The following is a 144,179-nucleotide window of genomic DNA, read 5'->3' as shown; positions in this document are numbered from 1 at the left end:
TGGCTGTTGTTCTGCACCAAGGCTGAATTTCAGGAAAGAGACTTCAGATACAGTATTAGGGGACCACTTAGGTCTATATAAAAGCATCCAAAGAGCACCATGTCATGGGACCTTTAAAACTACAAAAACATAAAATCACAAATCCATCGCTCGGCTTTCATTACTCAGTCTCTGTCTTTTTCAATATAACATAAACATGATCATTTCTAAACTGGGAGCCGATTCTGGAATCAACCCAGGGACAAAGTGAAATTACTCGCTGCCCCTTGCAATTACTGCTGCAATGATAACTCACGTTTACATAGAAAAACTATTTGCATTTAAATTGATGGAGGAGGATTGTTCTCTCTAGACAGAGCTGCAGTTCGTTCTCGTCATGCAGGACTAAAAATTCATCCAGGTCAAAAGCTGTTGCAACTTAACCGTTGGACAAGCGCAAGGAACTATTTCACTTACACTGAGTCACAGGATCGACGGCTACATCCACACGACGACGTTTTCATTTTAAAATAAAAAAAAATCATCTCCGTCTTTACGAGCCTTTTGGCACGGTTTTAGAACTACTCCCAACAATACCAAATCAACTTCCGCAGAAAACATCTTGACAGGGAGCTACAAAGCGGAGGCCAAGACAAAGCAACAGTGTAAACAAGTGTTGACGGAGAGCCTACCCATCCTCCCAGGTCTTTGGTGACGAGCGCCATCAGCAGGCAGGCTGAGGCGAGCAGCGAGCCTCTCTCGGACACCAGCTCCATCTCCATGAGACTCATCTCGCAGTAGTACCGGGCCAGGGTCAGCGTGTCCATGCCGGCGTTCACACACTGCAGAGACAGCACAACAAACGCTCAGGCGAGGGATGACGGACACGGGCAGACGCCAAGAGATCGTGAAGAGCAAGAAGGGCTCGCTGTGGCTTTAAAAGAGGCGCGGTTAGGTTTTAGCAAGAACCAAAAGGGCAATCAAGTAAACTGTCCACACACACACACACACACACACACACACACACACACACACACACACACACACACACACACACACACACACACACACACACACACACACACACACACACACACACACACACACACCTTGGCATAGCGTCTGAGGAACCGATAGGGGATGGGGATGTTGATGTCGAAGGACAGCGCCTGCAGGATGCTGGCCTCCATGGAGATGATCTCCTCCCTCTTGTACGCATCGTCGCAAATATAAAGAAAGTCGTCGACACAAGGTGGACTGCGCTCCTGCAGGGCCGACAAAAATAAGACATGAAACAGGTGTGTGTGTGTGTGTGTGTGGGGGTAAAATCTGCGTAAAAGCGCGTTTGTCAGTAGTTAATGTGCTCTAACTTATCGTATCTGAATTGCATGCTGTGCATTTTTACCTCAAACTTGGAGGCAATGAGCATGGCGGTGGAGCCGACGAGCTGCAGCAGCTCCCTGTGGACCGGAGTCTTGGAGAGGTAGTGGTCTGCCATCTTTACGGCAAGGTACAGGGTCTCGTGGTACAGCTCAAAGTTCTCCTAAACGAGCACATAAACAGAATCCAGTCAACGTGCTGTAAAACTGGAGAAGCATTACGGCATTAACTGTAGCGGGCACGTCAGCAACACAGAGACACAACTTTGTATTGCTGAAATTTAGTTTCAGTTTAGCAGATTATTGTTTATACGTTCCTCAAAATGTAGGTTTGTTTGAACCCCTTAGTTTAAATTGGCAATGATTTTACAAATGGGATTACCCCACTCATTTTACACCCTTGAAATATCTCTAACAGGCTAGCGGGAAAACTCGCCTGCACTTCCACCAGCCAGTCGATCAAGATTGCCCTCATCTCTGGGTTGAGGCTGGGCTGCTGGGGCATGTAGTTACAGAGGACAAACTTCTCCTGCACAAGAAAAAACCGGAAGAGAGACGAGATTAAAAAAAGAAAGATGACCTTTAAGATGACTAAAACAGGCTTTTGTGTCCAAAATCCTTCTGGAATTTGGTAATAGTGTTTTGGTTTGGCTCACCTCTCTCTGTTTGAGGTAGTCAAAGATTTCCTTTGCGTACTCCGGACACATGTAACAGTCCTCCGAGTTCTCAGAGTCGATGTCAAACTCCTCTGGGATCTGCAAGCGTGAGGAGAATATGAGTAAAGAGGAGGAAACAACAAACCTTTCTACAACATTTGTACAGGTCAGAAGCTCCTCTTGAATTCCCCTTACTGGTTGTTTCTGAAGGTGTGCTGGCACTTCCCGGGCAGCAGGGGGCGCAGCAGCAACCAGCTCTTCTACTGGAGCCGCTACAGCCTTCTGCACCTCTTCATTCCCCTCCTCTGAATCAGTCTTTTCTTTCTCATTGGGCGAGCCGTCTGAGCTCACCGACAAAGACCTGCAGAGGGAGAGCGGCTGCAAATTAAGGAGAGGACTACCGGAGAAAGAGCAGGAATTGAAAATCGAGGCAAAGTAAACAGACGACAACAATGGCTGCATTACTTTGTCAGGTTGGCATGATTCTTCGCAGACACTGAAGGGGCGCTTGTTTTCTTCACCTGCTTCTTGCCCGCTTCCTTCTTCCTCCCTGGAAGGCTGATCTGAACCTTATGAGCCTGTGAACACAGTCAAAGTGGGATTAGGATTTTTGAACCAGCCCCTTGTTCATTCATTTTGTATTGCCCATTAAAAACCCTTGGTAGTTTACAGTGAGTGGTGATAAGCTGGCGATGTTTTAACAACAAAAAAAATCTTAAATTTACTAATTATCATTTATATAAGTGATGATATTTAAGATCAGTGCCAGAAGTCTTTTGGGAAAACCGCCATAAAGTACAAAACTGACTCGTGTCTAAGAGCTGCAAAATCCCAATTTGAGTAAACGCATGGCCAACTCTCACCGCCCTGTTCACCTCAGTTGCCAAAACTGCTGCTGTGAAGCCAACTAGGTGGCAAACAAACACAGTGCCCGTTTCACACCCAGGTGAGGTAGCAGTGTGCATCAATTCACACAACAGTGGAGAACCCAGCTACACCTTCACACCACAACCCAGGGACGCAGTGTGTCACTCACACAAACACTACAGTGTGTGTCATTAATGTCAGTCAATGATTAAAATACAGTTTAATTAAATTTCTCACTTCCTCAGTGCTATTTTCGTGTATACATTAGGGCTGCACAACATTTTTTTAAATCGTCAATACAATATCAACTGCCGCAATAAACACATCTTGAAGAGGCTTCATCATACTATCAGAGATTTTTTTAGTTAGTTAAAAGAAAATATCAGTAAAAAACTGCACTTTAAAATTTAAAAATCTTTTTTTTTTATAAAAAGGTGGTGCCTTTCATATTCAATTCAATGTTCAATTTGTTCAATGAAAAGAAACGTGGACATGACTTCCTTTCATTTGTTTTAAATTCAACAAGCAATTTGTTGCTTTTAGCAGAATATGGAAAGCAGCCCAACGTTAGAACCGAGTACACATTATCTGAAATAAATGTATGGAAAGTAACATTGTTATTGGGATATTCAACAAGTTAATCTGCCGACACATGTCCTGTACGCACTGCCTGAAAACGCACTTTTTTGAAACCTGGTCCCAGGGCGGAAAAAATTCGCAAACTGCTCCCATTTGGCTTCGTTTGCATACGTTTGTATCAATGATGTCATCGCCACACCCCTTGACCTTTTTTACACCCTCTCTTACCCGCAGCTACCGACACATACGACTGCGGTGAAGCTAAGCGAGCATATCCCATCTCCATGGTCAAACCAGCTCACTTCATCTAAATACTTTCTCTGCTCCCTGACACGTCCCTCTGCTCTGCCGGTCCTGGATTCTAAACAAGATGTATTGCTAACGTTACGTAGCTAACGTTAAACATCGCTAAAGTAGTTGACTACTCCAGCAGCGACGTAACGTTAACGTTAGCTGCTATGGTTATCTGTTTATAAAGTGGAAGTAGACAACTTATCAACTAGCTAGCTAATCTGCTTATCAACTCCTTGAAAGGATTATAGTTTATATAGAACTTTTACCACGGCTTATTGTAGAAAGGCTACTGCAAAAAAAACGTGTAGGTTATCAGAAAGACATTGGTTCATTGAGGTTTGTTTGACTGCCAATGTTAGCTAGCCATCGGACTGCAATCATGTCCGATGGCAGACAGAATTGCTAAATAAAAAGCAATCCAACAGCACATTAGACAATGTAAACAAAGACTTTTCTTGCAGAGGCCTTCATAAAATGAGCAGTGGTGAAAGTTATTATAGTCCACGGATGTATTAAGAGAATGTTATGTTATGATGGGAAGTGGAAGTGACTATGCTCTTCTTCTCTGTTTTTGGGTGAATTTCTGTAGCAAAAACAGCACCGCCTATAGGCCTGGCATATGAAGTAGCGTGTTGAGTCATTTACAAATGAATTTGTTTGGACGCAACTATTCTTGAAAACGAATCCAGGGAAGACGGTTGAAAAAAAGATTGTTTTGGTGGACGTGGCCTTAGTGGTCCCCTAATACTGTATCTGAAGTCTCTTTCCCAAAATTCAGCCTTGGTGCAAAATTACAGCCACTAGAGCCAGTCCCACAATGAGCTTTCCACTGCAAATTTCCACATACAGTATTTGAAATTCCATGCAGCACACTGCATACATTAGACACACTGGTATTCCTGATGTGTTAAATGTAGACCCTGGTTTGACACCGTGCTTCTCGCCCTGCCCCACATAGTGAGCACCACCAAAGTGTTGGAGACGTACTGTCCTGAAGCTGCCATCGCTGTTGGGCCGACACTCAGACAGACACTGACCGACAGCCTGTCGTCAACAGGGGCGAGCAGTTAAAACACAAACACACACGGCGGGAGATCATCCATAACTCATTCAGCTTTCAGACAGCAGCAGGTGAAATATGGCCTGTCATTCTCACTCCCAGATCTTGATAAATCAAACCTGGGGAGGTTTATGCGGAGGGCACATTTGTCAGAATTAGATTCTACAGAACTCTGCACCATGCTGGTGGATCTGAAAGATACATTTTTATTTCAAGTACTTACCAGGTCCTCTGTCTAACAGTCAAAACCTGTAGTGACACAGGACTGCAACATATTTTCCTTCCAGCTACTTACTTTTTGAGCCAAAGACCATGTCTGAAATATGACAAATATTTGCTGGTAAAATTGCTTTTAAAGCTATAGTGCGTAGTTTCTGTCGCCCCCATGAGGAATTCTAAGTAATGACAACACTGTTGCATCCACATTACACAAGCCTTCCGTAATTGCGCACGTGCCCCCACACTAGTTAGTAGTGCTAGTAGCCAAGGAGGAAATGGAAGATTAAAAAATAAAAAAATAAAAAAAATAACATGGGACTCTTCAGAAGAGGTCATTATCTTCACTCAAGTTTCTGCACGCGAAAGTCACCAGATGACACCATTTTCTAAACATAGCCATACTGCGGAATACAGAGAGTAGTGTGGAGCTGATAGTCTTAAATTAGCTTTGGATCAACTAATTTGGCAACAGCTTGAATGTAACAGCAGTTAATTAATATTAAAAAAGTTACGCACTAAAGCTTTAAAACACCATGTGTATCATTATCAAAGCACATGCAGTATTTTAGCATTTAAAAAAAAAAAAAAAAAAAAAAAAAACACTTGGGTGAAACTAAGTTCATAATCACAACACCTAACAAATGTTGTTAACCAAAGCACCCTTTCTACCCATGCACCATAAATGTACACATCTTCCAGCAATTTTACTTGACAGTGTCACGATCACGAGTCAAATTTTCTGTGCATCGCCGTGGCTTTGGTACAAACAAATGCAACAGTGTCTCCCCACTGATGCACGGTGGTGTTACACAACGATGCAATCAGAGGAGACACAAAGTTAAGGTGATGGTCTTTAGAGCCAGCTGTTGAATAGCTCTACTCAAACTAACCCAAAACCACAATCAATATGAAAACATTGAAGTCATCAAAAGTCCTAAAAATAAAAGAGTAGCCAGGAAGCAAATTTTATGATCTTTTTTGTCCTTCCTAAGCCACACTTTGTGTAACTAGGCTCAGTGATAATTCAGACCAAAACAAACACGTTTTATATAAAACATTACCACTTAGAAAACATTATCATAAAGTCAGAGAACATGGCGCTATAATAATCATGCAGGGAGGGATATTATTACTATCAGCTCATACTGACAATATGATCATAGATGTAACCATTTCACTTCTACTCACCAGGTTGGTTTAAGGTAATAAGAAATATTTTTTTCCCCACTGTAGACAAAGTGTCTCCAACCTAGTGCTAGGCAATACGTCAATATAACGATATGAGATATTATAGGAGAGATACAGTCTTAAGATTTTGGATTTCGTAATATCATAACAAGACATAAGTGTTTTCCTGGTTTTATAGGCTGCATTACAGTAAAGTGATGTCATTTTCTTAACTTTCCAGACTGTTCTTGCAGTTCTATTATTTCCCCTTTACCCACTTGGTCATTATATCCACATTACTGATGATTATTTTTCAAAAATCTCATTGTGTAAATATTTTGTGAAAGCACCAATTGTCAACCCTACATATCGTTAGAGGTATTTGGTCAAAAATATCGTGAAATTTGATTCCCTCCCATTTCGCCCAGCCCTACAACAACCTTGCTGCCAACTGCTTCACCCAATACGTTTTTAAGCGTTGACCCTGAATATGGATGCTGTTCACTCTACCAAAACCACAAACCTCTAGGACAAGACTCACATTAGTGATGTCGATAAAAGCAGTCCTCTTCTTTGGGGCACCATGAGGAGGGGAGGAGGACCTCTTCACCTGTGGACCTTCCTCCTGCAACATAACAGGAGAACACACTTATCACATGTATGCACAGATTGCAAAAATAAAATACGTTGTTTGCATTTCACCACAAGTCTCGTTAACTTAAGGTTTACGTCAATCCTCTTACACGTTGACCTCTGGGCGCCAGGCAACTTAAAGGAGCAGCGGCTGCTCGGTCTGCTTTGTTTACAGCCTCTCCTCTGCAACCAAGCTGGTTATTCAAACGACCATGGAGTGCATCGTTTACCTGGTTCTCACTCGTTGTTGCATTAAGCTTGGGTATCTTGCTCCCAGCGGCGAGTGCTGGCTTCTTTCCCCTAGTGAAGGGCATGGCTGGCTCCTTTATCCTCCGCAAACAAGCTTTGCAGCGGCTGCACTTTGATCTGCTAATGTTAAACACAAAGAAATGGCGGGTCGGTTTTAAAAAACGTCCTGTGGCTTCAAGGCTTACGTTAACAGCGTTAGCTAGATACAGATAAAATAAAAATAGAGAAACGTTAAGTTAGCTAAAGAGCGTTTGCATCATTGTGTCAGCGAGGTGGGGTTTCCACACGTGAACCGGTTCTGCATTCAAACTATAAAGCTAGAATGTATTATTTTGTCTTACCGTGTTTTACAATTCCTACGCGTTTGATTCGGTCGCTTAGTTTAGGAACGAGAAACGCCTGCAGTGCATTTAATTGTTGTAAATAGTCCAGGTTTGTTGTGTTGGTTCTTAGACTAGAGCTCAGCTCAAACAAAAGTGCTTCAGCTGCGGATCCAAATCTACTGCGCTTCATTCTCATTGGCTGAGATTTGAGCCGGGTGGACCAATCAGGAACTCGCTACGAATGCCGTTGCCAGCAGGCGTTGGTTTCATAATAACGGCTCCGCCCGCTCCGCCCGGTGCAAATATTAATTATGAAAACAGTAGCGTTAAAAATAACTGATTACATAAGATAACGTTATTATGTTATAGTGTTGTTTTGTTATTTAATTAAGAAAGTCAAGAAAAATCTAAACTAATTTAAGGTGTTTTAACACCCGCCCACCTCGATCCAACGAACCCTGGAGGAGGAGCATGTAGAATTTTCAAACAGCCTAACAACCAATAGCAGTTTAAACGGTAGGGATTTTTTAATGATGTTTTCCTCACTACCGGCACCGACCGAGATGTACATAATGCACATGATTAAACACAAACACGTTCTTTTCATTCATACTCTATATTTATATGCGTGCTTACATGTTTTTCTAACTTTATTAGACCATTTATGCATATTTCAATTCACTATACATCACAAACTGTATACAGTCCCACTGCAATATAAATTTTTCTATGCTTGAAGTAATGTCTATCTTATTTTAAATTATGTACAAAAAAACTATAAGATCTGCAGATTGTGCACATACAGGCTGCATTTCTGTCAAAATATTAATGTGATCAATATAGACCCACACCATATTTTAGTTAGTAGTAGCCTAAAGAAGTATAATATAAGTAAAAGAGTGTGTGTGTGTGTGTGTGTGTGTGTGTGTGTGTCAAATTGACCTTGAGTTATTTGTCAAAGCAATTTTTTACAAGATGACTTGATTTTACTTGACTGCATTGCTGTTACTATGATTTTTATGTAACTTGTTTATGACATTTGTTAATTTGCTATTATGTTTTTTTCCTGCGTTCACAACTCTCACAATGCAGAATTTCAATACATTCATACCCAATTTGTAATTTCAAGTAAAAAGTCCACAAGGCGTCGTCCCATTTTTACGGGGTCATCCCTATGTTCCCAGGGTCCTATGTTCCCCCGCTCGGATAACATAGGACCCTTCTTTAGAAAAAAGGTCCTATATTCCCCGTTTTTCTAAAAAGGGTCCTATGTTCCCCGCAATTTATCAATCTGGGTCCTAGGGTTACAGTGGTTATTATACATAGGCCTATTTGCCATGGAATGGTCAGGGGGGGGTTAGGGGTAGGGTTACATAGGCCTACATAGGCCTATTTGCCATGGAATTTGGCAGTAATGGTGGAAAAAGTAATAGACCGGGGAACATAGGACCCTTTTTTAGAAAAAGGGTCCTATGTTCCCCAGTCTCATACAAAGAGGGGAACATAGGACCTGGGGAACATAGGACCCGGGGAACATAAACATGCTCCCATTTTAACATGTCATTTAGCTTTAAACCAGCACTGATGGTTTGACAATAACGGTTTTCCTTAAAATAATATGAATGTGGTATAAAGCGCTCGCAAAAATGCAGAATACAGCAAGTCAGAGGGTGCGTTTCTCTCTTAAATTGTGTAGTTGTTTTTTATTTGCTTGTGTAATGCAGGTCTGGCATGTAATGATTTCCCTTTAGGCAGCCACACAAGACTGAACTGACCCTTAGAATCTATTTAAAGGTCCAATATGTAATATTTGTACTGTAATAAATCCAAAAATGACACCAATACCTCATCAGATATTAAGGAAACATGTTAAACTGAAATACTATCTTTTCTGACAACAATGCTAATGTCAGTATTTTTTCTTTTCGAAATTTACATTCCGTGACGGAATTTATGTTTATGTTTTGATCTGTGTGTTTGACTGGCCCAGTTTGACAGCCAGGCCGGGGGCCTGTTTCACAAAAGCACAATATCTAAATCCAGGATAACTGATAAAGCGAGGCTTGACCTAGTCTAATCTGTGAATCCTGGCTTGGTGCGTTTCACGAAGGCCAAGCCAGGCTGAGGAGGAGAGACTAGGTTGAACCAGGCTGAACTAATTCAGATAGATGCGCGTCCACGGATTTCCTCAAAAGACTGCGAGGTCGAGCACAGATTTACTGATGCCAAAATGGAGAATACGCATTGTACATAGGCTACTTTATACAGAGTGAGCAGCAGCTTCTTGTGGAAGTATGATGACGTGAAACACATTATTTGAATAAAAAGAAAATAACACGGCCGCTGTACTGAAACAGCGAGAGAAAGCTTAGCAGACGATTGCAGACCGACTGAATGCGTAAGCAGACTAAACATATACATTAACTGACCACTGCTCTGAATGGAAACCGTCATACTCCTACCATTCAATGATTAGGCTAATAATCATTTGCACAAATTAACAATTGTACGCTTTGCCTTAAAAGTAAGCAGAAGATAATGTTACTCAGGAAATTTACCATGAAGATCCATTTTCTATAACGCTAGAATATGAAGCGTAAATATCTCTTTCACTCTGTTCCTCCCTCTCTCTCACTGGCTAAAATATTAATTTCCTAAGTCATATTAACTTCCACTACTCGCTTTTAATGCAAAGTGTACAGGTGTTCGTTTTTGCAATTGACAAGTGACACATTGAATGGTTTCATTTAAGAGCAGTAGTTCATAAATGTATATTTTTATATATATGCCTTGCTCCCTGGTATATATGAACATAGAAAATAAAGACACTGAAGAAATTGAACTGTAAAATCTAGAAACTATAAAGATAATAAAGTGATAAATTCCATGCACACTATAAACATGAATGGAACAGAGTATATTCATCAGTTATTTCCCCCCAGGCAAAATATAAGGTCAAAAACCATTAAGGTGTCCTCTCCCTGTTGTTACATGAACGTACAGTAGCCTACATCACTAGATAGTTACTGATCCAGTGAACTAAGTCTATAATTTGGGAGGATTGTACAGTTAGGATATGTTCTTAAAATTGTACAATCCTCCCAAATTATAGTCCCAGTTTACTGGACAACATAAATTGTGTGCTAAGAATGCCAAATACAATGCACATGGAAGCAGAACAAACATGATCCTTATTGTTAAAGAATAAAAAAAGAAATGATACACTAAAATAATTTAAGGTGCATTGGGAAACTATAGAAATGTACAGCATTGTATGTATTGCCCTTAGTAACAGACTTCATTTAAAACTCATTTGAAATTTTATCAGCCTTTTCTAATTATCTCAACAACTGCCATAATATATTCATCAAACTTCTTACAACAATATGAACAGCAGTCTTCATACAGCAATATAACAGTAACAATGACAAATTTATAATTATAAAAAAAAATAATGGTCACAACTTTAAATAATAACAGTACTTAAATGAACAGCAATATGCACCTGTTGTATTTTAATCCAGGCTAATAACAAAAGGGTAAAACCACTGCTGAGTGAACAGAAAAGGTTACAGGATTAAATAAATCCTGGCTGTTAGCCTGGTCAGGACCAGGCTAGCTGCACAGAATAAATCTCCATGGTGATTTATGCGCCTCCGCTTTTGTGAAACCGAATCAAGGCTTAATTCATCCAGGATAACCGGAAAATCCCGGCTTAATCCCTTATCTTGGTTTTGTGAAACAGGCCCCGGGTTGCCAGATATACCTGTAAAAACGTAAACCCAGCGCGCTACAGCTGTAACGTTAGTACAGCCATGAAAGCAGCAAACAAACGAACAGGATCAACGGAGATAGATTCTACATGACATAAAAAAAAGAAAACAGCATGTTTCTAACAGTTGCGTGACCAGATCCGTAACAACCCCCTGGTAAATATTGGAGATGTATTTGAAAGATGGAGACAGCTTAGATCCCAAAAGGACGCAGAGTTGGCTTATTTTCTCCTGAACAGGTAAGCATTAGCTTCAGGCTAATTTATCACAGCTACTAGGGATGGGCATTTTTTGTCATTTCAACATTTGTGTACTCACATTGAATTATATAGCTAGAGTAAACGAGTTGGTTACTCGCAAAAACAATTGAGACATAGCCAGTAAAGTGATGCCGACTGGTCCTGGCTAACGCCGCCATGCTAACCCTGCTAACTGTTAACGTTACCGGGAGGACCAGGCAAGCAGCCCATGGCTGTTTACAGCGTGTAGCCTCTTTAGCGGCTGGAGCCGACAATGGTGAGTTATTTTAAACCATGAGAGGGGGGCTGTAAATCGGAAAGAGAGGACTGTGAGTTTGCAGTGTGTTTAGCGATTGTTGCCGTAATTCTAAGCCAATGAAGTGTGTTCCGTCGGCAAGGTAGTGGTATTTTTAGCGTTTCGTATTGTAATTCTAAGCCGAGGAAGTGTGCCTGACTGGCGTGTGGAGAGGACGGTGAGGTTGTTGTGTTTTTAGCAGTTCTTACTGTAATTTTAAGTCGAAAAAAGCTCCGCGTGAGCACTGGCTTTTATGACTGTCAATATAGCCAGCATCTACCGTTAGCTCCTCCGCTGTGCTGTGGAGTAATGTCTGGCTATGTGAGACTAGCATCTACCGTTAGCTACTCCGCTGTGCTGTGGAGTAACGTCTGGCTATGTGAGAAAAGCGTCTAGCAACATTGTTGTGAATGCTGCGGTCTCAGCCTGGCAACCTCCGTGAACTTCGAGTCTGGGCAGGAGGGCGGGGGAGACGACTCTCCAGTATTTTGGATTGGTAGTGCAATAACTATTTTAACTGCTAGCTGTTGAGCAATGAGCTCACTGACACACAGATTGTATTTCCTGAATTGGAGCAGAAACAGCACACAGAGGGCCTAGGGGGCCGAACAACCCAGAGTTACTGCAGCAACAGTTGGATAATAAGAGGTTCATAGCACATTTGTGCACCCAGAGGGCATGTTCGGTATCCAGCTGCCAGAAGTTTGGAAGATTGATCTCTGTCTGAATAATGGGGATAGAGGCCTAACGTGTCTTGTTAAGAGAACGAAATACATCGTAGATTGATTAATTTTAATCCTCTACCAACCAGAAGAGCACTATTAATGCCAAATGTCAATTCTGAATACGCCCTTCAAATGTACTATCAAGTCTCATTAAACTCCAAAATGGACAAACACCCCTTGGTTATTGTTTCACTTCCAGCACAAAACGAACAGGCTCAACAAAAAGTCCTATGGCCCAGAAACATTCACTCTTAATAACTCATCTTCAAGGCCTGCAGTTCACGAGTTGCAATGTGGCGTCTAATGAAGTCTACAGAGAGAAATCATCTCATAGCACTGCTTTATTTCATCTCCCCTCCCTGATGTCCTCATCCAACACAAAAATGCTTTCACATGAGTGCAGTTCATGTCCAGATTGCTTACGTCTCCATCAGAGCTGCAAGGGAAAAGTTGTATTATTATTTAGTTGAAGCTGCTAAGAAATCTGCATTGGCCGGGGTTTGGACACTAAATGAAGGGTGTCATGGACATAATGCGTCACAGAAAATTACACACACATGATCAGTTTCTGGTATTGTCTGGCTGTTGTGCAACAAACTGCAGTAAAATCACAAAAGTAACAAAATGTTTTACCTTATCCGCATCATCTCCTCCTCGGCCATTTATCTCTATCCTCTTCTTCTTCCTCTCGTGAACCATCTTTTTATCATTTTGACCTCAAGAACAAAAAAATTATAATTTAAGGCATTGTTATAAACCCAATGCAGGATTACTTAATGTGTATGCATTTGTCATTTGTTTGTGTTGTCAATGAGGTAGACTGCTGCAAATAATATCACACACAAACACTACTTCTCTCTCAACAAACAAACACACACACACACACACACACACACACAGGAAGTGGGTGAAACTTGTTAACTCATCCGTCAAATCATTTCCTTGTAAACTCATTTGCACCAGAGACATCAAACTGCGAACCATCGCCCCCGTTACCAACTGGTAAGTTGGTTTACAAACAGTCTATAAGCCGCCTGATGTTTCCTGTATCTTGTTTTCTCATTTTGTAGTTCATTTACGTAACTTTTGGCTTCATCCATCCTCTTAAAATGCCTTCTGCCTCTCGCCAGGTATCACAGTAAATCCACAGTTGCCTTTTTCAGCTGCCATACTTCATAAATCTCAAAGTTTTATAAGGTGAAGCAAGTCTATTTCCCTCTTTTTGGTCATCGAGAATTAAAATTTGTATCTATTTTGTAGAGCTTATTTTGTAGTGCTTAATCTCTGGTCTTATCTGTCTAGTTTTTCTTGAGCTAACAAAGGTTCAATTGAAATATTTAAAACAAAAGATGATACACTGTGAAGATATTTTCAGGAATTAATCAGCAAAAATGAATTCTAAAACCCCCAAAGACTTCCCTTGAAGAAGGCTATCTCTATTTCATTATTATTAAATCCTGTTTTAAAACAAGGTCAACTGAGGCATTGCATTTACAACAATATTTTGCAAGGCACCGAATGGCCTTTGGACTGGTAATTGTGAGCATGTAGAAACTTTGGATAGAAGAGAGTTTAGGTGTATAAGTACCATCATAACCAACATACTTTGTTTACACAGGGTTGTGTAACACAAATTAAAGTAGCATCCTCATCTCATAAACAATAGTTTGTCTCCCAGAGTCCAAGTCAGACTGCCAAGAGAAAACATTCTTTGTTTTAGCTGTAATTTGTTTCACATCTGTTCTTCATTCTCAATCTTGTCCTTCTCTCTGAGCTCTGTCCATATTCATCACAGGCTGTGATCCACTAAGTGAGTAATAGCAGGATAATACTGTGACACATCATTTGAAGTTCTTAACACGCACACCAAGAGATTACAATGGTTTGGTAAAGTTACCACTGGTGTCGCTCAGAGCGTTATTCGCATTAGCTGCATAAAGAAGGAGCTTATAGAGGAAAGAGAAAGTATGTGTGCTTTTGGAAAAGACAGTTACCATATACAGTATGTTCAGAAAACTGCTTGAACTGGATTTGAGTAACATTTTTGGAAAATTTACATCAAACAAATCAATTGATTCATGAGCAGATTCATCAAAGTCTTTCTAAAGTAGGACTAGTAGTAATACAGTAGTTGTAGTAGAACCAAAGAAGAAAATGAAGAAGTTGTTAAGGGTATTAAGTTCAGTTTCACATCTGTCTCATCAGAAAACTTAAAATGCAACCTAAACAGCAACGGTGCTATAAGGTTGCGTTAGCTAGGTAAGGTTAAAAAGAGGGAAAATACATATTTTCAGTAGTTTTAAACATATTTGATGACATTAACACGTTTGTCCACTAGCTAGACAAAGTTTCACAACTTGAGCAACCTTTAGGACAAAAGGGTCAACAATAGAAATGTTGTTAGCAAGTGCTAACGTCTATTACAATAGCCATTTTCTGCTAATGCTACAGCTAGCTAGCTAAATGTTAAAGTGAAAAAATGTACAATGCAATAAATAAAACTATGTTACTTTACTACAACCTAATTATCTCCAACATGTAAATAAATATTTTTGGAAAACACGCCTACTTTCTTGTATCTGAATCTGAAAAGATTTCTGAAATGAAAACCAAGGACATTTCCAGTCCGGTGGTCAATATAGCAATAAAATATCCATTGTTCCATATGCATTTTGTTTCCTATTAAATAAAAAAAGAGGGATAATTCCAGTTTCAGTGTGTAGAACGCAGAGCAGCAGCTACGCGTGGCTCAAAGATGATGTAGTATTAAGAGCGACAATGGTAGTAAGTAGTATGAAAGCCCGATATTCTGCATAGGGTGGCTAAACCCAACTGTTGCTTTCTACTTTTCCTAAACTCAACTGTCCCGTTCTTCTTTACCTAAACCCAACTGTCCCGTTCTTCTTTTCCTAAACCCAACTGTCTCGTTCTACTTTCCCTAAACCCAACTGTCTCGTTCTACTTTTCCTAAACCCAACTGTCCCGTTCTTCTTTACCTAAACCCAACTGTCCCGTTCTTCAATACCTCATGTCTGTACAGCCAAGAAATAGTCTGCCACATAATCCCCCTAAAACCACATCTGGTCGTTTTTACTCTTTAGTTTTTGTGCGACTTAAATAAACACAATATAACGTGTTAAAAAGAGAGTTTTAGAGGTGCTAGTTTTTTAGGGCTAGCTGTTTCCCCTGGTTTCCATTCTTTGTGCTAAGCTAACTGGTGCACTCTGAGCTATTGAGCATTCGGATATAAGAGCGGTATCGATCTTCTGATAGATAGATCTTCACTTAGCATTAAAGCGAATAAGTGTGTTTCCTAAAATGTTAACTATTAACCTTTAAACTAACTAATTTGGAAAACTTTCAAAAATCACAGCGCAAAATAGTCAGTCAAGGCTTTATTCAGAAGAATAAAAAACAGTAGTAAAAGAAAGAAAAACATATAACAGCTTGATGAATCAATGCCCTCAAGAGCAATGATAGTTTAAGTTTCATATTAATAACTGTTTGCACTAACACACTTGTAGGGTCAGTGTTTCACTGGATGGGAGTACCAACACTCCTGTTGGCTAAATCAACTTTAGTGAAACAAAACCTTTCCCAACAGTTGTGCGTCTGTCCAAAGCATTTTTTTTCTGCATTGCGTTGAAATGGATACAGATGTTTTCAGAGATGAACAACAGAACACATTTCCTGTAACATTTGCTTTGCTCCATTTCTGTTTTCTCAACTGGAAGATACAATTATCCAACACAACTCTATCTCCATTAACTAAAGATGCCGATACAAACGGAGTTTAGAAAAAATGTCAGGTTCCTGCTTTGGACGGCAGCCCTTCCTGCTTGTCACATCCTGGCTGGCTGACAGCTCATATGTTGACAGGCTGTGGTGGAGGCCTCAATCTTACTTTCCATCTGAGGCTTGAGAAGGGGACTTTTTGTTCTGTCTGGGCCTGTGTTTTCTTCCTCTATTTCTACACCAGTCTGGATTACTTTCTCTTTTGCTGTTTCTTATATTCGTAGTTTATCACTCTTTCAATTTGCAGCTTATCAATTTCTTCTCTCGCTGAGACAGGTGAGGAATGTAGGAATATTTGTAGAACAGAGACTAAAAGAAAAATGCTGCACCATTTAGGGCAAAGATATGTCCTCCCTGGCTTTAACTGAACACGTTGGCAAGCAATATTCTTTTTTTTATATTGTGTTTATTGGCTTTCAGAACACATAAGTTTTACAGATCAGTACAATGCAAATAACCATTCCCCCACCTTGTTTAAGGTGGAAAAACAAGAAAGACAAAAAAATTATAATAATGAAAAAAAAAATATCACAAAATAGATGGATATACACATACATACATGTGCATACATTAATAAATAAATTATAATCAATGAATAAAATAAAATGAAAAATAATAAAAATAATAGTTGCTTACCAGTTCAATATGACAGGATTAATTGATGCAGTGTAAAATAAATAAATTAATAAATAAATATCTGAATAAACTTATAATGACAATGAATAGGGACTAATAGAGGAGATTTAAAACTTAGATTTAGCATAGACTATGAAGGGACGCCATATTTTCTCAAATTTAAAGGCAGAGCCTCGCAGTATTAATCTTAATTTTTCCAGTTTCAAGTGCTGCATTACATCTCTTAACCAGACAATATAACAGGGAGGCTGTTGATTTTTCCAGTTAAGGAGAACCAATCTTTGTGCTAATAACATTATAAAGGCTGCCACTGTACCGTTAGCTCCCCTGAGAGGACTTCCATCTCCAAAGACACCAAATATACCAATTAAAGGATCTGGATCTATCGTCTTTCCGACAACATCAGATAAAGTCTGGAAAATAGACCTCCAATAATTGTGTATTTTAGGACAAAGCCAGAACATATTGGCAAGCAATATTCTAATAGAAAAACAAAATAGAACTATTACCATCTTTGGACTCTGTTCTGGGCTTGTGCCTTGTACTGGCCTTCACCATAATCTTGTAAAGAGGATCCAGGAAAGGCAATATTTCCTTCACTTTTACTAAGATTATTGCTTTTGTCCTCACAGGATCTGATGCAAGCAGCGAGTGCAGATCCAAGGGTGTCAGAGCCCACTCCAGAAGGCCTCAAGAGAAGCCACCTAAACATTGGGGTTCTTGAGGAGTTTGCCCAAAATATGGCCGAGAACATAATCCAGTCATTTATAAGCCAAATGGAAATGGTGGCGCCTGAGGTGGACTGCCGGGCGTCCAGATTTTATCAGAACCAGGAGACGTTAGCTGAAGAGTTAGCCTCAGCAGTGGTTGACGTTGCTCTGAGGGAAGTGTGTGGAGGTCACAACGTCGAGGATCACGACGGTTCCCAGAGTACAAAATCAGCTTTTATAAATGAATCTGACAGCGAAAGATCCACAGATATGGATCCAGGCAAAGAAATCCAGACATCCAAAGACACCCAGCCCTGTTACCCACCGCTGTCCCAGTCAGGGCTCCCCGTCATGGGATCCCTTGACTACCCCGACGCCCCTCCAACCACGCCTCTCCTCCCTGAGCTTGAGAGGAGCAGACACAGTTTCGCAAGGAAGCTAAAAGGAGGCTTGGCGAAGGTTTTCCTGCCTTCACCTCCTCCGCCAACCCCAAAGGACAAAGAGGACGACATGGACGGAGCTGTCAACGACTCCCAGGTGGAGTTAATGGAGCATCTGATGCACTCGCTGTCCACAGATGATATGGCAAGAGACTCTTTTGAAGTAGGACCTCACCATGGAGCCAAGCTGGAGGCTTTTGCGGAGGCTCTTTCATGTGACATTATTGGCTGGGTCTTGAGTGATAAAAACAGAGAGCCGATAGCTGATAGCGATCTTCACCTACTCGCCCACCAACTGGCTGAAACCATCATCTCCTCCTCCCTTGATGAAGCTAAAATGCTTGTCTAGTATTGGTATCTTAATGTGGTTAATGGGATCATATTTGTGATTGCTGGCATGTAGACAGACACACACACACACACACACACACACACACACACACACACACGCACGCACACACGCACACAGATATCCACCCACATGTTACCTCCAGGCTGACTGCCACTGCATTTTTGTTATGGTTTACTGCAATAATATTGTTCCATAATGGTCTGAAGTAGATTTTCTTGACAGTGTATTGCTCAATAAAGTTCAGTTCAAGCTCATCCAGATGAAGTGTTAATGTTTATTGCAACTGACCATTAATCCAACAAAAAGATGTTTGACTCAAAGTGAAAAACAAAATCTGGCACTTGAAATGATGTCGATCTTGGAAGCTGTGTATTTTAGATTCTGGATGATGAACCTAAGGTAATAGTCTTAGGCCAAGATGGAGGAAAAGTGCATTGGCAGGAAAACTAATGGTTCTAAAAGAAATTGTGACTGAGATTCAACTGCAATAAACATAAATGTCCTGTAGATGGCATCACAGGAGCAATGCTCCTGAGTAGCTTCAGCATGTGCATGAGGTCAGTGAGGTGGAATTAAATCCATTAGTCCATAGTTTTCCATTTGGGAAACCACAAGTTATTTTTCTATAAAAAAGGCATGTCAAATTGTTGAGGCTTTATTTGGCTTTGTACATTGTTAATAACTTGATTTGTTTGTCTTGAAGTTTTTGGTTTTTTTAAGATGTTTTTTTAGGGGGGCATTTCTGCCTGGATAGGACAGCTCAGACATGAAAGGGGATAGAGAGGGGGAAGACTATACCTCTACATATGTGTGCCTGCTACCAACTGAGCTAACTGGCCACTCAATTTAGTTTTTAAATGATGAATGAGAATAAATACTTTTTTTTTGAATATTACAAATGTAATTGCACTCGTCTTTTCACTCATGGACTGAAACCTAATGCCCTTTACTTATTTTTTAACTTTTTTGAACGCAAATCTGGCAAAGGATGAAATTGCATCGTCAATGTCTGATGAGTTTGTATCCCACCACAAGTAAATAGTGCCCTACTTTACTTGTGTCCTACTTTACTTGTTTATAATCAAGTAAAATCCTGGAAGTTATTTGGTTATTGACTATAAAACTTTATATGATTATATGATTCAGTGAATCATTCATCCCCTGGACTGAACTGAATAATGGCATTTGAGAAGTCTGGCTCAAATTAAACAAATTTTCATACTCACTTACTCACTTAAGTCCGATCCGAGAGAAAAGGGAGCCACAGTGCTTAAATTAAACAGTGATGTGATCCTGCAGAAGAATAAAAGAAAACCCTTGTTTTTCTTTCCAAAGGTTTCTTCTTTTATTAAACTAGTACAGTGCCCGTTGAAAATGTGCCTGTTTGGAAAGGGCCGATTGCTTGGCCTGTGGTATTGCTGCTTGTAAAATTCTTCAAAACCAAATTGTACTCCAAAATTATTTACAGAAGGACCCCAAACCACTTAATATGCAACTCCACTGCAGCCTACTACTGACTTACAGTGTAGGCTACGTCTACATCAGAGGAAGACATTGTACTTCTATATTAACCTGACAGAGAATGTTGCAGATTCAGAATGTAATCACAAAATATCACAATGAAAATGTGGATGCAGTGTGCTACCCACCTGGCCCGTTATGAGAGCTAATCAGCGTCTGTCTGCGTTAATCAATCACCAGAACCGGACAGTTTGTGTGTGTGTGTGTGTGTAGGCAGAGAGAGAGAGAGAGAGAGAGAGAGAGAGAGAGAGAGAGAGAGAGAGAGAGAGAGAGAGAGAGAGAGAGAGAGAGATGTCTCGTGTCATATGTAGGCATGGCAAACTCAATTCCTTTTAAGGATTCAGGTTATTCTGAGTCACTCACTAAACTGAACCGGGTTGTGCGAGTCCCTTGAGTTAGTATTACTAAATCGCCAAGGAAACTCAGTCCTAGTCATGGGAAAGAAAGCATTTTGAGCCGGACTGTATTGTCTTAACTTAGTGTAGCCTAAGCAGTATATAGGCTTTTAATGTAGACATGGAAACAGGAATGGAGAAATGCCCGCAGTGAATAAATTAGAATTATTTTTTTAAATCGATCGACCTAATTTTGATATGCTACATCTACTGCATACACCAAACCTATAACCTATAAGCATGTTATTTCCCAAGTGAAAGAATGGCTTTTGTTGTGGATTTGCTCGAGGAGAGACTTCACTCGCTCCACAGATCCACTCATGACAACGTAGCCGGCTGATTGGCGCGACTGACTGACTGGAGGACTCAAGAGCTCATGACTCATGAGTCCCATGCTCTGGGAGCTTGCAATGTTTCCGGGCTCTGCGGGAAGTTCCTAATCTGGAACTGTGTCTGCTCACTCAGTCACTTGAGTTGACTTGTGGAGTTGTGGTTGCCTACAAAATTGTAAGTTATAAAGCTTTTGGCAGCTAAGATGGCTAGGACTAGTAGTAGCTAATGCTGCAAGAGGTTTGTGTGTGGCGTTGTGATCATTTTAGATTGAATTGTAGTAGTAGGACTCAACTGATCTGAGTTAATGATACTAGAGACTCGTGACTCATGGGTTGATTTAAAGACACGGGTGAAAGATCTGAATGAGTCATGACTCAAACAGGTTTAGTCGTATGATCATTTACGAATTTAACACTTAAGCAGAGGTGTGGTTTTCCATACAGGTTTAGTGGCTTGTTATAAATAATAATGTTATTAGTGTTGTAAGTTAGAAGTAGACTTAATTACCTTAATGAGTTTGATGAAAACTGCTGTCTGCCCGGTTCAGCTCTGAGATTTTCTTGCATTGCACAGCGCTGTGAAGGAATAATCTCAGAGACTACGTTATGTTCTGCCTCTGTTTAGAAGTGAATGTAGGTTTGAGCTCACAGCAACTTAATACTACATAGTGTCTGGTTTTTCTCCAGCAATCATGTAGCTAACGTTGGAAGCAGTGCAATAATCATGCTGTCTAATCAGCATCTTGATATGCCACACCTGTGAGGTGGATGGATTTTCTCGGCAAAGGAGAAGTGCTCACTAACACAAATTTAGACAGATTTGTGAACAATATTTGAGAGAAATAGTTATTTTGTGTACATAGAAAAACTCTTAGATCTTTGAGTTCAGCTCATGAAAAATCGTGGGCAAAACCAAAAGTGTTGCGTTTATAACTTTGTTGAGTGTATTAGAGAAGAGTTGATAGCCATGCTAGCAGGTCTGTGAGGTTTTGCGCCAAATGCTAACATCAGCATGCTAAATGCTCACAATGACAATACTGACATGCTGATATTAGGCAGGTTATATTACTACACTGCTCAAAAAGAATAAAGGGAACACTAAAATAACACATCCTAGATCTGAATGAATGAAATAATCTTATTAAATACTTTTTTCTTTACATAGTTGAATGGGCTGACAACAAAATCACACAAAAATTATCAATGGAAATCAAATTTATCAACCCATGGAGGTCTGGATTTGGAGTCACACTCAAAATTAAAGTGGAAAACCACACTACAGGCTGATCCAACTTTGATGTGATGTCCTTAAAATAAGTCAAAATGAGGCGCAGTAGTGTGTGTGGCCTCCATGTGCCTATAGGACCTCCCTACAACGCCTGGGCATGCTCCTGATGAGGTGGCGGATGGTCTCCTGAGGGATTTCCTCCCAGACCTGGACTAAAGCATCCGCCAACTCCTGGACAGTCTGTGGTGCAACGTGGCGTGGTGGATGGAGCGAGACATGATGTCCCAGATGTGCTCAATTGGAATCAGGTCTGGGAAACGGGCGGGCCAGTCCATAGCATCAATGCCTTCCACTTGCAGGAACTGCTGACACACTCCAGCCACATGAGGTCTAGCATTGTCTTGCATTAGAGGAGGAACCCAGGGCCAACTGCACCAGCATATGGTCTCACAAGACGTCTGAGGATCTCATCTCGGTACCTAATGGCAGTCAGGCTACCTCTGGCGAGCACATGGAGGGCTGTGCGGCCCCCCAAAGAAATGCCACCCCACACCATTATTGACCCACCGCCAAACCGGTCATGCTGGAGGATGTTGCAGGCAGCAGAACGTTCTCCACGGCGTCTCCAGACTCTGTCACGTCTGTCACATATGCTCAGTGTGAACCTGCTTTCATCTGTGAAGAGCACAGGGCGCCAGTGGCAAATTTGCCAATCTTGGTGTTCTCTGGCAAATGCCAAACGTCCTGCACGGTGTTGGGCTGTAAGCACAAGCCCCACCTGTGGACGTCGGGCCCTCATACCACCCTCATGGAGTCTGTTTCTGACCGTTTAAGCAGACAGACGCACATTTGTGGCCTGCTGGAGGTCATTTTGCAGGGCTCTGGCAGTGCTCCTCCTGCTCCTCCTTGCACAAAGGCGGAGGTAGTGGTCCTGCTGCTGGGTTGTTGCCCTCGTACGGCCTCCTCCACGTCTCCTGATGTACTGGCCTGTCTCCTGGTAGCGCCTCCATGCTCTGGACACTACGCTGACAGACACAGCAAACCTTCTTGCCACAGCTTGCATTGATGTGCCATCCTGGATGAGCTGCACTACCTGAGCCACTTGTGTGGGTTCTAGACTCCGTCTCATGCTACCACTAGAGTGAAAGCACTGCCAGCATTTAAAAGTGACCAAAACATCAGCCAGGAAGCAACTGAGAAGTGGTCTGTGGTCACCACCTGCAGAACCACTCCTTTATTGGGGGTGTCTTGCTAATTGCCTATAATTTCCACCTGTTGTCTATTCCACTTGTACAATAGCATGTGAAATGTATTGTCAATCAGTGTTGCTTCCTAAGTGGACAGTTTGATTTCACAGAAGTGTGATTGACTTGGAGTTACATTGTGTTGTTTAAGTGTTCCCTTTATCTTTTTGAGCAGTGTATGTTCATCATCTTAGGCCCAGTTCAGACTGATTTAAGCTCCGCAGTCGGGGTGCCGGCACCAAAAATGTGGAATCCAAGCAAAGGACCAGTCCTGGTGGATTACTTTGTAACGTGACTGCCATATTGCTACTGTTTAGCTTGTGATTGTCAAAACAAAAGATCAAATATTTGCCAACGTGATAGGTTTCCAGAGTTGTAAAATCCTGTCACTGATTATAAATCCCTGTGCAGTACAATATTTGAGAGAAATTGTTCTTTTGTGTACATAGAAAAAGTCTTAGATCTTTGAGTTCAGCTCATAAAAAATGGGGGCAAAAACAAAAGTGTTGTGTTTATAACTTTGTTGTGTGTATTTAGGCTTAAATAAAAAAATATATTTTACAGATAAAAACATATAGAAAAATCATAAAATTTCAGTCAGCTGTTTTAAAAGATTTTTGGAGCTAAATTCCACAAAACCTAGCTGTTAATTTGGACCACATATGCACACAAAGAGAGAACAATACACACACGCTGGCCTTGCTGTAGTGTGTGATAGTCCCTTGGCTCTGATACCTAATATGTCATGGAATGCTGAACTTTTAACTTCCACTGCTGATCACCATTATGTTTTCTCACCATGGGACACAGACTGACAGACACACTCATACACATGCACACAGTCACACGTGCACAGAGATAAGCTGCAGGGATGGGTGGACAGCTGTGGTGTCAGAGGGGACACTCTCCCTCTCTCACACACACACACACAGACACACACACATCTGGAGAAATGCTTGTTGTGTTGTCAGGTGGTTGGCTGCCAGAAAGCGAGGGAGACTGAGGGAGGAGGCGTGACGACACACAGAGGATGTATAGCAGGAGGGTTTCTATATACTATAATGGAAAATAAATGGCAAAGGTACTTTATCTCTTTTGGAGGGTAAACCCACCTAAATTGAATGTTTTAACCCTTTAGGCAAGTGAAACCGTGTTTATGCACCAGCTGTAAAGAGTATTATCTAAATTAACACCATATATTGCCATAATAAGTATTTTTCATGGAAATGGGGAGGACTTTATTGGAGTTATTACACCAATTACACATCCTCTATAAATAAACTTCAACTAAAGTCAAAAGTATTTTTAAAGGGATTTTCACTCAACTATGGTGCAAAAATACAATCTTGAGGCACCTTTGCTTTGATGTTTTGCAGTTTTCACTTTATTTATCTGACATAAGAAGTTACCAGGTACCAGAAAGATTTGAAGATTATTGAAAAAGGTTTTGTGTCAAATAACAGGATAAGACACTAAGATATGAATGGAAAAAAGTTTATGTATGCTAATATATATTTGGCCATTTCTGACCATTGGTGGCAGCAAACAAACTGTAAACACAACATCGACATAGACTAAGTTTTTATCTTGGAGTTGTTAGAAAACAGTTGGCTAGTTACATATATCTATATAGCCATAGCAACATCAACATTTACTGAAAGTGCTGTTTCTGGCCACCTGATGAATATAAGTCTAATTTTCACTCTCCTTGTAGCTCTGTTTTGGTCTCCACCAACTCCTGAGGGAAATATCTAGCTCTTTAGCTGCTCAATGCTCCACTATGTTCACCAACTAGTCGCTAAAGGCCGTTTTATGCTTCTGCATCAAATCGATGGCGTACCCCCGCAGACCCCTCTGCGTCTACGCCTGACCCTACGCCGTAGCCTGACGTGCACCTCTCGGAAAATGTAACTACACGTCGCAGCGATGCACATCGCTCGGCCGTGGCTTGGTAGCGTTGCATTTCCTCCGACTCATTTCCTGGTTCTCCTTCTCCACAAACAACATGAAATCAAGGAGAGGGTTAACTTTTCCTGCTTAAGATTTCCCACCTTGGTCAGATAACACAGGGGAGACACTTTGTTTCTCTCACTATGACTCTAGAGTCGCTACTCGCTCCAAAGCTAATCGCCGTCACTCTCTCACTTCTCCCTTGCTCTAACACACTTTCCACACACACACACACACACACACACACACACACACACACACACACACACACACACATGCTGGCTCAACGCACACACCAGCACACAAGTATAAACACCAGGCCACTTACGTAGGCTACGGCGAAAGCTCTGCGTGGAGCCTCTGCAGAACCATAAAACGGCCTTATCAGCTCTCTGCTGTTTTGGTACTGGTCAAACAAAATAATGAGCTGAAATGCTAAAACGCTCCATAGTGCCAAAGGGAACTCTAAGATTGCAACCCTTTACATTACCCAACATGTTTTGATCCATTGTTCCTATTAACATTTTGATTAGATAGTAAATAAAACACATTTTAATGGCATGGGATTCACTGTTACAGTATTGCATTAGAGGATTGGAGTATTTCTTGCATGACTTGCATGTTTCCCCTCTTCGCTCGTGACGGCACAGCTGCTTGTGGCCATTTTTTAGCAACACTCCAATAAATCTTATTTGACTGCATCTCAGTGTTGTGCCAGGATCACACAGACACATGGATGAGTACCTTTTATGCAAAAAATGTGGGGTTAAAAACATTGGAAATAATTTGTAGCATTCTTTTTCAGATAAGCCAGAGAAACTGACAATTAAAAATCTGGAAATACACATCTGTCCTCAGCTTCAGTGTAGGTAGGTAGACAGGGGCATAGCACAAATTTCTGGGCCCTGTAGAAAGGCATTTTCTATGGGGCCCTCCCTGCATCCACAGCTATTCATTCTAACATCTTTTTGGGCCTTCCTACCCTGTAGGTAGAAGACAGCATTTCAAGTCTGCTGAGTGCATTCATCTAATTTATGACGGTACCATTGGCTACTGGCTCTAAATTCATAAATCTGAGTGAGGTGTGATTAGCGAACCCAAAACCCTTATATGTAACGGTAAAAGACAAACTTGGGCTAACTTGTTTCAAGCAGATCTTGACATGATGCATGCAGTCTGTCCAGCATCATAATCACCTTTCTGCTGTTCATCAAAATTTTCACCAGGAGAGGAGACAACTTGTCATTATTGGAATTCATTGTTCACATTAGCTGTGAATCCAAACAGACTACAGGCTTTGTTTCTCACTCAGAAGATGCAAAGGAAAGTGAAATTCAACATCAAGTCAGCCACAAATAGGATTATTTACATATTTGCAATTCTCACTGGGATACTTGTACCGGTATATGCAAGCATTTGGCCAGAGGAAGCAGTGCAGATGCCTCTTGCAAACTCAAAGAGTCCGGGATTTGGCTGTTTATGACCTTGAGGTGTTAAAATATCATCCAGACAAAGACTTGCACAGTTGTGGCAGAATCTACCCTTAAGGAGTCAACCCTAAACTGCAAACAATGTCAAGTGGAAAGTATTTGACTCTTCTTTTACTTCCTGTGGATTTGATCTGTTTTCACCGTTTTGTTCGTCTGTTTGTTAGCAGGATTACGGGAAGGCTACTGGCCCGGTTTTCACGAAAGGGGCATGTTATCAGAATACAGCATAGAAAATATGCTTAAAAATATAGGAAATATTGGATAGGATAGAACAACACAATGTAATTCTGCTATCACATTCATTATTAATTTCACTTTTATTGTAAACAAGTTGTATATCCGAATAGAATACACATTTCCTATAGGCTCAGTCTGCCACTTTTTCTAAAAAAACTATTACAGTGCTGGTTCCATGGTATCAGAATTTTGGATAATCCTCATGGAAACATGAATTGGTCATGTGATGAGGGCTGGGGAAATTGGCAGACCAGGCAGCCAAGGGACAGTACTCTGATCCAATGGAAAATCACAGTTGTCATATTGACAGCACACTAGCCCCCTTTTGGGCCCAGCCCTGCTGTGGCCCTCTGATGGTCCATAGCTGTCTGACTGGCAGCGACCCAAGACCATCTGCCTCCCATCCCTGGTAAACAGCTTGACTGCTGGGCACACACAGACCACTCTCCAGCTGTCTGTGGTGATGTAAAAGAAAAGTCTGCTGTTTAGACCATTGGTTCCCAAAGTGGGTGCCTTGAGGACGAGCCGAGGGTGCCACAAGATTTATCATATCATTGTCTATTTAACGTGAACCGACCAACAAAACTAAAATCCGACTGAACACAACTCGGCTAACGGCTTAGCAGACAGGATTTGGCTGCTTGTAAAAGACTGTGGTATTGCTCGTTAACTGACATCATACATGTGGCTCTAGGTGAACGTGGAGCCAGAACTCACATGTCCCATTAAAATGCCTGCAACTTTTTTTTGTTTGCTTGTTTGTCCTTGTACACCTTAAATAAGCTAACTGTAATTTTGAGGAAAATGAAAGAAATGCATGAAAGACTTCTTCTCATCTGTAAATCTGCAGATCACCTGTTGGCTTTTTTCTGAGTAACTGAGAACGGGCATATATTATTTTACCAAAGTGATATAATATATATCATATCAATATATCATATATAGCGTGTGGTACTATAATAAAATAATTTCTTTGAAGTGGTGCCATGGTCTAAAAACATTGCACTGGTTTAGAGCCGAACTGTAAACACAGTCTGCCTGGGGAAATATGGTTCTGTGTCCAAAGACTGTTTTATGGTGATTTAAGACAGGATTGAGGCTTTATGTCATACAGCAATATACTGTCTGCAGTAATAAAATCTAGATGTAGTCATCTCTCCATGAGGTCTTATCTTATCCAATGAAGTCAGATTGAAGTCAGTGGCCTGTGTGCAGCTTTGTGATGTTTTTGGAAAACTACATTAATGTTAAATATTTAATCGTGGCTACACTTGTTTCAAAGTGATAAACTGGAGGGTGTCAGGAAAATATTTGCTCTCCAGCAGTGCAAAGCTGGAAAACAGACCACAGGCATGCAAACAAACACTGGACGGAGCAGCTCGGAGAACAGAAAGAAGAGAGAAAGGGTGAAGAAAGAGATTATTTTGCCATTTTATGCCATATTGCCATATCTATTATTAAAAAAATCCAAACAATAAAAAGAGCAGTTTTTGTGATTAATCTGACTATTATTGTACCTATTAAGTTTGTATAAAATGTCAGAAACTGAAAATTGCTTGTTTTGCTCAACCAACAATCCATCCACCCAAGGGTTTTCACTTTATTAATATCGAGTAGTAGAAAAACTAGCAAATGTTCATATTTAAGAAGCTAAAAGAAGAGAATTTGTGTCCTTTTTGCTTAAAAATGACTTGAAAGTGCTCATATTATTGTTGACTTTTCCCCTTTCCTTCATTGTGTTATATATCTTTTTGTACACGTTATAGGTTTACAAAGTGAAAAAGCCCAAAGTCCATGCCAAACGGACTTACCATCTCCAACAGAAAACACTGTTCACAAACAGCTCCAAACTGCTCTATTGTAGTCCAGCCTTTACTTCAGGACAAACATGCGTCACTTTGTAACACATGTTATAATGCTCGCCTAGCTACTAGCGTGGCACGCCCTCATACTCTGCAATTGACAAGCTAGCAGTACTTACTGCGCATGTGCGACTCCCAACAAAGATGGAACAGAAGTGAGATGCCTCACTCTGTAGCTAAAACAGAGAGCTCAACACACAGGGTGAAAGGAGGAGCTGCAGCAATGTGCAGTACAACAAAAATATGGTGTTTTCTGAAAATTAAACCACATAAACCTATTCTGGTACAACCTCTAAATACAATTATGAACCTGAAAATGAGCATAATACAAGCACTTTAACAATTCAACAATTTCCAGAATTGTTGCAGATTAATTAAATGTGGCTTTTCAGCTTTTTTCAATCCACTCTTTAACTTGCTACAAAGACCTAAAGTGACACGAGTGAAACAAAGAGAGAGCGCCCTCTGCCAGCTCATCCTGAAACTGAGGCAAGACACAATCAATCTATAGCCAAACCAAATGCCTCAAAAAGACAAATACATCACGACGGATATGGGTAAGAAATTATGACGATTTAACCTTTGACAGAGACTATATAATGGCAGGCCATTCTGTCATCAATGACAGGTCTAAACTTTCTACTCTGCAGTGACACATAGGGCATTCTGAAATAAGGAAAGATCCAATATATTGTCAGTTTTCAAATCTCTAGTTCTCAAAAATAATGTACATTGTGAGATATCAGCTGCAACATACTGTATACCAATTTTAGTCACCTTTGAATGCGGTTTGTAAATGATGTACTTTGTAAATGTTTATCTGCTATTGCCTTGAAAACACCATTGAAACTGTGTGTGTGTGTGTGTGTGTGTGTGTGTGTGTGTGAGCGATTGAGTGAGTGAGATTTATTTTTATTTGTACAAAAACACTTAATTAACAAATTTACAAGTTGTACAGTTTAACATTAAAAAGTGCTGATGCATTAAAATCTCAGTTTGTTTAAAAATAATTGATCTAGTAAAAACGTCATCTTTATCGATAACAGAACAGACATCATTAAAACACCAAAGCTATTTAAAAGCATCCAAATCTCCAATGTGTTTATAAAATTTGAACTCCAGCCAGTCGATATTGGGAGAGAGAGTGTGAGAGAGTGTGTGTGAGAGAGAGAGAGAGAGAGAGAGAGCGAGAGCGAGAGCGAGAGGGAGAGAGAGAGAGAGAGAGAGAGAGAGAGAGAGAGAGAGAGAGAGAGAGAGCGCATTCCTCAACAGCTTCAGGGTGAAAAGGTTAAGCCAACCCCCTCTTTTCTGCTCTCTTTCATTTGCAGCGCATCAGTCCACCGCTGCTGCCTCCTCCAGCAGCAGTAGCAGCAGCTCCGGTCCCACTTTACGCAGCAGCCGCGCGCTGAACAGACCTGGACAGATCCAAACTTTAACTTCCAGCTCGTGTCTCTGCCGCCTGCTCGACCTGCAGCCTTTTCTCCTCCCCGCCCCGCTCCGCTCCCACCCCGCTGAGCTCCGCATGAACAGCTCCATTGGCGGCGGACGCATGGAGATCTAATTTTGCGCCCAAGTCTGCGGAGGCTGTTGTTGTTGCTGGGCTGTTGCTGTCGTTTTGCGGTTCCCTCGGTTTTATGGTCTGCTCATGCGTCGGGAATGCCATGGCCACTCCGAGCGCACAGCAGCAGCACCAGGATTATTTCAGATCGGTTAGCAGCGAGTCCACCACCTACATGATGGTCCCGGCCGGCGGGCCGAACGGGACGAGGCGCCGGGAAGCGCCGTCCAAGATGTGGGTGGCGATGGTGGTCATAGTCGTGGTGGTGCTCCAGATAGCCTCCACCACGGGGCTCTTCCTCTACCTGAACATGTCCATATCGCAGGTAAGAGCTGCTTTCCACTCACTTTGAACAGTTAACATGCAACAACGCTGTTGCGCACTGAACTGGCAAGAAATACACCCGTTTATATCTACAGCCGAATGTCCCTTTTACTGTTAAAGTGATGCTGGAAAAACACCGGGCGCTGAAAGAAACGACTGAAATATTGTAGAAATAGTATTGCACGAAGTGAAACTTTCTTTTGTGGAAGAGATTTGGCGAGTTTCGCTCCCGCTTTCTGACTTGGAAAACAGCTCTGCCGTACTGGACTTGTTAAACAATGCAATCCGGAATTTACAAGCAATGAACCTAAATGGGCAGGGAATAAGCAGCCTGTCTGTCCGCCAGCGTTTATCGAGCTAAACGGGTTAAGTTGCTGCTCACATGGACATATTGTATCCATTTGGGACGGCAGAAAGTAGTCCGAGGCTGTAGATTGCTTTTAAGTAGGTTACAGATGTTGTGTGCAGAGGTGAGATATGCAGGTCAGTGGTGGAGGTGGGCTAACCTCCTGGGGATTTATTTAAGCCGTTTTTAGCCCCTGAAATAATCTTACACATGTACTATTACATAAATAATACTACTGTTCAATGTGCCTGTGGATCTTCACTGTAAAGATCTTTAGAGCGAGAGTTTTTTTTTTTTGGGGGGGCATTGAGATGTTGTTCAGTGAGTCCCAGCAGGGGAAAGCACATCATTAACTCAGCTACATTCACAGCCTGTCTTCATCTGCTTTTTTAGAGTTCAGTGCATTGAGGCAGAACGTATTGCAGAAGTACACTCTTACATTTCTGTCCTCCTCCCTTCTCTGTTAAGGATTTGGTATCAAGAAAAAATCTGACTGATACATTTACTCCTCCAGACCTCAGAGGCTCCATTCATTCTCTCCACATGAGTAAAAACCTGAGCGTCTCTTTGACACACTTACTTGGAGAAGAAAAAGGAATGCTTTTTGCAGCTAGTTTTCATTAAAAAACAGCAGGAGTCAATTCACATTTGAAGCTTTTTAGCCGCTGTTTTTATGCAAAGTGATGATACAGTTAGTGAAACATTAAGAGTTCAGTGTGGCCGACACAACATTTTCACATTAAAAGGATCAAATCTGTGACTTTTTGGCGAGCCAGCATGGGTGAAATTAAACAAGCAACAATCAATCAATCAATCAATCAATCAACCAATCAATCAATCAATCAATCAAAATCTATTTATATAGCACTTTACAAAAACCAGCAGGTATCCAAAGTGCTTAACATCAGAAACACATGTCATACAATAGAAAGAATGAACATAGAAAACAGTAAAATCAGAAAAGGTTACACCGAAACAAAAGAATGAAATTGTCACACCACTGCGACGTATTAAAGGCCAGACAAAACAGACACGTTTTGAGTTTGGACCTAAAAAGAGCTACATCTGTGATAGTGCGAATATCAGGGGGTAACTTGTTCCAGAGTCTCGGGGCAGCAACTGCAACAGCAACTGCAAAAACAAGTGCTAATGTCAGTCCAGGTATCTTTTGCTATTTGCCATATTGTGTTACTAATCATGTGTACCAGTGGTTATCATGGGGTTAATCAAATGTTCATTGAGCTCTAGAATAGATGCTTTTGTGTTATGCCCAGGAGGGGAAATACCGGTTGGACTGTATAATACTATGACACACTGCCTTAAAAAGCTGAATATAGTTAAAATACATGTTTTTTTTTTTCTTAACTGATGAAAAGATTTGTCTGTCCATTCATACTATTTTTGCACTGCTTTGAAGTAGAGCAATAGCAAAGTTAACGTCTGTCTTGGATCATCAGGGAGACACAGTCCCTATACTTTATCATTTTGTACAAGTTTGAATGAGAACAGAAGTTTACTCAAAAGTCGTAGTCAAAAGTTGCAAACAAAACTCCTGTACATTGTCTACCTTGCAAAGATACATTTATTTAGCGATGGTTCGGTGCTAGACCTTCATCAGGCAAATGGTTTGTGACAAAGAGAAGCCATCTTAAATAAGGAGAAGCGGTAAACATTCCCCACATGCAATAAGGCTTAAATCAATTTAACTATATGACAAACTCCGATATCATACATGAAGCTAAGTAAAACATAGTGCTGGGTGATAGGGAGAAAATCAGATATCACGATAATTCTTGACCAAATACCTCGATATTGATATTGCGGCGATATTCTAGGGTTGGCAATTGGTGCTTTGACAAAATATCTTCACACTTAAATTTTAGATAAGCAATCATCAGTGATGTGGACAATATGTCTAAGTGGGGGAAAGGCAAATAATAGAACAGCTAGAACAGTCTGGTAAGTTCAGAAAAGTACATCACTTTACTGTAATGCAGCCTTTAAAACCAGGAAAAGACAACACTTATGTCATATCATGATATTACAATATCCAAAATCTAAGACGATATCTAGTCTCATATCACGATATCGATATAATATCGATATATTGCCCAGCCCTACTAAAACACCCTGTATAGTAACAATCAGAAAAGTGCCCCAAAATACTTTCATTAGATGGATATAAATTAGATTCATTCACAGGCTAAACTGCATTCTTGAATAGATACACATTTGAATACCATTTGATCTTTATGGTTTACGGCCTTCCTGCCATGAAGGGGACATGATATAAAGGCAAACATATGAGAGTTTTCCTGTACCTGCTTCCAATTCACTAACTGGCATGAAATCAACAATCCTGTATCAGCAGTCAGCTGTGGAAATGTCTTTTATATCTGTTATTGATGAGATAATAAGTGAATATATACATTTATTAGCAAGTTAAAAGGCTAAGTTACAACTTGATCTCTTGGTTGATTTCAGTTGTGTTTATGATACGTCGGAGGTAGCAGGAAATCACGTTGAATAGTTTGGAGATGACACTGGACAGAGACCATAATGAAAAACATGGAGCTATGTATCTGCATGTGGGGAATCCCCTGGTTCTCATGTGAAGGCCAGCTATTTTTATTCTGGAAACAGGCCCTTCATTCAGTCGCAGTAGAGTTACACCCCGTGCCAGCCCGGTTAAGACAAAAGATACCAATGAACACAGCACAATGAGGAACGCTCCGGTGTTGCCTCAGTGCTGCTGCAGCATTCACAAACAAACACACACACACACACACACATACACATCATCTCATGCAACTATGTCCGCTGCGGATTTTGTGTCCTCTTTAGCTGGATGAGGCACTTTGTGCAAACCGGTTATTCACTTTATACATAAATATACTCTGAATGTGTGTTTTGTGTTCATCCGATTGGAATTTGTACAAGCATTTCTCAGAGGCAGAAATAAATCCATTGGTTGAGTCACATCTTAATGGGCTACTAAATAATGAACTCAAAACTAATGTCTAGTTTTAAGGAACTTCGTACTAGAACTGTCACAATCAGTCGATCAACAGGAAGAAAAAAAAAATCAGCAACTATTATAATAATCGTTTCACTATTTGAGTCAAAATTCTCCTGGTTCAGTTCCTCCATTGTGAGGATTTGCTGATTTTCTCCGTTTATGTGATAATAAACTGATAACTCTGTTATCTAACTTCTTTACATTTAAGATATTTTTCATCTGTGTGATGAAAACTGAAGGGATGAAAAAATATTAGCCATGTTTCGGTTGCAGTATGTTGCATCTTTTATCTGCATTAAAACGATTAAGTCCCATGTTTTATGTCTTCCTTGATCTGGGTCACATGCGCCTCCAGATCTGTAACAGTTAGAGTGTTTTATTTTGTATAAAACTATAATCTGCGTAAAGCCTTTAATGTTTGCCGAGTTAAGTGACAAGTGTTGAGTTGGTCTACAGGCTCAGGTTCTCATGGCATTTGTGTTAACGCGTGTAAAATTTGGGGGATTTTTGTTTTATTTGTGTGTGTGTGTGTGTGTGTGTGTGTGTGGGGCATTCCATTCCTTACATTTCACTGGTCCACTTTATTATTGTTTGGGTTCACAGATCTGTGATCTCTGACTCACCCTTACATCCAACAATACACCCGATGTGTGTTTGTGCAAGTGTGTGTGTGTGTGTGTGTGTGTGTGTGTGTGTGTGTGTGTGGTCTGATTCACACAGAAGAAGTTTGAGCTTAATGTGGATGTTTGTTAGGCTGTGTGTAGATGTGTGTGTGGTCCGTTTTGCCCTAAAATTGCCCAATTTCTGTCTTTTCTAGCTGTGTTTATGTGATTTAAGTGTGTGTTTGATGATGATCTATGATCTAATCCTGATATTTTTGTGATGATCAGATGACCTTTAAGCATACAAAGCATAGAAAGCTGAGGAAAATCCTGAGAAATTAGTTTGGTCAACAAAGAAACCTTCAGGTGATTTTAGTTTAACAGATTAGAATCAGATTCAGGCTGCAGTAGGTTAAAATGTTAAAGTTACAACAATTTGAAGTAGGTAATGTAACGCGGGTGATGTAGCACCCTTCTACCAGCCATATTAAAATGACCTCAGTATTTTTTATAAAATTAAATATCGAAACCTTATAGGCTACAGGACTAAAGTCATGTTGATCATTTCTGTGAAGGTTTTTTAGTGTTTATGTCTGCTTGTTTGCCAAAGGTCAGTTCAGCATAAGAAACATTTGTCACTGCCAAGAATGGATGGCTAAGTTGCTGTAGGTATAGGTAGAGCTGCAACAATTAGTCAATCTATTAACCGATCAACAGAAAAGGAACCGCAAATATCTATTATCTTTGGATTTTGGACTGTTGGGCACACAAAATAAGACATTTAAAGATATCACCCTGGGATGTGGGATGTTGTAATGGCCATTTTCACAATTGTTGGACATTTTATAGACAAAATGATTAATCCACTACATCAACAATCAGCAAATGAATTGATATATATTCAGATAACGGTTGTTTGCAGCCACAGACCCAGCAGACACTTGTTCTCCTTCCAAACTTCCACTTGCCTTTTCCAGACTCCATTTCTTTGGATTCATTAGTTTTTTTTAAACTTTAAAAAACAAATTTCAGGTGGCATCAGCTTGTCGTGTGGCCTAAGATCACAACGTCCCCGGTATGATTCCGGCTGGGCATCCGTGTTGCATGTCTCCCCCCACATATTTCCCTTCTATTTTGGCCCAAAATGCCTTGGTTCCACAGTTAAAAGTAGAAAAACTATCAAATTTTTAAAAATGAGTATTGCTTGATTCTTTTGTGGGATGTACTTTCACTCGAGAGTGACTGAAGAAGAGCTGCAAACATGAGGAGAGAGATGGGGGTGGGGGGTATGATATGCAACTATGATATGCAGCAAAGGTCCCTCAACCAGATTCAAACCAGGGGGGTTTAACCACTAGGCCACATTAGGCTTGAATTGTAGAGTTGGCGTTACGTAACCTCAGCTGTTTTAGTCACTGCCTACATGTTTCTGTAGGAGGCTTTAAGCGGCGCTTTAAGTGAGTGGAAGAGAGCCACGAGATCTTGCTGCCAGCTGCTAAACTAAACTACTGACTGATTGCACCCAAGCTAAAATACCTGGTTGAAAATAGTGTTAGTTGTTTCCATCCATCATCACACACACAGCCATTTCTCATTCCAGCCTCCCTGTGTGGCCTCCGCTGCTCTTGCCAAGACACTTCTGACACTACCTCCTATAGCGCAGTATAGAACAGTATAGTCCACGCTGTATATTCATCCTAGAGTTTCACACTGGATCAGGTTTTATTGCTGAAGGTGAAGGTCAACATTACCGTTTACTAGGGCTGGGTACCGAACTTTTAGGCACCGACCGAATTGCCTCCATAGTATTGAGTACTGAAAAATGCCCCGTCATTCAATACCAAATTTTAATACCTAGGACTAAATCTCATCAGCGTCACCAATAGCTCAATAGCCATTCAGCATGCTTGTAGCAAGATCCAATAATGCTTGTGATTGACTGTCTAACGTTACACGTCGTAGAGACACGGAGGAAAAACACTAAGTTACAGGTTGGCACACAAAGACACATGTTCATCATCAGAAACCAATTTTGAGTCAAATCAAATCCTTCACTGCAAATATTTTGATTTAATTCAAAGCCCCTACTAATATACTAATATAAACCTCCCACACCAGACTCCATTGCCAAAATACACAATTCCCCCCGTCCCTTTCTCTCTATCACACCTTCTCTCTCTCTCTTTCTCTCTCTCTCTCTCTCTGTCTTTTCACCTCCTGCTCCCCTGCAGGCTCTGTGTGTTATGGTTCAAGTCCACATCGGAGAATCGAGTTACAGTCAGTGTTAGGGCTTGAGGGGGACGGGACAAATATTTCAGTGAGTGACACAAGCAGTTATTTTTTCTTTTATGGAGGTAGGACTTGAGAAGTTAAGTGATTCTTTGGCAATGTGTGTGTGTGTGTGTTCTCTGGTTATCTAAGCAGGGCTTGGGCATGTCTCCAAAGTTACGTGGGGTGTTTATATGGGTGTAGCACAAAAATAAGAGGCTTACATTATTGTAAACACACATATTGTTGATGGAAGGTCTAGGACATAAATTTGGCCTTGTGTCTTCATGACTCAATGAAGATGACGGGGCCAAAATGACGTCAACTAAGTATTTGCTGAATAACATGATATTGGCAACCTGGCCCTTTTTTGGTCAAGAACTGGCTCTTTCTTGTTCTTATACCATTGAGACAGAGCGCATCGCGTCATACTCTGAAAGCTCCGGGCAGGAAAGCAACTCTCCGATCCCCATTGACTTGTATTGTGTGGAGGCGCCTCCTTGTCAATTCCGTCTGCTAGCAAACAACAGAAACATGCCTTAAACTTCCTGTGTGGTAATATTCATTACCAACAGGGTAAATAATCCATGACAAAAGTGGATACAGACATGAGGAATCAGCAGTAAAAATTATTAACAGAGACAAAGTTAAAAAATTAACGTTATGACCGACGTTACGTTTGTAGCAAGCATTTTGTTACCAAGTCAAATATCCAAATGTCAGTTTTAGGCTAACCATATGTCTGTAAGTTAAGCTATTACCACACAGCAGCATTTAGGCATTTTTCTGTTGTTTGCTAGCAGACGGAATTGACGAGGAGGCAGCTTCAAGCAATACAAGTCAATGGAGAGCGTAGAGTTGTTTTCCCACTCTGTTGGGGGCGGGACTTAAATGCGCTCTGTCTCTATGATCATACATGATACCTGTCATCTTCTAACCAATAAAAATAAACATCCTAATGGGATTTCCTGCAAAACAAAGGTCTCTTTCACTTGATATATGCTTTGATGGTCACAGGAATAATACACACACACCCACCCACCCACCCACACATTGGGAGACACAGTATCTTTGCACAGGCCTGCATGCACACTCAGTGGTTTCATGGCCATGTTATTTGGATGAGGATGAATCGGATTGGGCAATAGAAGAGGGCCCTAAGTCATGGCAGGAAAGCAAAAAAAGTGTATCTCCCAAAATGTTGAACTATTCCTTTAATATGACTTTGAGAAGACTAAGTAATGTCAAACACAGCTGCATGCAACACCCAAGTAGAAGCAGTGATTTACTTCATATTTATCATCACAGACAACTCAGTTATTCAGAGGCTCATCAACTTATCTCCCATTCTTTCCTTTTGCTCTTCTTTAAACCTTCACTTCAGTGCAACTGCGCACGTTTTAAATGTAAAAGGACCACTGAGACAAGAAGCCTTGCACAACAAATGAAGTACCAAAAAACGTAGTTCATTTGGTATCAAACATGTCATGTTTCCTCACCACAAAATGTCTCACATAGGAGATGACAAAATCGTTAAGAGTGAAGCTGAATGAGATAAAAGATGGAGAGCGGCAACAGAGGGTGAGATCATTCATATGTTCAAAGAGAACAGGAGAGGAGTCGGCAGCTATTTGCTATGTCATCTGATGGAGTACAGATATACAGACCCACCACACACACACACACACACACACACACACACACACACACACACACACACACACACACACACACACACACACACACACACACACACACAACCTTAGTTTAACAGCTTGACACGTGAAAACAGGATATTTGCCTTCCCATGTTGGATTCCATGGTTGGAATGCTCATTAGGATGTGGCTACAGCTGTGGTGTGTGTGTGTCTGTGTGTGTCTGTGTGTGTGTGTGTGTGTGTGTGTGTGTGCCAACAGCTGGTGCTGTGTGTTATCACTGTTTGCTCAGTCAACATGGCTATAAAGGGCTGATAAATGCTGTTATACGATTTTAGGGCACTAATAAACCTCTGCTACATCTGGTAAGTGCTGCTAAACCTTCTATATATCTAGTAGCAATATCATGTTTTCAGTTATCATATCTTTATGGCCTGTTAACTGCAGAGTCAGCTGCTTTTCTGTGTTCTACATTTTCACAACAGTTTTTGTTAGAATCCCTCTCTCTGGCTGATAGCACACAGTAGTGATTTAACATACTGTATATCCACTTTGTGAAAGCTTTGATATTTTCTACATGCATGTTGTTTTTTTGTAGATTAGATTAGTTTCAACTTTATCATCGTTGCACAGACTATAGGTACTGTACTAAGACATTGAAATGCAGTTCAGAAGTGTAAAAAAAGCAGCATTGATTGCTTGGTCAATAAAATGTCAGGAAATAGTGAAAAAGTTTTCAAGAACCCATGGTGACGTTGTCAAATGTCTTGTTTTGTCCTAACAGTCCAAATCTGAAAGATAATTACTTTACTATCAGAGAAAACTTCAAAAGAACGAGGAAAACATTCACATTTGGGAGGCTGAAACCAGGACCATTTTTTTATTTAAATTTACTTAACTTACTGTTGACAAATCATTTCAGTTCTAGAAAGTAAGTTCAGGTTCAAAATATCAAGAAATGATATAACAGTGAGCCATGAAAGGGAGGAAAAAAATGCCATTAAGCTGCACATAAAACCACAGAGATGTTTTAAGTTCAATAATAGTTTTTTTTCTACTATTGTATGAGACTTAGTATCAGTCCAACTTCGCCAGAATCATGATGAAAATATTTCTAATTACTAATAGCGGATATATTCCTCCATGTTTTTAAGTACCTGAAGTTTGTTGGCACTGGATAGAAGTCCAATTTGTTTTTAGTATGCGTTTGTTAAATGATACAGACCTTGGAGCCAATGCGTAAGTCTAAATGATACAGACTTTGGAGCCAATGCATGAGCTTTTACTCCCATATGAGGTCTGATAATCAAAAAATTATGCCCGTGCAGAATCGTTCCGTTTAGAAAAATAATAGGGTCCAGGTTTGATAGTTATGGTGTTACTAGGAAACAGATGGTTGACGACATAATGTATATAAATTGGAGAGTGGAAGTCCACCTCCTACAACGAAATGTCCTTCCTCACATCTATCCATCTTCCTTCATTTCCGATCTCCACTGTAAGAGCCCCATATGGCTCCCATCATATGGAAACCAAATCTTTTTCATACTCTCTGGACATGTATATCAAAGGAGAGGCAGGAAAAGAAGCTGCTTTTCCCCGTTGGAACATGTCCGATCGAACAACCGATAGACCGTGAGTTTGGTGGGGGGTGACATAAGAAGAAAGCGTGGAAATCAAGAGATTTGAAAAGGGTTTTCAGGTTTTTCCAAAAGTTGACCGTTTGGTCCTAACATGTTTTGCCAGGGTTTTTTGAAGAACAAAAACCAAGACATTACAAGTACACATCCTGTTAAACCTGGAATCATTGAATGCAGCACTCCAGAGAAAAAATGTCCAAATAATGAGTTGCCTTGAAAAACCTTTCAAAAAGTTATTTCATATATCATCCTCGCTAAATTAATGTTTCTCCACCACTAAAGCTGAAATGATTAGGGGATTATTGATTAGTCAATCAACAGAGAAAGCAACTATTTTGATATTAAGAGAAGTTCCAGCCTCTCACTTAAGGACTGTTTTCTGACCAACTATATTTCACTTTGTATAGATAGACCAAACAATGAACCAATTAATGGAGAACAAACATTCTGCATGCTAATCGATAATCAATAAGGAAATTACAGGAATTGTTAGTTGCAGCCTATAGTCACTCCAACAAGTGGCAGTTGAATTTCGGACTCTGTTGTAGGACAGGGTAAAGTTGAAAACCTATGACCTCAGTTATGTTTTGTGATGCTCTTAAATGTGCTGAATGTGTGTATTTTTGCAGGTATAATGTAGGCCTATGTCTGTCCATTCTAAAGGTGTGTGGAAAAGTTCTCAGTTGTTCTAACATGATCTGACCCTGGGAATGGGCAGACATCTCTGTCCTGGCACAAGAAGGAGGGCTAGTTAGTGTCAGCTGAAAGTCTACTCCAATGATTTCCTCCCTTAAAAACACACGCATGCACGCACTCGCGTAGCGCACCCCCCCCCCCCCCACACACACACACACACACTCTCTGATATCAGCATTTTGACTCTGAACTCTCAGTAACAAGACTCTCCTGTCGCCCTGTCAGCTCTCATTTCTGTGCCAATTAAACGACCAGTGAACTCTTTTCTTCTGTCATCAAATCTCTCCCCAATTATCTTTTCCATCTCTCCTCCCACTCATGTCCAACTTCCACAACCTCCTCCATAAACCTTAGTGTTGGCCGTCCCTTTGTCTCTCTCTCGTGTCTCATTGACTGTGAAGAACAAGACGTTTTAATGAAAGCACATCTGAACCTATTATTACTGTGGTACATTAAAAAAAGAAAAGAAAAAACATGCTTACTGATGTTCCACTTCCTCAGTTCTCCCACTAAGCTCCAGACTGCAGCTCGTTTTTGGCCTCGTGTCTCACAACATAACGCACATGCCTCGTTAAAAGCTTGTAAGGTTCTTGGACATGTGTGATCGCAGGTCATCCATGAATCCATGAATCAGCCACGGAGCATGGATTTGGCTTTGTCTGCAGCTGCTGAATGGAAAAGCTTAATAAGGAAAGCTCTGGGAAAAGAGGTGAAATCATGAACCTAGGCAGGCAGTCAAGGCTTCCCTTCAGGCAGAGACTTTTAAATAATGTATGTTTTCGGTAGACGTTTTGTCTGTTAAAAGTTGGAGGAGAGCAGATGTTTGCTCGATTGTTAGATTAGGGCACTGGAACTTTCGTCATTTTAGCTCTCTTGGAAATTAAACTTTGGACAAACAAATCGATGAATTGATGATGTTTAGATATGCATCAGGATGAGTCATCAATTTAAAGAAAGCCAATCCTTGGCTCTTGTAGTATTGCAGTTCAGTGTCTTAAATCAGGACCCAGTTGTCGCTGGCATGGATCTAAATCAAACAGACCTTCCAGAGGCAGCAAAGAAATGCTAACATACTGTACTCGTTTGGAAGAAATGCTAACATACTGTACTCGTTTGGAAGAAAAGACAGAAGTCCTGTTTCCAGAAATAGGCTGTCTTGGCCTCTTGTAGAAGAGATAAAATCCTGCATGGATGTTATGAAAACACACGTCCTATCTAGGATTGGTTTCTCTGCTGATCTCAGGCCGGGCTGCTTTCAAAATATTATGAATAGGATGGGACAGTTGAGAAACATCTATATTGTGACAGACGTTTTAAGGGTTTGAAAAGGCTATTTTTAGAGTGAAGTTACAAAGGCTTATTTTAGTGTTTCCATGCATGTTTCTGCAGGGATATTAGGTCACACCCACCATAAATAACAACCTTGACCTTCTAATATGGAGGAAGGAGTTCGGTTGAGAGTAAGAACTGGAATATAACAGCCTGCTTTAGATTCTCGGAAAGGTGAATGTATGTTGGAAACAACATTAATAGTGGCAAAAAAATCCCATCCGTTTGTATCCAAACAGGTTCTCTGGCATTTAAGAGTTTTGGCAGATGTCTGAGTTGGCAGCAAAGGCAGCAGTTAAAGCTTCTCGTTAGATAGTTCAGATGTTTCTCAATGCGCACGATGATAGCTTCAATGGAAATGCAAAATTAGAGCACACCAACAAATAGCAGCTGTAGAAAAGGTTTTTCAGTGTGTGGCTTTGAATTGCAATTCATGCAATTAGTTTGGTTTTACCAAATAGGGCTTGACTGATTCAAGTCACGACTGAAATGAGCAACACATTGCAAATACAATTCTAAATTTGGAAGAAAACGTGTGGGAGAATTTCCTGCTAAACCACTTAATCACCAATTCCCTGACTTTGCTGTTTTAATTCTTCATAATGCAAGGTAACAGTTTAAAACAAATCAGAAACATTAAAAGTGTGTACATGTGCTGAGCTCATTTCTCAGTAAGCAATCTGACATTTAAACTGCTTCCATTTCAAGGATCACGATCAGTCACGGCGGTAGCGACAGCCCATGATAACCTTCCACCTCGTTGTCAGGGCTTGCCCCAGAGTGGCAATTTGGTGTACAATTCTCAGTATATAAAGAGTTTTGTGTAGTTTTTTTAGCTAATATGTGTCTTTGTTTTGGTGTGGTGGCTGTAAATTATCTAAAGCTAAAGAGTTGTGCTTTTCGGTGAAAAAGTGTATAAAAAGAATTCATAGAAGTCAACAGTGAGTTTATTGAGGTAGCTGGTGACACCATCATCTATTCATCTGCAGGAACAGTAGCTACACAGGCAGCCACTCATGCATGCATTACCACACAGTCTCTCACACACACACACACACACACACACACACACACACACACACACACACACACACACACACACACACACACACACACACACACTTAAGTTCAGTTAAATTTTAGTTATATAGCACTTTTAAAAACAACCATAGTTGACCAAAGTGCTTAACAAGCTAAAAAAAAAACATAATCGGTGTTTGTATGTTCTGTTGTTATTGTTTATGAAAATGAAAAATGTAATAAATAATTGATCTAAAAAAAAAAAAGAAAAAACATAATGGATGATAAACACAAACAATACCAAGTAAACAAACAGTAAAAAAACAGGTCAAGTTGTCAAAGCTCATCTTGAATTGAAAGCCAACGAACAGAATCTTAAGCAAGGCCTGAGCAGTTCTTATATAAATAGGTAACCTATTCCAGAGATTTGGAGCTGCCACTGAACAGGCTCGGTCACCTTTATTTTTATCCTGGATCTGGGAACATCGAGGACCATCTGATTAGAAGACCTCAGTGCTCTGACAGGTGTGTGGACATGTAAAAGCTCTGATAAATAAGAAGGCGACAACCCATTTAAAATCTTAGAAACAAGCAATCAAATCTTAAAAAACAATCCTGAAATGGACAGGAAGCCAGCGGAAAGAGGGTTATGTGGTCACACTTTGTAGTCCCAGTTAAAAGCCGAGCTGCTGCGTTCTGGACTAACTGTAACCGACGATAGAAGGACGGCATCGCACCTCCAAATAAGTAGTTATTAATTAAAAAGGTCCAATAGCTAGTTCTTTTTTTCTCTTAACCCTGGGCTGCTGGTTTTGTGTTGAGCATTGCATGAAAAGAAAATCGCATTGGTTAGCATTTGGTGTTTTCACTCCCTTCTTGTTCAGCCTTTTTCACATTTCTAACAATAACCCTAAAAATATATCTAACCTTTGTCTTAAAAAAATAACCTTTTCAGCCATTCAAAGTGCCCACTTTCCTTGTTTTTCCATTCTTGTGGGGATGTCTGGACCCCACCAGAGAAAACACAGATCAGCTACAATCTGTGCCAGTACAATAACACTTGCGAAGGCCTCACTTGAGTCATACTTGCTCACCACCTCTGCACACAAAAACACATTTAGAGACACTTTTGCCCACCCATGCTGGACCTGCCCACCCACATGCACCCAGAGGACCCCACATGCCACACTTCATGGTGTGTTCTTTTGCATTGGCCTTAGTTTTTTTTATTTTTTTCCCTTCAACTTTCCCAAATGCAATTCAATATGCATCATCCAGTAGTGGGAAATATCTTGAATTTAGACTTTATTGCGTGAAGCAGATGGCTCTTTGGATAAAGCTAAAATTGTTTATCAGAACTACAGATAAATGAAGAGGATACTTCATGGACTACTGAAGGACTACAAATGATGTCCAGCTGTTTGCTTAATTTAGATTGGTTATAGAGCAATCATTATCGGCAATTTGTGGCTGGCATAGAAGTCCATGCCTTGACCGATAAGATCAACGATAATGCATCAATGCTGGGTCCAAACGAAAATGAATGAACAAAGAAATTCAGCTTTATTTGATCTGAATTTGGTCTCCACCACTATGGCTATGTTCACACCGCAAGTCTTAATGCCTAATTCTGATTTTTTTGCTCAGATCCGATTTTTTGTTTTGGCTGTTCACATTACCTTTTAAAATGTGGCCTATATCAGATTCCAGTGTGAACGGTTTGCGGTTTTGAAATGACCCGCATGCGCAAAAGAACAATAACAATGACATCAGACGCAGCATGCTGTTGCACTAAAGTTAGGGGTGGTTATGGAGGAAGTAAACATTTTCGCTTTTATTTCAAAATATTTGTGTATGGCAGCCATAACATTAATGAGCAGGTGCTGTGGAGGAGAAGAATGAAGAGAAAGAGAGACAAATTGGCCATTTTGGCCTTTTGCGGGGTTATGGCTGCAAATTCACTACAGAGGTCTGTGTGACCGGACCACCCATTTGCAGGGGGGGTTGCCGACATCACCTTTTTACGTGAGCCGATCCCCGCCCTGGCAACACGACGCGGTTGGGGCACACTGAGGACAGTCCGCCCAGGTTAACAGCCGCACCGGGAGCAGGGGGCCCCGCCCCTCCGAGCGGAGAGAGAGGGCGCAGCGAGGGTTATTGAGGTAAAAGTCGCATCAAATCCGCCTTGGTTGTTCACACTGCGGCCACATTGAAGAAAAAAAAATTATCAGATCTGGGTCTGATTCAGGACCACATATGGAAGTGGCCTGAATCTGATTTGAAAAAATCTGATCTGGGCTAGATTTGAGTGTTCCCACTACTTCTGAAGAAGACTGACCTGGTCACTTGACCCCCAAAAAACAAAAACAAAAAAACCCTGGATCTGGACCACTTTTGCCTGCAGTCTGAACGTAGCCTAATGTATCTTTTCTGGTGATCGATATCCCATAATCCACCATGTGCCAGTCAACTGTCAGGAGGGTTGACAAGGGTTCATGCCATCCACATCACTTTGTAGAGTCGGGAAATATAATGTGACCAGTTAATATTTACCAGATATTTCTGCTCCAGTCATCAGTCATTGGTAAATATTTCACATGGAACGATCTAAAAATTGAATCCAGGTGCAAACAACACTGTTTGCGCTTGATATTAGCCTAGTTGTGTTATTTACAAGGTGTTAGAGATAAATAGACGTTGTAGTGATATATTTACTATTAACTTGGTGCCAGTTGTCCATTATGTGTTTAAGTTACACATCACATTGAAGAAGTTGCCCCAGTTTACCAGCTGGTATTGGAATGTTGGGAGCCATTTGATAAACTTGGAAATGATTGACTCGCTAATCTGAATGCACCATAACTTTAGTTTATGAGACTTGACCATGTTTTGGCACTATCATAGTATGCACAATCCAGAAGATCCAGCCTCTGAACACAGCTCATTTATCTTCCTTTTAAATCTTTCTCTGTCTCTATCACATCAACTTGGATGCCTCAAGCGGTTCCGTCGGTATGTGTGCACAGGTGACTGAGACAAAGTGGAAAGTCCTGACCTCTTTTTGCTCTCGTCTTTTTCTTTTTCTCTTCCCCGTTCTAAGCCAGTTGACAAGAACCAGAAACTTAACCTTTGGAACGGGAGCGAAAGCTTATGGCCACTCTTAATTTCTCAATGCCACTAACGTGGATAACACAGCTCACACTCCCATAAACAGTTATAATAATCTCTGAGATAAATTTAACAGCCCTTTATTTTACCTAAACAGTAACACTCGCAATTGTTTTAAGGGACAAGGAAGTTAAAGAGAAAGAAAGAAATGACCGGAATATCAGCAGGTGGGTCCACCCTGCTTTTGTAGGTCTTTAAACTTTATTTAAACTGGATGATATCCAAAACAGCAAAATTGACAAAGAGAGGTCATAGTTAGAGGCCACACGCAAAGGCAGGGAGTGGTATTCTGCGGTCTTGCTGTGAGGTTGTACACTATATCACTGACACTTGTGCATGATACACGCAATCATGCAAACACAAGCAAGTTGTATGCATAGATTTGCGGGGCAGCTCGCAGGTAAAACACAATAACCCATACACTTGTTAGATCACTTACAGCATTCCTCACCACAAAGGAAAGCTAACACACACACACACACACACACACACACACACACACACACACACACACACACACACACACACACACACACACACACACACACACACAGGAAGTAAGTTTTTGCCAGTAATGCCATTAATGCACCTAAGCAGAAGCAGACTATCTTCTGGACTAATTTAACAATCGAGTGGGTGAAATGCGAAAGCATGTGTGGACCATATGTAAAGTTGTCAATTTTTGGTGAAGAAGAATCACTAACTGATCTTTATCAAATACTTTCTAGGGTGTACAGGATTAGATCTATTGCCGTGATTTAAGGCTCCGAAAGGGAACATGAAGTCGGAATTTTGAAGACGAAGAAGACGGAGAAGAAAACATAGCATGTCTTGTTAGTGCGCTCTGCGTGCCCTGCTAGTTTTGGTATGCGTTTCTGTTTTTTTTTTGTTTTTTTCCTGCTTCAGTTTTTCTGTATCTGTGCTTGGAAAAGATTTGATCACCATGTCTGTCTCCGTCCCTTGAATTAATCTCAAGATCTCAAAGATATTTCTCTAGACCTAATTTTTAATGTAGGCTGGTAAGATGTGGGTAAGGTTCTCTGAACAGGCATGTTGTCTTTGTTTTGATTGTGTGATAGAAATCAGTTTCTAAGTGGTTATTTTTTAAGGCAATAGGGAAAGTCTCTTTTTGTCTTTCCCAGTACGAACAAGTTAATTACGGGGCAAAGTCCCGGTGATAAGCTGCCAGTACCTTTTCTGTTACTTTACAGATTTATTTCCTAGAGTGTGCAACCAAATGTGCAGCAATAAAACACTGATTGTTTAAATGCAGAGAGAAATATGGACTGTCTGCTGCATGCTTTTGAAGTTCCAGAGTTGTGTTGAGACAAATAGATTTGATTGTTTCTGGTGATTAAAAAGACTTCCCTCCTCATTTTAAAAAGACCTTTAAAGCTGCAATCAGAGCAGCTTTTTGAAGGTTGTGTGTAAGCCACCATCATCATTAGTGTCGAAAGAGCAGAAGTCAAAGTTCAAAGAGACAGGATTTAGAGTGAGGTCTTTGTGAGAGAAAGGCAGTCCTGAATCGGTGAGTTTCTGGCAACGGTGTGATTGAAATTTCAATGGCAATCGTGAAATGTTAATCATACCCTCACAGAAATCAGCTAAAGAACTGTGGCTCTGTGGCTTGGTCACAGAGAAATTTAAGAAAGAAATTTGATCAACAAAACAGAAACGAATGACCCGCACATCCTCTAAAACTGCACTTAGTATTCATTGTTCATAGTAAAGGCTCTTTCACTTGTGCGCTCTGGGAACGAGGGGCAACTAAACAACTCCCCCATCATCGCGCATGAATCAGCATCTCGTCATTTAAACAGTTTCACTTTTTATACAGATCATCAGAAAAAAGTATGTCTTGGCCTTGACAAAGCCAACTCATCTCTACATTTTAAAAAGGCACCTGCTGCTGTTATCTAGGGACATTTACAAAGACCAAACATAAATTCCCAGATGACTGGCATTTTCAGCAAAGACAAAGTGAGCCATTGAGACGGGGGGGAAGTTGAGGATCAGTTTGGGTGGTTTCTAATCACCTTTAGGCCAGGGTCGAGATGTTCTCAGGTTTCAGGGTGAACAGCGATTTGAGGATCCAGAGCAACAGACTACATTCCGATTGAAGTCCCATGTCAGAAGCAATTAATATTGAGGGGTGTAAAGACATATATAAAGCATATAGTGTTATTTGTAAGCTTGATAGACATTTTTCATTTGATAATGTTCCTTTCTTTGTCTACAGTGTGGGTCCTTGAAGCAAACTGATGCTGACATGTGCAGCCAGGCCAGGACGCATGTGGTTTCACGATCCCATGTTAAAAACAGTGGTTTCTGCTCCCCAATCCCCTAATGATTGTGCCTTTGGCTCAGAAATCTGTTCTGTATGTGTGCTGGGGCTCTGGCAAGTCTGTGGGGGAGTGTCTGTCTTTTCACTGCAGACAAAAACTTGGCCTGCACTGCGAAGTGAGGTAGAAACTCACGGTTTATCCACTGTTCATAATCAAAGTGGTCTTGTTTTTTTTCTTTCTCGTAAATACCTTTGTGTATGGTTGGCAATCAAAAAGTTCCCGGCATGATCGCACTCTAACATGATGGATTGTTGAGAAAGCTGTTGGTCATTTCAAGTATGGCAGGGATGAATCGGACAGCTTTAACAAATAAATCAACGTCGGCACCACGCTGGCTGTCAGCCAGATACACCGGAGCCCTGAAGGGATGATAAACTGAAAAAGACACACATGCTATTACATGAAATACCTTCACAAATCATGGATACAGTATAAACCCCCGCACGCACATTTAAAAGCAAGTACATAAACACACACATGCGTTAGCAAATAAAAACTGGACTCATTCTCACCCTTGCACACTTACACAATTACAAGAAGCTTGTATGTTCATGCAAACATATGGGTCCACTGGTAGAGGTGAACTTAAACTACACGCAGTGCAGTTTTTAATGATTGCTTTGGGTCCGTTTTCACAAAAGAGAGTCAGAGTGTAAATGTCTGAGGCCAAACAAACTCGCCAAAGTCTCATCTTAACAGTCAAATTGTTGTAGCTTAAGTGCAAAGGTCATAAATCACCAGCTCACCAACCTCATAGTAAATATGGGCGGGTGTTTATGGACAAAATAAGACTTTCACTAAATCTGTTGGGATCACACCAGCAGTGATGCGAAATCGGGCCAGGGAAGTACTTTGCCCCCTACTTCGGGCGCCCTTGCTCCGATCACACCCATCACTACTTCAACATCTTAGGAAACCTACAGTTTTTTTTTAAAAAGGTGACATTTAGTGTTTTGGGCCTACTAATGAGACAGACCTGTCTTTTGTTTTTGCGACTCCAAGGCTTGAAGCACTTACATTTTTTTTTTTTGCAACGATCGAGGAAATTTGCCAATGCAAGAGTTGTTATTTCTGTGGGTCGAATCACAACAATCGGTACAGCTTCGTCTCTCTGATCCTACTCTGGCGGACACCAAATGCTTGTGGCTGGCTATGTATTTAAATCCCCCTTTTTTTTATTTTATCTAACGTACAAAACTCTTAACGATTGATTGTTTCTCCACCCGGGGTAAACACCAGAACAATCTGAATCACTTAGCAAATCAGAGGTGTACATAGCGACAGTCTTTTAACAACTGGTGTTAAAACATCACCGCAGAGGGGCTACGTTTCGGACGGCGAGAAAGACAGAGCCACACACTACACACGAGTGGTGTCAACGTTGAATCTGTGCATCCCTAGTGTCCGCTGTCTTGACATATCACCTCGGTGATCATTAATAACGATGTGGTATTTTAAATATACCTTGTATAGTATACCTCTGCCAGTTCTTGCAAGAATCCTTTTCTCCTCCAGACACTTACAGTAAGGCATGTGCTGTGAGTTACGCTGCAGGGTGTAACTCAACATGATGAGGCTGGTTCCACCATGCTGTATGCTCAGTATGTTTTATTTCAGTCCTGCACTTGTGTCTCTCCCTGCCTCTGTGTTTGGGTAAAGTGATTGATGTGCAGTGCCACTGCCAGCGAGGTCTCTGCTGTTATTTCACCCCACCGCTCTCTTGTCTTGTCTGTTTCATCACAAAGCAGAGAAAGTAAACTCTCTCCCTCTCTTTCCCTCTGTGTTCGCTGTTTTCCCCCCAACACACACACACACACACACACACACACACACACACACACACACACACACACACACACACACACACACACACACACACACACACACACACACACACACACACACACACACACACACACACACACACACACACACACACACACACACACACACACACACACACACACACACACACACACACACACATACACTCTTGAGCCAGACCTCTGGCCTGCTGGATTTGAGTTACGTGGCCAACTTCTCCTTTTCCTAATCCCCTCAAATAAGAGTTTTGGACTGCCAAGGAACTCCCAGACCAACACACACACACAAAATTGTAGCCGGGTTTCCAAGTAAAGTAACCCTCTGAGATATTCTTTTCATGGTTTAGTGTCCAGCGAGGGCCAGCTAAACACACACACACACACACACACACACACACACACACACACACACACACACACACACACACACACGGGAGGGAACAGTGAAGCATTGTTCACTGCTTCCTGAGAGAGTCGGCATCAGGATCACAGGAGCTCCGTCAGCGTGGACCCTTCCCATCTCTCTGGAGCCCAGTCATCCAATTTAGTGTGGACAGCCATGAAACCGCAAGTCTTCCGGCTAAGAGGGGATAAAAAGTGCGTGTGTGCGTGTGTGTGTGTGTGTGTGCGCGCGCGATGATTTCCAAAAGCAGACCAACAGGGACGATCCCAGTTTAGCTCTTGTACTTAAAGAACAGTAATTATAAGCTATGAGTAATTACAGTTCAGGTTCAAAGCCCAAACATAATATTTTGACAGTTTTCTCATTTTTGTTTGGCTTCAGCAGCTCTGCGATTTCCTCACAAAACAAGAAAAACCGATTTGTTAGTAGTAAACATGGTGTCAATACGACGCCGTACAATGTGTGAACCCAAAACTTGGTTTGTTTTCCCCGATATCATACTGCTTGAGGAATAGGAAAATATTTTTGTATATACCCCTTCATATCATTTAATAAAATTACCACAAATTAATCGAGACGTTAAATGATGTCACAATACAAGAACATTGTCTAAATAAAAACACTGGTTTTGGCAAGTTTTGGTACTTGACATTTCTGTTTATTTTTTTGGTGTTGCCAGCTAGCAGAATTGCCTGTTAGCTCAATCTAATTCCAATTCGGCGCACCATATAACTATTTTCCAAACTACTCTAACTGTCATATGATACTCGAGAAAATGCTGTACTCACGCTGTTTTTTTATTTGGTTTTCATGACTACGCAAGTGATTGACATCCTGTCACTGTGCCAGTTGCTCTTCCTCAAAGTGGAGAGAGAGCAGACGACCGACATCTTCGTTTGAGTTCAGCAGAGCGGACGGCTCTGCAGAGTTGTGTCACTGCGACTTCATGACAATTCATAAAATTCTGGAGCAGCGTCAGTAATCATTTTGCAGTGGCGGGCCGTCGTGCATGTGGGGAACCTACCTAGTAGCAGGCCCGGCGGTTGTTGTGCGTACTATGAAATTGAATCCTGCCGGAGCCAGTGTCGAAGACCACCAACATGTGTAGGCTATTAAATCAACTGAAAGCTCCTCTATTCTGTCAGTCAGTGAAACTAAACAAATTCAGAGGTAATGTCCACTGAAAATTATATTTACAGATACATTCCTTTTCTTCTTACATCTGAGCCAGAATCGTACGCAGGCATGCAACCTAGTTTTACAACACACCTGGGAGTTTCATCAGATCTTTTGTGTGTTGCTGAATGTTTTTAGCATGTGTTAGCCTGCGATTTGGCTGCTGAAACCAGCCCGACGGACTCATTGCTTCAGAGCCCAGGAAAGGACAAGCCATCGATGTCAACACACTGAGAAAATACACTGCTCGGGGGACAAGTTACAGACACGAGAATTTAAGAGTTACAGTATTTGCCAAAAAAGGATATATGCCCTTTGTGAAGAGAGAAGTATTTCGTTTTAATATAAAAACAGCACAACTGCAAAGCAGATTATGGGCTACTAGTAGGATTGTGATTCCTCTAAAGACCTTTGTTTGGGAATTAAAAGTAATTCATCAAGTGAAGTTATTTTTTATTAAAACACATGAGATCTTTTACAATTCTAACAGCCGAGGCTGACCTGCTGTCAGTTTATTGATTTGTTAACGTTGAATCATTGGGGTGTAACTTGTTCCTGAAATGATAGCTAATAGGACCAGTTTTGCAATTTCGCGAGTGGAGTCAAGACTTGGCAAAGAGAAACTTCTGTTGAAGGCGCACTCATGAGCGGGGGGGTCTTCTAACTGTTCATGTTTAAAACCTGTGGATCAGTTCCAGTTGTATGCTCTCAGGGCATGGTAAGGATGTAAGGATGAGTCCCCCATCTCCGGAGGCTTGCATGTCTCTACTGGCCCACAGAATCCCTCACATTTTCCTCTCTGCCTTTCAACAGTTTAACTAAACCCAAAAAATAAATAACTGATACGATCCCCTGAATGAAGATCAACTCGGCCTTCATTTTGATGTCAACTACACATGTATGTTGCACGATTGTCAGATCAGGGGGATAAATTGGGTGGGGGGAGGGGGGGGGTCAATTAACTACCTACGGCCTCCTTGCTTGGACCACACCCGTTCTCGAAATCGGCTTTCACTACACACTTGTAAAAAAAAAAAATTGTGACTGCATCTTGCACTGTTGGTGATGCTATTGCCATGACACAATCTGGCCACAGAATTATAAACACCTGGCAAAGTACTTAAAACCACCTCAAAATCAGGACAACATTTTGCCATGATGACACACACACACACACACACACACACACACAACCAGACCAAACTTGGAAGAAGGAAGAACCAGCTTGGCTCTGTGGTGGTGCTGACTTCCAGTTAGAGCCAGACACCAGACAGTTTGCTGTGTATTCCTATTAAATACAGTAACAACCACGGTGGGAAGGAAACTAAACATACATGTTGAGCCCTAACTCTCTCAGTAATATGTTTAGTGTGATAAAACTCAAACAGGCTGTGTGGCTCTAGGGATGGCAGGCAGTCGGTCTAGACTGAAATATCTCAACAGCTTTCGGATGAATGGCATCACATTTGGTACACATGTCCACGGTGCCAAAAAATTAATTCTAATGACTTTGGTCATTCAACTCCTTTTCATCTCGCGCCCCCATGAAGTTAATATTTGTGGTTTGGAGCGAAATGTCTCAACAACTGTTGGATGGATTGCCATTCAAATTTAGTACCAACATTCATGTTGCGCTCGAGATGAATTCTAATAATCTCGGTGATGCTCTGACATTTCAAATACCAAATACCTGCAAAACAGTTACATCAGCCTCAGCTGCAGTTTGTGTTTAATGTTAATTACCAAATGCTAACATGCTAAACTAAGATGGTAAACATGGTAAACTTCGTACCTGCTTAAAATCAGCATGTTAGCACGCTGACGTTGGCATTCAGCTCAGAGCCGATTGGCGTGACTGGAGACTCTTAGCCATGTTTACAAGTATCTGCTAATTTAAATCAAAATTAAATAACTAAAATATCAGGTATTCAGAGTTCATGTAATAAGTGATGGATTTGCCAATCATGTTTGCTTCTTTAGCAGTATAAAGTTCTCATGCCCTAACTGAAAATAAATTGTCTTGTCTGTTGTTTATACTCATTGGCAGAAAGAAAAAAGATTTTTAAAATACAAAACTGTCTCCTAACCAGCAACAAGTGTAAACATTTCTCACTGACTATAGTTTCTTTGTGCAGCTTAAACCCTGAGAAAAAACAGTGTTTCATTGTGATGATAATGTCTCTCTGCATACCTTGGTTTAGCCTCTGGCCTCGTCTCCATATACCAATGGAGCAGAAAGTCTCCTAATCTTGTTTTTAGCTCAGGGCAGTGATGTGTACGAGCATTTATCTCCTCACTAACAGGGACGAGGCACTCCCTACCGGCCCTGTCAAAACGTAATGGACACACATGCACAAACGCACACATGAATGCCCTATAAAGTCAAAGCTTTTATTCTCACATACGAAAGACACTCCTCGATAACAATTAATCCTTCAACCAGAACCACCAAAGCAGGGAGTGTGTTTTGGCAGAGGCGCCGGGAAGAAGCTAAGCCTACTTTCGCTCCATGTGTTGCTGCGAACGGACTCCGATCCACTCATCCATGTGTGAACCTCCCCGACACTTCTGCCAGTAGTAGCTGTCGTCACAATAGACAGACTGTCTCTGTCGTGCTCCACTGTCAGCAGTTTTTGTTGGGAAGTGTCCCGATTGTATGCAGATGATTATGAGCTACTGTTCTGCCTTTAATCACGTCGCATTACTTCCAAGACAATAAAGGGTATACGGATGTGTGACTTTTTAAAATAAGCCTTTATGCAAATACTTTGAGGTACTTCACTTGAATACTTGTACGCCACTTTATGATTCTAGTACACTACATTTCAGAGGGAAATATTGTACTTTTCATTTCAGATTAAAACATGCACCCAAAATATGATTATCTTAAAAAATGTGATGCATTATTATAGAGAAAACGTACAGTATATAAAAAGGGGCTAATATGCCTAATGAGTACGATTGATACAACTTAAACCTTTGAATGCAGGACTTTTACTTTCACTAAAGAACCGACACAAAAGCTAAGCAATGTATTGCTGTGGACGGGGACAGCAGCTAAACGCATTTAGCCACCTAAAAAAGGCGCACCAAAAAAATAAAAAATCTGTTTGGGTGCCCGGATAGTATAGGTGTTGAATTTAATCAAATAATCGATGCATCGAATCGTGGACATGGACGATGCTGCATCGATAATCGGCAGGCTCATAATTGATTATTTCTGTTTACAATTTAATGTAGGCCTAACAACATTTCTTGTTATGTTTTGCACGTTCAGGAAGTGCCATGTGCTCAGTGCTGTAGTTTTATGTATCCAATTTATTTAGTATTAGAGCACTGCAGAATGTTTTGTGAATTTTTATGAATTAAATATCCTACATGGCTTTAATAGAAAAATGTATTTGACGCATCGTGATGCATCAAGATATCGAATCGAAGACATGATAATCGTAATCGAATCGGGAGATCAGTGAAGATTCACGGGCGCCCATATATGGAGGCTTACTCCTCACCGCAGCAGGCCTGGGTTCGACTCCGCCCTCCGGCCCTTTGCTGCATGTCATCGTCCCCTTTCATGTCTTCAGCTGTCCTGTCAAAAATAAAGGCTGAAAATGCCCCCCCAAAAAATCTGTTCATGTGTAAGATTTACTGAGAATATTTTTACCTCTTTACCCTGCTACCGAACAGCCCTCGGGGGCGTGCCGACCACAATCTACTGTAGGTAATACACCGACTATGAATAAGCGCCTCATACAAAAGCTTCAGGTTTGTAATCTTTGCCCAAATGCATGATCCCAGGTGCACAAATCTCTGCCAACAGGAAGAAATAAATCAAAACTCCAGACTTTAACACTTTTGTCTCTCTCATCTCTTTTGTTACAGTATCAAATGCCGTGTTAGTTTACTGAAATCGTACTTTATTTCTGGATTTTTGGACAACTAAAGTTCAGACAGTTGGGGAAGCCTGCTGCTCAGCTTTATGCACTTTGTATATTTCCCCTTATTTGACATAACAAGGCTCCCAGATTTGACCTGGATAGAAGTTTGCAACCGGAATGTGCACCGACTGGAACAATTACATGTGTGTCCGATTAGACTCATTATGATGTTTCATCCCTCAATAAACACGTGAAGCCATTAAAGACATGAGTCATCCAGGACTGGGGCACAGACGGTTGAGATGTGGCCCCATCCTTTTTTCAAAGAAACCCAGTTCTTTTTCCCGTAAGTGCCCCGTCCTTCCCGCTTGGTTGGGGCTAATTTACACAAACACTTAGACAAACACACCGCTATCTTCACTAGGAACAGGGAGATCCACTCATGCATCAACATGAACAGTATCGCTGAGACAAAGAGAAAGAAGTAAAGAGAAAGAAAAGGCAAATGAAAGGCAGAAACTACAGGGAAAGAAGACAAAAGGAACAGGTTTCATTAGAAAGCGGGGGTCAAGCGGAAAGAAATTTATAAAAATAAAGAGCAGGGGTGAAGGAGTCAAGCTCTGTATATAGCTTGTTATAGAGTCATTAGCAGGACTTTCAGACCGTGACGCTTACAACCTCCCTGAAGGGTACACACACACACACACACACACACACACACACACACACACACACACACACACACACACACACACACACACACACACACACACACACAACTGAGCTACATACAGTAAAGCCTCTCTCTACATTTCAGTTCCCAAAGATGTCTTATTCGACCCGTGCTGCCCCAAAATTACATGAAAACATTTATTTTTTCAGATTCAAGTGGCTGTCAAACAGGAGGCGTAGCAAAAGGGAAAAGAAACAACTTCTCCTTCGCCCCAGAGAAACTGTTGATTGTCTCTAATTAGATGTCTCATTAGGGATGCACTATATGTGAGGGGAAAGTCTTCAGTACGACCGTGCATGCCCTCAGTGTGACATAAGGATTTGCGTTACAGCTGCCTGAGCCGGCAGTCCGTGTGCCAAATCGTTTTGGTTACATTTGGTCTCAGGTTCTTTCACTGCGCCGATTTCCACGGTTTGTGCTTTTTTTCCCTTTCAGTTTCTTTGTACAAGTCACCATAAAAACGAATATGCAGTGTCCCCCGAAGGACAGTTGCACTTCAGGAGTGAAAGTACATTTTGGGAAATGTGCACCAAATCCAGAAATAAATAGCACAGGATGTACAGAAAAAGTTTAACAGATGGGACAAAAGGAACAAGCTGCAAGAAAACAAACAGGGAAATAATAAAGCCATGCAAGAGGAAGACTGCTGATACGCTGAAAGTGCAGCATACTGTATCAGAGATGTGCAGAGAGAGTGACGGCACGGAGGACAACTAGTTTGACTTAGCAGCAGGATTATATGACGTGCACGGACATCCCATGAACTAAAAGGAGATGGCGTATAGCATCAAAGAGCAAGATCCATAATTACTGTTACTTTAATTAATAATAACATTTGCAGAATTCGCCTTTGAACTGTATTCCCTTTTATTGTTCTGTGCTCAGTCGAGGGTTGTGTGACTAACCCCGCCTCTTTTGGCTGCTGGGCAGCCTGTTTGTCTTTGTGTTCCAAGTTGCAGATGCCAGTAGGTGTGGTCGGGTCATTATTTATTGGAAACACCTGTTCTCGGTGTTTCCAGTATCGCAACGCACCCCACGTGTTCCACTTAGGGGGCGAGAGAGAGGAGAAACGCTGTTCCCTATGCTCTACGCTTCCCGTTGTTATTCTGTTTTCCATTTTTAACACACAACACTCCAGCCGCTATTTTCTCATTCATGCATACACGCGGACACCACTGACCTACCACACTTCGCAGCATTATTTGGACAAATAGTTGTCTTTGTTGTTGTAATGTTTGTTGTATGTATTATTTGCTGCAGCCACTGTTTTTTTGCCATGGTTTTGAGCCGGACATGACAAATTTGGGGCTCGTCTGATTTGGATTCCTAGGTGTTTTGTTCGTTGTGCATTTAATCGTGAATATGGATTTAAGTTTTAATTAATTTATTCTTTACCTAATGACGTTGGTGGCAATGTGCGTCTTATCTTAAGGTGTTCCATTCAGCAAATGTTTGAATTTGTGATTGGATCATTTTCCCAGTATCTAAGTGTACAGACATTTTTCACTTTCATTCATGTTTTGTGCTGTAAATTGTCCTTAATTGATTACAAAATTTAAATTTGGCTCTTTTTTAATCTCTGTGAATGCTGTGTAAACAGCTGTTTTAGAGATGCAATTTATTTGGAGACTGTTCAGTTCCACTTGTAGGGCAAAACAGCCTGCGTTGAAATCAATGAGGAATCGTATGGACTATATATTCTGTATATTTGATGTTTTGCTTTAGAGCCTGTGGTCCAAAACAGAGAATACATAGTATGTCTGAAACCCAGAAAGTTCAGCGCTCGTCAACATAATTAAGCCATGGTTATCGACCAACAACGCTGTAAATATCTTGTAGAGGTATGTTTACCGTTTGCTACAAGGCAGTGAGGATCTAACTTTTTTTCAATCTGTGTTTGGTGTTTGTTGTGTAGGTGCGTAGCCAGGGGGTCACAGAGGAGCTGAAGTGCCTGAGTTTACTGAATGCTCTGGATAAGGACCAGGACATCCCCGATCAGCTGGCCCAACTCTTTGGGGAGCCCTGCATCAAACTGGCCGAAGGCATCAAAGCATATATCTCCAAGGTAAGAAAAGAAATTTAAAACTGCATTACTGACATTCAGAATAAGTGCAGTACATGCAGAGTTTCATTTTAGATTTCTGTATTTGCTTCAGAGAAATAAATCCTACTCAATCACTATTTGATTTATGATAAAATCCACAAAAACATTATTGTTTTGTATAATAAATACCTTCTAATGATAATGAACCTCTATGGTATTAGAACATTGGTATTGCTATTGGTGTGAGTCCAGTCTCCAGGAAAGTACGTTGAATAGTTTTACAATGGTGGACATTATTTTGGGAGGGAAAGCTTCAGAGCCTTTTTTTTTAAACTGTAGTCTGGATTAAATAAATTTAGTTGATGGCAAGATGGGTTTTGTTGTAGGTGTTTTGTAAATGAAAAGCAGCCATAAGAATAAGCCCATAGTAACATATATCATAAGAAAGACAGTGGGAAAACTAAAAGATTTAAAAAAACAATTAAAATGTGTACGTTAATGGGAAAAAGGTGAATTAAATGCATCGTTGCCAAGTAGGCCTGTAACAATTATTACGTAATTGTCTAATTGCAGATGTTTTACATAATCTCCATTTCTTTGTTTAATCGCAATTAATTGCTAACATTGGTCATAATAGTCAATTTTATATTCATTTAAGAAAAAAATACAATGTTTTATTATAGTAAACAGGCGTGGTTTACTTCATAGGCATGGTGTACTTGAGTTATTACATCTGGGTCTCATTAGAGTGATATAACCAAAATATGTATCCTGGGATTCATTCAAAACTTGTTTTTGTTTGAAAATGTAACACATAAAATAAATATTTTCAAATTTGTCTGACAGAGACAATTATAAGTAACATTTGGAATTGTTACAGCTCTATTGCCAAGCTAATACCACACCTACACTCTGAAATATGTACTTTGTATCTCGCCAATGCTAACTGATAAAATCCAGACTATAATTTGTATTCCCTAAATGACATATTTTGGAAATCTGTATTAGCTCTGCTGACCCTGGGTTTGAGAACAGATGGAGGCTGGTTTCAGCGTGAAGTAATCTGCTCAGTTACAGTGATCTGAGAAACATGTGCGGGGACTGATGCAGAACTGACCCTCTGGGCGGGACTGACTGGGCATATTTGTCAACCTAATGGAGAAACCTTCAGCTGTGAGGGAGTAACACCCATATAAAGATATATACAGGGCATATGTGTTGAATTACACAAACTGAGATGGACAATTAAAAAGATAGCTTTATTAAAAGCAGCAGATGTACCGATTTGATTGGCACTGTATATATTCAATAATGTTTCTCACTCAATATTTAACTGTATGGCCTGTTTCATCCGCTAAATCATCTCACTTCTAGCCATGAATCCTTTAAAAAACAAAACAAACAAAACAATGAAACACTAAGACTTTGTAAAATATGATGGAATGAGTGGAAGAGAAACATTATTAATATTAGAAAAGTGAGAGCTACATTTATCATCATCATCATTTATCTCTGTTTGTATTTGACAGGGTTGGCCTCGGGCCAGCTGCTCAACCTGTTTTCTACAGATACACCTTTACAGTTACAGTCACAGTAAAAGCGACTCACTTAAAAACCAAAAAAACATTAGCTATGGAAGTTTGCAAATTTGTGAAATATTTGGCTCATTTTATTTCTGTATAGTGTCTGTGGAGAGGCTGGTGGTGGTTGTAGTGATGGTGCAGAGATGAATTAAAGCGTTTGTGAGGATGTGTGCAAGTATAAACACGACTGTCTGTTTCACCTCATCAACAATGAATGTAACACGAAACCAATCAATGAGAACGTCAAGAACCAGTGACCTGAGACCTCAGATCATAACAACCACTGTTAACATTTATGTGCTCTAACTTGTCGTGCTTCACGAGTCTGTGCTTGAAACCGTTTTGTGCTTTTGTGCTGTTTTTAAGCACATTTTAGCATATACACTTCCAGCTGTTTGTGTTTGGAAGCTGTTGTACACATGCCAAGTATTTGGGTTGAACCTGCTTGGCTTTTACAAGCTATATCTGAAAAACAAATGCTTGATAAACCTGTGACAGACCTCAGTCAAAAACAGCTCAAATTAAGGTGGACGCCCCACTTACAGATGACCTGAGTCACCTCAGGATTACTAAAGTGTAGTCTTGAATGATATGCTATGTGTATGAGTAGCCAGACCTTCCTTCAGAAAGCTTTGGATGAGGGTCTGGCTACTCCACATAGCATTCGGGGATGGGAGGAAAATGTTTCTTTAAACCAATCAGAATCATCATGGGCGGTGCTAAACTCCGTACAGAGCTGCTGCAATAGTCGTGCGAGAGAAAACTCCGATTGGACAGATAGTCTAGCTAGCTGTCTGGATTTACCCTGCAGAGATCTGAGGAGCAGTTAACCGTAGTCCTCAGAAATCCCCCAAAGTTAAAATTCCAACACAAAGAAAGCGGAAGGGAACGGAAAATACATGCATCCGGAGCAATCCCAGAAGTTGAAGGTGAAGGATATAGACTAACTGAAGTGTTACCATAAACCTGTTTGTATCAAACACACTTGAAACTTGCAATACCCCCTCACAATTGTCGTGTCTGTGTTCAGATTTGGCTGAGTTATGTCTCAAAGACGGAGAATGAATTTGGCCGCAAATTTGAGGCACCAAGGGTTTTCAAGTACCTTAATTGCGTCCATGAGCTGTGTGTCACAGCCACTGCTGCAGCTCCAACTGCTCCAAAATCAGCGAGCAAAACTACAATGACTGACTTCCTGTCTTTTCAACACCAGCATGCACCTGTCCCTTTCACCTCATGCAGTATCCTTGCCTCATGTCTCTCCCTTCGCTACAACCCTACAACTAACAAACCGCTGGTCTAAAATGATAGTTTTGTTCGCAAACGTTAGGCTAATTAATTGTGTTGCGAAAGCTGTAGCTCAGGTGGTTGAGTCATCAGTCATGTTAAATGGCGCATTTTCCACTGCATGGCCCGGCTTTACTCAACTGGATTCGCTCTCTTTTGGTTTTCAATTAGATAAATGTGTTACCTGGTGCTGGTACCCAATACTTTAAACCCACCTGCCCGCTGGCAAGTTAGAGGAAGGATTAGACCAAAGCTTTTTTGAGCCATGTCTGAACTGATGTAGTTTAGGTTGTGTTATAGTCATATGCTAAATAAGCACATTTTCAGAAACTATACATCTAGCCTTACATTTATTCTGTTATAAGCTTTGCCTCATCAGTAGCTCTTGTATATATGGTTTCCTCTGGGCTCTAAGTTCTAAACTTGGGTGTCACATAGATAAAGAAATGCTCACACACACGCACACACATACACACACACACACAAAACATAAACACAAGTCAGTCACATTACTATTACCCATACACTCATGCAGTAACAGATTGAGCCATATTAAGGTAACAAATATAAGTCATCTTCTTGCAGCCAAGAGGACGTTTCCCGCTTAGTCTGAATGTCTGGACGCTTACAGCACAATATCTTCAGCCCCCTCATTTCCTACACCAACAACCCCCCACCACACACACACACAAACCACTGTCTGTCAGTGTTTAAGCCTCTCTTGCCCTTTCTCTTTAAGTCTCTCTCTCTTTCTGGCTTAATTTCTCTCCCAATCTTTTTTCCTCTTTACCTCTCACCTCTTCACCCTCCTCTCTTTCTTTGCTCTACTTGTATGATACGATCAGAGAGTGCTGCTGCATGCCCTTGTGGTCCGCAGTGGACGGGAACAGGAATGTCTAGTTTTTTTCCAGTGTAAATCGCTGGTGACACACATCCAAACAAATTTACATCCAATTACTTTTTATCCAAACATTCGCATATGCGGTATTGTCAAGGTATTCCAAATCCCATTCATTTCCATGTCAGCACTTTGGATGTTTTCTTTTTCTTTTTCCAACTGATGCTGCTTGAAAAAGAGAAGGGAAAAGGGCAAACTACCCTTGAGCAAGGCATTCAAACCCCTTTCGGATCCAGTTGAGCATCAACAACATTGTTTTTGCGCTGTCAGCTGTCAAAGAGCCACTTTTATTGAGTCCTTTAAGCTGATTTTGTACAACACTATGCTGTGTTCTTCATCATCTTGAGATTTTCAGGAGGTTTTTAAAAAAAGGAATAGTGGAGTCAAAAAGCCAAAATGGTGGTTAGATCGAGCTGGCAGACCAACTAGGCGCCATCTCTTTCCTTATAAAATGCTTCAGTGAAAATACTGGAGATCCAGATTTTAAACTGTGGCACCAATATATATCTATATAGTTCATTTTATTTTTTACATTTTACGCATGATAGCAATTATACAGTTTGAATTACACACAGCTAGCCTGACTTTGTCCAAAGGAACAAAAGATCTACCAGCACCTCTAAAACTCACTCACATGTAATATCTCATTTGGTTAGTCCAGTGATTGGTGTCCATGGCACCCTGCCAGGGGGTCCATGAAAAGTCTTCAGATGCATTCATTTAAATTATCATATAAAAAAAATTTGTCTTTTTTAGTTCAACAACTGTTTCTCTCTGCTTTCAGTATTTTATCCTAAGCTAAGCTAACGATCTCCTAGCCCCCAGCTCTCATGTACTAGCTCACACCATCCGTGTCTCTCACAGATAATCAATCAGTGATGTTTGAAAATCCCAGAACGTAGGTCAGAGGGTCACTAGGATGACAGAAGCAACATTCCTGAGGACAAATATAGGCCAAGTCTATAGACCAAAGCCACATGTAAGGGCGTGTTGCTGCAGCGTGTTGGTGTCTGTATGGCATCCCAGCTGTTGCAGCTAACAGGTGCTGAACACGGTTCCTTCTTTCAAATCAGCTACGTAAAGCCATTTGATTCCGTTTTGTTCTCCCAACAAGTGGAGAAATATTTTTGCCTTATAGTACTTGGATGGAAATGCTACGCTCTTAGTGCTGGACACAGTGAAGCGTATCCGTTCATGTTGAAAGAAGAAAAAAAGCAAATGACATGAGGAATGGATTTATCACTGGTCCAAAGTGAAAAATAAAGTTTAAATACCCACATAGATGCAATAAACCTATCTAACCCTTCAGGAATAAGTTTGAGAATTCAATCACAGAAACTCTCAGTGCCTTTAAGCTCTGGTCCATCCGTACATCAAGTCCAAAACAGATGCTTGCATTTGGTTCGCTGATTAATGTAAACTATGTGGTTTGGATGCATGACAGTTATATATTAAAAAAGAGAATGACAATCGCGAGAGTGAAGGGAAGTGAAAAGAATGGAAAACTAAAGGTAGAAGAAGAAAAAGAGGGGCATTAGTTCAGTTTGGGCTGTAGTCTTTCTCCTGGAAATGATTAGAAATATGTTGGCTCTGCATGTAGATTCCTCTGTGGATAGATGCACACAAACTGTACTTAATGGGATCAGTGAGTGAGTGATGAAGATAATGATGTGACAAATGTGTGTGAGAGGGGGGATGGAGAAAAAGGATGAAGATAGTGGTGTTGGCATGAGATGATGAGGATGGTGATGAAGATGTAGACTTGAGAGATTGACGGGAGTGTACTGAAAGACGTCACAGAACTAAGCCAAACAGAAGGGAGGAATAATGGAAACAGTGTACAAAAGAAAAAAGGAGGGAAGAAGAGAGAAGGAAAGAAGCCCAGCTGGACAGGAACAAATAAAAAAAAAGAAGAGATGAGAGATGTGGAGGAAAAGACGGGAAGTGGAAAATGAAATGTGGTGCAGGAGAAGAAAGAAGAGATGAAAAAATATCACAATGAGGTTTTAATTATACAACACTGGAGAAGAAGAAGGGAAAGAAAAACATTGTGGTGGCTGAGTTAAAACTCGACAGGTCCAAATGATTTAGAATGTTTTAGCTTATTATTCATAAATCACAACTACACAGCAGATATACTTTAACTTGCATTTGTGTGTTTTCCAAACCATATAAGCACTTATAATGATTTTGTTCCCCTTCAGGAAGCCATTAGTATCAGACCATTTGATGAATGTATAAAAATCTACTTACAGACACTGAAGTATAGTCGATTAACTTAACTCCAAAAATAGCAATTTGACAAAATGTCCTTTGCAAGGCCTTTGCATGAAAACAATGTAAATATGTTTGATTTCCAGTCTTTGCAATTACATCATGCTGCACTCATGACTTCCTATAAGGTGGAAATGCATTATATGCTTTGTAAAATAGTCAGCAATAATTGAAAGTATAGTTAAGTGAATGCGGTAGACATCACGTGAGACAAAGCAAAGCTACAAGGAAGGCTGGAAAACCAGGGGAGAGGAAGGGAAATGGGATAGCAGCAGAGGATTTAGGATGGCATGCGTGAGCCTAAGCTCAGGTATTCAAGTCTTAAGCGTTCAGCTCCTGTGAAGACCGGAGTAACTTTCCTTCTTCTACCCTGCTACCCTCAGTTTTAGAGACGGCACCGCAACGTCTGTGCCTGCTGAGACAAGTCGCCAATACATCAGCTCTCAGCTTCCAGCTTCCAGCTGCAGTGACAGATAACGCTCTGAGACAGGGTCAGGGTTGACACGTCCACCGCAGGAATTCATATTATGGACCGATCGAATCTTCTCTCCTGGGTCTCAGCAGCGGTGTGTCTCTTACTTACAGATCAGCGTGGTAAATAATGGCTGCATGCATATTTGTCTGACTGAAAGGACTTTTTTTTTTGTTTTGTTTTTTTGGCAGAGATATCTGTCGGTCTGGTGGCAAATATTGTGCATTTGCCACCAGCTCTGCGTCCAGGTTATCCTCATGGACACTTACAAGCTGCTGTGGAGAAAACTTGCTAGCCTTCTCCAGAGCTTTCAACTGTATCGACCAGTCTTTATCAGCAGACATAGGTCCCACGGTTGTCATGAAGTTGGATGTGTAGACATGTAAGCTGAGTAGACCTTGAAAATAGTAGTTTGATAAACAATCCCAACTCAAGCTCCACTTACTAGCGTTTTCCAGAGCTTTCAACCGTATCACACTTTCTTTATCAGCATCAAATACTCTTTTCAAAGTCAAGAATGAACTTTGATGCTTAATGTTTAGGAATTGAAGCCCTAAAAGTGCTATGGATGAAAACACAACAGCTCACATGTCCAACAGATGCGATAGGGTTGAAAGCTCCTAAAAAGTAAAATTCTACGTATCTGAGAACACATTCCTTTTTTTTCTTGCATGATTTTAAAACCTATAATAATCATAAAAATAAAAGATGAAGAAGAAGAAGAAGAAGCTGTTTTATTCAACCTTTTGACTGTTGACCCATCATGCTCGGTTATTTCAAATAAAAAGGTCACTTGGCCTCTCTTTGTTTCACACAGATGTTGTGTGGGTGCCATATCTCTAAATCTGCTCAGTGTAGAAACAGTGATGTTACAGCAAATATTTGGCTTTTGACTGCTGATGCAAAACAGCTGTTTTGACATCACTGGTCAGGGTGTGGACAGGGCACGCAGCAGGCTTTAAAGAAGAATTATGCACTCTGAGCTCTGTAATGAAGGGAGGCATTTTGATATCCAATGGTCTGTTCAATCAATTTTCTGTTCCTTTCATCACTCCCTCTCCTTGTCTCTTTTTTGTCATTTAGAAGACCTTTATGTTTTACACATCACTGCTAAAATGGTTCTTTTAGCGAGGAACCACTCAAAGAATTATCTACACATAAAAAGTAAATGGTAGTACTGAAATTATCCTTTAAATAAGATTCCCAACAATGGAATCGACGAGCCCATGAGTTAAGAGTTAGCTTCAGTAAGTCGTCTTTTAAAATCAATCAACAATTGCCAATGCATATTACTACAGTAGCCTTTATTGATGAATGGGTGGCAGATGATCCGATGTTTTCTCAAAATACTTACACTAGTTTGAGTTGTGTGTAACACATAGAGATAATGGTGTCTCCCTTCAGCAACACACACAGGCTGCATGTGACGTATGTCCAAACACCAGCACCCACTGTCCACAAAACAGTGATGTCTTGACCATAGACTGTAAAAAAAAGATAAGTCAACACGTCTCCACTTCCTCCTACTGTACAAAAGGGAAGCCAAAATATCTTGGATACAGCCACCGCCATGCTAATTTTGGAGCCAAAATCTGTGTAGTAGTGATCGGGCGGTGGAACCAAGTTATCAAAGTCCCACCTATACATCCACTCGACCAATTCTAAGTCAATCACAGCTGTCAATCATGACATTTCACCCTGTTTTTATAGCATCAAATCACATAATAGGCTGCCGTTCTTCTATATTTTTGTTTTTGTCAACAAATCAAATGAAAAGATCAAAAATAAAAATAAAAAATGTGATATGTCCATCTCTTGTGCATTTGTTGGGGACTATTTTAAGACTTGGATTATTACATATTTGGTGCACTAAAGAGTATCTGCAAGATATATGTGGGACTGACTATATGTTCATCATAATCTAAGAACATGTCATCTATTGCCTTTAATAGTTTTTGAACAGGGGCGAACACACCGAGGAAAAGGAGAAATGAGGCTTAGTAGGATAAGTTCATGTTAGCTTTGGTGTTTGCATTGGATTTGTTGATGATAAGAAAAATATAGAATATCACCAGACTTATCACTTAGGAAAGTGGTGTGTATTGTTTTGGTTAAGGCTAGCACACAGTCAAGTTTATGGTTTTAGTAGGATGTAAAAGAGAGAAAATAATGTATGCATGGGTCTCCTGTGAGGACAGAGTCACAAAACGTTCAGGTCATGATGAAGAGATGCAAGGCCCAAGGACGTAACCATAGCTACATGGTTTTCTAGAGTTAACAACAAATGCCAAAGAAACAAGTCGGCCTTTGAGCAGCAATTCCTTATCTTGTTCTGCTCTACAGTTGGCTATTGAAAGGCAAATGTCAGTCATTGCCATGCTGTGTATAAACACACATACACACACACATACAGGGAGGGGTGGAGGGCTGTAGTGTTGTTAGTGATTTCCAGCTGATACACAAACACAAAAGACCGCTGTGTCTGGCGTCGACCACCCTCCCTCTCCTCATTCATCCCTCAGGCAGAGTTCCTGTCCAGCGACCCCCCCCCCCCCACCCTACAAAAAAAAACCTCCCTCCATCTTCAACTCCTTCACCATGATACTTTCTGTAGCTTCTTTAGCATCAGCTGTTTGTTAATACAAAAGACAAGACGCTTCAGTGCTCTCACGATACATGTATTAAATGCCAGACTCATATAATCTTTGGGGAATTTCCACGAAGCAGAAAGCTCCCATCAGATGATCAACTTACTCGCCTGTTTCAAGTCTTATCTATAGACTCGGCACATTCCCAGGGCATTTCGAAACTCATATAATAAAGCTCACAGCCAGCATTCCTACAGCACCTGTGCAGCTTTAACTCCTACAGTAAAAAGCACAGTGTTACTTCTCCACATCAACACTTTTGCAAGTACTGGTGAGATGGAAATGTACCAGCAGAAGCCAGACGCTGGCAGTTAGCTTGTAGTGATATTGCTGATGTTCTCTCGAGTTGTCGTGTTGGCTTTCACACTTACCGTCCCCTACTTACTCTCGTACTGCAAAACATTTGAAAGCTTGTCGTCATTATTACACATTGATAACCCTTCGGGGCAACCTGTAGTTCACCTGCCTGCTTGAGTGTCCCCTCTCTTCCCCCCTTTCCAGTCATTCTCAAGCTATCATAAAGGCAAAATAAAGCCCTAAAAAAAAAGTAGATAACACTTTGCCTTGAATGAACTGTTGATTTTAAGGCTTCTGAGAAAGGGGTTTTCACCTTCTCAGAACTCGGTTTGTAGGCTGACCATATCATCTCAAATTTCAATTAACTTTCAAACTGATATTCATAAAGAAGTTACACATTTCAAAACTATTTAGGAAGTTGGGAGTTGGACCCAGCCAAAGAAAATCAGATTTTTCATTACTGTGTTATATAAAAAGACCATCCACTAGTCACATGTGTCTCTTGGGCTATTATCCTTGTTTCATGAAATTTCGTGAAATCTGCCATTATGTACTATTCCTTCGCTTTATCTTCTGCATCACTGCATTTTTCGCCTCCTTTTGATTCTCACATGTTCCCCTCAAATCCTTGAGAAGTTGTTGTGTCCTGGATATTTATGATATTTTCACTAAAATAGAAAAACATCCAAGATGAAGAATAGTTGGAAAACAAATGCTGAAAAGACAGCTGAGGGAGCCAAAAAGTAAGAGCTTAAAGTGCTCATTTTCAAGTTCAGAATTGTATTTAGAGGTTGTACCAGAATGGGTTTATGTGGTTTAATTTTCATGGTTTTAGCTACAGAGTGAGGCATCTCACTTCTGTTCCATCTTTGTTGGGAGTTGCACATGCGCAGTAAGTACTGCTAGCTTGTCAGTTGCAGAGTATGAGGGCGTGCCACGCTAGTAGCTAGGCGAGCATTATAACTTGTGTTACAAAGTGACGCACGTTCGTCACAGAAGTAAAGGCTGGACTACAATAGAGCAGTTTGGATTGGTTTGTAAACAGTGTTTTCTGTTGGCCTTTGGGGTGGGCTTTGGGCTTTTTCACTTTGTAAACCTGTAACATGCACAAAAAGATATGGAACACAATAAAGGAAAGGGGAAAAGTCAAAAAGCATAATATGAGCACTTTAAGAGGAGAGTGCATGGTTAGGGGGAGAGAGAGAGAGTGAGGGTGGGTGGGGGGGGGTGAAACAACAACAACCAGAGTGAGGGAAAAGAAGACAAGAATGTTATTATTCCTGATGAAACGTGACCATACACGTGTGCAATACCAATAACATCAGCAGATTGTGACACCCTCTGCTAACAGCTTTTTAGCAGCACCATTGACTTTTAGTTAAACTCCTCTGGCAGACCTGAACTTAGTTTTGATGACTTAGAAATGCTTTAAAAAATCCACTGCTGCTGTCTAATATTTCATCAATGGTTATATGACCCTATTTTGTAGCGTTTTTTCCACTGCATCTTTACTTTTGTGTATTTTCTCAGTTAAAACAGGGAGTTTTTACATGGGGCATTTACAGGCCAAATATTGTTATACTGCTACATTTGGCATTTTGGCTTGTAGCTTCAGTTAAAAAAACAACAACTCAACAGTAGGTCTATTGGGGTAAACAGGCTCCACATTGTCTTTGTTATAACAAGCCTTTTTTACAACCTTGAAAATGTGACATTTTTAATGCGTCTGGTGAAGTCATGGTTCCATTACCACAATCAAGGATGTTTTTGTTGATTAGGATTTTACTGAGTTCTCTTCTGGGGGAAATAAAGTCCCTACAGACTGTAAACCCCCGGCCGCATGATGTGCTTGTGTGAATCCTTAAATTGTTGTGTTCATGTCTAGTATAATCTCTTGACCACACTGTCTCAGCCTTTTATCTCTTTTTATTTATAGCCCTTTCCTGACTTCCTGGACTACACACTGCCTCTGCTGTCAGTATTAACATAAACACTGACTGAAATAAAGGAATAAATACACAACTGCTACAGTATGAAGTCATCACACTGTAAGCACAAATGCTGAAACCAAGCTGTGCACTTTGACAAATGGGCTTGTTTTGACAGTCCAAACAATAAGCATTTGAGGCTCACCACCTTGCAGGCTTTAGAGAGACTTGTTTATATTTAAAATATGTATATATATATATATATATTTATTGTTTTTACAGTATATTCAAAGGAAGCTGTGGGCTTTAGAGATGACTTAGTGTAAACCACAGACAGGCAACTCTGGGCCGAACTGAATCGTAGCGTTTGTTTCGCCCTGTCAGATGAAGCAGATGGGTGGAGTCATAAGATAATACAAAAAGTTATGACATGTTTATGAGATATACTGCAAATGAATCAGTGTTTTTTTTATTGAGTTGGACCATTTTCATCTTGTACATTTGCCAGAGTTAAGCTGCAAAAAAAAAAAAAAAAAATCAAAACTAGACTGCAAAAACACTCTTCATCATCATGCAAAATAACCTAATATGTATTAAAATAATGCCTTAAAAATACAATTTCTACATAAAAATACTTATCCGACGACAAACAAAATAAAAGCAAAGATGTGAAAAAACTAAACTTCAAATTCCATGCCACACCTGGAGGTAGGGTAGCTTAAATGGAGATTTAAAAAAAAAAAAAATCTTTTAAAAAGAACAACTGATATGTAATTGATCCCTTTCTGTTTCCACCCTGACTAAAGCCATATTCCCACAGGACTAGTATTACCAGGGGAACGCATGGGATTTAGAAATTACCCCCCCACGTCTGTGTTTTGTGCAGCGCATTCACGTGGGATAACCAAAGTCTGTATTTTAATCAAATTTACTGACATTATCCCCCAGCTCTGTCAAAACTTTAATTGCCAACGCAGCCCAAAATTAGAGAGATGCTGATTCACACGGGACAAATATCAAAGACCTCTGTGTTTGGCAAAATATGGTGGTCGTTTGCGGTGGAATTTTTACTCGACAAACATGGTAGATTCACACAGGATTAGGATCACAGATGACCTCTGCAATTATTACAATTTAATAGGAGGCCTACAGGTAATACTTGTTCCGGCGAATAGGGCTTAATACAGTCTGGACACAAACTATCATGTTGATTTTTCTTTAGCAGCAAAGTTGTTATGCTCTTCTAAAACACCATATCACTATCAGCTTTGCTAACTAGTTCATATTTTTTAGGAGAGCCTATAGCCTTATGTCACACGTTACATGACACATCTGAGCTTGCACCTTGTTCATACATACAAAAACAAGCTCTTACAGTAGGCTGATGTTTACCATTACTTTGCACAAAGCCAGTTCTCCTCTGAAGCTGTGATGATGCCACTCGTGTCGACAGGTTTACCAGGTAATCTGTGATGCAAATGCAAAGCTTGTAAACTTTTTCAGGTGCAGTAGGTATTACATTATTCCTGACTTTTAGGCCTATAACAAATTATTCCTGTAACGGCTCTCCGCCTTGTGGTGTCAGCACAAACCGACACGGTCAAAGTCCTTCCCGAAACAATAAAAGAGATTGAGATTGGAGACTTGAGGAAATGTGTTTACATGCACGCATGAGTACTGCTGAGGCAACCATCGAGTATGCTCTTGTCTTTATGCCATATCACATTAAAATCATAAATGTTTTTTATGTAACCATGTCTGGGAACAGAATTGGACAGATGCAAAAACCAGCACTGACTTCTGACTGACACTGACTTCAGTTGTTTACATGATGAGATTGGGACATGAAATGTTTTTTTGAAAGAGATCATGCATTATTATTCCTAGGTAATATCTAAATTACACCAGCCACTTATTTGCAGCATTATCAACCTAATGAAGCACAATTTATTCTTGCAATTTAGCCCAAATCTTGTAGTGCTAATTTGATGTAAGGTGTATATTCACAGAATTTGCTCTACATATCCATATACAAAATATCCTTTTTTTTCTCCATTTAATATATTGGATTATTATTACTTCAGGGACAAAGAAATTGGAACAGAAAAACTTAAATGCAGTAATAAAACAGTAATATTCCCCCCCAAAAAACTGAAATATGTTATCCTCAGAGTTTGCATTATACTATACCGGTGAAGATATCTGACATAAAGGCATGACATGTCTCTAGACACCTTTGTCTTTATTATGTCGTACCCTTACAGGTATTTGTATTGTTATTAGTATTTGCTTGTGTGAAACGAAACTTTAAACACAGAGAGTCCAAGGAACAGAAGACTGAGGCTGTAAAACAACCCCGCCCTGGCCTAGTTTCATGCTCTTGGTGTCCTTTGGAGTAAAAATGGTGTTGTGAAAGAGATTAAGGGCGACAGACATGAATAGAGACACAGCGAGGGAGGAGAAAGAGATAGAACTAATGCAACTGTCAGCTATGTAGAAACTGCCTCCTTGTCTCGACTGCAGTTTGTGTCTTCCTGCAGAGGAACCGAAGAGAACAATACAGAATGAAACACAAACAAATACATATTAGGTAGCTAAATGTGAGAACCGACTCAATACTGCACTGTTTGTTGTGTTTTATCCTGTATGGTGAAATCAATAAAACAGCGAGAGGAAGATGCTAATGACCCAAAGCCAAACTCAACTCGAAAAAAAGCATAACAGGGTGATATCAATCTGTTCTTCCGCATGTGTGTGAAGCCAACTGCTTCCTTAGCAGTACACAACATTTGCCTGGCAGGAAACTCCCACAGCAAACAGGTCCATTATCAGTGACTGGCATCGAGTCGGCCACTGGTGCGTTACCTGTTGTAAAACCTTTACTCGCTGTTTCTCAACAATAAACCGATAATGAGCGACTCCTGTTTGGTTGCAGTAGGTCGAGTAAATCACAGTCAGATGACCGTGCTAATCACACACAGTGACTGGTAGTATTGCTAATACAGTTGCTTAAAATGAGTGAAACAAAAGAAAAGGTCTGCCACGCTGACACACTGGTGCCTCAAATATTCTTTGACATTATGGAATATGATAGAAAATGTCAACGTTTTCCACAGTCCAAGCCTTTATGGAGCATTAATGGTGAGGAGTTAAACTCATTTTCTTTTTTTTGTTCTTAACTGAAAATTCTCGCCAGATTTCAGCCACATCTCGTGGCCTTCGTGGCCTTTTTTTATTTCAATTGTCCATTGTGAGTTTGACACGGTTATAAAAGTGCCATGTTAAATTGACAGTAGTCCTCTAAAACTGAACAGTTAAAGCTATAGTGCATAGTTTCTGTCTCCCCCGTGAGGAATTCTAAGTAATGACAACAAAACTGTCGGCGCGTGCACGATCACGGAAGGCTTGTATCATGTGGACGCGCCGACACCCCTCCTCCTCCACGCAGTTGCTAGTAGCCAAGGAGGACACGGAGAATTAAAAAAACATTATGGACTCTTCAGAATGGGTCATTATCTTCACTTGAGTTTCTGAGTGCAAAAGTCACCAGACGACACCAGTTTCTGAACATAGCCATACTGAGAAATACAGAGAGAGTTGTGTGGAGCTGATAGTCTTAATTAGCTTTGTAGCAACTCATTTGGCAACGGCTTGAATGTAATGGACGTTCATTAATATCAACAAGTTACGCACTAAAGCTTTAAGGGTTAAGGGTTATCTTAATTGTCTCACTAGGGTAAATTTGTTTTGCACACAGGGTTCACATGAAAACAGAACACAAAAAGACAACATCACTGACACGTCGACACAATATATCACAGAGCTAGAGCAGGGAAATGGAAATTCATAACAAGTACACATGTACAAGAATGTAAATGTGCAAGGGAAGTGCCAGTATTGCCACCACAGTGCTATTTCCTATTAAGCATATCTTAAGAATCTCTCCCAATGGGTGCCCTGAAACAACATCCTGGGGGCCAAAGCCTAAACTCCTTCAGGAGTGGATGGTCCTGGCAGTCCAATAGAGCAGTGGTTCTCAAACTTTTTTCAATAATGTACCCCTTCTGAATTGTTTCTTTAAGCCAAGTACCCCCTGACCAGTGCTAATCATTTTCGGTAGAAAAAAAAGTGCATATAAAGAGGAACAGTACAAAAGATTGGAAAAAGATGGTAGAAAGAAGGAAGGAATGCAAGAATAGGTCAAAATAGTATCAAAAACTTCAAAAACAGTGACATAAGAAGAAATAAGTGAGAAACTTGTAAAAAGTAAGACAGTAGAAGGAAGGAAGGCAAGAATAGGTCCAAAGAAGGCAACACAAATGTCACATTTTTGGTAGGAAAAAAAAAAATTCTACATAAAGAGGAACAATGTTCTGGACAACAGCCTTGTAACTATTAAACATTTTGTTAAATATCTCACGTACCCCCTGCAGTCCTCCTAAGTACCCCTAGGGGTACACATACTCCCATTTGAGAAACACTGCAATAGAGCACTAGCCCTTCTGAGGACCTGCTTGTTATAAATGTCCAAGAGCGTCGCCTGACTCCGACCTGAAATCTTACTGGCCATTTTTTAAAGACTTCCAAGTCTATTTATATTGGACAGATTTAGATTTCCAAACCATGCAATAATACAAAAGGTTAAAACGGATTCAATGAAACATCTGTAAAAGAGTGATCATCATATCGCTGCTGCTGGTCGCCGCAAGAGCTGCGTCTTGTTTCAAACAGTGATCAACAACAATGTCTTTACTTGGTTGATTGTTTAAGCAAAAAAAACAAAAAAAAAACATTTTCTGCACCCGTCTTCTCAAATGGAAAGATTTGTTGCTTTTCTCACTCTTCTGTCATTTTGAATGGAATATCTTTGGGCTTTGGACTGTCGGTCAGACAAAGACTCAACTATTACCTAATTCATTGGCAAATTAATCAAGAGAATAAACCATAGTGAAAATCATCATTTGTTGCAGCCCTACTTTGGAGCCTTGTACTGTAGGACACATCAGTGCAGATGTGTGTGGGGAGAATTACCTTGTGGTAAAATGTTCCATGGGGCTTTCTCTGTCAAGCATCAATAACTAGTCTAGCTTGGGGAGAGATTTTAGAAAAGGAAAGAGACAGGTTGTTGAAGTAGAGGTGTTTGAAATTAAGCCAAATATGCAAGGTGCACTTTGAATCACCCACCACTCTTAAACAGAGCTGTTTCCTTGACTCCGCCTTAAAGAGAAGAACAGCAGAGCTAATACAATTCCTACATTCCTTATTCTCCAAATCTACACACCAATCTACCAAGACACTACCAAGTGTGAGTTACTTATCGGCCCAGCTTTAAAAAGGAGCAACATTAGCCATTAGACAGGCTAAGGCTAGGTATTTCTTCTCCAACTTTGTACACACATACTCAACCGGCTACTGTTTTTCTGCACTACACTTCCCAAAAGTCACATTTCAATGCACACCAAAACTAGACAACACACACAGGAATGAGTAGCCTCTTAGACCAGATTAGCATTGATCAGGGTTTGTCGCCGTAGCTCAAAAATGACACACACACACACACACACACACACACACACACACACACACACACACACACACACACACACACACACACACACACACACACAGTCCAGGTCGAGCAGCATATTAAAGTATTGGGTTGCAGCTACTGCTAATCTGCAGAAGAAACGCTCCTTCATGTGCATACTTGTCCCTCTTTTCCTCGCTCAATCCTCTCTTTCAGTCCTCCTCCTGTTCTCTTTTTTCCCTTACTTGTCCACTCTGACTCTCCTCTGTTTCCCCAACTTTTTTTATCCTCATTCCTCTTCGTCTCGTTTCCCCATAATTGTCCATCATCTTGTGCTCTCCGGTTTTCTCTTTCTTCCCACCAACTTCTGATTTTTGGCACTGCAGTCTGACATACTCATACATTTGCAACTTGTGCAGTCACAACAGTCCTGTAAGAACTTTATAAAAGTTTGAACTGGGACATAAAAGGCAAAATAATAAGAATAGTTTCTCGATCCATCAATTACGTTTGATGTATGATTCTTTAATTTCAATTGTCCAAGGGTTAAATCATTTACAGTACCAAGCAGTTGAATAGTCAAAGAAATGACATCCATCACTTTTTCTAACCCCTTTTCCTTGACCTCATTTAAAAAAATGTCATGAGGTCAAGGAAAGACGTGAAGGACGGTTGTCACATTGAGAACGGTTGCTCACAATCACCGTCCTGTATTTATCCGCATGAATTCCAATTAATATCATTGTATGAAAATAATAAGCAAGATCGGGATACCGTTTGCTTTCGTGAAAGACCAGCTCTCATCTAGCAGCATGGCTGCCACTAAGATAATTTGGGGTCATTTCACTCAGTCCTTCCTAAGTAAAGAAGACAATTTGACCGCAGCCATGGTCTTTACTAGAGGAAAGACACTTGAGTTGCATTGTGGGAGGTTATCCCAGCCTCTACTGCTTTGAACTTTTATAAATTAGTCTCTTTTGAGTCTCCCATTTTTATCAAAGTAATAATACATTTCTGGAGTGCAATCAGTATTTTGGAGTGGAGGCATGTAGCAAGTGGAGAAGAACTGCCAAAAAGGATTTACTCACACCAGCTTGGCATTCTCTTTATCTCTCTCCGTTTGTACATTTTCCCCTCTGTTTCTATAAGTTATGCCTTTTTTTTTTTTTTTTTTTTGCTTTTGGCCAGACAAAGTATGACGTGATGAAATCAGACTATTTCTGTCTGTTGGTTGTTCTTAACAGGGTGAAAGGAGAGTTCAGGGTTTATTTGCTGTTGGTGTTATTGCAGCTGGAAAGGTTTGAAAGACTTGTTGTGTTACAGACTGACCATAAGCCACCGACCTGTGTGCCCTGCTGTCGATGCCTACATGCAGCCACATAAGGCAACGCTGGCAGTGAATTTAAACTCTGAAGCTTGTCACATCGAGGCTACAAGCTGCTATACTGAAAAGCAGCCTTCTTAAAGAGGGCGGGAGTGTAGTCTCTTACTGTAAAACCGCCACGTCACAATCACTAAACCCCTTGTAAAGGGCAAAAAAAAAACATAAATATGACTTTCATCCAGGTGGCAGAAAGCAGGATCAGAAGCCTTTTCTCCATGTGGGAGCACATTGGGATTAACCCTGTGGCAAGCTCAGAGGTTTATTGCTTTGAAGAAGGTCATCACAAAGCATTTCAATGTATGGCAAATAGTGACGGACTGGGATCAAGAAACAGCCCTTCGTAAAGTTTGCATGAAATAACTTGGCACAATTAACCAAAGACAAATTATTGTTATTATCAGTAGCAGCCCATAGAGGGCAGCCCTTCTGGCATTTGCCCAAATTCCAAAAAAACGATAAAGCGTCTTCGAAGCACCTTTAACCAAGTCAGTTGCCCTTGATTTCAACCCTTTCTTGAACCTCCCAAGTAATGTTGTCAGAGGTCACGACGGTGCCCCACAGGCATGCGTGCCATGCGGTCCTGCTAGTGACCTTTTGCAGGTTTTCTTTCTGCTCTCACTCCTACAGTTTTAGAGTGCAATTCACTTATTCGCGTTATTTATTTATTTGACAGGGACAATGCACAGCTCCTTAGCAGTACCAGAGTTAGCTATGAGCTAATTTTCATCTGTAGTCCCTGGGCAGGAAACTGGGAATAACATCTCAGTCCGTATTTAGCAGCAGTTAGCAGTTAGCAGTTAGCTGTTAGCGTTACTTCAGCAACAAGTAAAGCTTTCTGTCGATCAGAAAACTCCGTAAATCAACGAGAGCGGAGGCAGAGCATGCCGGAGGACAACAGAGGGAAAACAAGAAAACACTTTCTCCATAAAATATGATCCAGTTTCACCAGTCACTGGCCGTGCCGTAAAGCATTGAGAACACACACACACACACACACACACACACACACACACACACACACACACACACAATGGTTGGTTACAGACCATAGTGTCTCCCTATTAGATAAACATAAGTCAGAGTAGCATCAAAAATGATTTTGAAACCGTTTTATAAAGGTAAAATTGTTAAAAATGTTGCTTTAAATGAGAAGTGCTGAAATGAAAGAAATCCTTAAAAAAGAGGTGAATGTAATAAAAAGGGCGTGGCTTTAACTAGAAGTTGACTATTTGTATGCATTTCCGGACAGTACTGGTTGATATATAACTTTTGGAGTGAGATATCTGACTTACTTGACAGAATATTTCTCCACAAAGGCCACAGCAGACTTTAAAGAAGATTTACTAAAACTTCTACTCCTTGGTTGCAACCAAATTCTGCATAGTGCTCACTGCAGCCAAGAGAGAAAGAATAATCACAAAATCTCTCAAATCGAACAAACATGGCAGCCAGTATTTATTGGAATCCACTTGATTGAGGGACAGAAAAATTATCAAAAGGTCAATGGCCAAATTAGCATAAGATGTTGAAAAAAAAAAAAAGGAATGGAGCTCTGTAGATTATAGCAGGGATTATTGAGTAATTGTTGGCAGTAGTTATTGTTTGGGTTATTATTTTTCAAAAAAAAGAATAACAAACAGCAGAGTCACCAACTCATACAGCTCCCAAACTTCACAATAAAAACAACTGCACATTAAACCACAATGTAAACTGTTCTAAGAAAGATGAAACACGAAAGGGAAAGAAGAGAAAGTCCAGCTCTTTTGCAGGGAGCTATTTAAGTGGTGTACAAATCAAATAACTCCAACACGCGGTAACAGGTTGTTGCTGTCTAACCAGCCAGTAGTGATATGATATTGGCCATTAAAATTACAAACCGCCCCGCAAGAGAGATGCTGCCTGGCTGGCAGACAGGCATTGAATGTAAGAAAATGGGAAATGTACTAATAGCGTCACATTTCGCAAAAAACAACAACCACAACAACTCAAACGGACTACAAACCAGCATCCAAACAAGGCGAGGAGTCAAAAAGTACCAGTCGGTTCCGAATGTATCACACTTAAACCAGCTGTAGAGTCCCAAGAGTATACCGTTTCTACATACACTGGAAATACTTCATGTGCTGTGGTGCTGCTGAGAATATGTTAGAATATTAATAATAAAGCTTATTACAGGCATGCTTTTAGGTCATAAATTGTGTCTATTTTTTTGGGATATCAAGACCCCTTTTCCTTTCTTCAGCAGAGGCAGTTTGCAGCCATTTGTTCTTGATTAACAGCCTATTTATCACAGGCAAAATTAAGACTTGTTGTAGTACAGCGAGAGTTTCTGTTTTATCTCAATTTTATTTTTTCAGCTTGAGATTTTTTCACATCTTCATGGAAGTCTCCTCCAGGAAATAATTTCTCAAATTAATTTTCTCTACTTTAGTGTCTTTGCAATTCATCTCAAGCTGATTTCTAATCCTTTCTAAATATAATAATATCCATCTACGTACAACGTGTTCTAAATACAGACCATATGCAAACAGGGAGTAAGAAAACACTGTAAATGGACTATAACTCTGCATGACGGCAGCATTCACCTTTAAACATACAGCTGCTCAGAAGTCTCTCAGGATGCCATAGAAAGCTTCCACTGCTGTGTGGAACATAAATTATGCATGAAGCCTCGACAGCTGATTTCACTCTTTAGCCATCCAATAGTTTCCCATGTGAGCTTTTAAGCATTAAAGACAGCAGACATGTTGAACTTGTATATTGAAAACATGCTGTTCTGGAGTCGCCCTGACAGAGGCCTGAAAGCTCACCATGGGTCTAAGCGTCTGAAAAAAATCCCCCTACATCTTTTTGGTTTTTTTACTTTTCTTGTTCAACTACAGCCACATGGAGGGCTGAAAATCTGTTGGCAATTTTCTCTCTCCCTTTAAGTGCATGTGGGTGTGTGTGTGTGTGGGTAATTTTCTGCTTTCAGTACTCGGGGAACGTGAGGCAGAGACAGGCATGACACGCCTAGCTAGACAAGCTAGAATGGCCGGGTCCACGCTCTGTACTACACTGTATTGGGTTCCCCTTAGAGTATATAGGGTAAACATGAGGGGTGGGGGGGGGGGGGGGGTGGCATGCTTGCATTCACACAGACACACACACACACGTCAAACCCCAGTGCGATCATGTCCAATTTGCAGGTTGGGTTGAGTGTTCGATGCAGGAGGCCGCTGCCAAGAATAACACCACAGTAAGAGCTGGATGACCATTAAAAACACTGGTGAAATTAATCATATTCAGGATTTTTGGGGCATTTCAGCAAATTAATCAGGGAGATTTATAATACAGGGCGTTCCAGTGCCTTGCTTAAAGGACTTTAGACTAGTAACAGGTGATTAAACCTGACCTTTTGCCTAAAAAAGTGAATGGACGCAAAGAATGAAGGGGGATGAAGTGACAAATGGTAAACCATAGAGTTAAAAATGAAAGAATGAGAAAAGAGAGGCAGGATGTTAGAAAAGAAGAAAAGACATAAGTGAAAATATATTAAAAAGGGGCGACTTAAGCTTGATTTACAAAGTGAGAAAGACAAAAACAAGGCGCAACAGTCGGCACAGAAAGCACTAACTATGAGAGAATTACTGAGTGTGTGAGAGTGAGAAAATTCATCTGTGTACGTCTATATTTCTATGGCCTGGATGGCTGTGTCTACATCTGGGCAAGATGAAACCGAGCAAGGAGGAAATAAAACAGAGACAGGACAGAGAGGAGATGTGTGTCGTCGGGCAGAAAAGTGGGAAAGTTTATAGTTATTAATTACTGGAGTGATGGAAAGAGGAAGATAAAGTGTCCTGTCTAACTTCAAACCAAACTGAACCGTAACCATGTTTAGAGTACAATATGATACATTGTAAAATACCACCTTCTACACTAAAGTAACCGAGTGGTGTTTACAGACACTGTTATCCCACGTTGCAATGCATAACAAAAAAGGAGGAGCTCCTCAAAGCTGCTGCAAGAAAAAAAAAAAAAGTGGGGTTGTATGAGGTACTTATTCAAAGTCAGTGTATTATGAATCTGAACTAACACTTAATAAATTACACAAACTAACCAATCGAGGCCAGCAATTCCCATCTTCTGCGAGGTAAAATTACCGTTAACATTATGTCTCCTCTAAAAACATAGAAATTATAGATTTCAATATGATTTCACCCCCAGCTACGACGTTGCCAAGTAAACATTGGAGGAAATACTGTACAAATTACACATGCATAAGCATATTATTTTTACTTACTATTAATATTTACTTTTTTTTTTACCTAATATGGTGAGTTGTTTCTTATCCAAATCAAAAGGTCTAAAGTTGTCTGAGGGGGATGTTTTATTACAGAACTTTTAACACAAACAGTACAACCATGTAAACAACCATTTCAGTCTGCTCACACACACACACACACACACACACACACACACACACACACACACACACACACACACACACACACACACAAGCAGTATTGGCTATTTAACCATCAACAATTCAAAGTTAATAATTCACTTCACTTACACAAAAGTTAAATAAAGCCCCATACAAGTGGACAAACAAAAATGTAGTCAACATTTCTCAACCCCATTTGATTTTCACTGAAAAATCCAATGTTACTGTTGATATGTTTTTTTTGGTAACCAGCATGTTTTCACACTTTCTTTTAGGTGACAGAGAACATCATCTCTAAACAAACCTTCATAGGTGAGTAGCACTCTCTCTCTCTCTCTCTTTCTCTCTCTCTCTGTCTCACACACACACACACACACACCAATATCTGACATTCTTCCATTTCTTCTCTCCCTCAGAGGCGAGAACCATGCCTCGCTCGTTCAACAACTCAGGGTCAAAGTTCATGACCTCGGTGGCCCAGAGGCCATCTGCTCACTTGACCCTCAGAGACACCAGCTCTCAAGGTGAGGTTCGGCTGGGATTACTTTGGGTCAAATGGTTAAGGAAGAGTTAAAAGGAAAGGAAACTGAAATTACGTTTGAGCAGGGGTGAGACTTAAAAGGTACACTGATAAACCAAAAAAATGGCCGAAATGTGAAAATGTGTTTTAAAAATTACAAGGAAAGAGAAAATCAGACTCAAAACAATGATGCATGAAAGCATACTTTTGAGTGTGGATAGGAGGAGCAGCTGTTGCTAATTCAAACACAAAATGTTCTTAAAATTGTCTTATCTTTCGGTCTATGCACGTTCCCTTTAACATAAACTCAGGATTTTTTAGGTCACTGCACGGTATCCCTTTATCTTCCCCTAGGGAACAGGTTGATAAAATATACCTTATAATTAATAATGAATTGGGTAAATACCTTAAATTGTTAATATAAGGGCAGACTGAGGATCATAAGAACATAGGACTTGAAGTCATTTTGTCAAAATTGCTTATTCTTTGACATTCGACATTCCACCTTAATCTCAAATATGAAGTGTTTATTTATGGCTGTAACTGAACACTGTGTTCGTCGGTAGTACAACAGTATGAAACGGTTTCAATTTATTTTGCAGTATGATAGGCCAGAATTAGCCAGTTTCCATTTTTTGAAAGCAGAAGTAATGACCGGTTGTTGTGACTGTTCCAGCGCTTTGAATTGTGGGAAAACGTAGGTGAGGTCAGATGCATACCGGAGATTGTTTCCGAATTAGTACAATCCAGGTATTTTTGGCATACTGTAGATTTTGCTTTTGTTTGCATACGGCATGCTACACTTTGGCCAAATTAGTATGTATTGCTAGAATAGTATGCAGTTTGGAATACAGCCTCAGTTTACTTGTGTTCGACCAGCTCTTCTAATAAATGTCACTCCCTGCATGCCTAGAATAGCTTTCATGAACTGGCTGAATCAGTGAGGTATATCAATGCATTCAGCAGTAAAACAGATATTTATTTATAAGTACAGCGTCACAGATAGGAATAATGGAGCGCATGCGTGTTGTAAAATGTGGAATTTGAAAAGTTGGAATGTGTTTTTCATGCGTGTGTGTGTTATCCAGACCTCTGTATCGTTTCATCTGAAACTGGCGTGCGAACTGAAGGGTGTTAACAATCTGGCAAAGGCCGTCTGATGTTATTTCCATTGAGTTGACAAAGGGCAAGGATGGTGTTGTGTGTGTGTGTGTGTGTGTGTGTGTGTGTGTGTGTGTGTGTGTGTGTGTGTGTGTGTGTGTGTAAGAAGGAAGAGAGGGTGAGGTTCACACATTCTGCCTGGATTTCTCATAAGGAAGTTCAACAGCACGAGACTAAAGGGGTTGACGTTTGATGTTTTTTCTAAGGAAACATTATCTTACAAATGTGAAGGAAACTGTGTTAGCCACACCAGAGCATAAACACACACACACACACACACACACACACACACACACACACACACACACAGACTAAATAAGAGTTCCCGCAATGAACACTTCTCTGCAGGATTTACGTTCTGTAGGTGTTTCGGTGTTGAATGTGCAATTCAATGTAAACATGCACATGAATGATGAAGGCATAAAGTAGGGAGACAGAAAATGATACACGCAAGCACAGGAAAAGATGCTCGTTGAATACAGAAGGAAAGCCCAAGACCTGCTGGCTCAGAATCAGCCGGCATATCTTTCCCTCTTCTCTTTTACTAATTTGTTTCTCCCCACTCTCTCCACCTCCCCACCAACAGGGTTCTCTCCCTACCCGATCCCCACGCCAGGTCTCCACCAGTCCTGTCGCCATGTGGTCCGCACGTGGGCCAATCAGAGCTTTGGAGCTCACCTGCACAACATGACCCTGTCCAATGGGAAACTCCGAGTGCCTCAGGATGGGCGGTACTACCTGTACTCACAGGTGAGCATACTGTACTTTCTGTCCCTGCAGTATTTGGTTTTGTTTGTTTGATTTGGTGCAAACTTCTTTCGCTTTTCACACAGGAATTTTGACAATAAAACAAACCACAAATCATATTGTTTTTTGGAGATTACTATTTTAGTTGCCTACAAATTGAGTTTAATTTTTTGACATGACTGCTGAAGTGATGGTAGTTTTTGTGATGCATTTGTACCTTGACATGACTGCATCTAAGGGAAAGGTGGACCTACGGCAGAACTGGAAGAGAAATACTGCTCAAATGCATTTTAAATGTATTTGTTTTATCCCACCAAAGACACGTGCATTAGTGGATGCTGTACTCTCAATTAATTAGCCTTTAGTCTATACATGGTTGGAAAATCAGGACAAATTCCAAAGAAAGTTCTCAGAGCTCAAGGTGTCAATTTATAAAAGTTATAAACGCAAAGGTATTCAGTTTATAATAGTTCTCTCAGATAGAGAAAAGCTATGCATCCGCATATTGGTAATCTTCACACCACAGCAAAAGTTGGCAGTTTTGAAAAAAAAAAAGTCAATGTTTTGAATTTTCTAGCAACTAAATTAATCAGATAATGGTTTAAGGATTGATCCAAAGTGCCTCTCGCTGTCTAAGATTCCTACCTTAATGGTATAAATGGAACAATCCTAATATTAAGCTTCATCTTCATCATCTTTCCCACTCTGCCCTCTCCTGCCCCCAGGTGTATTTTCGTTATCCGTCCCCAGCAGCCAGTGACGGAGACCAGCGCAGCGTTAGCCACCAGCTGGTGCAGTGCGTCTACAAGAAAACGTCCTACCCCAGCCCCATACAGGTATATTATCCCTTTCCACTTGAAATAATTAGGTCATGTTGATGGATTCACACTGGTAAATATCTGTCCTACCTTCATTTTCACCTCAGCTCCTGAAAGGGGTGGGGACAAAGTGCTGGGCTCCAGACGCCGAGTACGCCCTGCACTCCGTCTACCAGGGAGGACTGTTTGAGCTGAGGGCCGGCGACGAGCTCTTCGTCTCCGTCTCGTCCCCGACCATGGTCAACGCGGACGACTCCTCCAGCTACTTTGGCGCCTTCCGCCTGGACCTCTGAGAGGAAAGGATGGAAGAATAAAGAAAGGAACAGATGAATAAATGGGTGGGCTGGAGACAATGAGTTGGGGGCCATCTGAATATCCGTTGATTGAAAGAAAACAAATTGTCATTTAGGCAGAGCTGTAGGATGTTGGCCTGGATCTTGGATCCTCAAAGTTTGCTTGGATGGATACACTGAAGGATGGAAGGATTGGGGTTTCAAGGCTTCGCTTGAGTGAAAGGGAAAAGAAAGTCTTCCTTACTCTCCGTTAAGCACAAACTTAACCGCCGAGAGCAAGATGTACAAAGACACATGTGCAATCAAGCGAAAAATAAATGTGAGGATATCAATTTTCTGTTGATTCTTGGGAATAGCAAATTGCCTTTTGGATGTCAAAAAAAAGAAGTTAACCACAGAAAAACATTTAAAACCTTCCTGTCAGATGAGACTTGCCCATAGAATTAGGCCACCCTGCACCCACAAATACCACATGAATCTCAGTATATTTCGTACAACAGCAGCCTTTTTGTGGGAAGCAATGGGACCCCTTGGATTTGGATTCAAGACCAAAGAATGTAGACGATAAAAACTCAAATCCTCTGCATCCGAGATGTGAGGAAGGACTGTGGAATGGTAGCAGAAGAAAGTCAAACGATCAAACCAAAGCAAAAGAAATTTGTGGAATAAACTTTTCTTTTCTTTTTAAGCGTGCCATGAGAGTACTGTACATATGAATGGCTGAGAATGAGATTTAGACATTGAACCGTGGTGATTTAAAAAAATTATTCATATGTATTTTACCTTGACTGGACTTAAAACCACTTGGATTTTGCTGAGGACTATCTACAACACTAGATCTGTGGATTTTATGCAAAGACATTTTTAGGATGATAAGGATTGTTTCTTTGTACTGGATACAGTAATAAGACTGAGACTGTGAGCAACATATAGTGCCTTTTTGAAGAAAGGACGTTGCGAGGAGGAATGAAAACAGAGAGGAAGAGGCAGAAATCTTGTAAAAGGCCAATAAGAATGAGCTCATGCAGAAGAAGATAAAAGGAAAGAGAGAGAAAGGAAGAGGCTGGTATGCAGCCCGACCAGTCTGTGTTGTTGATGACTCCCCCGCAATCTCTTTTTCCTTTCTTGTAAAGAATTTTAAATATCTTGTCTACCCTGTGAAGCTGCATTCAGTTTTATTTTAAGCATTAGTGAAGCCACCAACCACAGACACACATGCCCACAGGCTAGTTGCACAAACACAAAACACAGAGGCATGGTTTAGGTGCTTTTCAGATAAAGAGAAAAGAGGTATAGCAATTTTAACAAGAGACTCACTGATATGTTATTTAAACACCTAGATCTGTCTGAAACTATTTTTACTTTTGCACCAAATTTAGCCCAGTCTTAACCAAGACACCTTTAGTCCTGCAAATCACAAACAACTGTTGCTTTGGTCACAGACCAAATAAGGTCACTCATGATATAAAAAGGTCCACAGGAGAACGGACTGTACAAAAAATAACATCTGGATATTAAGAGAGAATGGCCTGAAATTGGAGCAGACTTACGTCACTTTAGCACAGATTAACATTAGAGAAATAGTTTGACATTTTGAAGCTTTTATCTGTCGTGCTAAGAGTTAGATGAGTTTCATACCACTCTCATAACTGCTACAAGCAGGAGACAGTTAATCTCCGGTATTTTATATTAGTCTATTTCAAGACGTTCCACTTCCGGGATTGCTCGGTTGCCGACGGAAATTCCGCCGGATTTCACTCATTTAGGCCGGATGTCCGTTATCTTCCACTTTCTTTGTGCTGGAATTTTATACCGGTGGATTTATCAGGACTATGGTTAACTGCTCCTCAGATCTCTGCAGGGTAAATCGAGACAGCTAGCTAGACTATCTGTCCAATCTGAGTTTTCTGTTGCACGACTAAAACTACTTTTGAATGTACACTATTTTGCAGAAACACCATTGCTCCGTACGGCGCTTAGCACCGCCCAAGACGATTGTGATTGGTTTAAAGAAATGCCAAAAAACCAGAGCACGTTTTTCTCCCATCCCAGAATGCTGTGTGGACTAGCCAGACCCTCCTCCGCAGCGCTGTAGAGGAAGGTCTGGCAATGCGAGACTGATCTATATAAACAGATACCTGCATATTAATGCAGAATCTGGAGGCAACGGGACAAGATTTTGTTATCGGAAGGGTTCTGGTTTACCTTTGTAGTCCGAGTAGTTTTGACCGTCTGTGTGGAGAGCAAAAGAGACAGAAAGCATTGGCCAAAATGCAATCTTGGAACCCATTAGCTATCATCTTATCTTAGCTTAGCACAAAGACTGGAAGCAGAGGCAAAGGAGGATTTTTTCACTAGCCACGCTAGCTGTTTCTCCTTGTTTTAACACGCTGTGCTAAGCTAAGCTAACTGCCTCCTGGCTGCAGCTTCATATTTACCAGACGGTTATGAGAGTGGTATCAAACTCATCTAATTCTTAGCAAGACATCAAATAAGCGTGATGTCAAACTATTGCTTTAATTTACGACCAGTCACTTATTATGTGCCAATCAGATGTGTTTTAACATTATAGTAATAGTTAGTTAACCGGATAAAAGTTAGTTGCTAACAAGAAAACAAAAGTAATTTGGTGTATTAGTGCTGAAACTTTTCTTAGTTAAAATCATGGTCAAGTTGTACTTTCAGACACACCAGCAGATGAATTGGCTGCCAGTCACCTGGACACACTGAGCATGTGCAAACATATGCAAACATTTTGTGCAGTTCTGATTTAGAAATACACCAAAGAATTCCCTCTGGAAAACAGTTCAGCAGATAAAGACAGAAAAGGTGAATTTTAGGAAAATACAAAGCAGATTCAGTAACAACACATTGACTCGCATAAAGACAGATTTGGAAGGAGCGAGAGAAAATATTCACAGACAAACCATGCACCGACTCGCACAGACTCCACCCCTGCACACTTTTATCTCTGGCACACACATAGATACAAACATCACCTCACACCATATCCAGGCTGTGCTCCACAGACACACACATCATCCAGCGTCACATTGTAAAGACACAAACCCAGTCATTTATCCACACCATCTTGCCTCCTTGTGCCATCTGGTAGTTGTCAGTGATCAGTTGGCGGCATGCATGGAGTGTGTGTGGGTGTGTGTGTGTGTGTGTATGTAGTTATGTTTCTTCAAAGGGTTCAGTTCACATGGATAATTCATAAAACGAGGTCAAACTAACGTAAACACATTTCTTTGTTTGTGTATCTACTATTTTTTTTCCTTGAGAGAAAAGGTTTTATACACTCACACACACTCTAACGCACACTTTTAATAAGGAGACATCCTTCCAGCACTGTGGTTCACACATACCCGTGTATATACTCTATGCAAGGTTACGTTATACTGTAGGTTTGATAGTGAAGCTATGAAAACACAACAACACTTCGGGTTGATTTTTCTGTGCAAAGCAGATAATTGAAGGCAAATTTAATTTAGTTTGATTGCTGTTTCAACGGGGTTTCTTTTTTTTTGGCACCTGGTCACATTTCTGTTGGGCTTTCTCTCAGCCCGCCGACGCTCCATCACATCACACATACCAAGCTTGCCCTCCCTCTGTAAACTCGGACCAAAGTCAGTTTATTTTCCAGTACAAACTTCCAACAATCATACGGCCTTTTCTTTCTTGCACTCCGACCAACACAAACAGATCACTCAAACAGGTCCAGCGCCGGTGATAATGCAACTTACACAAATCTCTGGGCCAGCGGGGAAAACATTTGCATTGAATGTGTCTGAGGCGTGTTTGTACTCAACAGTTTTGTAGCTGTGAACATGTGTAGCCCATGGTTGCTATGAAAATAAACAAATATTTGAACTTTCCCTGTGTATCTGATGATGTGATTTACATTGTGGCATTTTGGTGATGTAGTGAGCAAAGAGAACATTCTTCAACCATGAACGGGCCTACCGGGCTCAGGCCCAGGGGCCCAAAGTGTCAATAGATCAGTGACAGTGACCACCAGTGTTTGGTGTAACATAACTACTTGTGTAACGCGCTACTACTGAAAATGTTAACGAAACGTAGTTCCTTTTCAAAATGTCAAACTATTTCAATTCGGCACAATGTTACTTTTCCTAGGGACAGATTTGACAGCGACACTGCCTTCTCACAAGCTCCACACGGTATGTGACAGGCTGGTAGCAGAGCAATCATGGCAAGCGAGAAGCAGCCAAAGCTTTGAGAGCGTTTCAAGCTTTGTGGCTTTTTGCTGGACGGCGCTCTGAGCCAGGCAGACACAAAGCTGACAACCTCACAGATGGATGCGGTGGCGATGGCCTCCTACATACACACAGCGGACCGCTGTGGACTTGTGTCGGTTGCACGGACACAAAAAGGATTTCCAGAAAAGAGGCTGCATGTGTCTACGACAACGCATGGACCATCATGGCTGCGCGACCGGTACAAGTCGATACAGACATTACATACACTAACACCGTGTAAAGGCCGATGACTCACCGGTGTGCATTCAACCCGCGCTGGACTTGTTCATAATGAATCAGCCGTCACTCTGTGAGTAGGCTAGAGAATCCAGTCTGCAGTGTAGTTCAGACACTTCACTGATAAACCATAGATTGTCTTTATGGTCAAAAATATTTTTTGTATAATTAACTTCAGTCTCTGCCAGAGACGCCTGCTTTTAAAAGGTATAACAGTTTTTAACGTAAGAGTAACGAGTAACGTAAAAAGTTACTTTCCATAGAGGGTAACTAAGTAAAGTAACAGATTACTTTTTTAAAAAGTAACAAGTAACAAGCAAACACTACTTTTTCAAAGTAACTTCACTAACAATGGTGACCACACCACACACACACACACACACACACACACACACATGCTACTGGTCAAAAGTTTTAGAACACCCCAATTTCTTTTGTTTTTTATTGAAATTTTAGCAGTTCAAGTCCAATGAATAGCTTGAAATGGTACAAAGGTAAGTGGTGAACTGCCTGAGGTTTGAAAAAAAAAGTAAGGTTAACCAAAACTGAAAAATAATGTACATTTCAGAATTTTACAAAAAGGCCTAAGAGAGACAGACCATCATAACACTTAAGAATGTTGGTCTTTCCTAAAGAGAAATTGCGAAGAAAGTCAAGGTGTCAGTGAGTACAGTATTCTTAACCATCAAAAGGCACTTAGAAACTGGGGGAAACTCTGACAGGAAGAGGTCTGGCAGACCCAAAGCCACAACACAATCAGAAGACAAGTTTCTGAGAGTCAACAGCTTGCATGATAAGCGTCTCACAGGACAACAGCTTCAAGCACAGCTTAATAGTGGTCGTAATAAGCAAGTCTCAGTTTCAACTGTAAAGAGAAGACTTCGAGCTGCAGGTTTGATAGGTCGAGTTGCAGCAATAAATCCATTGCTAAGATGTCAGAATAAGAAAAAGAGGCTTGCCTGGGCCAAGAAACATCATCAATGGACTACTGAAGACTGGAAGAAGGTGTTATGGACTGATGAATCAAAACTTGAAATCTTCGGTTCATCACGCAGGATTTTTGTACGCCGTTGAGTAGGCGAAAGGATGGTTCCTCAGTGTGTGACATCAACTGTCAAACATGGAAGCGTGATGTCTGGGGCTGTTTTGCTGGATCCAGGGTCAGTGATTTGTACAGAGTGAAAGACACCCTGAACCAAAACGGCTACCACAGCATTTTGCCGCGCCATGCAGTACCCTCAGGCATGCGCCTAGTTGGTCAGGGGTTCATCCTACAGCAAGATAATGACCCAAAACATAAGTCCAAGCTATGCCAGAACTACCTTAGCAAAAAGGAACAAGATGGTAAGCTTAAAAACATGGAGTGGCCAGCACAGTCACCAGACTTAAACCCCATTGAGCTGGTTTGGGATGAACTGGACAGAAAAGTGAAAGCAAAGCAACCTACAAGTGCCACACATTTATGGGAGCTTTTTACATAAATTGTTCATTTGTTCTATTCTTTCATTTCAGAGTACAATAAGACATTGAACTGCATGAATTTCAATAAAAACCTGGAAAGATTGGGGTGTTCTAAATCTTTTGACCGGTAGTGTATATATAAACTTAAAACAAAAAGTAAGGACATTTGTGTTTGGTAGATTATTTCTCTGTGGTAACATTGGCAATAAATCTTATACCGTTGGAAAGCCTGTTTAGTTTCCTTTCAAATGGTGCCCCATTTGTAAGGAACATGCATTTGTGGGATGAGAAACAGAGCTGAGTATGTGGGTTGCGGCCATGAAAAATTTGCCAAATCTTCTCTGCCAATGCCAAACAGCTTATTCTGCCATTGACTAGTTTGGTGTTTGGTGGATTGGATGATTGAAGTTTGAAGAAACAAGACATATTGGCAATTTAACAATGTATTCATTTAACAATACACAACAGCCTGGCACCTCCTCCTCATGCTGGTCTGGCCTGGCCACACACTGCTGTGGGATGGCATCCCATTCTTTAACCAGCATTTGTTGCAAGTCAGCCAACGCGGTTGTGTTGGTCACTCTGGCACGAACAGCACGCCCAAGCTAATCCCACAAGTGTTCAATGGGGTTGAGGTCAGGACTGCTGGCAGGCCAGTCCATCCTCTCCCACATTCTGGAGGTAGTCTCTGATAAACCCCGCTCTGTGGGGACGAGCGTTGTCATCTTGGAGGATAGAGTTTGGACCCAGACTGTGGAGATATGGGATGGCCACTGGTTGCAGAATCCGGCACCTGATTGTCAGCACCTGGGGGTACCAGAAGCCCAAAACAAGAGTCAATAGCAACAGCAAAGAAAAGCTGTTTGGCATTGTCAGAGATGATTTGGCAAATTTTTCGTGGGTGCAACCCACATACTGAGCTCTGCTGCTCATCCCACAAATGCATGTTCCTTACAAATGGAGCACCATTTTTTTGATAACTCTGCAAACCCTTGGTGTTCTCTCAATGAGCTTTATGAGGTAGTCACCTGAAATGGTTTTCACTTCACAGGTGTGCTTTGTCAGGGTTAATTAGTGGAAGTTTATCCCTTATTAATAAAAAAAGCAAAGGGTGGCTACTTTGAAGAATCTAAAATATAAGACATGTTTTCAGTTATTTCACACTTTTTTGTTAAGTACATAATTCCATATGTGTTCATTCATAGTTTTGATGCCTTCAGTGAGAATCTACAATGTAAATAGTCATAAAAATAAAAAGGAAACGCATTGAATGAGAAGGTGTGTCCAAACTTTTGGCCTGTACTGTGTGTGTGTGTGTGTGTGTGTGTGTATATATATATATATATATATGTGTGTGTGTGTGTGTGTGTGTGTGTGTGTGTATATATATATATATATATATATATATATATATATATATACACACACACACACACAAACACACACAGGGCTGGACTGGGGTAAAAAATCTGCCCTGGACTTTTGAGACCCAGACCAGCAACAATCAGCCGGACACCAACAGTCCTTGCACTCCCCTTCAACACATGTTCATAAAAGCAGGGTTCAAAATTAGCACCATTTACCAGCCAAATGCTGCTAAAATAGTGGCTGGTAGATTTGCTTGACTCACCAGCCAAAAATAAGTACAATTTTAACATTCACTAGTATTTGGCTGGTGGACAAAAAGTTCATTTTGAACCCTGCATACCAGCCCCTAATAAGGAAAACGGGGATCTCCATGTTAACAGGGAGCTCCACCAATCAGAGACATTGCTGTTACACTTTAGGATTGTGGGTACTGTAATACTTCTCCATGACAATAAAACAGACTTGTGGCTACAGGAGCATTTACCATAGTTTCACAGTCTCATAGCTTGTGGAGAGTACCATGGATGTTACCACATCACGGCTAATAACCAAAATCCATGATTCACTCCCGGAACGTCACTGCTGAGCTCTATGGGTCACAAAATGAATATGACGGATTACAAAATGATAATATGGGAATGATAAATTTGTTTTAGGGGTAATTTTTCTCTCATCTTTGCTCTTTTTGTGATATAATAGGTGGAGTTGTTAAGAGGTGAAATTCACTCTTTGATGGAATTAACCACAACTTCACAAGTTAGGAAACAACAGGGGCCCTTTTCAGGAAGGAGGTTTAACAAACTCTGAGTCTAACCCTGATCTCTGAGTAGATTTACCCTGAGATGGGAAACTGAGTTTTCGGTTTCAGAACAGCTGATATGAGTTGGTTCAATCAACTCAGAGTAGGTTCACGCGCGTGCACCACAACAATAAAAAGGTAGCATGAATGGAGCCACTATACTACGATTCACCATGGTAACAACCACAAACAAACGGGTCAGCGGAAATACTCATGCGCACATACAGCGAGTTAAAAAAACACAGCAGCTGCTGCAAAAGAGAGAGAATTTGCGTGGAGAAAATTGCTGCTAGAATAAATTTGTATATTCCAATATAGTGTATATCATATTTAATCATAAGTATAGCCTAATATTACTGGTGAAATGGTATTGAACCTATAATCTATTTCATTTAGGTGCAATACTGCGGGCGAAAAAGTCCTAGGCCTACTAATCCCACTGAGGCTGCAGCACCATCATTAACAGAATTATAATTCATAATCTTTTATTTCAAAGGGTTTACATCATTCACCTGCAATCCTGTGGAACTCCTTTTTTTGTCTCTCATTGGTTTGTGTGCAGGGAACACTACAAAAACGTTTAAAACAAGTTTCAGAGTGAGTCACACTCTTCTGACGGCGCTTTGCTACAGTGGCTTTACTAAAATTCTCCGCATCACCAATGTTGTAAAGACAACTGCCGTTTGCAAAAAAACATATTGCGACACAAATAATGTGCTGGTATGTAAGAGCATGTCCACGATGGGTGACATTAGTGATATGAGGACGGATAAGGTTATGAAGCCTAGGCCGTAACAGACTGGGAAGAAAAACGATACCGCTCAAATAGGAAGTTATCTGAAAATTAACATGTTTCAATAGGGCTTCAATATCATCTCCCGACATATAACACCCTGCGAAGTAAAGCAGAAGTAACACAGCTTCTTCATTAACGGGATCGTCGACAAAAGGAAATGCCGTGTTTTTAGAAAAAATATGTTTTATAATCAGCCTAACATAAACCAACACAATTTTTTTTATTCATGCCGATAACAAACTGCGCTAAAATGCGCTTGACACAGACTGAATGAGGAAATGAGAGAGCGCTGTGTCAGAGGGAGGAGACTGACAGAAGAAAACCTGTTCCCGACTAGGTTAGTTTCCCAGGCTGAGTTACCATAGTAACTGACTCTGAGGTGAAGTTACCTCTCTTTCTGAAACAGAAAACCCAGAGTTTCCCTCATCTCAGGGTTAACAAACTCAGAGTTTTCAGTAAACCTGCTTTCTGGAACTGGTCTACAATGTAAAAAAAAAAAAAGTTGTTTCGACATAGACTTCTAGATGTTTTTTGACCTCCATTGCCCCAAGTCAATGCAGACCAGGATGCTTTTACTCTGCTGAAGACAGTGAAAGCACCCCACGGATTCACTTGCAGCTGACTCCTCCCTGTGAAGCAGTGGGTCGAGAAGAAATGAGAATACCTCCAGGGATCCATAAAGTATTCCACTGTTGCAAATAATTGGCAGTATTTCTGTTGGAATTTAGTGCAAAGATCGTAAGGAAAGCTTTCTTGCAGAGAACAACTTGTGACATCCGCTGCTTAGTTTATTGCTGCTTAGTTAAGTTTCTCTGAGTTTAAATGTTTTTCATTTGCAGCACCCTGCAATGTGAGCTTCCTCATCTCCAAGCACTGTTCCAACACTTCACTTTTTGTTAGGTAATAAATAAATAAGCCATGAGTACACATGCTGCTTTAGTGCGATGCTCTGTTTATGCTTAAAAACAAAAATATGGGGCCATGTCATCCCAAATCATCTCAATAACTGGAGATATATTAATTTAAATGCTGCAAAAAACAAAATCATCATTTAGCTAATTAAGTCATAAAAAAATTACGTTTTTATCCTTTTGGCTTTGTACTACATATCATTGTTTGGAGGAGGTTCAATTGCTGACTGTCAGTTTAAAAAAAGTTGCTTACATCTATATTGGGTGATCAGTGTAGGAGTTTTTATGACCAAACTGGAATGATCTTGACTGGCCATCTGACAGTTCAACTGACCATGTGTGAAGGCAAAAAGCCACTGACTCTTAGTCCACACGTACTACTTTTTTGGAGACATGGTTTTCCCTCCCACGTTCTCAAAAAAAAAAAAAATCCTGTCCACAACACTTTTACAAAATCGTGGTCCAAAAAAAGCAAAAACACACCGAAGCGCTGTAAAGAGCATGCCAAACCAACAGGTGGCGATATGTAATATATATAATCCTAAAGCCATGTTGGCCAATCAGAAGCCTGAAAAAAAAGTTATTATCAGAAGGCTACCAGGCTGCGATAGCACATCAATCTATCTGTAGCTCATTCTGATACCTCTGTTCCTCAATATAGTGGAAGAGTAACTGTACATTTATGTGTAAACATGTAAAAAGTCCTGTTAGCAAGGTCAGAACCAGCACTAGTTTGGCCACATTCGCTATTACACAAAATGTCACCTCAACTGTGACGCCTTACGAGGAGATAACAGCGCACATTCTGACACACACTCGGACCAGACAAACACCTAGTTTTCGATGTATTACACAACACTGAAAACAGAGTCTGAAAATGTTTACCATGTAAGGAGTTTAACAAAAGATCCGTTTTCAGTGACCTGAAACGCAGTTTGTGTGGACGAAAGGCCAAAACAAAGAAAAAGCTACGTTTAAAAAAAGACCTGTGTACAGGTGGGCTAGACCTGAAGAAGCGAGAGTGACTGAAACTAACAGTTAGTGGTCTGGTGTGAATCCAACACAAGACCACAGCCCAGTACTGTTGAACTTAGCAGTTACGTTTGTATTATTGAATAATGCCCATGTTTCAAATCTATACAAAAAATACTCTAATGACTCTAATTATGTCTTGTGTGTGGCTCTGCATGAAAAGTGGTTTTCCATTTCTACAGTTTGTAGCGTTAACTCCGAAATTGCCAGGCCGTGGTTCGGACACATTGTCCTTTATTTGTTCTCCATTAGGCCTGGAGAAAGACACTGAGAGTAGAATCATATTTAAATCAGCACTGAGACCGACTGCCCGCTCTGTTCTAAGCTTCCATCCAAGATGCATGCTGTATTTATATTTTGAAAAATAGTGCAGCTTGCTGAACATAACTATATATTTCCAAGGGAAATACATCACAAGCCCCATTTGAGTTCGACAGACTGGTTGTCCAAAAGCAACAGTTTTTGCTTCGGCTTCGGAAGGGAATGGAAAAACACCACCAACCAGCCACTGTTGGTTCGTCTACCACAGCTTGTCTAGAGTACTTTAACTGTTAAATATTCCCTTTGAAACAAAAGTTATGTTTACATTTACTGTTTCTCACCCAAATGAACTGTGTGCATCTTTAAAGACAAGTAACAATCTATTTCAGTCATCATAAAACATCTGCAGAGTCAATTTTTGGATACATTTTAACTTGCATAGTTTACATCTATAGGTGCTTCTCACTTCCCTTATTTAATAGCTCCTCACTCCAAGGCTGAACCAGAAGTTGTGCTGGCCCTCCTGTGAAGGCTGTTTCAAAGCTCTTATTCCTGCCCCGAGGAACGAGGATCGAGGATCGAAAAGGGATCTCTGAGGAGCCATGAGCGAGGATACACGATAGCAGCATTCCCGGATGGCGTGCATCAGAAAGCGGTTGCTAACTCCGCCCATACAGCTGACGTATTCACGTGAGGTTTCAGAGGAAAGGACGTCTCATCCCTCTAAAAACACATTTCCTTGCTTCCTCTCTCCTACCTCCTACAGGGATTCAATGGCTCCTCCAGGTGGAACTGAACCAATTTGATTACTTCTGCTTTCACACGAGCTCAAACAAACATCTGTAGCTTATAAAATGTATGGTTGCTGAATAGCAACAATGGCTAAGAAATCCACCCGTTATTGGTGCACAACACGCTTGGACCCTAGCAAATATGCTGTGACATCATGTTGACGGCGTTGAGATGGATCAACATATCAACTCATCAGGACCAGATTAGCGTCATTATCCCGCTGGCTAATGTGTTCCTGTTGTCAGTTTCTGTATGAGCCTGACTAAATGAAAATCAATGTTTGTTGCAGTGTATTCCCATTTGGCAAATTTATCAAGTGCAACAACCAATGAGGGAAAATGCAATCCAGATCTTCAGCCCTCCAGAATTTTCTATTTCATAATATCTTTGACAAAATACCAGGGCTGTCAAAATAACTTTCGATTAATTAATCTGAGAAAAAAATAACACAGATTAATCCATTCCATATTGACCTTTGACTCGGAGCCGTTCTAGCCACCATTCGACTGTAAAATGAAGGAGGGAGACGAGAATGTGCTGCCTGGATCATTGATTGGAACATTTACTGATGCTCTGAGACAGACGACACAGGCAACACAAACACCGCTGCACGTAACACTAGTTAACACTATACTCAAGAGCAGCTAACGTTAGCCTACCGCTAGCTAGTAGCTGGATTACAAACGGTTAAAATGCTAACAGCTAACGCTAAACGGTGTGAAGTTTGACTGTGTTTCACTGTAGAGGATTCCAACACCGAGATATAACCGTTCTCTTAATACATCCATGGATGTAAAACAACACAGACGATACATTCAATGAAGCTGGGAAACTACAGCCTCGTGTTGTATTCGTAGTTGTTGTTAAATGTCCTTTTCCTTTTTTATAACACTTATAAAGAGAGACTTCGCATTTATAATATGGAACTAAGGAATGCAAGGCGGTCCTTTTTCTCTGACATTATTGCCAGAAACAATAATAATTCACGTGCTTTGTTTGCTACTGTTGATAGATTAACAAACCCTCCAGTACCAATAGCATCTAAACTGTTGTCTACCAAGGCTTGCAATGACTTTGCCTCCTTCTTCACAGACAAAATTCAGAAAATTAGACAAACAGTCAGTGCTTCCATATCAAGTACAGGATATGTGTTGTCACAGTGTTCACGCAAAACAAATTCCAACATGACACAATTTCATACGATCAACCTTAAAAACCTGGAGGACATTATACAACATCTGAAAACCTCCTCCTGTTGCCTTGATATTCTACCAACGGGTGTTTTCAAAAATGTTTCGAATTTTTTGGCTTCTGATCTTCTACAGATTGTAAACACATCTCTGCTCTCAGGTATCTTCCCACAGGCCCTGAAAACTGCTGTCATCAAGCCACTCCTAAAAAAGAACAATCTAGACACGACACTAATGAGCAACTATAGGCCAACATCAAACCTTCCATTTTTAAGTAAAATCATAGAAAAAGTGGTTTTTCAACAACTCAACCTTTTCTTATCGCTAAACAACAGTTTTGATGCCTTCCAGTCAGGTTTTCGACCACACCACAGCACTGAGACGGCTCTTGTTAAAGTTTTTAATGACATCCACTTAAACACAGATAGTGGCAAAATTTCAGTCTTAGTATTACTTGATCTCAGTGCTGCATTTGATACGGTAGACCATGACATATTGCTTGACCGACTGGAAAACTGGGTTGGTCTTTAGTACTGATCTGGCTCAGTACTAAAGTGGTTTGAATCCTATTTAAAGAATAGGGACTACTTTGTGTCTATAGGTAATTATACATCTGAGCATACAAATATGACGTGCGGAGTTCCCCAAGGCTCAGTTCTGGGGCCTCTTCTGTTCAACATCTACATGCTTCCACTGGCTCAGATTATGGAAAACAGCAAAATAAGTTACCATAGTTATGCGGATCACACACAAATTTACATAACCTTATCGCCAGGGAACTATAGCCCAATACAACAATTAAATATGTGCATTGAACAGATTAATGATTGGATGTGCCAGAACTTTCTTAAATTAAATGAAGAAAAACGGAGGTGGTTGTTTTTGGAGCAAAAGAGGAACGATTGAAAGTCAGCGCTCAGCTTCAAACGACAATGTTAAAAACAACAGACAAAGCAAGAAATCTTGGTGTAGTCATGGACTCAGACCTAAATTTTAAAAGCCACATTAACATAATTAAAAAATCAGCCTATTATCACCTTAAAAATATATCAAGGGTTAAAGGGCTTATGTCTCAGCAGGATCTGGAAAAACTTGTCCATGCTTTTATCTTCAGTAGACTTGACTACTGTAACGGTGTCTTTACAGGTCTCCCTAAAAATCAATCAGACAGCTGCAGCTGATTCAGAACGCTGCTGCTCGAGTCCTCACTAAAACCAAGAAAGTGGATCACATCACTCCAGTACTGAAGTCTCAACACTGGCTTCCAGTGCCTCAAAGAATTGATTTCAAAATACTTTTACTGGTTTATAAATCACTAAACGGTTTAGGGCCAAAATACATTTCTGATCTGCTACTACATTATGACCCACCCAGACCTCTCAGGTCGTCTGGGACAGGTCTACTTGTTGTCCCCAGAGTCAGAACTAAACAGGGGGAAGCAGCGTTCAGTTTTTATGCTCCACATATCTGGAACAAACTCCCAGAAACCTGTAGATCCGCTGCAACTCTCAGTTCTTTTAAATCTAAGCTAAAGACCTATCTTTTTGATTTTGCTTTTCTTTAAATAATCTATTTTATTAACTTTAATTTCTTATACTGCACTGTAACTTTTATTCTTATACTGCACTATCAATTTTATTCTTGTCTTTTAATGTTTTTAATTTGTTTATTATTGTTTTTTAATTGTTTTCTAACTGCTCTTTAATGTTTTATGTAAAGCACTTTGAATTGCCCTGTTGCTGAAATGTGCTATACAAATAAAGCTGCCTTGCCTTACCTTGCCTTTTCCCATCTGGTGGTTGTTTTTGTCGTTCAACAGCAATTTACTAGTGAAATAAGTTATTGTTATAGTTATTACATTATTATAAAATCATTTAATTTTAACCATATGGACTTAGTAATAAACAATCTGTTCTTTAATGTTGCCAACTGTTGTTTAGTACCCTTCTTTTTTTTCTTTTTTTTTAACTTTCTTAAAAAGTATAGCTTCAGGCACCGTTAATTATGTATGCAATAAATTTCAATTAATTAATCACAGAGTATGTAATTAATTCGATTACATTTTTTAATCGATTGACAGCCCTACAAAAAACATAATTGAGTCTGTTTAGATATACTTGTAACCTTAACCTTAAATGAAGGTGCCAATCATAAACATACCCCTTGAAGAGGTGAGGACAGGCAAACTGTCTTCACTGTAATTTGGATCAGATACCAATTGAAATACAATAACTCACATGTAGTACACAATGAGCAGGAACAAATGCAACAATGCAATTTTTAACCACTCAGACATGCACATCAAGACCTTACAACCTCGGCCAAGGAGGTTATGTTTTCAGAGGTTATGTTTGCCAGCAGGATTGCAGAAAAACTACTGGCCCAATTTTCATGAAATTTGGTGGAAGGGTGTAGCATGGGCCAAGGGAGTGGATACACAAATTATTTTTCACTTTCGTTAACATTGCGAGAAAGTACATGGCTTTTGTGGAGGTCTGCGCGGTCCGAGTGCCCTTCTAGTTTGCTGCAGTTTTACTTCAACGTCTCCAAGTACCACAGTTTTGTATCATGGGGCACTGAGCAGCTCTGATTGAGTTAGCAAAACTTCAGAGCCTTGCTTGAAGGCAACGTGAGTTCATCCATCCATCCATCTTCATCTGCTTATCCGGGGTCGGGTCGCGGGGGGCAGCATCTCCAGCAGGGGATCCCATACTTCCGTTTCCTGAGCCACATTAACCAGCTCCGACTGGGGGATTCCGAGGCGTTCCCAGGCCAGGTTGGAGATATAATCCCTCCACCTAGTCCTGGGTCTTCCCCGAGGCCTCCTCCCAGCTGGACGTGCCTGGAACACCTCCCTAGGGAGGCGCCCAGGGGGCATCCTTACCAGATGCCCGAACCACCTCAACTGGCTCCTTTCGACGCAAAGGAGCAGCGGCTCTACTCCGAGCTCCTCACAGATGACTGAGCTTCTCACCCTATCTCTAAGGGAGACGCCAGCCACCCTCCTGAGGAAACCCATTTCGGCCGCTTGTACCCTGGATCTCGTTCTTTCGGTCATGACCCAGCCTTCATGACCATAGGTGAGGGTAGGAACAAAACTGACCGGTAGATCGAGAGCTTTGCCTTCTGGCTCAGCTCTCTTTTTGTCGCAACTGTGACAAATTGAATGTAATACCGCCCCCCGCTGCGCCGATTCTCCGACCAATCTCCCGCTCCATTGTCCCCTCAGTTGCGAACAAAACCCCAAGGTATTTGAACTCCTTCACTTGGGGTAAGGACTTATTCCCTACCTGGAGTAGGCACTCGTGAGTTCTACCTATTAATTTCGGCCGCCTTCATTTTCTTAGATGGTCCAGGGATTTGAACGGGCAAACTAATGCTTGGGATTCCACCTCTATTTTCACACTTTAATTCATTTTCTCACTTGCATCAGATGGTTCAGCAGGTTCAGTCCAGTAAATTGACTCATCACCGAAACAGTTGATGTTTTAGTTTTATTAGCATGGGAATGTATTAGCCAACTGAACTTTTAATTATGCCAAATGTTGCTAATTTAGTAGATTTTGTTAGCTATAATAATGTACATGTATATTACAGCAGCCCATTTCATCCTAAAATATATTCATTTGGGACCCAGCTTCCCAAAACCAGCAGTGGAATGTAAGTACTGAGCCTACATTTACTCACTTTAGTACAAATTTGAGATACTTGTTCTTTACTTGATTTTTTTTTTTGTTTATGTATACTTCTAATCCACTACATGTTAGAGACAAATATTCTACTATTTACTCCACTACATTCGTCTGACAGTGATTGTCTGATGTATCTCCAGATGTGTTGATGTTGAATGTTTGTGATGAACTGAAGGATGAAGGGTTCCTTTTGGATCAGCTGGGATATGCATCGTCACAAAGCTGAAAATAGGGCAGTTTTTCCTGACACCATTGAAAGGTTGGCTTTAGAGATACGTGGTTCTCACAGGCCAATAAAATGCAACATACACATTAATACAGCATAACACATACTTTAAATAGTTTAAGTACATTTTGTTGATACATATTTTACATACGGTTTTTAATGCAGGGCTTTTACTTTGCAGTGGAGTATTGTTTGACAGTGTGGCATTAGTACTTTTCCTGAGGTAAACGATTTGAATACTTCTTCCACCGTGGCCCAAAACGATCCAGGCAGCAGCTGTAATCAACTACAGACGCGGTGTCAACTTCAATTCTGGCACCGTAATCACACACTGACACGTGTACATTATGTGCGTTACTATACCTACAACTACTCGCCCAAGCCATTAAAATAACAAATGTGTTTTTAATCATTTTGCCTGGTTAAAAAGGTTAATCCAGAACTGAAGCTCACCTTTGGTCTGTGTCTTGCAGGAATTCAATTATCTGGGGACACCCAGTAATTTGTGATAATTGCCGAGGCTGTCAGAAATTTTTACCCCATATGAATCTACTGTGTCTGTAATTTGTCGAGTGAAAATTCCAGCACAAACTGCCGACCATAATTTTGTTAGGACGGAGGTCTCCTGATAATACTAAGCTCACAGTAACTGCAGCCATAGTTTCTTTCATTTTCATCCTGTGTTATATGGATGCAGGAGTGAAATTATTGAAAGGAATGTTTTGTTTTACTTTACTAACCTTGCAAGATCAAAGCGAAAGAAGAGGACGTTAAATCAATTAACAGGCGATCGTTGGAGCAGGCCATGCATAAAGATTTCTGTGTGAACAGACACAGTTTTATCGTATCTTCACAACACAGTCGGAGGGTCCTGCATCACCCTGTCGGGGTTCAATTCCCAATAATGACTCAAACACAACTTAAACTGTAAAACAGCAGGGTCTTTTTCCTTTGTGAAGATGGCTATTATTTGGATGCACACAAACTGTACATCAAAAGAGATTAAAGATAATCACATGTAGATCCATATCGACTGTTGGTGTCATGAAAGGACAGTAATGTTGTCATGGTACGTGCAGATTCACATTCATTTAACATTTACTCTGGCTTAATTTAATGTCTTGCGGATGTTAGGGGTATTAACTTCAACCAGAACCGTACAATTGATGCAGGTCTTGGACCACTCACGAATGCCACATGAAAAAGACCAAATAACTACTCTAAGTCTTCACATAAACCAACTGAGACAACTTCTTTGTTTCTTTCTTACGAAGCAACTGACACCAGGAGGAAGAAATCGAACGATAAATAAAGAAGGTTCATGAAGATGTCAGGCAAATTCCCTCATGATTTGGTGAACAAAGGGACAGTGTGTGCAAGGAATGTTTAATTTCATTACCCTGCAGAGGGGATAAGAATGTGTGTAATTTAAGCATGCTACGTGCTCCGCTGCATGGACAGCGTGTAGATACGTCCATGATAACAGCAGAATAATTAAACATAATCTGGAAGTAGTAACATGTGTGTGGCATGAGGAAGAAAATGTGTGTACGTGTGAGAGATTTCAAATTAATGCATTTTACTATTACTGTATTCATAAATACGATTTTTACTAAGTGAAAAAATTAGTGCTGCTCTGTGGAGGTCTGACAGTCATTACAGTTTAGTGACTTATTTAAAGCTCAGCATTAAATTTCACCCGTTAAATCACTGGACTTGTTTTGAATTTTCAGGAACTCTTGGGCCTTTAAAATATACATAATTTTATATAATGTATGGAGGAGGTGTTCAATTGGAAATGTCTTCATTAGATCATAAAATGCAAATACTACTGTAGATTGTGGCGAGTTTAATACAAAGATCATTGGGAGGTGTTTTTTTTATGGCCATAAATAAAAAAAAAAAAGACATTTGCATTAATCAAATTATTTCAATATATCATATTGTATTTATGTTAGGTTCAGGGCTTTAAATTGACTTTTAATCACCAGCCAACATAGCTAGTGCATTTTTAAAGCTACTAGCCAGTCAGATTTTCCACTAGCCAAATTTTTACTAATTTCTACAAACAGTGTTACAGTGTACTATTAACAGTGTTGCCAGATAAACATTACGTTTACAAGCCAAACACATACAAAACCGCCCAAATTTCTTGGCAGAAAACAGACTAAATCTGGCCCATTGTTTCTGCAGCCTGCTGATTCAAACAGACAGTGTTATTCGCTTCTTTAGTCTCCAGCCAAACTGGCTACTAACTTTACAATGTTACGCGCCAAAGTTAATCTTAACCGGCATTTGGCGGGTTGGCGGGTGTCAATTTAAAGCCCTGGTTATGTTAACAACAGCTCTGATGAGAGCCATTTTGAACTCTCCAGTTCTCTTCATCTCAAAGGTCAGCACTGTTAAGATGGTTTGCAAAAAGTCCACCAAAGTTGAACTCTACACAAAATCTTGGTGCAAATTTACTTTACACCTGTGAGTAAATTCCACTGTAAAGAAATTATTACGGTCCAAGTTTCTCAGCGGAAAACATGCAGGAGAAAACACCACATGAACGACAGCTATGGCAGGATACACAACAAGAGCTACTGCGCATAGTTTCATGATCATCTTTACCTTTTACATGTCGTCACCTTCCTAAAATAATTGCCTAAGTCATTTTTTCAGGTTTTTCAGAAAACACAAAAAATAAAACTGCCTAAGTCACATGCCTGACATACGCAATTTTGCTAAAGGTGTAGAATCACATGACCTGTTCAACTGAGGATGTAGGCAATTTTACCAGAGGTGGCCAGCACCATGAGGAGATGATTTAGGCAAAGAAATCATTTTTGTTAAAAGTCATTTTTTCAGTTTTTTCGGAAAACACAAAAAATAAAACTGCCTAAGTCACATGCTTGACATACGCAATTTTACTAAAGGTGTAGAATCACATGACCTGTTCAACTGAGGATGTAAGCAATTTTACCAGAGGTAAAAATAGGCTAACGATTGTGTCATAACCAAGTGACTTACTGTCGCATAGTAGAGGAATTATCGTATAGTACAGGAGAAGCTCGCAGGCAGTTTCGACTTACATTAGCTGTTTAGGTTTAATTACTAATGTTAACTAGCATGTTAGTTAGAAATAATTAGCCTGTGCTTATGTTATCACCTTACATATACCTACACTCTCCGTCTCTGTAAGATTGGAAATGATTGAGATTTCTCTCGGCACAGCTACCAGAAGACTTACGACTTTCAGACACGTTGCTCACGTTGTCTCTGTCAGTTGGAGGCTGCGCAGTAAAGCAAGAGATCACCGGAAAAGTGCTTCTAATAGCCTTCACTGGTCTCCGTCCAGAGCAACGGGGTCTATTGGTCCATTATATATATGTCAATGCCTGCACCATGAGGAGATGATTTAGGCAACAAAATCATTTTTGTTAAAAAATGACTTAGGCAATTATTTTAGGAAGGTGACGATGTGCTACATGTAGCATTTTCACATCACAATTAATCAAAAATACACTTTAATCAAACGCAACCATCACCTCCAGAAATATGGAGCTGCCAAAAATAAATGACTCGATAAATAAATGAATATGCAAATAAATGTACCAAAATACTGAAGATAAATGTAGGCATTATTGTATTGATAAAATGTGACCTTTGTTTTATTTTGCTATTTTTTTATTGACCTTTGTGTTAAAAGGTCTCTTATTTAAAATACAAAAGCAAATACATGAATAACTACATTTAAAAATAAATAAATGGGAAAATGAAATAGGGGAATTAATACAAAGGTAAATACATAAAAAAGGAAAAATAAAACAAAAGTGTCAATTTATGTTCTATCGTGTCTTTTATTTATTTTTTGATTTTTGCAGCTTCCGTCCTCCATACCGAAACATTGCACACAACTGTGTAACAAAAGAGTCCTGTCAACTTTAATTTCAGACCCAGACTGACGTTTTGATTAATGGAGGCCATTGGTCATACAAAACACTTTATCTACTTTTCTCTGACCCCCTGTGTTTTCATAGGAGTGTTAACAAAAGACCTATTGGCTTTTTAACCTGCCCCCCATTACAGTACCACCCTTCCTGACACACACGACCAAGCCACCTACATACTACAGTTATCTCCATATCAGCATTCTCCTCATACTGCACCCGTTTTCCCTCCGTCTCCCTTTCTCACACACAGAAACATATAAAAAAAACACACACACACACACACACACACACACACACACACACACACACACACACACACACACAACACACACAACACATCCATTATAGCATTGCCGCACACCCTTCATATCGAAAGTGCTGCCGTTTACTCCACGTCTCCTGTATTATTGCCCAACATGCTTTCTGTTTTCCTAAGAGCCAGTCAGGAAATAGTTTCATAAAGCTGGAAAAACACACACACACACACACACACACACACACACACACACACACACACACACACACACAGAAAACCCAAAACATCCTGAAGAGACTAAGTGGGGCCAGACAAGCGCTCAACCTGACACACACACACACACACACACACACACACACACACACATTTTTTTTGGAGAACAATACTACTGTCTAAACCCTGCGGCCCTGACTACCGGCCATTGGAAATGGGAATTTCAGAATCAGTGGGAGTGATGTGATCAGAATACCTTGCAGGGCACCTAAACAATGCAGTTATTCCTGCAATAAAGCAACAAACAGTATTAAGGCTTTGATAAGGTCTTTAAAGCAGCCCCTCTGGCACACAAAGGGTTTGTCACAGGAAGCTGAAGGAAACAACCCGTGGAGAATGAGAAAATGAAAAGCTGTGTGGCTCAGTTCCACACACACACACACACACGTAAACTATAAATCGATTTAGTTTGTTAGCAGGATGACATCCCTTATTAAAAATCAACTGAGCTACGGGACACTAAAACACACATCTGCAGAGGATTTTTGAAGGGCTAAATAACAGCCAGACTGGGAATGGGATCAATATGTGTGGAGTATGTAAATGTCTGTAGCATGGCGTTGGGTATGAAAATAAACTTGACTGGAGGTTACCGTGATATCAATCTGAGCCACGTTATGGAAAGTTTGAGAAAATATGAAAAATATGTAACGCACAGAAAACCACTTCAGTGTAGACTTTCAGCCATATTGGATCGAATCAAGTATGATTACACTTCTTGTCAATACTTTGATTGACAGTTATTATGGTATGAATGTAGAGTGTGTTCAAAGATTTAATGTATTTGGAAAACATGCTGCGTAATGGAGTGGATCAGAGTGGCACTGTTCATTCACCGAGTGACAGGCGCGACAGATTCTGCTACAAACAAAGTCCACTGGTTGTTTTTCTAACTGTAGTCCAGGGTACGTTCAGAACAGTTCAACAGTGTTTGGACTGAGACGCAAAGGGGCGATACAGTTGTAATTTGAGTAGAGTAGTGAGTCGGTGAGGGGTAGAATAAAATTATTTTTGCAAAAAATGAACTATACTGATGGTTACAATTCTGAGGAACGTTCAAGATGCTCAAAGAGATGTTTTGATTGAAATTGAGTGGGATTAGTACAAAAATAAAATAGGAAAGGACCTTAATGGTACATTATCATGGTATATTTTACCAGGGCAATGGTACTTTGCTGTACACAAACTTGCCCTTCACACACATGGAAACCCCAATAGAGTTGCAAGGATTGGTCAAATTATCAATTATGTGATCAACAGAAAAATAAACATAACCTATTTTGATAATCGATTAATCGTCATTTTTCATGCAAAAATTTGAGAAAATGCTGTTTCCAGTTTCTCAAATCTGCTTTTGTAAAGTCTAAGATCATATTAAACTGCATATTTTGGGGTTTTGGACTGACAAAACAAGACATTTAAAGACATCCCCTTACCTAGCCTAGGAAATAATCGGCAGATTATAACCTGCACAGGTGTTTTTTTATTATTGTGGCAAGTTAAGCTTTCTTGCCATTTTCACATTAACAATGCAACATAGTGTGCACAGATCGCACTTTAAAATTATTCAGTTTTTTTATGGCATTTAATTTGCACCTCATGCAGTGAAAATATCGATGAATGTGAATGCATGGTAAAGTCACTAAAATGCATACAATATATATTTAAAGCTGCGTCATCCCCCTCTAGAACAGTCTCAACAAAATAAAATAGTTAAAGTTTTGTTAAAGTACAAAGTTGTTTTGGCACTGGAATGCATTACACTGCACAGATGTTTCTCCTTCTGCTCAGTGCGTAATGCATGTTTTATATTTGGCCTATTAGATCTTGGTCAAACCCTCAGGGAAAGCTTTTACTGTACATTTTACTATAGATATGACAAGAGCAAGCGGTTCCCTAATTTAATCTTTCTATCATGTTATGTCATGAAGTTATGTCTGCCTCTGCTGTTTAACGATAACATAATAAAAGACATCATTTACATACCAGAAGTCTCCACAGTCTTGGCAGGGCAGGTCGCTCCAGAAGCATTTTGCAGATAGCCTCTAACCTCTCTTGGTCCATTTGTGTTGGGCTGAAGTCATCCACTCATTTTTGCCAATCCTTAGGGTGGGAAAGGGGCAAATAGTCCACGTGCTATCACCTTAAAAAGAATACAACACAATATTTAAAATGTTCAACCTAGCCTTGCTTTGCTCAGTTGAAAACTTCCCTGAGCACCAAATCCTATCCATGCTTACTGCTTCAAAAAAAAGTTGTATTTGCTGCTTTCATAATGGATTAAATACCTGCAAGGCAGCACTCTTTTAGCTAGCAGTATGCTTGTGGCTAGTGTTGGCTACATTAGCTACAAAGTTTTGAGCTGCAGTAGCATTAGCTTGTTAACCTAGCATCTAGCAGCTAATCAAATGTTAAATTAGCTTGGTCAACAAGTCTCTCTGTATCGTGGTTGCAGTTATACAGTACAATTTGATGCTATTAAATCGTTTTTAGGACAATAAGAGTTTTTCAGATGGTAAATATTGATGTTTCACACATAAATCATAATTTGCAGTCTACTTACCAGGCAGTGAAGCGGTTAATGTTTGCTAGTTAGCTGCACTTGATGGAGAGACTGCATGTTGGTACTGTAGCTAATTTTAATTATCGTGAATTGGTCACCAGACTGGACTAATTTGTCATCCTCCTCCACACCTATCCATTAAGATCAGCCACAGGCACAATATGTAACTTAAGAGAGTAGAGGGGGCATTTTTAAACAATTGTACATGTTTGTTAATCTTTCTGTTGTGACAATAACAGTCATTTAGTGTCTGTGTTGTCTTGCATAATAATTCATTACTTGTGATAGCTTTGGGGACTGGAACACATGCGTGTATATACACTAACTACCAATATTTACTGTAAATATTTAGAGAAATTAATTTTAAAGTTTAATGTAGTATTTTACTTACACTTTATATATTACATTGAATCTATTTCAGTCTCTGGATTCATATTTTTGTAGTTTGAGATAAACCCAATAAAACAAGAAACAAAATCAATGTGTTACCAATAAAATCATAGTTAAGATGAACTCTTTGATTTACTGTTCCTTGTCATAACCCACGCACACATATGCAATAACAACTAATTTAGTTAGTAAAGGACTATTGTACTATTTGTTAGTACCTTTGAATTTGACTGTTTTCATGCCATAAACATACACATATTAGCGTTAACCAGTTCCCGAAAAAGAAGCTATGGCGCAGTTGTTTTGCAGTTCTTTAAAGGAACACGCCGACTTATTGAAAAGGCTAATATTAGCTCTTGAAATGAGTTTGGCTAACGCTAGACAAACACTTAAAACAATATAAATCCAAGTGTTGGGGTAAGATAAAAGTTTATGTGAAATAGCGGATGTGGTTGAGTGTGTTGGCGTGTGCTCCATGAAGTTATAAAAATGCCAGTTTTATGCAGAACTAGGATTATATTGCAGCTTGGGGACATAAATTGGCTCTGTACACGCTTGATGACCTCAAGTTTCCAGTATCCGTGGAGAAAAACTACAACACGCTGTTCAGCAGTTGAACAACATGTTGGATGAAAACATATCTGATTGCAGCCATAGATCTATTTTGTATGTGTTGTGGAGGTTAGTGATAGCCATCACACTGAAGAATGGGGTGATTTCTGGGGTTAAACCAAAAACCCCAGCGAGAATACAAATTCATATGGCACTGGTATATTTTAGACTGCTTCCAGAGTATGTGTTGGCCCCATCAACTTTTTCTTTCCATTTTCTCTGGATTCAATCATACCCTTATCACCTCTTTAAACATATGAGTTTGATCAGCAGTTCTCAACCTCGTTGCCTCTCGTGAGCTCTTGAAAAGAAGCAGTGCCTGCTCGTGCCACCCCATCAGAGGCTGCGTTTGCAGTTTAACCAAGGAATGACGTTCCCTTTTCGGGTTGCTACATTTAATTAGCTACCAGCAGAGACCAAACACTTCAGTATATCCCTAAAAGAAACAAATTTAGTGCACAAATATCAGATAAATCATACAAATGTATGGTAGCAATAGCATTAGTTAGCAGCACCACCTCGGGTTAAAGTTGTGCTGGAGCTACATTCATGTAAGTATGTATGCTCATACATTCTGGGGTGCACCATGTGTTTTTTTTCCCCAACCTAAAGCTTTTTTCCAGATACCAGCAGGACATAAATAGTTTGTCAGCCTCTTCTTGAACTTCCCTAGACACACTGAGTTTATGAAGGGTTCAAACTATTTGATTACCAGTTAGGTGTGGGTCTACTGGGAGAGATCAATTCACTGAAATTCCTCATTTATAAAATGTAGGTCCACTCTTTCAAGCCCTTAAGTGCCAGCTACTTGTCAACGCATCTTAAAGCTGCACTAATCAGTAGTTTTTAACAACGGATCATATGGCGACACGTTAAGTGGAAGGGGGTTGCCTGTAGTGACAAACCCACAGAGAATTATCAACCGACCCTGCAGTTCCTAATAAGCTTTAGCGTTTTAGTGTCTTTAGCTCATTGTTTTGGCTCTCAACTTTTTGTTTTTTTGGAATCTTTTCATTGTACTTTTCCAACATAAGCATTCACTGGTCATAACACTGACAAACAAACGTCAGTGTGTTTATCCTGAGTTACATGAGCAGCGGCAGAAGCTGTGGGAACCTCCACCTTTATAACCTCAGGTGAGGCCAAAAGGGCAGAGATGCAACACTGTGGAGTGGATTAGATTGTATTCCTTGAAAACACACACACACAGACACACACACAGACACACAGACACACACACACACACACACACACACACACACACACACACACACACACACACACACGTCATCTCTTTGCATGCATGATAAGAAGGCGATTTGACACTTTGGGGTGTAGGATGACACCCTGAATTGGCCTACTACCACATCGAAATCTTTCGCTGGTTTGTAATGTGCACAAAGACAATGGCAGGCCTGGGAACGGGATGACTGATATGAGAGAGAGAAAACAAATGAAGGTAGGGCAACATATTTCAGAGAATAATGAACAAGGAACACAGAGTGAAGAAACAGGAAATCAAATGAGAAAGAAATCAAGACAAGCACAGTGTGTGGAAGTACAACCTGTGTGTGTGTTTGAGGTGTAAGAATGCAGAAGCCACGAGCAGGTCGGTAACTCGAGCCCCATGTGAAGTCTCAGCAACAGGAACCGAGTTCAAGAATACACTGAGTCATTACTAACCATGCTACAACACACACACACACACACACACACACACACACACTCTTCGCTCTGAAGTCTAAACTTCTCACAGAGATTATGTGGCCAGAAATGAGCTCTGACTCGCTGTCAGAGTCAGTAAATCAAGAATGACAGTGTAACACCTTTAACCCAGGGGGTCTGCAGTACAAACACACACAGCGGTCATCTTGTACTTGTCCCGAGCACATAAAGAGATCATTATATAATATAACGGGTCCCTGGGCACAGACATGAAGAAGGTGAAAAGGAGTGGCAGAAGGTCCACACTCTTCTACCAAATATACACATAACTAGAAGCTACTATACGAAAATATCTTGAGAAACAATCACAGAAAAACTCAATTTAATTGGACATTACTTTAATGAAGACTCACTGTAGCCTAAGTATGTACCGTGCTTTTGTATTATAAGGAAAAATACATAGCACAAATATAACAAGACTACTGTCAACAGTCAATGAGAATGTACTTGGACACAGCAGTGATTTGAACTAAATGGTCACGATTGTGCTAACATGCTAAGGTTTATCAGGTGTGTTCCCCAACGTTCACCATCTCACTTTTTAACATTTGCTACCTAGAAAGTGGTGGTGTCTATTTGCGTGTCAATCATGCACACACACATTCATTCTCCCTTGTCGGGGGAGGGGCTTAGGAGACCGTTTTGGGCTTTAGCAGAAAGAGGGGAGGGACTGAGAAGGTCAGTGTAACGCTTATCAGGTCAATTTTCTAAGCACAAACGGACATTTGGAAAAACAGAAAAATGGGTTCAAATATCCAATTTTTCATTTTTTTCCACCTTGACAAATTAAAAAATTGGATCTTTGACCCGTTTTTCCAGGAATCAGAAATTGAGAAAATTACAAAATTGCATCTGAGCTCCAATTATTCAATACTGCAATGGTATTCTCTTCTTCTACTTTGCGGAATATGCAGGTCATTAACTGCATATGGACCAAAATGAAAAACTGATGACTTTGGTGTCAGAGGTGCTTGCAACTGATGGTTTCGAGTGGGGGGCGGTGGGTAGCTAGGGAACGAGGGAGGGAATACCATTGCAGTATTGAATAATTGGAGCCCAGACGCAATTTTGTAATTTTCTAAATTTCTGATCATCTGAATAAAAACAGAAAATTGGAAAAACAGTTTTGAAGATCCAATTTTTTAATTTGTCAATGCAGAAAAAAAAATGAAAAATTGGATATTGGAACCCATTTTTCGGTTTTTCCAAATGTCCGTTTGTGCTTAGAAAATTGAACTGATAAGCGTTACATGGACCTGAGAAGTTGTTCTTGTTCAAATTTTTTGGCAAAGTCCTGAATCTTCCCAATCCTACCTACAGCACCTTTAAGGAGGCCTGAAAAGGTAAATATCCTTTTTGTTTTTCCTTTCTTCTGACCCGTCCGGTGTGGATATTTTTTCTTGTGACTACTTGGGGGCGTCCAAACCCCCTTCACTATTTCTTCAAAACTGACGGAACCCCTAAAGATCTCTGAACAGACACGATGAGAAGGACAAACTGGATTTTTCCAAAATGTGTTAATCTGTAAAAGATCAATCTTTTCCAATCTCGTCCAACCTAGGCCTCTGTTGCACAAAATCCTCCAAATGGAAGAGATAATCATGCAAAAGGAACAATTTTATGGTCAAACAAAGTCTTTGGTTTGGAAGAAAATATAACTTTTTCCATCAAGACCATGCAGCACTGACGAATGTGACCTGTGTGTGGGCCATTATTGACTCTGGTTTGGAGCAAACTGAATGTAATCATCTCATCTGGCAGTAACTTGACAGAATGAATAACAATGAAGGCTGAGACTAATTCATAGTGGGTTTGTCCCAGAACACATGTCAACTGAAAACAAATGTATCAATAAAGACATCACAAAATATTGGCACATGCTGTGCAATAACAGGTTCAAGCAGGACACAACAGAGAAAGGACTCTGAATTTGAGAGCATGACATCAAACGTAACACAGTCAATCACTCAAGTTTGTTTCAGACATTAAAGGGGACATTTTTAGTGCTCGTGCTCATACATTTGCGTATCTGGGGTGCCTACCAACCCACAAACCATTCATCAAGCCATTTAGATTTGGCTCCCCTTCCTATTTCACATGCAGGCTCATCGGAATATGCCGCCCCAATCTGAGTATCTTACTACCTAGGACAATCTAAAGGAACTGCGATGCCAAGTTTGGGCCAGGGGTGTAAAGTGTGTGGGGACTGGCCTCTTCTTACTTCTCTTTTTTTTTTTTTTAGTAAACTTGAAATTAACATAATGTCATCAATTCTGGCATTTCGGGGGCAGCAGAAACACGCTGGAAGCACAACATGGACAAATGATCCCCTTATAAAGTTGAACTTCTTAGCAAACACTTGGCTAACTACACATCCAGTTGACGCGCAGCAACATTTCGAGTCGCACATCGGAACGTACATCCAACGTTAACGCTCCTCAGCGTCCGTTAGCTCCGTTTGGGTTGTCAACAACTCCTAAAAAAGTAAATAACTGGCTCCACGTTGTTTACCATCTAATGTCGGTCTCTGTCGGTTGGTTGGCGCCGGGCAGGTACAGTAGCATCCATTGGAGATTTTTTTTTTGTTGTTGCTGAAAACACAGCAATGAGAGCAGTGAAAGGGAAATATCAAAAAACAGTCAAAACAAGTTTTGGGCCGTAAAACCAAAACATTTCAAATGAACATAAAAGTATTTTTTGCCAAGTGCTTGTTGCCAGCGCAGAACATGACCTTTGGTGCCCCCTACAAAAAAGCGGAAGGGGTTAAAAATGAAACAGATAAGTCCAATTTCAGCATCCCTGGAATGTTTTTACTAGCAGTACGGGGCAGTTTCTAGGTGGGAGGGTCGGAAAAAAAAAAAAAAAAAGACAATCAATTCAGTGGAGAAATAAAGCATACAGAGTCAGAGAACCCGGCCGAGTACCAGGCTGAAAACAAGCTGACCTGCTCAACCTTTAAAGTGTTACAAAGAAACACACACACACATTTAAGTCAGTGAAATAATTTAGTCGAACAAACAATTTTACATTTACATAAATTCATTTTATGTGTCATGATTCTCTCTTTTTGTAGTTTTTTTTAGCCCTTCCACAGCAGCACAGAACATTTACACCCTTCCATTAAGGCTTGACATGGTTTTTGTAGCATTGTCTTTATGTTCGTATGATTATTATTTTTATTTATTTTTTTATTCGAATATTAAACCGCCATGTTGCCAATGGGAGAGTCTGTATGGAAGACAACACTGCATAGTTTCCCAGGCTGGAGTCCAACGCCGTATTACAGATCACAACAAAAAGACATTTCTAGAGAGTTCCCAGGCTGTCACCGAGTCCTTACGGAGTGTAAGTGTGTATTAGATCCTCTTCTCACACTCCTGTGTGCTTCGCCCCCGAGGCTACAGGTAACCTCACAGTAGACGGGAAGAGAAGGGGGGGGTGGGGGGTGGAAGTGGGGGGAGGTAGAGCATCTATCAGCCCAGCTCAGAGGGCTCTGTCTGGGCTCGCTGTGATGGCCGGAGGGCAGGCACGGAGCTCCCCGAACCTCTTTATTTCTCCTCTCTTCTTGGGAGTATATATGGCAGAGGATTACCTCTTCCCACCTCCTTTTAAGTGATTTTCTCTGAGGTGTTGCAGAGAAGCAAGACGCCACTTTTGCTCTCCAGATTTCTCACTTTTTTTCTTTAAGAAAAAAAAAATATAAAAAAAACAAAGAGAAAGAAAAGGAAGGAATGAGAAAAGCCAAAAAGGCGCATATGTCAACTATTCTATTGACTTAGTTCTCAAGTGTACAACATCCTTCTGGGTTGAACATGAAATTGAGGCCAGCAGTGAGGATGAGTCATTGTTTCGCAAAGCCAAAAAACGCCTCCCTCTTACAAAAAAAAAAAAAAGATCCATTGTTCTCTAGTTGCCTGAGCAAATGGAGCTCGACTTAGTTGGCTTTCTCTGAACAGACTCTTTAAATGTAGGAGAGTTTTAATAAAAAATAATAAGGTGCATTTCGTTCCGAAGTGTGCAAGCTGGTGTCTTCTTCTCCCAAGGTCTACAGAGGCAAGATGGAAGGATAATAAGGAGGAAGGACGGAGGGGTTCAGTTGAAAAGGATGGAGTCGGGGTCTCTGTTGGCGATCTGCGCCATGTGTTTCAGTATGTCTTTTTTAGTGATGATTCCCAGCAGCCTCCTGGTGACAGAGAGAGAAAACAAAAAAATAAAAAAAAGTCATGGAAAAAGCAGATTACTTCATATCATACTTTGTCTGCTTCGTCATGGAAAGTCAAAAGAATTGACAGAAAGCAGAGACGCACACAGTGAAGGTCTGGCCTTCCGTCTTAACGCTGCGGCTCAGTTTTATTACAGTCTCAGAGGGATACTGGCACGCAGCAGGAGATCAGACGCGCAAAATAAAAAAAAAACGGGGGAAACGCAAAGTCCCTGATCACACTAGAGCCGTTCAAAATTTTGTTCAGGTTCACACTCGGGACACTAAGCAACAAGAGCCAAAGCTCAATTATGTTAAATGAAATGAAATCTAGTCCCGCTCCAGTTAACGGATTTCATTCCACTTCAAAACAACGACGACGGGGTGGGCGGCTTATGGTTCAACATGGCCTCACGCAGAGAGAACTCATTTGTGGACAGAGATGTTAAGGAAATAAATGTGGCAACATAAAAAGATGTGGGTGGAAGGAATGCTGCCTGAAAGAGAGACTGTGTCACTTTTGAGCCAAATTTGAAGAAATTCCCTCCAGGGGGCCCTGACATATCGCATTCACAAGAATGGGACAGGCGTACGGACGGAACACCCGAAAACACAATTCCTCCTGTTTTTGCATTTGTATCCTATTACAAAGCTCTTAAAAGCAAAATAAATTGTAATTTAATTTAAGCTGACAAATGAAAAGAAACAAACCCAGACTGACTGTTTTGGAGCCAGATACGCCTCCTGCCAATGAGGCAGCCTTGAACTAAAGATACTAACTCCAGTTTTTCTGGGAACATACCACAGTTGTCAGTCAGAGTCCTGAAATTAACAGTATCCATCTCACAAGACGGACGCGGTGATCAGACTCTGCACTTCACACCGCCTCAAGGTCTTTTTATTATGAGTGTGTGTCAGACTATCTTCATTCCCAGACAATGAGTGATCAGCTTGCCCTAAAACCTCGCCTGAAAACACAAATCCTGCCTTACCAAGAAGAGTAGATCACTGTCTCTTCAGCCATATTCAGTTCATCTCGCATGAAGCCCAAGCCTTCCCTTCACTGTGCCTCCTTTTGTTCCCATATAAAAAATGTCCCATTTCCTGTCACACGTGGATCCACTCTGGTATAATTGAGCCTTCTATTGTTGGCCAACAAGAAGCCCATCTAAAGAAAAAAATATGTGCAAGATTCATCCAGTCATTGTGCCTGTCAACAGCCTTTCAACAGCTGTGTGCGCCGTCAACTGTGCCCATGGGCCAGGCAGTGAGTGAACCTAAAAATTGCCAATTCGTAGTGAGATGTTCTGGTGGATGACTAGTGAGGTCTTTGTTGACAGCTGTTTTGGCGATTCGGGTTGAATTATAGTTGATCAAGTCCTTCATCTCGGGGATATGTACATTTTAAAGCGGCACTGGGAAACTTTACAAAACTGGCAGCAGATGGAATCTCACTCCACTGATTCAACACGTTAAAAGGCATACTTTTCCCGTTGGTTGTCCTGCAGATAACACAAACAAACAGCTGTCCATGTGCTGTTTGTATGGTCGTATAAGAAAACAGCAGCAAATCTTATTGTGGCCTCCATGTTTTCACACACATGGCTACGGCCTAGAGCATCAGGCGTGTCCGTTGGTGGCAATCACGCAACAAGTTGTTATGCCAAACCATGTGAACGCTGACCATCGGAAAAACAACGTAATCACGAGGGCGGTCCCTGTTATTCCCAGGTGGCATGAACGCAGCAATAATACAGTGTGTGTCAGAAGCAGAAAGTGACAAAGAGAAACCACAAGCTATAATGTTACATGTGTGTGTGCGAGCTACTATAAGCCTGTGTTTGTAAAATACGCTATTTCTGTACACTCGTGAAAATATACATTATTCCACCCCTAAATCCCTGAGAGCTGTGTTTGAACATGCCAGATTTCCAGCTAAACAAATGGGGTGTGTGTGTGTGTGTGTGTGTGTGTGTGTGTGTGTGTGTGTGTGTGTGTGTGTGTGTGTGTGTGTGTGCGAGAGGCACGAGGATTAGGAGTGAAACACTGATTAAGTTTATTCTCACTGGGAGTATCTTCTGTTCTGTCTGAATGTAAAATTCTCCAGATCAACATCGCCCCTTAGTCATCACAGAGACGGTTAGAAGTCTAACAGACAAACAGCATCGTGTGTGAAATGTTGGAATTGGTTTTGCATATGGAGACGATTACAAACAAAGTGAGAAAGAAAGTTTGGGTAAATATGTTTGAGAGGTTAAACTCCGTTGTCAAATAACTGAACACAGCTGAGTCAGTCTTAGTTTCTATCAAAGTACACAGCTCTATATCCCGGCTGTGCAGGTATTTGTGGATTTACTGCTGTTTATGCATCAGATGAACACACAACCTGAGTGGAAATTCATTTGCAGCAAGTTTGATAATCAATCCAGTGTTTCCCACACTTAGACTAATGTGTGGCGGTGCGCCTCACTATCAACACCGGCTGCCGCACATTTTCTTTTTAAAACGCTATTTAAAAACACGTTCAGCTGCATTTCCTTAACCTGCTTAAACACACACACACACACACACACACACACACACACACACACACACACACACACACACACACACACACACACACACACACACACACACACACACACACACACACACACACACACACACACACACACACACACACACACACACACACACACACACACACACACAGAGAAGACAGCTGGCGAAATTCACAAGTTCACGAAAGGTTGGTATCTATCTCGTGAACACCTTTACACAATCACACATTAAAAAGTCCTATAAAAATATTTTATATTCTGAATACGATGTCAGTGTGTTAATGTTGGAGTCCCGACCTGACCCTTAGCAAACAAGCGATTGTACCTGCTCTAGAAAGTTAATTAGTCACAAGTTTGCGGTAAAATTATATTATTATTATAAATACTTTACGTCATTTTTTACTCTTACACTGAATGTTGGCTGAGTATTGAAAAGTATTTTCCACGACTGAGAAAGGCCCGTGTTGAGGATGAGGACCAGCCTGAACCGGAGGTATCAGTCTGGAACAGAGCACAACAGTCCGACCAGTGGAATTAGTTATGTTATTAATTTGTTTACAATATTTTCAGGCTTCAACCAGTGCAAGACAGGGTCAGGGAGAGAAAGAGATAGATTTCTCTCCCCCCCCCCCCGCCACAAATTGCTTTCTAATCTGTTGGAAACACTGCAATCAAGTTATTTTTCAATCAGAAATTACTAATATTTGCCGGTTCCAACAGCTCATATGTGAAGATTTCCCGCTTTAGTTTGTCTTGTGTCACTGTACAGTAAATATCTTTGGGGTTTGGACTGTTGGTGTGACAAAGTAAGACATCTCAAAACGCCACCTTCGCTCTGACAAAAAAGAAAAAAAAAAGCCTAAAGCATCCCCAATAGAAATGTCTAGATCCTGATAAACGCACCTTACATCCCTGTTTTACCGTTTCTCCAACTCCCTTTTCTTCCTTTAACAGATGCTCACAACAAAAGAAGCAGAACATTCACTAGTCCTCCGCTCAGGTTCCCCCAACAGTCCATAAATCCTGCCTCAACACAGAGATCACTTTGAAGTAGCAGATTTGACTCTGAAGATAGAATTTTAAGAGCTACATGAATTTAAAAAAAATATAAAAAAGGATGTCAAACATCATCAAAGCCTCACCGCTGGCGTCATCGTGGATGTTTTCCGTTAAATCAACAGATGTTACAGATACCGCGTCTGAAAGGGGGGCTCCTCGGTGAAGTTCACGGTGATGAGGTCAGCGGTGGTGAAGAGATTTGGGTAAATGCACCTGAAGAATGTTCTGTGCTATCTCTCACTGCCCCCCCCTCCCTCCATTAACCGTCCATGTCTTCCTCCCTACCTCCTGTGCCTCCTTGCTTTTCCTTTAATGCATTACATGACAGCACAATGACCCACGGCCCTCCTACACATCCACCTGTCACTCCTTCAATCCCTCCACGCGCACAATTTCCTGAAGATGTCTCACTTTAATCTCTACAGGTGTGGGAGTGTGTTCAGTTTATGCATTCGTCCATCTGTTCCTCCCATCTATTAGTCCCTTCGGCCTTTCTCGTCTCGTCTTTAATGGGACGTGATCGCAGAGAGGATTTTCTACCCCGACAATAATAAAGCGGTAAAAAATAAATCAAGCCTTACTCGCTGCGTATGTTTGTTCTCACCCGTTATGTGTAACCAGACACTGGCGCAGCCCCAGCTTCCTGAAAATATCCACAGTGATGTCCATAGGTGTGTGGTCTGTGACCGTGAAGGGGCTCAGATCCATGATGCCTCTGAGGCGGAGTGGCGGTGGGGCGTCAGCGGCGTGAGCCGGAGCGTGCTCGGTGAAGACCACCTGGGAAGCACCGACGACGCCCTCCTGGCGCTTTCGGGCGTTGTCTGAAATGAGTGGTGGTTAACTTGTATTATTTCAAGTAAGTAAGCATGTCACAACATTATTCAAGTAAAAAAAAAAACAAACAAACAAAAAAAAAAACGTTTTTTTGTTAAAGTGACTATATGCAACTTTTTAATTTTTCTGAAGCTCTGTCATTTTTCATACAATGATCTTTAATGACCTGTAACAGCAAACAAGACTAACCGTAAAAGGAACGCTATTTTTTATATAGTTTTTAGTAAGGCATCTGCTCAGGTTTGATTTTTCCCGCGAAGTCAAAGAATGATTTGCGGCAGGTAGATGGCGCTACAGTAACACATTCTGATGGGTCACAGATTTCTTTGTAACACCAAAAAAGCCAGCGTTAGCATTTGCAGCAGAGCCAGGTAAAAGGAAGCAGGAGATTTCTTTATATAGGCCTAATTGTATTTTTATGTTATTTTAGAAGATATCTGCTGTAGTTATGGATGATACTGGGGCAGGGCCATCACAGAAAAAGAAGGAAATTAAACCAAGAACAACTAAAAGCTAAAATGGAAAGGGAAAGACAACGAGTCACACTCAGTCCTCCTTTTTAGTCCACGTTTGTGTTATCAACTATTTTCTTTTCCCTTGTCCCCTTGTACTTGTAAGTGTAAAGCGTTCTTGGGTTTCATGAAATGCGCTATATGAATCTAAGTTATTATTATGTTGGTTGCTACAACAAACTCTTAATGCTTTGGCTTGTACGCAGTAACAGCGATACCTGGTTTAGCTCATCCTCTCATTTAGACATCCAAAGTAAGTTACCATATGCTACACTTGAAATGCAACGATGCCTCTGTAACTTATTCTCTAATTGTAAATGAATGATTTTCTGGTTGAGCAAAACATTCACCTGTACTGTATCTGACTGTATGACCTCACCGTAACGCTAACTCAGTAATATACAGTACAGTGGGTAATACAGCACCGTAAAGAAAAGACCTTTACAACAGCAGAGGTGGTAAAAACACTACCACTTTTGTCCAAAGCGGCCGCTAGAATCAACACAAACTGAAAGTTAAATATAGCCACTTTAAGGTGTCATTTCAGCTCATACACAGGATGACATAATGTTACATAGATTAGCGATACAATTTTATCCTTATGTGTGTTTTAAGCCGGACAGCAGGTATAAACACACAGTTCTGACCTATTGATATGAGCAGGTCTCTTCTGAACACAAATCCCACCAGCCTCTGGGACTCCTGAGAGACGACCACAGGGAAGCCACTGTAGCGAGTGCTTTCCACCAAGGCCTGGGGACAAATAAGACCACATAGGTTATATGCAATATGGTACATCATACTATAAATCCACAAGTCCTGAGGAAAGAGACCAAATACTTTAGATTTTGTATAATTTTGTTTTTCAGGAATAATGTAGTAAATACTACCCACACATATAAATGCTATATATGCATTTATAACTGACATTGCTCACTTATTACAGTAAATGCAGGTAGCACAGTTTTGGTTTCTCACATGTACTTATCCGTATCCCCACCTACAGTATACACGTTTTGCTTTAATATACCACATGTTTGTTACGTATCACCGTGGATTTTTTTCTGCTCTGCATTCCAGTGTGTTATGATATACTGTGCGCATGTGTCCATTACCTCCACCTCCTCTACGGTCATGCCCTCCTGCGTGAGCACAGCCAGCGCAGGGTCCGACCTTCTGGGCCTCATCACGTCCACAGTCAGGCTGCTGTGCTGAAACTCCTCTTTAGGCTCCAGGAACGGGTATCCATTCAGCCGGATGTGAGCCTGCAGAACATGGAGGAGTAAATACCAAAACTTAAAACCTTGACCTCTTAAATCTAGAGCTGGGAGATATGGAGGACATCAAATATCACGATGTGTTTGGCCAAATACATTGATGTAGTAGATATTGTAGGGTAAACTTTTGGTTCTTTCACAAAAACTTTACACAATGAGATTTTAGATAAATAATCAATAATGTGAATATAATGACTAAATGGATAAAGGCAAGTAACAGAACAGCTAGAACAGTCTGGTAAGTTCAGAAAAGTACATAGTGTTACTGTAATGCAGCCTTTAAAACCAGGAAAAGACAACAATGTAATTTAAGACGATATCCAGCCTCATATCGATGTCGATATAATCTCGATGGTAAACTTAAAATGTTCCACATATTGATAGCGGTGTTGTAATTCTGATTGAACATTAGGCTCTAAATCACATTCAGTCTCTTCTTAAACTGGTGTGTGGACAACATTTGTCAGTTCACTTGAAACTAGAACGGTCAGAAAGGACAAAAGAGCCAGAGGAGATCGTTTTGTTACTTTTATGGTTTTTAAAAAACCAAAGTCTGTTGCATACATGACATGCATGCATGCATTAAAACCACAAACCTAACCCATCCACCCCCCCACACACACATACACACACACACACCTCATAGATTCCCTCTCTTCCGAAAGCATCTGCCACCCATTTGCTGGTCATGGTCGCTGCCATGAGGGGGACGATGTATTCCAGACCGCCGGTCAGCTCAAACATGATGACTACCAGTGACACCGTCATACGAGTCACTCCACCTGGAGGAAGTAAAATGTTAGAAATACTCTCGAGCAAGGCATCTTGCAGGTGACTCACAGTAGGTTCTGTTGAATGAATCGCTGTCTGATTCATCTGAACTTTACAAGACTAATATATATCTACATAATAATGACTAATATATCTACAGTAGCATAAGGCTGGAAGGGATACAGTACTGTTGATACACACAAAGGGTAAATACTAGGGTCAGAAAATGCCATCCGGCTGTCTGGAAGATGGAAAAGACAGCTGCAACAACATGTAGTGACACATTAATGCATTTTGACATTTCTTTATCTGAAAGTTTGAGCTCTTTATTTTCCCTCTTCATATGGAGATGTTGGGAGTTTAGGTTAGTGGTTCCACTCTGAATCTAATTATAACCATTTAGCTTCCTTGTTTCTTCTGTGGCCTCCTTCCTCTAAACAACTAGCTTAAAGGGATACTTTGCTGCTTTTTAAACCAGCTGCGTGGCATCGTTGTGTGGGCAGTGTGTTTAGATGAATGGTGATTGACTTCCCTCAGTGGCGCCAGCGCTCCGAGCGGCGGAGGTCTGCCGGGATCCGCCGGATGACGCGAAATCGCATGAGCGCTTCTGGACGACATTACTGTCTCTTAGAGGCTGTAGCGGGCTGGCTGGTATCATATGATATCAGAAAGCCTAAGTCAAGCTAGTCTTTTGGGAAAGGGGCTAAATAACGCTCTGAAGTTAAGTTAGGCTAAATGTTGGCGAGGAAAAGACAAAAAATGGGTCCCTTCCCTTGACCTCTCACCTCCAGGTAACTGAATGAAAATGGGTTCTGTGAGTATCCCCGAGTCCGCACTTTACAGAGACACCCACTTTATATAATCCCATGTAGTCTTTGGCAAAAACCATGCCGGTTTTCTTGTGCAGTATAAATGCATTATTTTTGCCTATTCTAAAATGGTGTACAGTATTTGTATATGGATGCCAGTATGCAGAAATATTCAGTCTTAGAATTGGGTATGACTCAATGAGACCAACTGTATTCATGTTCAATGATGTTAGTCTCCATAGAAGCCATTTTATTTTGCCGCTGAACCGCTGAAAAAGTTCTGTTTGACGCTGCCTTCTATTAAATTAAGTAATTGTTCATTTCTTACACTTCACTGTAACTTGTATTCTTGTATTTTATACCGGTCTTATTCTATTTTAAACTATACACTAAACTTTCAAAATTGAATAGGCGCCTAACCAAAACATAATCTTTATTACAGATTTAGGAGTAGAAGGACTTGACAGAGCTGAGCTGCATCTTTCAGATGATGTATACACACGTATATGTGGCATATACTGTTGACCTACTATCTCCCCTAGAGATCCCCTGTCCCTCCCAAAAAAAAAAACAAGGACAAAAATGGGTCTGCGTGGGTCTCAGAGGGTTAAGGACAAGAGTTATAAAACAGCACATTTGTAATTTAGTAGTTAAGGACGCACGCGGCCTCAGGGTAAATGCTGCTTCACTTTGATAGCATTTTTGAAAGCACTTACTGTACGAGGACATTACAAACAGAGAGACAAATTATAGTGTCGTAAAGGGAATAAGATCGATTGACTTTGAAGCTAGAGGAGATCATTGCTGGAAGTGATTCTTGGTCACTTGCATTAAATGCTACTTCACAAGAGCTATCTTTAAGTATAGAATGTACTAACATTGGTCACACAAATATATTAGTACATATTTCAGAAACAAAGAAACTTTGTCTTGGTAAGAATTTACTACCAATCTGTTTTTATACTAAATGTTTTCTGTGTGTGACGAAGCACACCAGCTATCTGTTTTTCTTTGTTCACTTTCGCTTTGACAAAGGAACTAGAAGGTAGAAAGGTTCATTCTCATTATCCATTAACACTCCTGGGATTCACTGTATATGATATGAAACAGCAACAGTTAATATGAGAAAAGTCTGTTTGGATTGGCATGTTGCCGTACTTATTTTAACCACAGCCTTTAAAATAATGTGTATATTAGTTTCCAATGTGTCATTTAAAGAGCTGATGGAATAAATCCACAGTCTGCAGAGGCCAAACAGTCACTTCTTTTCACAAAAACTAAACTTATATTAGATTACTATTTATTATGAATTACTTTAATTAGAATTCAAAAACTGACAGACTGAATAGTAAATAGTTTAAGTTATTGTTAGTGTGCAAATTACCACCTAATGAAGACATTTCAGCCTAAAAAAATAAAATAAAATAAATTTTTCTAACACCTTTTTGAAGTGGAAAAATGTCAAACGAAACCCAATATTTATAAAATACTTGCAACTAATAAGACTTAAGGGACTCAAAAACCACTGTAAAAGTCTCCCTCAGTCCATCCATCATGCAGTACACCACTTATTTGGGTCTGGTTTGCAGTGGGGGGTGAAAAAAAATTAAAAAACAGAGCAGAGAACAGACTTCCTTCTCCCCACCCACATCCAGCTGCTCTCTGAGCGTCGCAAGACATTCCCACATCAAATCATCTAATCTCTGACATGTTACCAGTTGCTCAGAGTACCACTATAGGAAGGAGAGCATCCACATCAAATGGCCAATTAACTGCCTGCTTCCTTGATCTATTCCAGGCTGCTTCTAGATATCTGAGCTCCTCACCCTGCCTCTGTCGCTGTTCGGTCACTTCACCGTCAGCCTGAGCTCTGTCTTTTTTTACATTACATGTCATTTAGCGGACACTTTTATCCAAAGTGACTTATAAGTGCTTTAAACCTTGAAGGTACATACTCCGGACAGCAAGAACAGTGCAAGTACATTAGCTTTAAATAAGCCAAACGTCAAAGAGCCAAACATTTTTGGGGTATTTGTTTTCATCATCCAAGTTGCAGTTGGAAGAGATGTGTTTTTAGCCTGCGACGGAAGATGTGTAGGCTTTCGTCTTAACCTCGACAGTTAGACAAATAGTATCACGCAGGTCTGTCTGTTGATCTAACGGTGCATTTTACCCACACTCATGGTCAATGTTTACTTTCTTTATGGTACCCTCTTTCGAACAAATCAAGCCACAACCCAAGTGCTCATGACTGCCACACACGTCTCACCTAAACATGCAGCGGCTCCGACCATAGCGTAGAGGCCCGGAGTGATGCAGTCTGCTCCTGGCGAGCACCACCCTTTAAAGAGAAACCAGTCGTGGTGATAGTAGGCCAGCTGCTCCATGCCGACCCCCAGCAGTCTGCCGGCGATGGCTCCAACTGCCATACTGGGGATGAAGAGACCAGAGGGAACCTGGGTGAACAAAGAGGAGAAAACAACAAGATAACATTACAAAAGACATCCTCAACACATGCTGAGCGGCGACTGGACAGAAGGGATTCTCTCTAATAATGATGCTAAAAACAACGTCCATATGCATTACCAGCCAAACAAAGTACACCATGTCTTAGTTTCAAGCTTCTCTAATACCAACAATCTTTGTTAATTAATATATAAACCACACAGCCATTACTTTCATTTTTTTTTACTACCAACTACTTGATCCTCCAGTTAGCCACATGGTTTTGGGTCATGTTGTTATGATTCATGTTACGCAGAGTTCACAGAGAATGGTGCATTAAAGGTCCCATGGCATGAAAATTTCACTTAATGAGGTTTTTTAACATTAACATGCGTTCCCCCAGCCTGCCTATGGTCCCCCAGTGGCTAGAAATGGTGATAGGTGTAAACCGAGCCCTGGCTATCCTGCTCTGCCTTTGAGAAAATGAAAGCTCAGATGGGCCGATCTGGAATCTTGCTCCTTATGAGGTCATAAGGGGCAAGGTTACCTCCCCTTTCTCTGCTTTGCCCCCCCAGAGAATTTGGTCCACCCATGAGAGAGAGACATCATGGCTTGCAAACAAGCAAAGTGCCAGTTGCAATCTCAATAGCATTTAAAGCTACAGACACAGAAATGGCACATACTAAGGAAAGCTCACTGTGGGACTGGCTCTAGTGCCTGTAATTCTGAACCAAGGCTGAATTTCGGATTTCAGATACAGTATTAGGGGACCACTAAGGCCTATGTAAAAGCATCCAAAAAGCAGCATGTCATGGGACCTTTAACAAAAAAACAGGAGTTCAAAGGAGAGTGGTGACACTTTAACAGGTGACACTATTCAAAAAACAGTGCTCATAACAAGTACAAGAGTGAGTGCAGGAGTGGATTTCAATGTTTGTGTCACGTTTGTGTGTCCGCACCAACCTTCATGCCGAAGGTAATCACAGTGACCATTATCTTGAAGACTAAGGCCAGGGCCAACTGCCACAGAGCGGTGTACAGGCCTTCTCCTGCCGGCCGGTCAGCGAGGCTGTTACCTACACCAGTTTCTGATGCGTTGGTTGGCTGGAATGAGTGTGTGTGAAGAACAGTAGCAGAGAAACATAAACAGAGAGAAGATAATGAAGAAACAGAAGGGAGTCGGACAGAGAAACAAAAAACTAAAAAGGCGGAAAATACATCTGAAGTTACTTAAAAAAGGGTAAATAATAGTTTAAGGGATTTAGGTTATTATCTATAATGTGACACAATCTCCACTTTGAAATGACAAACCAGACAAATTTGTTGACTTAGTATCTCTCCAAACAATCTACTCCTTTCCCCAACACAAACACATATTCAACCTCTACATACAAACAAATCCCCCACACGCACGCACGCACACACGCACCTGTTTGTAGCCACAGAGCTGAGAGGAATCGAGCAGTGAGCAGTCGTTGAACAGCTCAGAGATGAGCTCGGCTCCACTCATCCTGGTGTAGCTGTTTGGGTAGGCCACCACGGCGGTCAAAGCTGTGACCACAAGCACCTCAATGACAGGGTAGTGACCCAAACGAGTAGTTTTACCTGTTAGTGACACAGAAACGGATACATAGGCGTGCTGGGGTTAGTAAGAAATTAAAAGGGTTTTTCCTTTATTTAGAACAGCTGAAGAGAGACAAGAAAAAAAGGGAAGAGAGATGGGGGATGATGTGCAGCAAAAGGGCCCCCCGGGTTGGACTCAAACCCAGGCCGCTGACAAGGACTGAGTCTACGTGGGATAACTTCACCACTCACGTCTCCTGCACCAGGCGATGTTGGCCCTGATGAACAGCGCCCCCCAGAGGCCTCCGAATATTCCCAGCAGGATGAAAGGAGCCAGCTCCAACATGTGCCACGGGGCGTGAAACTCCACGTAGAACAGCACAAGGCGGCTGTTTCCAAACGGATTGATGGAGCGCAGCGTGAAGGCTGCTACCAGGGCGGCGAAGAACGAACGCCAAAGGGTCTTCAGAGGGAAGTAATAACTCACCTGAAGGGGAAACAGAGAAAAGAGAACTTTGAACTAACAGAGGAGCTACATTATTACATTATCCGTGAGCTTTGAGGAGCAGCACTCAGTGGGTGAAAGTGCCCTCCGTATATAGTCATCCAAAAACTCCTCAGGGTGTTTTGCTGAAGGTGGATTAAAGCTGCTGAGACCCATTCCCCAAACCATCAATGCAAACACCTGTTCGTGATTTATTGTGCCCCAATACAATGCCAGTGCTGTGCAGTTTTCAGCATAGTCAGTGTGCAGAGTCACGTGTTCAATAAAATTAAACAAGTGGGGGAAAAAAAAACTATTCAGATTAGTTTTGTTATCCATTGCTAATGAAGTAACTGGCAATTGCAGTGTTGTTCTGATGCAGAACACACAAGAAAATCGGACTCTTTGATCCCGCTTTGCGTTGTTCACTGTAATGAAATCAATTTTGCCTCAAGAGTATGTGATATAATTGTGGTAGATTTTAAGTCTTGTGTTGTATTAGATTATCCCCTGATGTTGTCTGAGGGGGATTACCAGACAAATGATCGGGTTGATGATGATGGGCTAATCAGCGGCAAAGAAATCAATAAATAACAGTACTCACCTCCTCCAGGCTGAACAGGACTCCTCCAATGGGAGCACCGAAGGCCACAGACACACCTACTGCTGCTGCTGCCGACAACACCTACAAGCATGAAAATAAAACCAATCTGTATTGCAGTACAACTGAGACGTTAAACAAAGAAAAAGAAAAAAAAAAAAAAAAATCAACAATCAAAGGAACTCTGCGTTCTCCTTTTTGTTGAAGGAACAGATTTTATCTGGTGCAGGCCATTTATTAGATAACAGCCGAGTCACAATAGGCTGATCAAAACCAGTAGTTCCCAATGGTTCTGTGATAAAGGCCAAATACAAACACAGTGCACCAAAGCATTCTAAAAAGTAAAAAAACATTTATTAAAATAAGACATTTCTCTCTTTAGCTACTGTGTTTTCTAGTTTTTAGGGTAATATATTCAAAGACAAGAAGCAGCCTGTCATCTATTAACTCTCTTGTATGGAAGTAAAAAACAAATTAACCGCTAACAGCTGCAGAATTTGTAACCACAAAGCGCTTATCTCAACACTTTCCTTTAAGGGAGACTACCAAAACAACAGGAGTCCATTTTTTTTTTCCTGCTGAATTCCCCAAAACTAGGACAGTGAATCCTAAACTAGCAATACAACCCCACATTATTCACCTCCTCACCCAAACCGCCTCAGAGCCTACCTCTCGCCGCTTGGCCTCATTCTTGCGGTACTTGGTGAACAGATGACACAATATATTAGCGCAGCAGCAGGCCACATGTACCAGAGGGCCCTCCTTCCCTAAGCTGAGCCCAGACGAGACGGCTAAAACCAGGGTGATGGTCTTGATGATCAGGGTCCACTTCCCCAGGTAGCCACGGATGATGAACCCACTCAGGATGGTTTTAATCTGAGAGAGACGGAGAGAAAAAGAGCGTGTTTGCACGGATTAGTTTGTGTGTGTAGAGGATATGTCTGCGATTATGTGTGTGTTTATGTTAGGGAGGGATCCGTTTAAATATGCTTGTGTGAGCGTATATCCAAGAGAAAGTAAACAGTGAGGGAAAGGGAAGGAGAGAAAGCAGAGTTTGTGTTGTGGATATTTTTCTTTCAGATGAGATGTGCGTGGGCGTGCCGACCGCTCTCTGACCTTTTCAGAGACGAGAAAAGGGAATCCACGAAATTAAGGATGGTCTTTGTTTAAAGGCAGGAGTGGAAGAGAGGTTCAGAGTTTATACATACAGCAGTGAGTTGTGTTTGTGTGTCTTGTTCTGTATACATGAAATGGGTGAATCCGTTTGGATATGTTTGTGCTCAGTTGAGTTTTCTTGTATTTCCAGCGCGTGTAAGCAAATCTTCAGCTTTTCACTTCCTTAGAAATAAAGCGCGAAAGAACAGAGACGAAGAGAAAGTAAACACTGGCGGAGAGCGAAGAGGATGGAGGGAGAGCAGTCTTGGCCTTTAGGTTTAGCGTCCAGTAAATGTAATTTGCCCTTTCATATCGTTTCAGTTTGGGTGTAAACAAATCAAAGTGATTAGACGCTGTAAGGAAAAAGTAAAAAGGGAGGAACAGACAAGTAGTAGGACTCATGTACAAATGTTTATTAAAAGAAAAATAAATTGCATACAACTAAGCTATCACATCTCAAATAGTTTATTCTTGCAGTTTTATCGTCATCCCGTAAAGATCCTGTCCCTGAACAAACATGCATAAATAAAGCAAACAATGAAGAATTAAATGAGGAGAACAATTAAGAAAGTGAAAAACACTGTTTATGCACAGGAAATGGTCTTAAAGCCCAAGTCATATGTCAAATGAGGCACTCCACAAACTGATGCTGCTTTTAAAATACATTATCATTCTGAGTGCAGTTTTACCTCTGGTATTCCTGAGCCACATGCATACGGAGCGAAAGCCCTGACCAGCGAGACCGCCAGGAAAGCGAAAAGTAAAGCCCAGAAGATGTACATCATGTAGTTCATTATGTAGGCTAACGGACCCTGCAGGGACACACAAAGACACACGCGTGTTAAATTCAATTCATTCAAATGAATCAATTCATTCTATAATTTACAAAGACCCCAGAAGCAAGCATTTGGTGCGACAGTGGCGAGGAAAAACTTCCTTTTTACAGGCAGAAATCTTACAGACCCTGGCTCTTGGGCGGGCGGCAGTCTGCCACTGCCGGGTGGGACACAGGAACACTGATACAGATATGTAAAAATGTGTCTACTTCTCTATAAATAAGTAGACACATGATTTCTTAAACCCCTTATTGCAAAAAGAAAGATAAAAGCTGTATTTCATTCATTAGGCATCCTGGCTTAGCTGTGGTGTTATATTGTGTCATGACAGCCTACAACCAGTAGATGGAACTAAAGCACCATTACAACTACAGAGACAATGACTGTACATGAAATCTTGCTAGACTGTGAAGAAAACTCTCTTCAAGCACTAATAAAAAAATAGTAAGATAATAAAATAGGCAGCCGCTGGATCATGACATGGAATTCATTTCGTTTTCATACTTCATTCAAGACATTTGCATTTATTAGCCCAACTTTCCTTCATCAAACATATGCTTGAGAAAGCTTGGTTACAATATGTGCATTTCATGGATCTAAGTATGCAGAAGAAGACAATTCTCACTCTGGATTCAATTGGTTTTGTAATGTCCCCCTACCTCCGACGTCCCCGTTATGAGCTCAGCCCAGCTCTGCCACTGTGGACACTGGTCCCTCTCCTTAAACGTCGTCTCGTTGGATGTCCAGCAGCAGTGCTCATGGTTGAACCAGAAGCCGACGAGACAAACCCCTTCCTTCATGTCAGTCAGCCAGTGGGCTGCGATGTCGATGCCGCCGGCTAAAGCACCTGGGAGAGAGAAGGATGCGTTCGGGACAAGGAGAAACATTTGTGCTGAGCGTGTTTTCACTCCATCCAAAACACAACTAAAAGCTAACTTTATAGTTCTGCCTCTGTGGTTGAAGCTGTGTTAACATGGACCGAGCAAACACCTATCATCAATTGTCACATTTGTCCTTGTGTTCTGGGTCTAAAATTAACTTTTTTGGCTTGCCAACATAATAAATATTCTTTTTCTTTACAATTATGTCCCCCTGCTGCCTATTTTCAGTGCTATTTTGTCACTCTGCACCTGCTGCCTGTCACCACATGGGAATTAACTTTCAGCTAAAGCACAGGCAGCACAGAACCAAGAGGAACGGGTTTGTGTTCAGAAAGATTACTATCTTAACGGCTAACTAAATGCTGTACTGTCAATTCAACTCATTGTGCGGTTAATTTCAGGAAAGATACATCTAGCTGTGCAGATAGTTGTGGGTTTACTTCCTGTGGCTTTGTTTCAACTTGCCACACAAATACAAATGAGAGAAAAGGAATTTGGTTTGTAGTGTCCATAGCATTCAAGGTCCCATATTGTAAAAAGTGAGATTATTTTTATTTAACTTTTTTATAAAGCAGGTCAAAAAGCAGTCAAAAATAAATACTGTCGAAATATCAAAATGCTCAATCCATAGAGAAATGCACAATGACTGCATTCAGAAACGGTGCCTTTCAATGAGCCGGCAGGACTTCTGTATGGTTGTGATGTCACAACTATACTATATTTAGGTAGAAAGTGCGGTTGCAGTGCCGTTACAGTCATTCCCCGGCTGCAATGACGGTGCAGAGACTCAGAGCGCGCAGATGCAGAAGACCCAGAAACGTTGACCAATTAGAGCACACTGGTCTTTTCGGGAGGGGGGGACTTCAAGACACAGGCAAATAATGAAAAATCATGTTTTTCTAAACAATAAAGCAAGTAAACATGTTCTAGTAGGAACCGCAAAAATACAAGTATGAACCTGAAAATGAGCATCATATGGGACCTTAACAAAATATGTTTATAACATTGTAGTCAACAGTGTTTTTCCAGAAACAATTTAATAGTTTGTCAGAATAAACGACATTACATTTCACATGCATTCAACAGAATGAGTCCAGACCACAGCTTAAAGAAATGTAGGGCCACTACCTGACATCAATCCCACTAGAAGCATGAGCAGCCATCCAGAGAAGGCATCACTGATGCTGTGCAGCAGAGCCACAGTCGACAGTTTGCTCTTATTGGTGATCTGGATGCACATGGAGATGAGAAGATCAATATTAGAGAGTGATTACCGTCATCATTATATTATTTGGTTTCATATCCTAGAGTATATTACATTACATAGGGTATCAGGGATACTTTACATTTATGTTACTGCTGCAGTGCTAGAACACAAGTCATGTAGTCAAGTAATGTACTTTTAGTTTCTACAGTTTTTTTAACATTTGACTGATTTTGGTTATTTAAACTCTAGGCCGTGTTCTATTAACATAGAAAAACTAGTTACTATCAAGAGCAAACTGCATAACCTCTAGTCTCCACTTTCTAGGTGTGAATCTGTGGAGCTATAAATATAAACTCTAAGGAGGGCGTGAAGAGAAAGATGTTAGACATGGTGGTTTGTCTTGTCTTAAACTGATACCTAGAGAGCATTCTTGTTACAGGTATGACAGTGAAGTAAACAGTACCGAATAACAATGATCTAGTTAAGGTTTTTACACTCTTTCCCGTCCTTAAAAACACACAGCGCTATTCTTCGTACCTCTCGGTGTCTGTCGCGGTCCTTGCTCTTCTCTCTGACCCAGTCGATGGTGTTGAAGTCTTCGTAGGTGCCCACCCCGGGCAGCGGGTCCTCCAGGGGGTCCACAAGTTTACTGGGGCCGTTACCGTTCATACCGCCTGCTCTGCTGCTGCTGCTGTGCTCCTCATAACCTCCTGGGAGGGAGGAACAGGGAGAGAGAGAAAACGGGGAAGAGAGAGATGCACATTAACATCCTCACACCCAAACGCCAGCCTCTCGCTTGATACCACGTTGTTCTTGCCTTGTCATTATATGCATTTTGTTCTATTGTTTTCAGCCATGCTGTTTTTCATTTAAATATTTTTGTTGTGACTTGCATGTTACTTGGGCTTTTTGTGGTTATAAAAAAGGACATACTTCCACAGAATGAAGAACCAAGTGCACACACACAGAGTTAAGCAGTGTTTCCCCACACAACATATAGTTATTATACAGTGATTTGTTTTGATCTGCTGCAACACAGAGGCCCAGTGTGAACTGATTTCAGCATGTCAACATTCAGTATACTCTCAGTTACATCTTTTTCATTTTGAAAACGTAGTTTTGTGCTGAGGGTGGTCCAAAGGGAAAAGTCTTGGGAGTTATTAAAGTCAAAAAGGGGTTTCAGCATAGTCTGGCTATCACCAGACCAAGCTCAATCTTAGTCTGGGGAGTCTGCTCTGTATTTTCTACTGCACAAGATCAACGGGCATAGTTCAAATGACTGGGTGGGTTTACCCAGTCTAGTTTCAGCATGAATTTCATCTGCAAATTTCATTAAAAACATGAATTCTTTAAGGACAGTGAATATGAACTTTGGTGTCAGATGTAAGATCATGTTGGGCTCCAAAATCCTAGTAAAGCATCCTCTGGAGACTTTGAATTTGTAGTAGCTGTCAAAATAGCAACAAAGTGTTGAATGGACAACTTGAGATAGTCTAGCAAAAAGTTTTAATAAAAAGCTAATCCAGTAAATCTTAAATAATGAATATGTGTTTGTATTTGACAGAATTCATCTTTTTACGAGAACATGTGCTCCTCCAAAGATGGATATGTCAGCAGCAATCTGGATGCACTCAGCTCTGAAGCTCATCTTAAAACTGACACACACACACACACACACACACACACACACACACACACACACACACACACACACACACACACACACACACACACACACACACACACACACACACACACACACACACACACACACACACACACCTTGAGAAAGTGCTACCCGCTATTATTGCTGACTATTGTTACTGATCCAAGTCAAATGGGGAGAACAGTGCACAAAGGAGCAACAAAAAATGTGTATTGTGACCTACTGTTGTAATATACATTAGATAACACTATTCTTGACAATGCTGTATTAATGAGTGTCTGAGGAAAAGACACACAAAGCTACGAGTTTGACCTCAGCTGCATTCTCTCAAGCTTGAGTACGTGGCAGCGTCTCCGCTACAGACAGCAACAATTACCAGACAGCAGCAACCAATCACAACCAGCTCTGGACGGAAACAGGAAACGACACAGGAAGTTCTGATTCATGTCGGGAGTAAGCACCCAACAACAGATTTGAGACCAGTCATTATGGGACCAAAACAATCGTCATCGAAATAAAAATGGGTTTTCATTCGAGTATTAATGGAGGATATAATAGGAATGTAAATGATGGTGGAGATGGTGCTTCCTGTCTGTGTGAGGAAACAGAAGTTTAACAAGCTTATTGTGGGAAAAGACGCTGTTACTGAGAGAAGAAACTGACGGGGGTCTACATGCTGGATTAAAACATTAAGGCAATCATACTGGGGAGGCCTCTAGCTCACCCAGTAAGAGCGTTTGCTCCATGTTGGCTGAGTCCTGCAGCGGCGCGGGTTCCAATCCGACCTGCTGCCCTTTGCTGCGTGTCATCCCCCATCTCTCTCCCCCTTTCATGTCTATCCACTGTCACTATATAATTAAGGGAACAAATCTTAAAAAGGTCCCATGGCATGAAGATTTCACTTTATGGAGGTTTTTTAACATTAATATGCATTCCCCCAGCCTGCCTATGGTCCCCCAGTGGCTAGAAATGGTGATAGGTGTAAACCGAGCCCTGGCTATCCTGCTCTGCGTTTGAGAAAATGAAAGCTCAGATGGGCCGATCTGGAATCTTCTCCTTATGAGGTCATAAGGAGCAAGGTCTCTGCTTTGCCCCCCCCAGAGAATTTGGCCCACCCATGAGAGAGAGACATCATGGCTTTCAAACAAGCAAAGTGGCAGTTGCGTAGGCTACGGCGAGAGCTCTGCGTGGAGCCTCCGCACGACTGTAAAACAGCCTTCAGGAAAGCTCATTGTGGGACTGGCTGTAGTGGCTGTAATTCTGCACCAAGGCTGAATTTTGGGAAAGAGACTTCAGATACAGTATTAGGGGACCACTTAGGTCTATATAAAAGAGACTTCAGATACAGTATTAGGGGACCACTAAGGTCTATATAAAAGCATCCAAAGAGCACGCCATGGGACCTTTAAAAAAAATAAATAAAAATAAGCTAAAATCTTAATCTACACTATCTTTACTTCAGAAACACCAGCCACATTTCCAACATGACACTTGCAGGGAGGAGAACTATGAAGGTAAATATGGTGCAAAACGTGAGAGCTTGTAGAATACAATGTGAGAACTTGCATAACAAAACATTTGAACTTGTATGTTAAAATTTGCACTTGTAAAATTCAAATTGCACTTGTAAAACTAAAATTTGCACTTGTAAAAAATATTCACACATGTGATCTGAATTTGAAGTCACAAAAAGAAAAAAAACGAGAGCTTGTAAAAAAAATCCGAACTTGTAAATTGAAATTTGCACTTGTAGAAAAAATATTCACAAATGTGTAGATTGATATTTGCATGAACACAATGACAGCTGCAAACTTGTAATGCAATATTTACTCGTGTTTTTTTTTTTTTTTTTTTTACTCAGGTTCATTTTCCATCACAACCACAATTCAGTGATTACAACCTCTCGAATCTGTCACTGTATGCGCTCTCTCGCATCACAAAGTGGCGAATCTGCGCCTCGACTTTTGCAACACTTGTTGCGATACATTTGGTGCAAAACTAATTTGTACCTGTGGAATTAGGCTGTGGAGCTCGGAGCCAACAGAACGGGAAAGCAGGGTTTCTATCGCCAGATGAGGGACAACTCTGTCCGGCTTATTTAGCTATGTAGCATGGAAGCCTGGTGGAATAACAAGCTAGCGTTAGCTAACTAACCAACCAGCCTGCTTCTAAATAAATACCTTTTAATTATCTTAACACTTTTTAACAGTCAAACTGAAACTCTGGCGGTGAGCTCCAGGTCCTGCAGCCGCAGACGGACCGTCACCAGTGGGGATCGGCCAGCGGAGCAACATTGCTATTATTGCCAGAAAGCTTCGCTGCCGACCTCGACCTGCAGTCGGAGCTCCAGCGGGACACGGAGAGCCCCGCACACGGTAGAGAACATTGGCATTTATTAATACAAAAGGGTTTACACACCTGAGCTGACCAGTTATACTGGTTATAAACACCAAGTGGCTCCAAGAATGTGTGTGTGTGTGTGTGTGTGTGTGTGTTTCTGTCTCTGTGTGTGTCTCTTTTTCTCTCTCTCTCTCCAATGAGCCAATGGAGTTATTTCAAAAAATTAGAAGAAGAGTGGGAAGTTACACTGCACCAAAAAGCAAAGTACTACTAATTGCTCATAAATTAACTTCTGAATATGTATTGCTCATAAATTAACTTCTGAATATGTATGTAATTATATCTACACAATGATGTCTACAGTCTGCCCATTACAACCTCTGTCACGTACTCAACAGGTCATAGGCACACTGACAGCAAAACATGTTCATTTCTTCAAAACTCTGTCTCAACTTACACACACATCACCATACAATAGTCAGTGGATTGTAATAACCTAAAACGTAACTAGATCCCGGTGTTAGCTAGAACAATGTGGAGGGAAGATTAATGGAATAACAATCACACTCTTTTTATTTCCTTTTATTTTAAGACATTTTGTCACTTAGCTTGTGCTAACAATTTGTTGTACTGCTGGCATATTAAAGCTGTTATCCACCTGCCCCTTTTTAATCAATTAGTTACTAATAACCCTGTACAGGACTGGGAAAGCCTAACAAATGAATGAATGGAAAATGTTTGGCTGGTATGGGCTGGTATGCTAATGGACATCAACACCTGTCTGAGAACCTTAAAAAAAAAATATTTCGGAGATGCAAAAATATTGATTCTCCCGTTATTCTTTACCAAGCTCTTTTTGAATGCCCTTAATATGACAGACACATTTCCCAACTCTCAAAATCATCCACTGTAGAAAGAAATACAGTATGAGCCATAGCCACATTTGGACCAGCCTTTGTCTGGTTAGATTTCTCCATTTTCCAGATTTGGATGATGTGTTATTGTTATTTATAAAGAGTAAATACCTTAAGATAACTATTTGTCTCACCAAAAGTCATTGCTATCATACAAGTCCTTGTGTGCCCTTTTCTATTTCGGGTGGATTTACCGCATTTAAAAAAACATACAACAACTGTGACCTTTGCACCTTATTCATGACAGGCAAAACAGCCTAGAGAGAATGCAGTCACATAACCCAAACACACTTGAAGAGAATAACAGGAATTTGTCATTTTCAAAAAATTAAAAAGGGGGCAAATCTGATACAAGTTAAAATATACAGACTAATATAAAAATGGAAATCAGACTAAAGCCATCAGGAAGCTATCAATATTCAATGCTCTAAATACAGTGGACCAAAAAGCAAAAGACAACTAAAGAAAACAAGTGGTAAGGATCGGAGTTTGACCGCAGCTGTAAATTAATGTCCGTGTAACGTAAGAGACAAAACAGCCTCTGTTCAATCAATCAAACTTTATTTCTATACAACACTGCATACAAATCTATGTAACACAATGTGCTTCGTACAAAAGCAACAGTTGACCCCAAACATGCATTGGTAGGACACACACACACACTTTATTTCTGTCAAGCAGGCTGCAGTACACAAACATTAACCAATGACTTAATGATTAAACTCCACAGTGTTACATTTTAAAGATATCAGCAAAAACACAACTAAGCCAAATAAAGTTAAAAGACTTGTTAAAGCTTGTAAAACCAATCACAAACAAGGTAGCTGCAGTGAAGGTGAAAAAAAAATGTATACAACTTGTTACTCAAGCAAGACCTATGTCAGCAGTCTAACAAAAGATGACGACAGCCTTTCTTCTCATCATAAATGCATTTAAAACTCCCTCTGCATGAGAGCACATTTGATCAGACAGCAAAAAAAAAAACAGAAACAAAAAAAAAAAAAAAAAACATCAGAGCTACAAACAAAGCTCTCCTACACACTCTTCCTGGGTCCCAAACTCACTGTTTTCAGTCAGAACCTCCTCATCCAGATGCTTAGTCCAGAACTCCCAGTCCATCTCTCCTTTCCTGGCCCCAAACACAACCAGCTGAGTATTCTCAGCCAGTGTTAAAACTCAAACTGGAAATTGCTTTCCTCCTCTGCACTACTCTAGGAAGTGGACTCCTGACAGAGCACTCCCTTATTGGCCAGAGAGCCCTGGGAATGAGTTAAGATTGGCTAATCTAGTCTGGGAAGTAAATGACAATTTGCCGAGCCGGTGGGAACTCGTTTTTGTATTGGTGCTGAGTGCTTGTGAGCTCTATCTCTGATTGGCTGAAGTGGTTCTTTGCGTTAACAGGTCGTCATTTTTGTTTAGAAGGTCTTGAGCTTTTGAATCCTGTGGGACCTCGATAGATTTCAGGAAGGGAGGCTTGTGTGATGCAAGGTGCCGGTGTGACGGGGTCAGGCTGTGGGTACATTCACTTTGAATTCAGTCAATTCTGGGAACACAGTCCTTTTGAACATGGAAAGCTCTTGGCTGGCTTAAATAAATACACTGAAGAAAAAAGTGAAATGTTTTGTTTTTAAAATCAGTAATATAAAAAAGAAAAGAAACAAAGTTCACAAAATTAATTAGTGAACAGAATTTAATTAAACTAAACTCTCATGAAACTCTGATAACATATTTCAGAGACACTTAATGATGAAGTTAACATTTTAGAACTGAACTGAAATTAAACCACAAATTCTTACCCTGCTATGACCTCAAGAGAAGTATGTTAACTTACTTCCTGTCACACAAAAGGTCTGAGTTAGACCTCCATGAGATATACAGTACTGTGTATTTAAAGTAGATAGGGGTAAAATACGATCAAATTCTTTTGCCACATTGAAAAGGCTTACATTAAAAGATTGGGACTGGAACGTGGCAACTGTTTAACCCCTTACTTTCTGTCTGACGGCTTGATTTTCTTGGGAAAAACTGTGCAAAGCCAAACCCAAAGTTAGTCACAAATGGCACATTTCTGCAATGATTAAATTAAGTGATTGATGTGAGTAACTTAATTATGAGAGGTTTCAGCTTAAGGCCTTTGAAGTCCCCGGGAAAAGGCAACAATGTGTCACAATATGATTGTTCTTACTGCCACAAGTAAACACGGACATTAAAATTGACAGGAAGTAAAAGTGGGAAGCGGTTGCCCAGGGGTAACAGTGACTGCAGTTGTGCTACACCGTTTCCTCTGAATCAATCAAGCATGTTAATTATTGATGCAATTTATTTTAATAAGCATCCACCTACTTTCTATAGACTGTCCAGTCCAAGGAGCTGAAGCCTATCCTAGCATCCACAGAGTGAGAGGCAGGTGCACCCAGGGCAGGATGCCTCTCTATCGCAGGGTTGACGGACCAACATGAGCATCTAAAAAGAAAAACTGACTGTGCTAACATCTGAGCCGCCACGCGTGATCACCACATCACCATGTTTAAACATCAATATGGTGGCGCTGTCAAGCAACCAAACACACAAGAATCCGGTCTACAACTTCCAACGCCAGAAGCAAAAGATATATTTCAAAAAGCACAGTGAAAACCGATCCAGTATTAGTACTTCTCAGAAAAATGGGTCAGCAACTCAGAGTCCTTGGAGCAACTCTGCCCGTTTCCAGTAAAGGATGGCATGCTGAGCTCAGCACTTACTCTGTTCCTGTCAGAGTGTGTGTGTGTGTGTGTGTGTGTACTAATCTTACATTTTACAGAACAGAAGATACTCCCAGTGAGAATAAACTTAACCAGTGTTTCACTCATAACCCTCATGCCTCTCGCAAAACCCACACACACGCACACGTTTCCAGTAAGGATTTGAACCTTGCACTCCTGCTGTTTTGTTGCCATGGGAATTGGCATCTCATGTAACCCCCGTGACGCTTGGTGACGACAAACAAGCATCTCTGGAACATGTTTACGGACTGTCATTGCTCTGCTAAGCCCAACTTTTTAGCTCCCATTTACTGGGTCAGAGGAAAACTGAATAGAGATGGAATGTGCGTCTCTGCAGTAGATTCAATTAGATAAAGATAAAGTTTTCCATGTGCTGGAAAGAAACTTTTAAATATGAGGATATGATGCAACCGTCCTGCTGGAAAACTCCCGAGACAGCTTCACAGAAACCTGGCTCAGAGGTTACAGGGGAGGAAGCACTTTAAAAGCACTTTGAAAGAATTTCTATCAAGTCAAGATTTCCTTTCATTGATGTTTTGAACACAATAAACCTACGCTGTTTATTCAAACTACTTTTCTTTGAAAGAAAACTGACTGAAACATGTGCAGCATTAAATATCAAAAAGTGCCAAGTCCTGAAATTGGGCATCAGATTCTTAGTTGTGTTGTTCGATCAGATATTTCCTGATTTAAAACTGAACACTTTTGCTTGCACTGATGCAAAATTGCTAAACACTTTCTGGTTCCTGCTCCTCAAATGTTAGGATTTCCTGAATTTCTCCAAATTGGTAGATAAAATGATACTGAAAATTATTGTTATTTACGGCTCTATTTTAAACAATACCCGAACCCGAAATGACACCATAATATTTACATTTTGAAACTGCTACACCTCAGTGAGAAGCTGGATGGGCGGACTTATACTCTGCCCACAACATCTCACCAGGGGATTTCTGGCCTCATGAGTGGTCTGTTACAAAAAGCTTATGCAGGATGTTCTATCTCAAACCAAATCTTTATAAGCATAATGTAAGATTAAAAACATGAATCAGAGTTCTTTTGAATGGGACTCATTCAGTGTTTGAGTCACACCTTTCATAGTTATGTCAGCATGATTATGACCACAAGGCTTCCACGAAAGCATTTTTATTGAACCAGTGGAGCATCTTGGGGTTTACAAGTAAGTCTGCAATTGTACTGGCAGCTGCTGACTGCATGAGTGTAAAGAAGGGTACAGCAGTAAAAAGAAGAATATGTTAGCTCAGCTGAGGTGGTTCGGGCATCTGGTAAGGATGCCGCCTGGGCGCCTCCCTAGGGAGGTGGTCCAGGCACGTCCAGCTGGGAGGGGGATTATATTTCCAACCTGGCCTGGGAACGCCTCGGGATCCCCCCCAGTCGGAGCTGGTTAATGTGGCTCGGGAAAGGGAAGTTTGGGGTCCCCTGCTGGAGCTGCTGCCTCCCGCGACCTGACCCCGGATAAGCGGAGGAAGATAGATGGATGGATGGATGGATGGATGGATGGATGGATGTTAGCTCAGCAAGTCCCTTCTTCCTTGCTAGGATGAAACAGGAATGTTTACTACTACTACTACTACTACTACTACTACTACAGAGGCAAAGCCGTTACAGATTAACAGCTGTTCAAAATGGCTCTGGATGACCTTTACTAGGGCTGCACAATGTAAAGTTTTTTCATCGTAATCGCGATATCGACAGGCGCAATAAACACATTGCGAAAGGTAGATACTGTAGAAATATTTCTATAATCTAGATGTGATCTCCTCAGTATTAAAGTTGTATTATAATTGTGTCGCTTATTGCTGTGAGTGGAGTGTAGTTATTGTATTCCCTGTATAATAGGCTAGCACAGATGGTTTAACTAAAAGCTTTGAATACAGTTTATTAAAAGGTGCTGTAGGTAGGATTGCAAAGATCCCCTCCCCCCACAAGGGAGAATATATGCGTGTGCATGAGCAGTGACTGACACGTAGACACCCCCCCCACCCCTGGCCATGATTGGTGCATCTGAACAGGGAGCTGTGGATTTTTGCAAATCGCACTACAGGCTGTAGGTGGTAACAGAGGAGCTGGATTTTTTTTTGAAAGGAACACGCCGACTTATTGGGAATTTAGCTTATTCACCGTAACCCCCAGAGTAAGACAAGTCGATACATACCCTTCTTATCTCCGTGCGTGCTGTAAGGCTGTCTGACGGCTCCAGCGGCATCAGGCCAGCACAGAACATGCAGGTGAATGGTTCCAGCAATCCTACTGCTCCCAATAAGTGACAAAATAACGCCAACATGTGCCTATTTACATGTTGCGATTTGTAGAATCACAGAGTGTACAAAAAAACAACGTAACATGAGACAGAGCCATCTTCTAACCGTAAACAAACCGGGAACTATATTCTCAGGCGGAAGAATATAGTACTTGGGCGGAATGATTTGCTTTGCAGCAAGCCTGTCTGAGAGTATAGTTCCCGGTTTGTTTAGATAGATGTCTGTGTCTCATGTTGCATTGTTATTTGTACACACTGTGACTCTACAAATCACATGTAAATAGGAAGATGTTGGCATTATTTTGTCACTTATTCGGAGCAGTAGGCTAGTTGGAACCAGTTACCTGCAGGTTCTGTGCTAGGCTAAGCTACCGGTGGAGCCGTCAGACAGCATTACAACACGCACAGACACGAGAAGGGTATGTATCGACTTGTCTAACTCTGGGGGTTACGGTGAATAAGCTAAACTCCCAATAAGTCGGCGTGTTCCTTTAAATGACCTGCTTCATGTAGTTCTACTGGAACATAGGGTCAGTTTCAGCAAATATGACAGAAAGTTAGTTTTATATGGCTTACCTACTGCACCTTTAATGTGATTGTGTTAGAAATTGTTTCTGTACCAGACAGAGAAGTAAAACAACAGGAAATGACTGGTTAGGATGGTGTGCGTTTGTTTTGGTCGAGGGGAAAAGGTTACAGAGAAGCACCACCCGAAGAGGAGACAATAGGAAGAGAGGGACAGTTAGAAACAGGGCTCACAATCGAGGAGAAGCCTGGTGGACCTGAGCTCTGTACTTGAATGTCTGGATGCTAGGGAAACTTAGTCTCGGTCTGTGAACTCACATGTGTTTTGTACTTTCGGAATACTGTAAAGTTACTTGACTTGAACCTATTGTCTCAGCAATTGATTCCAGTGTTCTGGTAAACTATTTGACATTAACGGACTCGCGGGGAATTGATAGGCAGATCGACTGGAGTCAGATCTTTTTGGCCTTCGGGCCCTCAACCTTTTCCAGAATTCCCTACAACACTAGGAGATTTTTTTTGCGTTAGTTAGAAAGAAAATATCAGTAGAAAACTGCACTTTCAAAACATAACGGTCCTTGTTTTTTAGTGATGCCTTTTATATTCAATTCAATGTTCAATAAAACAATGTTGAAAATTATGTTTTAAATTCAACAAGCAATTTTTTTGTTTTCTTAGCAGAATACTGAAAGCGGCAGAACTGAGTACACTTTAACATTGTTTATTTATCGCAAATCATTTCGGTGTTGCAATATTCAACAACGTTATCACATATGTTCCTCATATCGTGC

General features: G+C 40.7%; 4 protein-coding genes across 8 annotated transcripts in view; 2 read left to right on the top strand and 2 right to left on the bottom strand.

The window, feature by feature from the left end:
• The window catches only part of ccnb3 (cyclin B3), a 9,466-nt gene extending 1,832 nt beyond the window's left edge, over window positions 1-7,634 (bottom strand). Inside the window, exons 1-11 of one of the 3 annotated variants that reach the window (XM_028564177.1) lie at window positions 7,424-7,634; window positions 7,064-7,199; window positions 6,742-6,825; window positions 4,742-4,798; window positions 2,480-2,592; window positions 2,210-2,375; window positions 2,015-2,113; window positions 1,795-1,887; window positions 1,385-1,522; window positions 1,089-1,244; window positions 672-821 (exon numbers count right to left, since the gene is read on the bottom strand). In XM_028564177.1, coding sequence (XP_028419978.1) covers window positions 672-821; window positions 1,089-1,244; window positions 1,385-1,522; window positions 1,795-1,887; window positions 2,015-2,113; window positions 2,210-2,375; window positions 2,480-2,592; window positions 4,742-4,798; window positions 6,742-6,825; window positions 7,064-7,147 — 1,140 coding nt within the window. In that variant the 5' untranslated portion in view covers window positions 7,148-7,199; window positions 7,424-7,634. Of the gene's footprint in view, window positions 1-671; window positions 822-1,088; window positions 1,245-1,384; window positions 1,523-1,794; window positions 1,888-2,014; window positions 2,114-2,209; window positions 2,376-2,479; window positions 2,593-4,741; window positions 4,799-6,741; window positions 6,826-7,063; window positions 7,203-7,423 lie in introns of all 3 variants that reach the window. The other 2 variants (XM_028564176.1, XM_028564178.1) reach the window with 2 other exon arrangements.
• Window positions 7,635-13,396: 5,762 nt separating this feature from the next.
• Window positions 13,397-18,630, top strand: si:dkey-171c9.3 (uncharacterized). Its single transcript, XM_028564358.1, has 2 exons — window positions 13,397-13,439; window positions 17,501-18,630. The coding sequence occupies exon 2, from the start codon at window positions 17,507-17,509 to the stop codon at window positions 18,365-18,367; it is 861 nt and encodes a 286-aa protein (XP_028420159.1). The 5' UTR covers window positions 13,397-13,439; window positions 17,501-17,506; the 3' UTR covers window positions 18,368-18,630.
• Window positions 18,631-29,892: 11,262 nt separating this feature from the next.
• tnfsf10l (TNF superfamily member 10, like) lies at window positions 29,893-86,107 on the top strand. The gene is made up of 7 exons (XM_028564357.1): window positions 29,893-30,512; window positions 58,529-58,678; window positions 81,657-81,693; window positions 81,798-81,905; window positions 83,649-83,812; window positions 84,535-84,645; window positions 84,735-86,107. The coding sequence occupies exons 1-7, from the start codon at window positions 30,264-30,266 to the stop codon at window positions 84,918-84,920; spliced, it is 1,005 nt and encodes a 334-aa protein (XP_028420158.1). The 5' UTR covers window positions 29,893-30,263; the 3' UTR covers window positions 84,921-86,107.
• A 28,583-nt stretch (window positions 86,108-114,690) lies between these two features.
• clcn5b (chloride channel, voltage-sensitive 5b) overlaps window positions 114,691-144,179 on the bottom strand; it is a 37,242-nt gene continuing 7,753 nt past the window's right edge. The window contains exons 1-16 of one of the 3 annotated variants that reach the window (XM_028563784.1): window positions 138,885-139,391; window positions 133,438-133,610; window positions 132,822-132,921; window positions 131,472-131,659; window positions 130,666-130,788; window positions 129,491-129,697; window positions 128,825-128,905; window positions 127,989-128,223; window positions 127,603-127,778; window positions 127,137-127,277; window positions 125,998-126,184; window positions 122,788-122,930; window positions 121,987-122,136; window positions 121,519-121,624; window positions 120,130-120,346; window positions 115,797-115,887 (exon numbers count right to left, since the gene is read on the bottom strand). In XM_028563784.1, the coding sequence (XP_028419585.1) occupies window positions 115,797-115,887; window positions 120,130-120,346; window positions 121,519-121,624; window positions 121,987-122,136; window positions 122,788-122,930; window positions 125,998-126,184; window positions 127,137-127,277; window positions 127,603-127,778; window positions 127,989-128,223; window positions 128,825-128,905; window positions 129,491-129,697; window positions 130,666-130,788; window positions 131,472-131,659; window positions 132,822-132,921; window positions 133,438-133,610; window positions 138,885-138,939 (2,373 nt within the window). In that variant the 5' untranslated portion in view covers window positions 138,940-139,391. Of the gene's footprint in view, window positions 115,888-120,129; window positions 120,347-121,518; window positions 121,625-121,986; window positions 122,137-122,787; window positions 122,931-125,997; window positions 126,185-127,136; window positions 127,278-127,602; window positions 127,779-127,988; window positions 128,224-128,824; window positions 128,906-129,490; window positions 129,698-130,665; window positions 130,789-131,471; window positions 131,660-132,821; window positions 132,922-133,437; window positions 133,611-138,884; window positions 139,392-144,179 lie in introns of those variants that run through there. The other 2 variants (XM_028563782.1, XM_028563783.1) reach the window with 2 other exon arrangements.

This window comes from Perca flavescens, chromosome 19 (genome assembly GCF_004354835.1).
Source record: "Perca flavescens isolate YP-PL-M2 chromosome 19, PFLA_1.0, whole genome shotgun sequence".
NCBI classification, from domain to species: Eukaryota; Metazoa; Chordata; class Actinopteri; order Perciformes; family Percidae; genus Perca; species Perca flavescens.
The sequence above is the reverse complement of the archived record's forward strand: the minus strand, read 5'-3'. Positions and strand labels throughout refer to the sequence as shown.

Excerpts from the sequence above, each read along its gene's own strand:
- si:dkey-171c9.3 (XM_028564358.1), top strand. The coding sequence starts at position 17,507 with ATGCAAGCAGCGAGTGCAGATCCAAGGGTGTCAGAGCCCACTCCAGAA.
- tnfsf10l (XM_028564357.1), top strand. The coding sequence starts at position 30,264 with ATGGTCTGCTCATGCGTCGGGAATGCCATGGCCACTCCGAGCGCACAG. Across the intron at positions 30,513-58,528 it reads TGAACATGTCCATATCGCAG|GTGCGTAGCCAGGGGGTCAC; the intron begins GTAAGAGCTGCT and ends TTTGTTGTGTAG. Across the intron at positions 83,813-84,534 it reads GGTACTACCTGTACTCACAG|GTGTATTTTCGTTATCCGTC; the intron begins GTGAGCATACTG and ends TCCTGCCCCCAG.